This window comes from Anabrus simplex, chromosome 8 (assembly GCF_040414725.1).
Source record: "Anabrus simplex isolate iqAnaSimp1 chromosome 8, ASM4041472v1, whole genome shotgun sequence".
Classification (NCBI taxonomy): Eukaryota; Metazoa; Arthropoda; class Insecta; order Orthoptera; family Tettigoniidae; genus Anabrus; species Anabrus simplex.
The window spans coordinates 80,695,299-80,839,477 of NC_090272.1; positions in this window are offsets into that span (position 1 = coordinate 80,695,299).

Genomic DNA, 144,179 nt, shown 5'->3' on the forward strand with positions numbered 1-144,179 from the left:
ATAATAATGAGAATATTTAATAATAATAATACTAATAGTAATAATAATAATAATAATAATATTGATGTGAATGAATTATATCTGTGGCCGCACCAAGTTATTTATCGAAATACTACCTATCATCAGTTAAAACAATCATAATAGATATTTCTAAGATATTAAAATAAACAAAATGTTGATATTAATTAATTAATAAAATTATTTTGATATCACTTAATTACATTGGGAACTATTTTAAAGACTTCGGAAATATTTCCATCATACATCCCAATGCGTATATAAATTTTGGAAAAACAACCTGAAATGTAATACAATAATAATAGTAATACTAATAATAATAATAATAATAATAATAATAATAATAATAATAATAATAATAAATGAAATAATGCGGCGATTTCGCGTAAAATCAAATCCAGAAACATCAGTAATAACCTCTCAAATATGTAAAATAAGTCTACAAATAAACAGACAAGAAGTTACCATAATAAAATAATTAAAAAATAATTAATTAATTTTATTAATTAATTGCAATCAAATTTTTCAATTACCTAATCAAATACTTAACTGACTACTGGAAACCATTATTTGTGACTCAAATCTTCCAAGGTAGTGATATCAAATGAATTTACAGTGCATTGAGATGATAATAATAATATTTCAATACTAATAATAATAATAATAATTATAATAATTGTAATAATTAAAATAATAATAATAATAATAATAATATCACTCAATGAATACTTTTCTCAATATTGTATGTCATTAATAAATCCTTAGGAATTCAATATTTGTCTACCCAAAAGCCGATATTGTTGATAATTAAATCGTGGATAAAATTTGGATTAAAATATAAAATGTTAATATTTAATGAATTAATAAACCCACAGTCCACTGACACAAGCGATTAACATTATATTCATGAGGACTCCCTAATAGCCTGTGAATTGCATTGATAAATGTTAAATAAAAAGATCCAATAATAATAATAATAATAATATAAATAATAATAATAATATTCTAACCTGACCTGTAAGTACGGTACCACTGATCCACCATCCTGATAAACCATAACACGTTTGTGTCGGTTACCTTAGAACATTCATTTACCTTAATCAACACCATTGGAATATAATCTTTCTTAACAGTACTTATTGAGTTTTCGTTCATCTATAAAACCGCATTTGCTAGGATAAATCATAATTTTATGAAATACCTGACTCACTGTGTAAAGGCTGAACCATAAATTTCTCATGGCAAATTTACCGATGTTAATACTAATAATAACATTTCTCTGAACAAACTATTACTGACTTCCCGGGTAGATTTTATAATTTCAAATACCCTCCTTCCGGGTGCAATAAACAACAAATTTTAATCTGAGAATTCAGTAACCTTTAACTTACATAATGGACCTTAGTTGTTGCCGTATACGAATCTAAAGCTTTGCTTTCATATACATATATGCGAGTGACCCTTACCTAAATACCGTAAATTATATCTGGAGACGATAACTCTCCTACTTAGAATAAAACATACAATAACTTCTTCTAACATGTACACCAAGCGAGATGACACAGCCAAAAATCCTAACCTAGTGCCTAAATTTCCACTAATATATACTGTACATAGATGAACCCTGTCATATGCTCATACCACAGCATTGGGTTGTTTCAGTGTCCCAATACATTATAATTCACTGAAACCTAACCATGACCCAGTGCAAATGTTACTGTGGTTCCCTCACAATAATATACACGGATAATGTACAGACAATACAAGAATGTACCTAACAAAATGGCAAAATAGAGGCAAAAAAAGAGAAATATATTTAATCATAATAATAATAATAATAATAATAATCTGTTGAAACCAACAAAAATAGTTCCCATTGGCAAGCATTCATACCAGCTCAGTTGGATGACCCATGTTACCAACCTAACATTAGAATGTCACTCAAATGCATATTATAACCTTTTTCTGACATAAACGATATTGTGTCACGGCTAAACCATTTTTTTTACATATCATTTGGTCCTTCATATCGTACCCCATCTTTGACTGGCCTATTTTTTTTTCTTTATACATTTTACGACGTCATTATCATTTTTATTCTGCATAATTTTATCCCAACTCAGCTATCATGCTGAATACCTACATTTCCAGTCACATATGAGAATATATTCATCATACTCATTGTTCTACATGCATTTCCAGGTCAATACCATCACGTATTACCATAAACTCTTAACTACGGACTTTCAAATACCTCCAACCAATTTACCATCACTCAATATCGTTATATTGTTCGAGACCACTTTACTTCACCTGAGCAAAAAAGAAACTATTTACTTAGTACTGTTCATCCAACTGACTAACCATGTTACTTGCCATAACAACAAAATATGTGGATGTATCACTGTTACTGTCGCCCAATCAGCATTCTCGACAGTAACTGTTGAATATATGTATTATCGTTACGGGACTTCTTGCGTCAAGCAAATGAAATTTTTGCCTAAACGAACATACTGACAATGCTACTAATAATAATAATAATAACAGTGCAGATATATGCAGACTACTCATTATAATTGCCTCAAAATATACTTGTTCAATATTGACAGATCAAATTAGTACACACACGACTAATAATAATAATAATAATATTTACGCTACTCATAGACAGAGTTATCCTAATTTTCTGGCTGTGTACCCGGGTTTTATAGTTATACACCGTCACTCGTATATCTATTTACATTAAAATACCATTATTAAAGGAAAGCTTTAGATTCTAAGTAAACATGAGGTTATGTACTCACATCGACGGCATTTCGGGATCACCCAGGACTTGAGGCAGCCATGTTGTCTTACAGATTCATGACAAACATGTTAATATCATTGGTCATTCTTGATGTATCCGACATTGGCTTATACTACTTTCCACTCTTGTTAACACTTTACACACGTTTATTTTCTGCTCATACTTGTTAAACACAACAACTTATTTCAACACTTGACATTATGCACAAACATATATATATAACACACACAGTACTCGGATATCCTGTAACCTAGGCCTTTATTCATGTGCTATGCTCTAGCACACAGCTGTTTCGAATGTAGCGAAGTCTTTGGTGGGCTCAGTAGCTCTCCTTTGTGTACACCAACTGCTGGAGAAAGCGTCTACCCCCCGCTCGACCTAAATATTTCGTAGAAAGTAAAAGTATTTTCTCCGCTCAACGTTTCAAACACCACTAACAACTCAGCTGTAGCAGGCAATGTTTCCACTCTTACGGCCTACCAATGCCTATTGAACTGTCTGCTTTGCTCTGCGGGCTACATATTGAAAATACGTCACATAAGATGCAACTCTGCATAATTCACAGTTTCATTTCTTTACCCTGCGTAGATTTTGACACTTGTACAATTTGTTAATCTGTTCCTCCCCTCACTTATGGGGTTTCGAAAACTTTACCACCTACACTTCTGTTTATAACATTCTTTTCTGCCTCCCAAGTACTAATAAATATATATAATGCAACACAATCGTACTTGAGTGCGGAGCAAATTTAAGACACGTCTGACCGCCACTAGACTCTTACTGCTGACTCTCTCGTGAGAAGCCACTGCTCGGGGATGTTGGCGCACTAAATCGGCGTAGGAACACTAATTCTTGCCACTAAAAATCCCAATTCAAGGAGTGCTGGGTAGCTCCAAAACAAAGTTACTAAAAACATGAAATGCCTTGTACACACAGATTGCATAAATTCATGTTACTGCCATGATGCACCGTGACTCTTAAATTGTTCGTAATTTCTTTTACAATACAGTAGGCGTTAGTTGGACTATATCTTCTGCCGCGCTGGTGAGCCACTCTCCACGCTGGCAAGGGGTTCCCACTGTTGTTGATATCAAACACCTGGGTACACAATACTCTAATCCATTTGCCACAAACCAGTAAGTTAGTCCAGAATTATTACAATAATTACTGACATCTCCTCTTGATATAATCTTCCTTAAATACTGACAGGGATTAATTACAAGCCACATATCATTTGGTCGCGCTAATTTTGAAATTATTTAAATGCAGCAATCTGATTGGAGCGCATACTCCGATGTTCATCTATATGGACGAGTTCATTCCAGAATAAGGGGATTCGGGTATCTAGAACCATGATTCTCCATCTCAGTAACTCCTGCCAGTACTTTTCCACTCTAAGTACGCAGTTTCGAAATATGACGTAATAACAGGTGTTCCAATAATTTATTTTTAGCAGAGAAAGAAGCGTGGGTTCCTATCAAGGCTTCATTCTCACGAGCTAGCTACCAGAAATTTCCAATGCTGTCCCATGTTTTAACCCGCCGGATTATTACTGTTAATTATTAAATACAATTATTAAAATTTAGCCAATCAGACTCAGCTGATGGGTGCAGTACTTCTCAGGTTCGTCAGCAGTACACTGTCCTGCTCTGCGACCAACTGCGTCTCAGTGTGCGCCCGCCTAAATGATTGTCAAGAATTTCAAAATGATCCATGTGTGTCTGAAAGAATTCGAAACTCAGTGCGGCGACTAGTACAGGTCTGCATTCGGATACAAGGACGACACTTAAAAAAAACTTCCTTTAACCACGAGTAAGTTCATTGTACAGTAATTGTAACGTGTAACATACTAAGTAAGACGGTATTCTTGTTCATTAAAAACAACTGCACTTCTACCAAAGTATCTAATAACTATTCTTAATATTGTATTGGTATGTTTTCATAACTATAATAACGTTTAAACACAGTCAAGTCAGTGGTGGCTGGTAACCAAAAATTCTAAATTATCTCGCAAGCGGCTCGTTTGCGGACCTATGTTTACTAAGATTTTTTTCTTCTAGTATTGTGTACTTGCTGCTGTTTCAATTTTCTGTATTAATTATGATACACCTTGTAGACTTGTGGTGTGGCTGGTTAACTCTAAAATGTGAGACTATACTCATCCACTCCATTGCTTACCTACGAATTTTCTCTTCTCTGGCTCATCGTTAGCATTTTTCACGAACACCACATTTCAAAGCTTATAGTGTCCGGCACTTCTTATACAACCTGAAAATAAATTCTCTGAACTCAGTTTTGGTTCAGAATTCACACATATTTAAAAGGGGCGATCAAATGTTTCCATTCGATGGCCCTCCAGTCCTGGATCGGGATCGGCAAAATTGCTATAAACAGTGAGGCACTCTTCCCACTGACGCACCAGGTTCAAGACCCTGTCTGGTAAAACACCGCATCCTGCTGCACATCCTCGTCCGACAGGAAGTGGATCACACTTTCAAGGCCTTTTTTGAGCGCAAGAATGGTTATGCGCCGGTCCGCCCTAATCGCCTCATCCACAGCCCGCTTCTTGTTGTCCGTAATGGATAAGGCTGACCTTCTCGATCGACCGGCGTCTTGTGTCAAAACGTGGCCCGCACGGAACTTGGTGCACCATTCCACAACGGGGGTTTTCACAGACATGCTGCCCCATACGCAGTCTTCATTCTCCGATGGTTTTCCGCCGGTGTCAGGCAGCCAAGAACAGAATGACAGAGCATTGGTCCTGTTTGGACGCATTTGGTAAAAATGTCACCCTAGTCCATGACGCCGCATTTAACACAAGCACCTCGGCACGACACGACTGCGACACTACTTAATTAGTATACCCGCATCAGAGTCGCGCTACGTTGCATGTCCGCTGCAGCAATGCCCTCAAACGGAAACTTTTTGATCACGCCTTATACTTTGTCAATTGCCCTCGTAAACTGTTTGAATTTCATTTCGTTTTAAGTATAGCCTAGTAAAATCGTGTCCTCGTCCCGAGGTGGCGGAGCTCTCTTCAGGCACACCCCTAGTGAGTTGCATGCACCGTTTTGACCACATACCAACCCTCCTGCCGTTCTTGAATGTATAGATGTACCGGGAATCAAACCCGCACCTGCGGGATAGCATCTTCTAATGTTAAACGTTACGCTACGGAGCCGGATTTAATTTTAAGTGATGGACATGTAGGACTTCGAATCTCATCTAAATCGTGCTCTTATCCTTGTATCAATATATTATTTTTATTCATAGATTCATAGCACCGACCAGTTCGTAGCTTGCCAAGTCTGTCGCTTGGTAGTGATGCATGTTCAGCGGCGTATGATGTGGCGTGTGGTTAGAGAACCAAACTCGTTCCGCCAAACCAAATGGGCGTAAACCTCGCCCTCAATGCAACAGGCAGCTTTAGCATGTTTCATTGGCTTGCCACATGCCCCATTTACCTGTACACGATGCAGATTCTGCCGAAACAGGCGGGACTCGTAGCCGAGTGATTAGCATCACAAGCCAATTACAGAGTAGTATCGATGGCTCCGCTGACTACGGCATCAAATCTAAAATTGACATTTCTTAGCGCCCCTAGAAACATACCTGTATATGTCGAAAAAACCTGCCAATCTTCAGCCGGTAAATGAGGATTTCCGGGAAGATAGCTCGTTAACAAACTGAGAAATAAATGCCTTTTGTACAACAGCCATACCCTAGAATTAATCTTCTTCTTTTTCTTCTTCCAACAGCTGTGGGGGCGCGGTTGCGTACTGTGTCGCATATGTGGATCCCCCTTGTTTTACGTACGGATGCCCTTTCTGATGCCAAACCTTGGTTAGGGGGAGGTAATTACTATAGCGTGTTCCTTTGGTGTTTGGTAGTGCCGAGTGTGTCCGAATATGAAGAGGAAAGTGTTGGGACGATTACAAACACCCTGTCCCCGAGCCATGAGAATTAATCAGACACCGAGTGAGTTGCCCGTGCGGTAAGGATTGCACAGCTGTGAGGTAGCATTCGGGAGATAGTGGGTTCGAACCCTACTGTCGGCAGCCATGAAGATGTTTTTCCGTGGTTTTCCATTTTCTGGACTTTTTACTTAATTAAGGCGACGGCCGCTTCCTTCCAACCCCTAACTCTCATAACACCTATCCGTATCGGTGCGACATAAAGCGATTTGCAAAGAAAGAAAAGTGATTCAAAACCCCAACCCGGCCGAAAATAGTAACCGGGACGACTCTGAGTCGAAGGCCTCAACGCTGACCCTTCAGCTAAGGAGACGGGCACAACAGAATTAATCAATACATACCGGTACGGAAAAAGCCAAGCCCTATATCATTTTACATATAGGATGAGCCTGAAAAATAATTTTCAAATAAATATTTATTTTAATTATAACTGATGAAAAGCCCATCTGTGCTGTAGTGGTTTTTGTGATTAATTGCCAACCCCGGAATCCCGGCTTCGATTCCCGGCTGTGCCACGGGAGGAGAGCTGGGTAGAGGGGGGTTCAATTACCATTTCAGCCATCCTCGAAGTGGTTTTCCGTGGTTTCCCACATCTCCTCCAGGTAAATGCCAGCATAGCAGGTGAGACCACATGGGCGAGGCATTGTTCCTCCTCCACAGTTGTATCCCCAACTACATGCCTCCCGCCCGAGGACACTGCCGTTGAGGTGGTAAAGGTGGGGTCCCTCGCTGAGTGCGAGGGAAAAGCCAACCCGATGGTAAATGGACTACGAACGACAGAAAAAAGGAATTGATGAAATCTTAAAACCATTGTACACTCCTTTTGAGTTATAGTGTTATTGAACTGATTCTTCTATATACAGGGTCTCTCATATAAAGCCATACCAAACGGACGGTGTTTGTACTCTTAGCTACGGCAGCTGCAGTATCGGAGAAACGCACGTAGTTCTTGGACCTTGCAAGCAGACTGCACGTGTTCGACCTGGTAAGGATCAGTCGCCAGTCTGAATCTCAGATGTTAACATGATGAGGCAATTATCACTGCAACACCGTATTTTCGTATGTAAAAGTTCTGCTTTCATCCAATGGTCGTGTGAACAGTCATAACTAGAGCCCGGAATTGTATGCAATAATAGGTTAGAATGCAAACTTACTGAAGCGAGAAGCAAGTATAGTCTACCTTCACAACGATTATGCTATGCGGTTTGCATAAACATTAGGGGTACGGCCCATCAGAACCCCTATAATTTATGTTACTCTTTCTACACTGTGGAACAGTGGGTGGCCGGCATTTCCTACTAACCAAATTAGTTTGCAATCTAACCTATTATCGCATGAAAATCCGGGCTTTAGTCATAACTCTCGCTATTGCTGTGCAGAAAATCCTAATATGAAGATTGGTGTTTGGTGTGCTGTTAGTGCAAGACGAATAATTGGGCCTATTTTTAGAGACGACTGTAAATGCAGAGTGGTATTAAGATGACATCTTGACGCCGTACGTCCATCAGTTAACGGAAGAAGAAAACTCGCACGGGTGGTTTCAATAAGATTCAGCCCCTGCTCATATAGCAGAAGATTCCCTTCTTACAATCTCAAAAGTGTTTGTAGACAGAATGATCAGTGCCGGTCGATTTCCACCTCGTTCTCCAACTCTAAGAGTGTGTAATTTTTACTTTAGGGGTAAACTGAAAGAAAAAGAGTATGGAGAAAATCCTCGCACATTGGAGGAACTAAAAGAAAAAATTGCGAATGAAATCAGAAACATTACAGTGGGAGAACTCACTCACGTCAAACATAATGTGGTTACCAGATACAACGCATGTATAACTCAGTAAGGACGACACATCCGACATCTTTTAGATTTCATATAAGATTCTATACACGCTAAAGGCAGGCGGCGGCGCGCGACGCAAGTTTGACTGAGGCGGCTACCGTAGCGCAGTGTAGCTCAGTTTATATGAGAGACTCATTATACTTCCTGCTCAAAGTACCGCGTGATTATGGAAATATGGACACTGAGAAGAAAATTGTACGAATAATTATTTATTCCACTAATGGAGCTCGCAAATGCGTTTTCATTTATGAAGCTGACTTGTGAAATTATCCGTTATTCGTACGGGAGCTTTACCTTGTAACAACATAGATAAAGCGACGGCATGTTATACGAAAGCTACCAAGTGGTATAAATGTTGACTGTTACAGCCTACCAGTCGAGACCTATTAACGCTAGTAAGTGGCATAGAGCTCAATTGCCATAAGAGTCGTCGAACTACTACACCGAAACGGTGCTAATTTTTCGTGTTTTAGTTCCATTAAATGTTTCTTAGATGTTTCTCAGGAGTTTGACCTTAAAATAATCATTCAGATAAGAAAAATCGTAGTAATCAGAAAACAGAAAATCTCCAACCCTGCTATCATACTGAAAGGAAGGGATATAGAAAGGGCATTAGGTTTCTGCTAACTTGGATGCTGAATAGAACAAGAATGAGACCCTAACGTAGAAATTAAAACTAGATCCCAATGTTCTTCGTCACTTCTTCCTCACGATCATTCAACCTCTCAAACTACTGCTCTCCGATTTTGACAACAGCCTCCTCCTCCAATATCAACCAGTTAGAAAAAGCAGTGTCCTTCTTTGCTCCAATTGTTAGGAACAGAAACCCCAAGCTCAGAAATCAGTCTACGCAGCAGGTTTTAAGGGCATTAATTGTGTCACTGCTGTACACCAGGCGACAGGCAGCTGATCTGAGCTTCCTCCACGGGATCTTAAATGGGCATTACCGCCCGGAACATCTTGTCTCACTCTTCTCTCTCCGTTTTCCTTCCCGCTCCACCAGAACCAAAGACCTTATCTACATTCCCCACACTCAGCACTCGATTCTTCAACGACCTTTCCTAATCCGCCCCCCAACTCTATTTAACAGTATAAATAGGAGACAAGAGCTTGATATAGCATCAATTAAAAGTATATTCGAGAGGGGTGTAAATAGTCTCTTAAGTATAAGTTGATTGTGAAGTTGTTATATCGCCATTTAGACCCACGACGACTTGGCTATGAACACGGACATTGTCATGGTTTTCGATTTGGACAGTTGTTATTAGTAGGCTGTGTACCTAATCTTGTTATGTTTTGTTATGTTTGTTATATTTTATCATGAAAGTTTCCACTTGTTAATTAGTCTGTGACAGTACAAGTGGAATTTGCTCATTGGAGCTGTATCTTGTGCTTCCTGAATAAATAAAAAATAAATTAATTAATTAATAGAATTGGCAATACAAGAAGTGTGTTTCATGCGTGCAGCTGTGACCTCAGAATCAAAATTATTTTGTGTGTCATGTGTTACCAGTGCTGCTGTATGGTGTCGAAGGCTGGACAATAATGATCGCACGTCACCAGTTCGCGGGTACTTCATCATTCCGGGGAGTCATGTGAAGCCGTAAACCTCGAGAAGCGTAAAAAAGCAGCTCATTTTGGTTACACCTTCCTCAATGACAAATAGCGCTTGATATGGCTTATTATAGAAGGCAAAATTGTAGGAAAACATGGACGTTGAGAAGGAAAATTGTCCTGGATGAGGAACCTCCGAAAGTGAACTTCAATCTCCTTCACAGTTCTCAAAAACAAATCTGTATGTAAGATCTAAACCACCGTAAGTCACATTTTATGCAAATTAGAGCCATATAAACGTAAGTCCACTATCATTTTAGTTTTAGTTTTATGGCAATAATTAACAATTTTAAATGTTCATCATTGTTCTTGATATATTTAGTGTCACTTTGATCATTGAACAAATTCACTATAGTCCGTTTTGGTTGAAAGCGTCCTGCGCGAGAAATGGTTGCGCATGCAGTGGTGGGAGCTATCGTCCCCCCACTCCTACAGCAGGTCCAGTCGCCAGGCTAGCTTTGAAGTGAAAACGTCTCTCAAGAGGCGCGTGTTGTTACGTGCGGGCTAAGTTGAAATTACTGAAGTGACGAGCATGGCTTCTAGGCCCTCTTCTAAATCTGGGAGACCACTGCGAGGCTAGGCACGTGAAAGTGTTTATACCATGAGTGAACATATGAAACATATCATCCAGATCTCAATCACACTGAGTCGGTTTGGGGAGATATCAAAGGAGAGGTCCGTGATAAGAATATATCTCACCGGGCGAGTTGGCCGTGCGCGTAGAGGCGCGTGGCTGTGGGCTTGCATCCGGGAGATAGTAGGTTCGAATCCTACTATCGGCAGCCCTGAAGATGGTTTTCCGTGGTTTCCCATTTTCACACCAGGCAAATGCTGGGGCTGTACCTTAATTAAGGCCACGGCCGCTTCCTTCCAACTCCTAGGCCTTTCCTATCCCATCGTCGCCATAAGACCTATCTGTGTCGGTGCGACGTAAAGCCCCTAGCAAAAAAAAGAATATATCTCAATTAATAGTAATACAGCATAATTAGTTTTTTAGCATAAAATGTGTGCCATAGTATCTCTAATGCCTTCACTGTTCATAAATGAGGCGCTCCTATTCCCAATATAAATAAAAATGCTTATTCTGTACGAAATATTTCTCTGTCTTATAGATCACTCGTGACTTGACAGCAGACACACTCGACCAAAAGGAAGCTCTTTGCGGATATTGCTTGTACCGAGCTCGATAGCTGCAGTCGCTTAAGTGCGGCCAGTATCCAGTAATCGGGAGATCGTGGGTTCGAGCCCCACTGTCGGCAGCCCTGAAGATGGTTTTCCGTGGTATCCCATTTTCACACCAGGCAAATGCCGGGGCTGTACCTTAATTAAGGCCACGGCCGCTTCCTTCCAATTCCTAGCCCTTCCCTGTCCCATCGTCGCCGTAAGACATATCTGTGTCGGTGCGACGTAAAGCAAATAGCAAAAAAAATATATACAGTATATATATTGCTTGCACAGTATTCGCAAGACAAACGGAAAAAAATGTTGCGACCACGTAAAAGACACTGAGCAGGAATACTGGGAGCGTGACAACACCATGCATAAGGAATTAGAATTAGACCAGTCCGACATCAAGCTCGGTGAAGCTTCAGATGACACTGATTCAGACGAGAGTGAAGATTATTCTGAATAATTTGTAAATAAGATCCCTGAACTCCGAATATTAAACAAACGTGATCATAGAACACGTAAGAAGTCCGATAATATTTTTGCTCTGTTTTTTTGAGACAGATTTATATTGTCTATTGTTCCAGAGCATTTCGTTGTTGTTTTTGTTGCTGCTGTTGCTGTAGGAGACCTGTTCTCTCAGTCATAACAATAGCAGGTTATTCAAGAGTATTATATATTATTATATTTCTTCTGATGGACAAGAAAAGTAGACATTGTTAATGTTATTATGAAAGTAGCTGAAGTATTTTTACTAATGCTTCTTTTCTGCATTTTCCCGACAAATTTGCATTAATTAATCTCTTTTATACGTATTTCACTAGAAATCACGTTAAGTAGATTATATCTCCAGGCTGTCAGTGGAAACAACTTCCTCCTATTCGTTAGGCGATTGATGAACTGATAGCGCGTACCGATGCGCCTTTCCTTGGTATACAGCACAGTACGGTTTCAAACAAACTTCCTTTATTCGCAGTATTACCAGTTGCAAGTTACTGTCTTATGTTCAATTGATTTTCTACCATATGGTTCAAACCTTTCAATTTTATATAACAGATTTCATATTCGTAAGAATGTATAATAAGAATGTATAAGAATAAATTAAAGGCTACAGAGTGCCAAAATATTGACCTCCACTTTTACTATACACTGAGATTTATTTCACGTTGTGTCGAAAGCATCATCCGATATGAATTCTTTTAGGCATGACCCTCTGATTTCTTGACGTCATCAACATTTACGACGAAAGTTACGAAGTATTTCCGTACTGGAATAGAACTGAAATTTTAGAATGTTATGCTCAAAGGCCTGTGTAGTTAATGGACAAGGTTTTAAGGCAGACAATCGAAATATAAGACTCGATTTGTACAATGTACGGTACTATTTTATTTTCACTAGTTTATCATATTAAGTAATTCCTACACTTTTGAGTTAGTGTGATGTATGTACACCGATGAGCCATTGCATAATGACCACCCCGACACGGGAACGTATCGCGCCTAAGCTTTCCACACTATTTCAGTCAGTTCCCAGGGCTACGTCCGCTGCCTGAACTCGACTGTGTCAGCTGGAGGAAAGGTTCAAGTTCTTCCCCCACCACCAGCGCGAACGCTCCCATAGTTCCTCGCACACGAGGCCAGGCCACACCTCCGGTCGTCCAGAAAGACGCTTTCTACGAAGATGGACTATAATATCATTTACAATTTTTGAAAATCCACAGCCTGTTTCCAGTCATTTGACCGGGTCAGGAATGGAATGAATGAAGCCCATCTAGCGGCGAGGATAGGAATTTTTACGGTTGGCGAAGCCTGTCGCACTACTCAAGCGAAACGGCTAATGAATGACAGACGAAATGATATTGAAGAGTGTTACGGGGATGAAATATGACAGGGAAACCCGGAGTATCCGGAGAAAGAACTGTCCCGCCTCCGCTTTTTTCAGCACAAATCTCACATGGAGTGACCGGGATTTGAGCCCCGGAACCCAGCGATGAGAGGCCGGCGCGCTGCCGCCTGAGCCACGGAGGCTGGCACAATTTACACTTAAAATAGTTAACTACTATTTTATTGCCATAAGAATAAAATTATAGTGGACTTACATTAAATGTGACTTCATAAAATGTGACACACTAGTACAAAAATATCTTTTTTTTTTTTTTTTTTTTTTTTTGCGAGTTGCTTTACGTCGCACCGACACAGATAGGTCTTATGGCGACGATGGGGCAGGAAAGCGCTAGGAGTGGGAAGGAAGCGGTCGTGGCCTTAATTAAGGTACAACCCCAGCATTCGCTTGGTGTGAAAATGGGAAACCATGGAAAACCATCTTCAGGGCTGCCGATAGTGGGGTTCGAACCTACTATCTCCCGAATACTGGATACTGGCCGCACTTAAGCGGCTGCAGCTATCGAGCTCGGTATATATCAATGCTTCCCTTCTACTTACTCCTCAGGAGTCGTTTACAGTTAGTTCAAGAAAGCAGTTTCAGGAAGCGTTTGCTAGACATTACACGTGTTGTCTTTGTCGTGGGGAGGCTATAGCATCCTTTACGAAAAAACAGTTCAAAAGTGTCCTCTTGTTGCAAAATAAGCTCCGTAACGACGTATCATTGTCCGTCGTGCACGTTCAAAGGCTGCCGGCAGGTGTTGTACAGAGCAAGCCGCTGCAAGTTATCGAGCATGGAGCACATCTTTCGATTCAACTGAGGTCTTTTTAGGTAACCGACACACACAAAACAGTGAGCACAGGTCAAGAGAATGAGGTCATTAAGTGTAAGGTAAGGTAAGGGTTATTCTGCCCGAAGGCAGGTCCGAACCTCCGCAGTGATGTCCCTGAGCCGTAGTTTACGTGCGGTAGGGTGGCCAGTTCCTTTCCGCTCCTCCATTCCCTTACCCTTCCCCCCCAACAGCGCGTGGCAACCCCTCCAACTCCTGACCACGCCCAATGTTGCTTAACTTCGAAGATCTGACGGGATCCGGTGTTTCAACACGGCTAGGGCCGTTCATTAAGTGTGAAAGGTTACAATAAAATAGAAATGTAATTGTTTATTCTCAATCACGTCGAAAAGTACTTCACACATCAACTTCCAACCTGCGCTGGCTTCATAAAATGTATTTGATTTGGCCGCTTTTATCGTCCGTGGAAGTTCATGTATTAGATTGTTATACACGGCAATTATCATTATCACCATCTTCTTCTTTTTCTTCTTCTTCCGCTTCCGCCGAGCCTTGGTAGCGTTACGGCTACAAACTCTGTCGTATATGTGAATTTGGTTCTCTTTTTTTGGCTGGATATTGTTCCTGACACAAACTCTTCATAGATAAACGTATAGTCACTCAAAAAATGTTCCTCGAATTTAATACAGCATTTTATCAGATAATTTTAATTGTTATTATTCTATTATTTATTTAAACCGCTTACCCTCCAGGGTTGGTTTTTCCCCTGGACTCAGTGAGGGATCCACTTGTACCGCCTGAAGGGTAGTGTCCTGCAGCGTGAGACTTTGGTCTGGGATACAACTGGGGGAGGTTCAGTACGACGTCCAAGTGGCCTCACCAGCTACGCTGAACAGCGGGCTTGTGGGGGGGCGGGGGGGGATGGAAGGGAAAGACAATGAAGAGAGAAAGAAGTGGTCATGGCATTTGCCTGGAGGAGAAGTGGGAAACCACTTCGAGGTTGTCCGAAGTGTTAATAAACCCTCCCCCTCCCCCTTCTACTCAGTTGGCTCCCGAGGCTGAGTGGACCCCGTTCCAGTCCTCGTAACACGTTTAAAATTTCGTTGCAGAGCTGGAAATTGAACTTGGGCCTCCGGGGTGTGGCACCTAATCACACTAACCACTACACCACAGTGACGGATAATTTTAATTACTATCAAAATATAACTCACTTCCCATTTAGATACAAGCCTTGTGGATACTTTCAGGACAAATTCCTCAGAGGTATAAGAAGAAAGTATGTCGTAGAGACATGGGTCTGGAAATGTTTGATTTCAATGTTAGAAACCATATTCTACAACGGTGCATAGATCTTTAATCAAGGGAAGAACACGGGAACAGAACATACCAGTATACCACATAAATCTCTTTCTTAAATTTAATGTTCAAAATGCCCTCCGTTAGCATCGATGCCTACATCCACTCCCCGTGGCATTGGATTTCGGATGCGCTCATACAATGGGCGATCAACAAGCTTCCGTTCGACGGCCGTACAGTCATGAATCAAGAATCAATCAACAAAAATCACCGTCAGCAGTGAGGCACTCATCCCACCGACGCACCAGGTTGAAGATCCCCGTATGGTAAAACACCGTGTCCTGCTGCGTGAAGAAGTCCGTAACCACCTGCTGCACATCATCGTTCGAAAGGAAGCATCGAACCGTTCAAGGCCTTTGTAAGTGGACCGAAGGCGTGATAATCGCATGGGGAGAGATCAGGACTACAGGGCGGGTGCTCGAGTGTCTCCCACTTAGATGAGGCTGGCCTCCCAGATCAACCGGTTAACCACTCTACCCGACCAAATGCCCAGGTTACGGATAGTGGAAGCCTTTACCTTACACCCCTCCAAGGGCCTTCATGGCCTGTACGGAGATGACTTTGCTTTGCTTTGTGTGGAACTTAAACAACACTATGCGCTCTTTCTTTCTTTCTTTCTTTCTTTCTTTCTTTCTTTCTTTGAGCGACGGTACCTACACGCTATAGCATGTCTCTGTGGTAATAATTGTACCGGGTGGTACACCTCCACGCCGCTAATTCAAACGTTGCGCCAGTTGAAACTCCTCTACTGGAGGAAGCCTGAACTTTATCTACAGTGTTAATTTTCAAGTTTCTCAGAAGATGTCCCTACTTGTAAATTTTGAAGTTTCTGAACTGGGTCGTTTTCGATGTATTTTTGTTTTGCCTGTAGTAAGAAGTGTGAACATTCTCTTCTAGAGGACACTACTGAAGAACTACAATTGTGCGCCCTAGTGCGAAGTGAAAGAACTATGTTTTTGGAGAAATTTTGTGTTCATAAGTTTGTTCTTTGTTAAATTTCTTTCAGTCATTGTTTAAGTTGGCAATATTAACCCTTTCTTTCTGCCAGTTTTGAATTTGACCAATAAGGAATTTCTGTAATTAATTTTCCACCAATAATGTCTTTCTTCTTCATCTAGTATAGGGGTTTTCGTTGTTAGCCAATAAAATGGTAGGGGACGGGTGTTCTCATTCCTGAAACGCCTCGAACTTTCCCCGAGGGTATATAAACTGCTGATTTTCGGGTCTCCGGGCCACTTCAGTAACATCTATCTTTGTGTAAAGTACGTAGTAGGGGGCGGGAAGCGCCTCTTTCTTCGGGCAGCAGTTCAACCAACAGGTAATAGCCTTTTAATAACTTCTTTTCTTGCTAGCTCAGCAGTTTAACTCTCGGGGCAGGTCCGAAGCCTTTTACCATGTAACTTTCCCCTAGAATGTAAAGACACTTGGTATCAATTCTATCTTTTTAAACTACATATTGGGATAGAGAGTGCTTAACCCTCTCGAGCTCCCACTCATATTGCATTGAGGTGAACTTATTTTCTCAACCGTTTCTTCCTTAACGTAATGTAAATTGTCTCCTTCTATAAGTCACCTCTTTAGTATGGGATTAGCCCTAGCATTAGAGGCCTAGTGCCAAGTAGGTTTTAATAAGGCGTATTTGGAGTGCAGTTTCGCCTCCTCTCAAGTTGGTATTGTGGAGGCCATGTAATATTTCCGTTTCTTCACTGAATAGGCCTCAGTAGGTTGGGTATTTTTACCCCTGTGTATATGTCCTTGGAGGACAGCTTGAAAGTAGAATTTGGTGTGGCCTTTGATAGGCTTGAACTTAAGAGCGGGTCGCTCTTTCTTAAAATTTGTTTCTGTATGCCTCGAGGAGGCTTTACTGTGTAATTGGGAGCAAGAGCTCCTGGGCATGATTGGGGTCTTCTGTCCCTTTGTTGAATCTTGTATAGCGTAAGGTTGGGCTTATAGCTCAAGAATTATGTGTCCGGCTCTCGGAGCCCAAATCCTGTAACTCTGTAATTGTAAATTCTCGATTGGTTGCTTCGCTACTCTGTACCTGCCATTCTTGTTATTTCTTGATTTTGAAAAGAAAATATAACATTGTTAAATTTTATCTTAACTTTAATTTCGTATTTTTGGAGACCTGTTCACCCCAGCACCATCTTTCACCTCTTCACATCCACAAAACTCGGTAACAATAATAATAATCGTATGGCCTCAGCTACCGTGTGCAGACATTTCAATTTGACGCCATCTGGCTGTCTGCTCGTCAATTTCGACGTTCCGTTTTACTCTAGGCCCCCACTAGATGGCAGACCGAGTAAACCGAAACTCTCTTGGGCGTCTGTGGCTGAGATTTAAAGAATTTTGTCGGGTAAACACCAAATGTGTCACCAGAGATCTTTTACATGCCGACATCGTACGACATGGAGTGTCGAATGGACTTTTTCCGCCCTTCAAAAATCCGACTACCTCTGCCGGGTTTGAACCCGCTATCTTGAGATCCGGAGGCCGACACTCTACCGCTTATCCACAGAGGCAGCCGTCTCTGTGATGGTCCGTTTTGATTAGTTCTAGTTAAAAATAGGATTTAATCCACATTGTTCAATACACAATTTAAAATTAATATATAATTATCTAAAATGTAGACATGTTTCGACCACTTGGGCCATCATCAGTACATTCCTTATTATTTTGAATATTAAAATATTTAAATATAGACTTGTGTGAGTATGTCTTTTTATATATTTTTTCAAAAGACATCAGTTCAAAAACCGTGCATGACCACAAGGATTCTGAATTTTTACAATGTAAGTGATGATAACCAAAAATATGAAAATTATTGTACAGAAAGAAAACACCAAATGATTTATCATTCAGGAGAAGTGTAAGTTATGATTTTGAAATTGCCACCGAATCTTTTAAAGTGTCTAATTATTTTCCAAAGTCATGTGCTGGATTCCAAGGTTTTTTATGATTCCCCACATATGTTTAGGTAGACACACTGCCTCTGCTTCCAAATAGCAGACCCATCACACAGCAGTTTTCTGTGCGAATGTTAAGTCTCTCACTCACATATGGAATGCATGGTGCATAAATTCTCTTCTTTTCGTAGTCAACTTCCTTGGCCTGGGATAAGTTTCTTTCGAACCGGATGGCTGGATCAGGAATAACAGCTGTTCAAGTCTGCTGGTGGATGGCAACCATATCTGCTCTTGTGTTGGACTCCGTAGAAGAGATACAGTGTACTTCTTCTTAAACTCTCCACTTCAAATCTGTCAGTTGAGAGGCTAAATTTCCTCTCACTCTATGCAGACGGGTGTTCCTGAGCAATTCTCCTTTGCGGCAGTGTTCTAACACATAGCCAAGAGTTTCATTCTCCCCACAGTCTGGATGATGGCAGCGTATTGTGCCAGGACATCTACCAGGAACTGCTCTAACAGCCGAGATGTTGGACGACATTTTGAGAGCATTTGCCCATTCAGAATTTGGCAGTCCTTCCCTGTTATTTATCCGTAGAGGCATGATTTTTTTCGCAATAATTTACGTTCGATTTCGCGAAAAGGAGAAACATTTTCGCATTATTTCGCGAAACAGGGCTGATCCTATCGCTTTAATTTCGTTGTAATCCTTCCCTAAAGTTATTCGTAAAACGTTTAATGCGCGAGATTTGTGAATTATTTGTATGAAATATAGATAAAGAGAAGCACTATTGATAATCATTATTCCTTATGCAATCTTTATTAGAACTATAATATGGCCCTAATCAAGATTACATAAAAAAGTACCCTTTCACCGTACATGACCATAGCTTTCACCCTATTTATGGCAATACTATTAAGGCATTTTTTAGAAAATACCAAGAGATACTTCTGTCGAAATGAGAAACTTTATTCTGCCCTTTGTTTTCCTTCACACACGTAATATCGGAATACAGTTTCAACGTTATTTTCCGTGAATTTCGCTGCATTTTTGCACTTATCGCAAAATAAGTAAATTTCGCTTTAAATAGGCCTTCTCGCTTTAATTCGCTGTAATTCGCGATAGCAATATCACTAATTCCTTAACCAGAATCATATGATTCGTTAAGATATCTCAAATTCGCTTCGAAATATTTTTTCGGTATTATCGATAGTGCGAAAAAATCATGCCTCTACTTATCCAGAAGTTTGCTGATGATGTCCCATGGGGTTGAAATATGTCTACATTTAGATGATTATGTATTAACTTTTAAAGTTTGTTAACATTGTGTATTGAACAATGTGGATTAAATCATATTTTTAACTAAGTTTATAGTGTGGTGTGTTGTAAGTGTATGATGGGATTTGTGCTAAGGCGAACACAGACATTCAGTCTCGAGCCAATGACCTAGATGTTAATCCACTTTAAACAACAAGCAACAAACGCAGTCCCCGAGTGAGAGTAATTAAGCAAATGCGTAAAAAAATCCCTGATACGGCGGGGAATAAAAGCCAGTATCCTCTTTGCCATCCAGCCAAGGGCACATCATTGTACTTATAACATTGATTACATAAGTTCCCAACTAGATACTGGTTTACCACTAACTGTAAGCCGATATTTATATTATTATATTTTACAGTATATATATATATATATTTTTTTTTTTTTTTGCTAGTGGCTTTACGTCGCACCGACACAGATAGGTCTTACGGCGACGATGGGATAGGCCTAGGAGTTGGAAGGAAGCGGCCGTGGCCTTAATTAAGGTACAGCCCTAGCATTTGCCTGGTGTGAAAATGGGAAACCACGGAAAACCATCTTCAGGCCTGCCGACAGTGGGATTCGAACCTACTATCTCCCGGATGCAAGCTCACAGCCGAGCGCCTCTACGCGCACGGCCAACTCGCCCGGTTTACAGTATATTATCAGATCGCACAAATATCACTCCATGTTCGTGATTTTGTATTCCCCAAGCTTATTAAAATTATAGGTCAGGTCTGAAACCCGAACAACATTTTGTTCCTCTCTGATTGATTACATTTTTAATAGGATATGTTTGAAACATGCTGAGTCGTTCGCTATTTATAATTTATACCATTAAAAATGGAATAAAACCCAATAGTAGTAGTGCTTTCCTGGGACTGTAAGATGCTTACGATAAGCCCTTTTCATGTGGTTGTATAAAACCAATATAATTGATTACCTTCAACTGAATAATTATATTTCCAATTTGTCATTAATGAAAAGTTAGTATGCAAAGTATTAGTCGCATCCTTTCATGCAGTACAAATACATGGTTCTATTAAATCCATTCAGACACAACATTCGCTGTAATGTGCACAGTAGTTTTACATTCATTTCCCAATACTTCACATTAATTTGCAACATTGAAAGTGGCACGTTCGTATTCATGAGTTCTCAATATTTGCTTCTGCTAAAATAGAGGCCAGAACTTGAATGAAATAGAAGAACAAGCTCACAACCATCGCTGATAGGTGATAACGCACCACGTTATGTTATCCCTCTCCCTGTATATTCTTGGAGTAAATACAGAAGAATTCCATTTATTCAGATATCCAATTACAAGGACCCATTATGTATATCAGTGCTTCTACAATGTTAAAATGATGCTAAGAAGGATTCTGTTTAAAAGGAACAATTGGTACAAATTCTTCACAAGTCTGCAACCTATTGGCAGGTAAGCAAATTTTGAATTTTATGTTACACTCCCTGTGTGGCTCTCTTTCATATATCCTCATTCTGATTTTTGGACTCCAGCGTAATATGACTACCCCGAGCTCACCCAGAGGTCAATCAGGTTCCTGGTGCCCTTTTTCGAAGATATATTTATATCAGTAAGGATTTTTAAGACTTGTGTTCATCGGAGACAAATTCTCTAACAGACTGGTGTGTGTGTGTGTGTGGGGGGGGGGGGTGTGGGTGTGGGTGGTGGCCGAGCAAAATTCTGCCTGATATAAATAAACCTGTTTCAGTCATACAACCTCAAGTATTTTGTAGTATTATTCCTTGTTATATATCTATTCTATTGTTTTTAATTACAACGTACCTGCCCAGGACGTATGTTCAATAATATATGGGATAGTAGTACTGGCTATTGTAATTAAAAGAGTTAGTGTGAACATGCCGTCTATATTGAACGGTTGTCGATATTGTTATGTTTGAATATAAAAGTTTAAAAGTTCTCAAAAAGTCCACCGTCAGCCACAGTGAATTTTTCAACTCGTCATAACAAATTGCTCATCGACGATTATCGTGACATTTCTTTACGCTGAATAAAACATCCACTAAATAAACAAGTAGTTTATCACGTTTATTAGTTTTCCTTCTGCAAATCTAAATCTTCACCCAACCCGTCAAAACTTCTAGGGGTTGAGGTCTGGAGATCAGGGTGGCCACGACCTATCCACCGAGTAGTGAGGAGTGGATCCTTCACGATCAAAATACATAAAGAAGTCATTTAGCCAAAAGAATGTCCTCGAGTAGTTCTGGCGATGTACAAAATGAATAAAAAGAAGAGATTATCTTATTGAAATATTGTAATCTCGTCACTTAACCAAGCACGCGAATTAAATAGGCTTTTAAACGTTTACATTCAAATAGGCCTATTTCGATAACAAAAAGTTTGAAAAGGAATGGCGGTACTTCAAACAAAGAGACTGGGAATCACTGATATCGATAATATTTCTGCATTAAACTCACCCGTACAATTAAACGATATAAATCCTTGAGTGATGCTTAAAATTCCAGAGGATTCCATTTGAAAAAAATGGAAATGCTTTGTCTATAAAGGATTATTCTGAATAGCTCTCAAATATTCTGAAATTATAGTTAAAATGAATCAATATTTATGATAAATTATTTTTGTTTTGTTGACATTTTAAGAATGCTACATTGTTATGCTTGTGTGTGAATAACAGATGTGAGTACGTGAACCAGAATTTACTTTGAAATAAAATAATACTTCATTTTGGGAAAATCCCCTTTGGCTCATGTCAGTCCGGGTATTCCTCTCATGCAGCAAAGAGCTCCCCTTCTTCACTGCTTTATCAACTGAAATGATGCACAGTACCGTACTCTAACTGTAGTCGAATTTATACTGTATGTATTGAGTAGTGTACCCAATAAGAACTTGAGATAAGCCAATGACACCGTTTTCATTGCCAGTAGGTTAGAATAACTACGACTGATCATCAGCAGAATTATGGTACTATGTCCGGCTCCATGGCTAAATGGTTAGAGTGCTGGCCTTTGGTCACAGGGGTCCCGGGTTCGATTGCATCCCGTATCTTCAATGTCTTAAATCTTCACCGTTTTGCAAATGACAGGAACTGTACCCAGTTAAAGCAGTCCTTAACATCTATCATCCTGGAGGAGTATGCAAGAGGCTAAGATCAGGCATTCTTGTGTCTCACAATCAGAAATATGTATATTTCTAAGAAAATTGTTTCGGTTTTTTATATTGTTTAGATTCTTGTAGTATAAAATATTAAATAAGTTGGATGATACACTGTATTACTTCTTATATAATTTGTGTTTTTATTTTATTGGTATTGGTATCTGTATTTTAATTTTTAAGTTTAATGTTGTAACGTCGTGCGTCAATTCGAACGTTATCATTCTTTACCCGATACCTCCATTTCTAACTCGTAGTTGGGCTGCCTAATCAGATGAAATGGGGTCGCTCAGCGGATACCTCAGGGTTTTCAAATGCCAAGTAAGACATGTAATCTTACTTCAAGGTACGCTTAACGTGAGTACGAAGAGATTAATAACTCACGGGTGACGCCTATAGAAACTCATGACATATAGTAATAATCGTCAACAATTTTTTTTTATCAGAGTATTTAACTACGTGAGAACTGGTCATGACTAAATGGAGTACTTAATTAATCAATAATTCTCTTAGCTAAGCAACTAACTTACCAACTAGGCTATAATGAAAGAATTCATGACACATAAAATTGTAGTAAATAAGCAAGATATTTATTGATTAAATATTGGACTATTAAATTGGAATTTTATGCAAGGCATTACTTAGCATTGCGTATTAACAAGTGTGGATTGTGAGTCAGCGCTGGCTCGTAGAAAGAGAAATAATATGTAGTCTTAAACTATCTAGATCAGTTCCTTCGTGAAATAAAATTTGCGTATGTACATATTTACAATCGATCACTGGACATCTAAGGTCCATACTGCAGTTAAGTCATAGATACAATACCAACACAATCAAGTTGTTATGAGAGCTCATTTGCTTTAAGATTAATTAAACAAGTCTGAATTAAACACACGGTTGAGCTGAACTGTCTATGAAGTCCACTAATAAGCTCAAACTTGAAATTGAACCAAATTATAACTTTAAATTGCAGGACTAAACTGTATATCACAGATATATTTAATCGCCAATCATATCAGAATTGAGCGTTGTGAATATTAAATAGTAAATCGTTGCTGATAAGTAAACTCGAATAAGTAAATCTAGATGCGTAAATTTAATTGCATAAATCCATATGAATAATCCCTATTTATAAATCTGAACTCATGCTTTATTGCTACGTTCTCGTTGTGCATGGATAACTACTTACGAACTAAGGCATTTGTTCCTAGTGCCTGTTAAATTCGGCTCCTACTCTAACATTTCCCTAGCTGTAGTTCGTTTAGAAAATACAAGTTCAAACAGAGAATATGTTAATCTATTCAGCTATCTAACTAACTTCAACATAATCTTTGGCTGTCATACACATGTCTTTTAGGCTCAATGTCCCTTTCCTTCGTTATATTCCATAACATTCTACTTCAATGCAAGCTATTTTATTAATACGCTGTTACAATGCAAGCGCTATGTCGCTGTATTCAGAAACATTATATCATATTTATCGGTATCGTGAATGCATTTGGTCAAAATACAGCTATAAAACGTATCGTTGTATTGCGATATTCATTACAGCACATCTAAAGTTGACATACGATCTCGTCACAAGCATAATTCTACAATAGTAAATTCTGTTCATACCTTGGCTTAGGTCACTCCAGCGGTGTGGGCTATCTCACATATACGAATCTAAAGAATGTAGTGTGGCATATCTTAAACTGCAGGCACTCAATGGCCCCTACGTAGTGCGTATAAAACTTCTCATATCACTATATAACTCATACTTTTCCTCAAGTTAGCACAATTGCAACCTTACTTCAACATCCATATAATATCTTAACATCGTAGCCTCAGTATTAACTCGTCGCGTTCCCAAATACATGACCATGTCAAACTACCACACTATGTTTCTTAAAACAACATTTTAAAGTTGCTATATCTCATAACCTATGATTGAGTTCAATGCCCTTATTGCGAATCAAAAATAATGCGTGATTCCATATGTTTATTTTACACCGCGCGCAACCAATCGTGACGTCGACTTGTAGCATTACCAATACGAAATCTCTGTAATCTGCCAGTATGTCATTACTATCAGCTGTTTCCAAAATTATTTTCAAACCTCACGCTACATACGTGTATTTTGACCGATATACGATGACGTATATATCCAACACATTAGAATCTTATGCTATATTGCTAGATCACGTAACTACGGACTTAAATATCTCACACTTCATTGGTAACATTCACTTGCATTTCTTATATATCGGTTTATATTTGGCCCATCGGCACATGCCTAAGGCACATGTGTAGGCAAACCAAAAATTATGCGATTAAATATTGTAAATGACTTAGCTCGCTCATGGTTGGTCCTGGTCCAGCTGTTCTGCTCCCAAATGGATGTAGTTGGGTCTGTGGTCAGGTCATGGGTTGGACATCAGGTACATTATCTGCTTCCTCATCACGGAATTGCTGTCTGGTTTCTCATTCCCTTCCTCATCATGGGTTGGTGGAATGATTTCCCGTCGCCTTCCTCTCCTTGGCTCGGTCGTATGGCAAGATGTACTGGTCCCCAGCTTGGTCCATCATGTATATTTAGCACATCATCTTCATGGTATTCTGGTCAGCAACTAAAGTATGGATTACAGTGCAGAGAACAGCCATTGTATAATTTTTTCTGAAGTCTGTAATCCTTAAATGTATTATTTCCTTTGTGGCTCTCCGACGTATATCTTCGACCTCGTTGGTGTAGATTTCAGTGAATCTATCTCTGTCGGCCGCTTCTTGTAGATCTTGGGAAACTTTTTTTATTCTGATTGAATAAATCTAGATGTATCTCTTCTTGTATGAGATCGTTCTCTTTTTTATGCTGGCTTGGTCTCCCTTTGCAGAGTATAGATCAACTGCGCTCAGCATCCACCCACGCGTATCTCGTGGTACTTAGCTGATTCCTTTTTTTTATATATCTCTAGTTAACCCTGCTTATTTCTCGATGAATTGACTTGTTTTCTTCTTGTTTCGACGTTTTTTTTCTTTAGTACAGCTTGTGATCCTTTCTTCTTCCTTAAAATTATACCGCGGTCGGTAGTTCCGTCTTCACTTTCCGTTGAGAAAAATTAAGATGGAGTTTTCTTAACAATCAAGTTTTCTACTTTTTTTCGTAAAACAATACAGTAGACAGTCCACTGTCCGTTTCACCCTCAATACTCGACCGTTCCATGACGTGTATGGCCTTCTATGTCACCGCAACTGGTGTCTATTCTTTGCTTCCTATAGATTAAATGGGCCATACCTTCTCTCGGCGCCATTTTCAAAGCTGTCGCGGAGGTGTGAACGGGCACAATGTTTAATTTAATATTTTAATATTATAAAATGTAGTTAGTATATTCATAAACCTGTATTGTATTTTAAGGAGACGCTACATAAAGGGGCTTTTCAGCCTCAGTGGCATGTAAATCATCATTATCAATAAATTCAATTCATTATCAATTCAATATTCACACGCACTACGTTCACCTGGCTGCAACAGACTATAATCTGTTTCAGCTCAGTGTGTTCCGCGCTACGTGGCGCTTCTCGAGATATCTCTCTATTCACACGCATTACGTTCACCTGGCTGCAACAGACTATACCCTGTTTCAGCTCAGTGTGTTCAACGCTACGTGCCGCTTATCGAGATGTCTCTCTTTCACACGCACTACGTTCACCTGGCTGCAACAGACTATAACCTTTTTCAGCTCAGCGTGTTCAACGCTACGTGGCGCTTCTCGAGATGTCTCTCTATTCACACGCACTACGTTCACCTGTCTGCAACAGACTATAACCTGTTTCAGCACAGTGCGTTCAACGCTACGTGGCGTTTCTCGAGATGTCTCTCTATTCACACGCAGTACGTTCACCTGGCTGCAACAGACTATAACATGTTTCAGCTCAGTGTGTTCAACGCTACGTGACGCTTCTCGAGATGTCTCTCTATTCACACGCACTACGTTCATCTGGCTGCAACAGACTATAACATGTTTCAGCTCAGTGTGTTCAACGCTACGTGCCGCTTATCGAGATGTCTCTCTTTCACACGCACTACGTTCACCTGGCTGCAACAGACTATAACCTTTTTCAGCTCAGCGTGTTCAACGCTACGTGGCGCTTCTCGAGATGTCTCTCTATTCACACGCACTACGTTCACCTGTCTGCAACAGACTATAACCTGTTTCAGCACAGTGCGTTCAACGCTACGTGGCGTTTCTCGAGATGTCTCTCTATTCACACGCAGTACGTTCACCTGGCTGCAACAGACTATAACATGTTTCAGCTCAGTGTGTTCAACGCTACGTGACGCTTCTCGAGATGTCTCTCTATTCACACGCACTACGTTCATCTGGCTGCAACAGACTATAACATGTTTCAGCTCAGTCTGTTCAACGCTACGTGGCGCTTCTCGAGATGTCTCTCTATTCACACGCGCATGCACACAGTGTTACCTCACATTGACATTGCAGTATCGGCTCATTCACCATACTTTTTATACACACACACACACAGTGTACATACATACATACATAGACACATGCATACTTCTTCATTATAGACTGTTATGCCTTTCAGTGTTCAGTCTGCAAGCCTCTGTGAATTTACTAAACGCCCCCACAATCCTCTATTTATAACTAGCTCTGGCGTCTCGTTTAGTTTCATACCTCATATATTTAAGAGGGGACCAACACCTTTGAGCAACCAAAAATGCAATTTTTCAAATTTAATTTTCCATTTAAAATTGAACTTTTCCTTCATAACAGAGCATTTTTGTTAATATCTTCAATAATTCCACAGTTACGACCAAAACGTGAAGCCCTGTCACCCTTTATCAGTAAGTTTATTGTTCGTTTCCCGTAAATGTTGTTTTCTGAGAACCGTTTCCTTGACAACACAGCAAGTCTTTAAGCTATTAAGATGAAATTTTGCATACATGCGTGAACCATGGGCAACGGCTGAGTGGCCTAGTAAGTGGTCGTGAGAGTCGGGATACCAGTTGCTATGGAATGGGAGTGGGCATCTCGGACATATTCTGAGTCGTGGCCCTCCTTGTGCTCAGGCGGCCAGGACTACACAATTCACCGGTGGTCCATAACCCGTTAGAGGAGAGATCCTCACTTGGACTATGTGCAAGTAGGGCAGCATCCTGCTTCATGAATTTACCGAGCTCAGAACACTTTAAGCAAGCCTCGGACCTATGGGAGTAATGGAGTCCCACTCCCATTTGACAGACGAGGGACTCCTTGGAAACAACTTGGCGAACGAAATGGAATTCGATGGGGAGCTATCAATATTAATGGGGCTTATGGAAGAAAGAAGGTAGAACTTGCTGAGTCAGCAAAGAGGATGCATCTGGATGTGCTAGGAGTAAGTGATATTCGGGTAAGGGGAGATAAGGAGGAAGAGATAGGAGATTATAAAGTGTACTTGACGGGTGTTAGAAAGGGAAGGGCAGAGTCTGGGGTAGGGCTCTTTATCAGGAATACCATTGCACGCAACATAGTTTCTGTTAGGCACGTAAGTGAGCGAATGATGTGGGTAGATTTGTCATTGGGAGGAATTAGGACAAGAATTGTGTCCGTGTATTCACCATGTGAGGGTGCAGATGAGGATGAAGTTGACAAGTTTTATGAAGCATTGAGTGACATCGTGGTCAGGGTCAACAGCAAGGATAGAATAGTCCTAATGGGCGATTTCAATGCGAGAGTTGGGAATAGAACTGAAGGATACGAAAGGGTGATTGGTAAATGTGGGGAAGATATGGAAGCTAATGGGAATGGGAAGTGTTTGCTGGACTTCTGTGCTAGTATGGGTTTAGCTGTTATGAATACATTCTTCAAGCATAAGGCTATTCACCGCTACACATGGGAGGCTAGGGGTACCAGATCCATAATAGACTATATCTTAACAGACTTTGAATTCAGGAAATCTTTTAGGAATGTACGAGTTTTTCGGGGATTTTTTGATGATACAGACCATTATCTGATCTGTAGTGAACTAAGTATCTCTAGGCCTAGGGTAGAGAAAGTGAAATCTGTCTGCAAACGAATAAGGGTAGAAAATCTCCAGGATGAGGAAATTAGACAGAAGTACATGGATATGATTAGTGAGAAGTTTCGAACAGTAGACGGTAAGCAGGTTCAGGATATAGAAAGTGAATGGGTGGCATACAGGGATGCTGTAGTAGAAACAGCAAGGGAATGCCTAGGAACAACTGTGTGTAAAGATGGGAAAAGGCGAACATCTTGGTGGAATGATGAAGTGAGAGCAGCCTGTAAACGTAAAAAGAAGGCTTATCAGAAATGGCTCCAAACAAGGGCCGAGGCAGACAGGGATGTATACGTAGATGAAAGAAACAGAGCGAAACAAATAGTTGTTGAATCCAAAAAGAAGTCATGGGAAGATTTTGGTAATAACCTGGAAAGGCTAGGTCAAGCAGCAGGGAAACCTTTCTGGACAGTAATAAAGAATCTTAGGAAGGGAGGGAAAAAGGAAATGAACAGTGTTTTGAGTAATTCAGGTGAACTCATAACAGATCCCAGGGAATCACTGGAGAGGCGGAGGGAATATTTTGAACATCTTCTCAATGTAAAAGGAAATCATCATGGTGGTGTTGCAAACAGTCAAGCTCATGGGGAGGAGGAAAATGATGTTGGTGAAATTATGCTTGAGGAAGTGGAAAGGATAGTAAATAAACTCCATTGTCATAAGGCAGCAGGAATAGATGAAATTAGACCTGAAATGGTGAAGTATAGTGGGAAGGCAGGGATGAAATGGCTTCATAGAGTAGTCAAATTAGCGTGGAGTGTTGGTAAGGTACCTTCAGATTGGACAAAAGCAGTAATTGCACCTATCTATAAGCAAGGGAACAGGAAGGATTGCAACAACTATCGAGGTATCTCATTGATTAGTATACCAGGCAAAGTATTCACAGGCATCTTGGAAGGGAGGGTGCGATCAGTCGTTGAGAGGAAGTTGGATGAAAACCAGTGTGGTTTCAGACCACATAGAGGCTGTCAGGATCAGATTTTCAGTATGCGCCAGGTAACTGAAAAATGCTACGAGAGGAATAGGCAGTTGTGTTTATGTTTCGTAGATCTAGAGAAAGCATATGACAGGGTACCGAGGGAAAAGATGTTCGCTATACTGGGGGACTATGGAATTAAAGGTAGATTATTAAAATCAATCAAAGGCATTTATGTTGACAATTGGGCTTCAGTGAGAATTGATGGTAGAATGAGTTCTTGGTTCAGGGTACTTACAGGAGTTAGACAAGGCTGTAATCTTTCACCTTTGCTGTTTGTAGTTTACATGGATCATATGCTGAAAGGTATAAAATGGCAGGGAGGGATTCAGTTAGGTGGAAATGTAGTAAGCAGCCTGGCCTATGCTGACGACTTGGTCTTAATGGCAGACTGTGCCGAAAGTCTGCAGTCTAATATTTTGGAACTTGAAAATAGGTGCAATGAGTATGGTATGAAAATTAGCCTCTCGAAGACTAAATTGATGTCAGTAGGTAAGAAATCCAACAGAATTGAATGTCAGATTGGTGATACAAAGCTAGAACAGGTCGATAATTTCAAGTATTTAGGTTGTGTGTTTTCCCAGGATGGTAATATAGTAAATGAGATTGAATCAAGGTGTAGTAAAGCTAATGCAGTGAGCTCGCAGTTGCGATCAGCAGTATTCTGTAAGAAGGAAGTCAGCTCCCAGACGAAACTATCTTTACATCGGTCTGTTTTCAGACCAACTTTGCTTTATGGGAGCGAAAGCTGGGTGGACTCAGGATATCTTATTCATAAGTTAGAAGTAACAGACATGAAAGTAGCAAGAATGATTGCTGGTACGAACAGGTGGGAACAATGGCAGAAGGGTAGTCGGAATGAGGAGATAAAGGCTAATTTAGGAATGAACTCGATGGATGAAGCTGTACGCATAAACCGGCTTCGGTGGTGGGGTCATGTGAGGCGAATGGAGGAGGATAGGTTACCTAGGAGAATAATGGACTTTGCTATGGAGGGTAAGAGAAGTAGAGGGAGACCAAGACGACGATGGTTAGACTCTGTTTCTAACGATTTAAAGATAAGAGGTATAGAACTAAATGAGGCCACAATACTAGTTGCAAATCGAGGATTGTGGCGACGTTTAGTAACTTCTCAGAGGCTTGCAGACTGAACGCTGAAAGGCATAACAGTCTATAATGATAATGTATGTATGTATGTATGTATGCGTACTTCATAGAAAAGAAGAAGAAGAAAAAGATATACTAGAATTATTGAGCTGGATTCATTGGTTAAGTTTTAAAGATATTTTCAAAGGTAAATATATTTCAGAGGGATTATTGGAATGATAGTCTGAAAGAACATCGAACAAAATTTTGTCTGACAACGTGAGAGAAAAATGCATATCGTATCACTGCCCTTTAAATCCGGCATTTCGGGCTTTAAAATGACAGTAGGTCAAACGTGATAATGGGATTTGGAAGAGGAAACAATTGGGGGATTTTTAAGGTTGAATTTGGAAATTCTATTTTCTTCTCGAAATTTGCAACCCCTTAAGGAGCCAACATTCCGAACGACAGTTCACTGCTAGTGTAACAGCTTTCTTGTAAACTATAAACACATAATTACATAATATCGAACATTTTGAATGTTACTGTAATTACGGCCCGCTAATTACTTTTACGCTTTTGGCAACAACAAGATGCAGGACATTTTGTTCTTTCCACGACTGACTCTTTGGGTTCAGAAAAGTCAGTTCTCTATCATTCGAGCTACTTCGTAGGTCTAATGTAATATCAGTATTAATAATTAGTATTGCAATGTTACCGGTTGTACGTCACAATAACTACTTTTATGGTTTTAGGGGAAGACGATGCCTTTGCTGACAGGACCTAGTGTTTACAGTGCACTATGTCTTCTGGTATGGGCTAGAGAAATTTTGTTATTTTCATTGATCTGTCTCTGTCTTATCCTTGGCTTTGACAATATGAACGTGACCGAGGTATGAGCGATGCTAGTAATGCCATTCCTAGTGGAGCCAGTCCCTGTTATGAATGGTGTGAAAATGTTGCTCATAGAGTCGGTCGGGGCATGCATTTCAGTGGGCTTGGCAGACTGATATGTAATAGCAACCTCTGGCTCGGTGAGGAAAGTAACGGGAACCTACCTCACTCCTAATTTCTCTAGTAAGCCTCTTCGGTGATACTTAGGCCATCTATGACAGCTGATGGCAAAGCTGTTGAGAATCCAACCAGCCTTAGGGCTGAAGACTGAACATACATACAGGGGAAGACGAGGTGCTGGAAGTTTGGACTGCAGGGGTTCCCCTACGAACAAGTAAATCCACGGACACGTGATTGGCTAATTTGAACAACTTCAAATACCACTGAACTGAGCCGGAATCGAACTCGCTAATTTAGGCTCCCAAGGTCAGCACTTCTACCGCCTGAGCTTATTATTATTATTATTATTATTATTATTATTATTATTATTATTATTATTATTACATTGGTGTCACAAGCGTTCGATGATATGAAGAAATACATTATTTCGTGCGGAATTGGGGAAGATGATACATATGAGGAGGATGACCAGTACCCCGCTCAGGCTGCCTCACCTGCTATCCAGAACAGAGGCCTTCTGGGAAATGAGAACATTGCGTCGGATACGCAAGGAAGAGGGAAGGAAGTGGTCGTGGACTTACGTTAGAATGGCTCAGGAAAATTAGGCTACAATTTACTTTCTCAAATATCTTCAAACTTACTGAAGTCCTTCCACAAAGTGTTGGCGTCAGGGAAAGGCATCCTGTCTTAAAACAGAGCCCAGTCCACATATGTGACACAGTTCGCACCTCAGACCCACCCGGAATGAGAGAAAATGAGGCAGAAGCAGAAGAAGTAGCGTTTTCCTTTATATTAAATTAGTTTTTATAGTTTGTTTCTTGTGGCTTTACTTCGCACAGATATGTCTCACGGCGACGATGGGATAGGAAAGGCCTAGGAGTTGGAAGGAAGCGGCCGTGGCCTTAATTAAGGTGCAGCCTGGTTTGAAAATTGGAAACTACGAAAAACCATCTTCAGGGCTGCCGACAGTGGGATTCGAACCCAATATCTCCCGCATGCAAGCTCACAGCCACGCGCCTCTAACCGCACGGCCAACTCGCCCAGTGCTTTATATATAAGTAAAATGCTACAAAACTTGAGTCATAATTATCAAGTTCATAAGCTGCATATCCTAATAAAACCAGTAAAATTTGAAAACTTCAAGTAGTAGGTAAAATAAAGTTTCCATTCGAGGTACTTATTTATTTATTTATTTATTTATTTATTTATTTATTTATTTATTTATTTATTTATTTATTTATTTTTATTTATTTATTTATTTATTTATTTATTTATTTATTTATTTATTTATTTATTTATTTATTTATCAGTGGCGGGATTGTCCGAGGACATATTCAGCTCGTCTGTTTCAGATCTTTCTTTTTGACGCCAATGGGTATCTTGCACATCTGGATGTGGGATGATGATAATGAGGCAGATAAAGTGTGAAACCCCTATGTCGGCACGTAGCTTGCTGCCGTTGAATAACACAGGGGCTGTTCAAAGTTTAACGTGTCCATCCTACGGACAAACGACCATCAGCGGCATTATACGCCGTGGCTATAATTTGGAGAAGTTTGAAATTAAATCCAGACTTTCGGCATGCAGTCTGATGGTTATATTGTATATACAAACACTTTCCCTGCCCTCCCAGCCAACATTCCGGTGGTGAAAATAATTTTCCATCAACGGGACTCGAACCGGCTAACAAATTGACGCCTTATTGATTACAGTCACCAGACGGGCTGCATTCAAGGTGACTGACAATAATTGATTCCATATTCGTCTCGGAGCAGAGTCCAGGAGTGACAGAGAAGGAGGATGTTAGTTCAGAAAGTAACCACTGAGCAAATGTAGATGGCAGACCAATAGACATATCTACCTGTTACTTTCAGAAAACGCCACTCAGATAGCAGGCCGGTTGACTTTCGCGTTTCCGACCATTCAGCGTCTCTCAAGGTTATACTGTTGATATCCCATAGATGTTAATGAAAATTACCGCAAATGAGTTAAATATTTTCTGATATAATTTAATGTGCCAAAAGAGATCAGAAGTTATTATTATTATTATTATTATTATTATTATTATTGCTGCTGCGGAAGTGAATTTGGCGCTGTTTTACGGCCCTTCCTGACGCCAACCATTTCGTGTTTCTGTGGTGGTTGTCTGAATTTGAAGGGGAGATTTGTTGGGACAAAACACAAATACCCAGTCCCCAAGCCAGAAGAATTAATCAAGCGAGATTAAATCCCCGACCCGGAACAAAGCACCTTTTTAGTTTTTCCTCGTTTCCAGTCCCACTTCTCTTCCCAAAAGTGTGTTTTCGAAAAAAATAAAAAAATAAACAATAATCATTTTCGATTCCGAAATGGTTGAGACTTCTCTTTTCACTCTCTACCACCGGTATGTATCGTGGTTTGGCAAATTGTTCTCGGCAGCATCCTTCATTCCCGTTATGTTCTTCCAAGGACTGTTTTCTTGCTATTGCTACTACTTCTCTTATATTTACACCCAGATCCTCTAAGCTATTACGTACCTCCCTGTGCTACACTTATCAATTTTTCTTGCTGGGTCAGTATATTTTGAGCCGACCCCGTGGTGTAGAGGTAGCATGCCTGCCTCTTACCCTGAGGACCCGGGTTCAATTCCCGGCCAGGACAGCGATTTTTACCTAGACCTGAGGGCAGGTTCAAGGTCCACTCAGCCTACATTATTAGAATTGAGGAGCTATCTGACGGTGAGATAGCGGCCTCGGTCTATAAAGCCAAGAATAACGGCCGAGAGGATTCGTCGTGGCGACCACACGACACCTCGTAATCTCCAGGCCTTCGGGTTGAGCAGCGGTTGCTTGGTAGGTCAAGGGCTGTAATGTCATGGGGTTTGGTTTGGTTTTTGGTTTGGGTCAGTATATTTTGAGTCATCACCCAGGGTTCACCTTCACGATGTGTCTACAGAAATTTAGTCACACTTTCTTCAAAATTTTGGTATTTTATCGACCTTCGTACCGAAAATAATTTCAGTGTGATGATGATGATGATGATGATTTTTTTACAAGTTGCTTTACAATGCACCGACACAGAAAGGTGTTATGGAAACGATGGGATAGGAAAGGGTTAGGAGTGGCGAAAAAGCGACCGTGGTGTGTAAATTGAAAAACGTAGACAACCATCTTCAGTGCTGCCGACATTGGGGTTCGAACCCACTGTCTCTCAAATTCAAATTCACAGCTGCGCGACCGTAACCACACGGCCAACTCGCTCGGTGTTATTATCATCATCGCCATAATAATTTCCTCACGGTTTCTATACGTGAACTATATAAATCTTCGCCCTGTGGGTGGGGGCGGTAGAATAACACCCGCGGTATCCCCTGGCTGTCGTAAGAGGCGACTAAAAGGGGCCCCAAGGGCTCTGAACTTTGGAGCGTGCGTTGGCTACCGCGGGGCACTTAGCTGAGTACTGGCATTACTTCCACTTACTTGTGCCAGGCTCCTCACTTTCATCTATCCTATCCAACCTTCCTTGGTCAATTCTAGTTCTACCGAGCTCGATAGCTGCAGTCGCTTAAGTGCGATCAGTATCCAGTATTCGGGAGATAGTGGGTTCGAGCCCCACTGTCGGCAGCCCTGAAGATGGTTTTCCGTGGTTGTCCATTTTCACACCAGGCAAATGCTGGGGCTGTACCTTAATTAAGGCCACGGCCGCTTCCTTCCTACTCCTAGTCCTTTCCTATCCCATCGTCGCCGTAAGAACTATCTGTGTCGGTGCGACGTAAAGCAAATTGTAAAATAAAATAAAAAATCAAGTCTTTCCCGACCCTGACGCTATTAGGTTGCGAGGGCTAGGGAGTCCTCCATTTTCTCACCCTTTGTGGTCGTTGTCTTTCTTTGGTCGATACCTTCATTTTTCAAAGTGTCGGATCCATTCCATATTTTCCTCTTTGATTAGTATCCTCCTAGAGCAATAATCACCATCACCACCACCACCACCACCGCTTATAAATCTTCCCAACATATTTTCTAAGTTTTCATAAATTTATTTTTGTGCGCAGTTGGTCCCTTATTCTTTCCTTGCGACAGAAGCTTAAAGAGATATTGCATTGTTCCTTTATTGTGGACTTTATTTTACGAGTTCTGTACATTTTGAGGCTTATAGGACAATGATATAAGGTCTAGTGTGAGCAACTCTTTGTTCAGGAGCATTGCGTGGTCTCAAAGGACTCTCTTTCGTCATTTCCCAAGGCAGTATACAGTACTGTATGTGTAAGGCGGGTCGTGAATAAATACGCAGCACTAGCTTCTGTGTGATAATATCGTCGACTCTACGACTATTCAGTCAAGGGATGTAAAGTAATGATACCAATTTAGCAAAATAATAATAATCACAGGAGGAATATGGCCTAGGATCTGGACGAAGTAGGTGTAAAAGAACAAAAATAAGCTGAATTTTCAAAATAAATTTCAGTAATTTGTTTCATTAAATAGTTCAGATTGCGTGCCAAAAGCCTGGATTAAATGCCAGACCTCTCCACAGGGCTCATTTGGAGTGAGAGCATATAACGCTGTTGATGGTGATTCGTCGGTCGAATGGGGACGTAAAGCCTGGAGCAGACTCCTTGGTGCTTCGCGGATTGAGTAGGCTATGTGTCGACACTGGGTGTCACCCTCTCCCTTCCTACTATCATGTATCATGTCATATATTTCATTTCATTAAATCCTGATGAAGGTGACGTCAGTAAGGGCATCCGGTCGTAAAAACTCGCTACGAGAAATCTTTTCTCTCCATATCCGACCCCGTATAGAAACGGGACAAAGGCTCAGCAGACATGTTTGATTAAGTGGTCCAAATAACTTGGTCAATAGAGAAGTAGAGTGAGTTCACAGGGTCTAATTAAAGGTAATAGATATTAATAATAAAAGACGTAATAATAATAATAATAATAATAATAATAATAATAATAATAATGATAACTTCTAATATTATAATAATAAAAGTAATATTATAATAATAAAACTATTATTATTATTATTATTATTATTATTATTATTATTATTATTATTATTATTATTATTATTATTATTATTATTATTATTATTCGCTTCTGTGATGTAGAGGTTAGAGTGACTAGCTGCCATCCCCGGGTTCGATTCCCGGCTCTGCCAAGAAATTTGAAAAGTGGTACGAGACCTGGAGCCGGGTCTACGTTTAGGGTCGGGAGGTCAAGTAAGTATGCACGTCATGACAAGTTGGAGAGGAAAATTGCAGGCCCATGTAAGCGTGTGTTGGACGCACTCTAGAACCTACTAGAAAGGAAACTTTCCTATTTTGTGTTTCCTGTATCACAGTTGTCATATCATGAATGTCGAACAACTGCTGGAGATTCCACACATCCATGTCTGGAAAGACTTGGGAGTAAGGAGACGAGATGTGCGACTATACTATGCTATGCTATGCTATGCTATGCTATGTTCGAGCTATCAATGGAGGGATGGCGTGAAATGACTTATTTATTGCTATTGGTAACACGTCTCACTAACACATCACAAGTTTTCGGTGACGGAAGGATGCGAAGGTAGCGGCCGTAGCCTTAATTAAGTTATAGCCCCAGCAATGACATTGTTTAACAAATACGCTTTAAAAGAGACTTGGAAAGTAGAGTAGTGCCTAAACACATCTTCTGGAGGACTTAAATCAATTCAAAGGATGAGTGTCAAAATAGCCAGGATGCGTATTCATTTTATAAACATTTATCTCATGTATTAAATAGATCAAACTATCCTTGTCCATATATAAAAGTCTTACATCAGCAAAATTGAGTTTAGCACACTCGTAGTGAAATTGGTACATAACTACTTTTGAAAAATCAAGTATTACATATCAGATGTAAGGCTTTTCAGGCGTTTGCTCTATTAACCAGCGTTTCGTCTTAGGTCTGACACTAGACTCGTCAGAGTGGGATGTGTCAGACCCTACCCACTGACGCTGCATAAGCTAACCTGCATACACCCAGCGTCAGTGGGTAGGGTCTGACACATCCCACTCTGACGAGTCTAGTGTCAGACCTAAGACGAAACGCTGGTTAATAGAGCAAACGCCTGAAAAGCCTTACATCTGATATGTTTTTGACATGCTCTATTGATGAAAAATATCTAATTTCCTCCATGGGAATTTAGAATTTTCCAAATCAAGTATTACCATTCCTAGGTAGATAGGCTTGTTACAGAGAATCTCCGTCTTACTTAACTCTAGAGTCAGTATATCCCCATTAATAACCCTTGCAGAATGAAAATAGGGCATTGCAATGTTTTTCCGAGCACCATAGTGCCCTTCCCAGCTGTTGACTTGCTGAATGCGACGGTGTTTCCGAATATTCTCCAGGGATTTACCATAACAACAATTGTTCATCGACTTGAAGAATTTTACCTCAAAAATCAGTTGTGGCACGCTGAAGTTGTTGTATATTCAATTGCATGTATGGTTGTAGCCATGGTTTTTGGTCAAACGAAATAGCGCGATGGATGTATTGGAGCTGCAAACCATGCCGTAAACATTGCACTAATTTTTCAATGTGCAACACATAAGCGTTTTTTGTTCAGGCCTAATGTCGCCATTCAATTTTTAATCCGTGACTGTGAATGTGGAGGCGTCAGTTGTTCTATACAAAATGGAAGGTCTGAAAGGTAATCGTGAATCTCGTGAAAATAAATCAAACCAAACTCCAACACGTAAACACGATCAACTTCAGCTGCAGCGTGTACCAAATTAAAATTTAAAATTTCATATTCCGCCAACCAGCGAAAGAAGGCAGAAGCGTTCGTCCCCTTCCTGACTTCCACCTTCTAAGTAATCATATAAGAAAAGATGAGTTAAACAATCGATAGAGTTTCTTCCACATGTGCGACAGCCCAAAATGCAGGGAGGATATAAAGAGAAATATAGTAATATATGGACTGGAAGATTCGAATCAAAGGGGAGGTAGGACAGGTTTTCTCCGGGTACTCCGGTTTTCCCTGTCATTTTTCATTCCAGAAAATCTCTCCATTAACATTTCATTTGTCAGTCATTTATCATTGCCCCGTAGGAGTGCGACAGGCTTCGGCAGCCGGCACATTTCCTATCCTCGCCACTAGACGGCGGCTTCATTCATTTCATTCCTGACCCGGTCAATGACTGGGAACAGGCTGTGGATTTTCAAGATTTCCATACGGAAAATTTTAATGAGATGATAAAAAAGTGACATTGTTGATTAGGTAAAAAATAAAAGTGGACTGTAGTGAGAGCGATATTGACAAAGCTTCTAGAACAGGGAAAATAGGGAAGGAGACCTGTAAAAGTATGTATCGTATCAAGTCTAAAGGCGTACAGAGTTTTGAAAAATGCGAAGAGCCTCAAGTGGACTAAAGTATGGATCAGAAAAGAACTCGGTTCGGAAGAGATGGAAGACATGAGACGCTTCGCTTTCACTTACACATTATTATTATTATTATTATTATTATTATTATTATTATTATTATTATTATTATTATTATTATTATTATTATTATTATTATTATTATTATTATTATTACCGTGGTTTGGTGGATTAGCAGAGGTGAAAGAAGGTGCGGGGGTGAACAGGTCTCAAAATACGGAATTAAAGTTAAGATAAAATTTAACAAGGTTATATTTTCTTTTCAAGATTAAGAAATAACAAATAGAACAGGTACTCAGTAGCCGAAACATACTTCGAAAATGTACAATTACAGTGATTACAGGATTTGGGCTCCGAGAGCCAGACACACAATTCTTGTGCTATAAGCCCAACCTTACGATATACAGAATTCAAAAAAGGGGCAGAAGACCCCAATCATGCCTAGGAGCACTTGCTCCTCTTTACACGGTAAAGCCTCCTCGAGGCATACAACAACTCAATTTTCAAGAAAGAGCAACTCGCCCTCAAAATTTAAGCCTATCAAAGGCCACACCAAACTCCACATTCAAGTTGTCCTCCAAGGACATGAAAACAGGGGTAAAAATACCCAACCTACTGAGGCCTATCAAGTAAAGAAACAGGTAAATTACATGGCCTCTAAAATACCAACTTGAGAGGAGGCGTTCTTGCACTCCTAATACACTTTATATAAAACCTACTTGGCACTAGGTCGTTACTGCAAGGGCTAATCCCATACTAAAGAGGTGACTTTTAGAAGGAAACAATTTACATTACGTTAAGGAAGAAACGGTTGTGAAAATCAGTTCACCTCAATGCAATATGAGTGGGAGCTCGAGAGGGTTAAGCACTCTCTATCCCAATATGTAGTTTAAAAGATAGAATAGATACAAGTGTCTTTACATTTTAAAGGAAAGTTACATGGAAAAGGCTTCGGACCTGCCCCGAGAGTTAAACTGCTGAGCTAGCAAGAAAATAAGTTATTAAAAGGCCATTACCTTGTGGTTGAACTGCTGCCCGAAGAAAGAGGCGCTTCCCGCCCCCTGCTACGTACTTTACACACTGAAAGATGTTACTGAAGTGGCGCGGAGACCCGAAAATCAGCAGTTTATATACTCTCGCGGAAAGTTCGAGGCGTTTCAAGAATGAGAACACCCTCCCACAAGAATTTTATTGGCTAACCAAGAAAACCCCTACACAAGATGAAGAAGAAACACATTATTGGTGGAAAATTAATTCGAAAAATTCGGGATTGGTAAATTCAAAACAAGGGGAAAGAAAGGGTTAATATTGCCAACTTAAACAATGACTGAAAGAAATTTAACAAAGAACAAACTTATGAACACCAAATTTCTTCAAAAACATAGTTCTTTCACTTCGCACTAGGGTGCATAATTGTATTTCTTCAGTAGTGCCATCTGGAAGAGAATGTCCACACTTCTTACTACAGGCAAAACAAAAATACATCGAAAACGACCCAGTTCAGAAACTTCAAAATTTCCAAGTAGTGACATCTTCTGAGAAACTTGAAAATTAACACAGTAGATAAAGTTCAGACTTCCTCCAGTAGAGGAGTTTCAACTGGCGCAAAGTTTGAATTAGCGGCGTGGGGGTGTACCACCCGGTACAATTATTATTATTATTATTATTATTATTATTATTATTATTATTATTATTATTATTATTATTATTATTATTATTATTATTATTATTATTATTATATCTGGCTCCACGGCTAAATGGTTAGCGTGCTGGCGTTTGGTCACAGGGGTCCCGGGTTGGATTCCTGGCAGGGTCGGGAATTTTAATCATAATAGGTTAATGTCACTGGCACTGGGGCTGGGTGTACATGTACATGTCGCCTTCATCATCATTTTATTCTCATTACAACGCGCAGGTCACCTACGGTGGTCAGTTTAAAAGACCTGCCCCTGGCGAGCCGAACTTGTCCTCGGACACTCCCGGCACGTAAAAAGCCATACGCCATTTCATTATTATTATTATTATTATTATTATTATTATTATTATTATTATTATTATTATTATTATTATTATTATTATTATTCCCTTCATTGTTAGTGGCGAATTTATGACTCACGTTCCTCTCTTACAATTAATCACACTTCTTTAACAGTGCGCATGTGTGAAAAATATTAACTCTTACTATTATCTGATTGATTGATTGATTGATTGATTGATTGATTGATTGATTGATTGATTGATTGATTGATTGATTGATTGATTGATTGATTGATTGATTGATTGATTGATTGATTGATTGATTGATTGATTGATTGATTGATTGATTGATTGATTGATTGATTGATTGATTGATTGATTGATTGATTGATTGATTGATTGATTGATTGATTGATTGATTGATTGATTGATTGATTGATTGATTGATTGATTGATTGATTGATTGATTGATTGATTGATTGATTGATTGATTGATTGATTTTCTGCACCCACGCACACTCCAATTAACTGAATGCTTCAAGGGTGTCCATATTCAATTCTCTGTGATTCTATAAACCCTTTGAGTGAAGTTCCCTCAAGCGCATTATCCTTCTTCCAGAAATCAATTTTGCACTTCCCCTATCACATTGGATCAGTTTTGTACAGTTGTGACCCAATATATTACGCTTGGAAACCTCAGCCATTGTGTTAGGTTTGACAATGGAAGTTTACAATGTCAAACAGGGAATGGCCACTACACAGACGAGTGTTGATTTACCTTGTCCGGGGCTGCAGAATGAGTTTAGCAGGATGTGACACAAACCACGTATCCCGCACTCGCCTGTGATGTGGTGAACCGGCAGATGACACACACCAGCCACTCAATATAAACTAGCGAAATTAGTTCCGCACGCTATCTACTTCCCAGGAGAGAGAACTGGTTTGCTATGATGCTGACCGGATATGAAGCTCGGAAAAAACGAAGGAAATCATGAAACAAACACAAAACTATGTATGTCAATTGGCATCTCTCCACAATACACCCACATTTCAGTGCGACATCAAGAGAAAGCGATGGTGTCTATCACTTTCTACCAAGAAAAGCAAGAAATTGTTTTTCAGTAAAAAAAAAAAGACAGGAAAGAGGGATTAAAATTGGGGTGGGGGAGGGTGTGTTGTTGAAGTTGATAGTTGTAAGTATTTACGTGTTACTACTATAAAATACTTAAACTGGTCAGAGCAAGTGGAAAATGTAGTTAAAAAATCCTGGATTCGTTAGATTTTATTATGCAGAATCTCAAGAAAGCTAATTCTGGTCCCAAAAGTAAAGCTTATAAATGTTTAGTAAGACCGATTCTCGAATATGGATTTGCGTGCTGGGATCCGTACAGGGTAGGTTTAATAAATTTCCTAGAAAAAATTCAAAGAAGAGCGGTGCGTTTTGTAAACGGGATTAGGAGGAATAGATTAACTGGGAACGCCTTGAATCTAGAAAAATCAGAGCTCGCCTGTGTGGTCTTTATAAGACCTACACGGGAAGGGGTGCCTGGAATAGTATTAGGAATAGGTTGGTACCCCCCTCGTACTTAGAGAGAAATTGTCAAAAGCATAAAATTAGAGCCAGAAACCAGCATGCGGATGTGGGCAAGTTTTCCTTGGAATAAATTGCATGTAGCAGTCTTTGATAGATTCCATTCCGGTATTATTAGTGCTAGTGAAAAGTAGAATTTGATAAATGATGGACAGTACATATTCTTTTATTCTCCGGCTGGTTTTCGCCTGTTCTTGTTATACAAAGGCGGTGACATAAAATTATACTATATAACATTAATTGTGTAACCATGGAGTTGCATGCCTTGATATTCCAGCCAGACCACTGACATACATACAGTACTCGATCGAATGCATACAGTGTTATCTCAATTTAATTATCAGTAGTACAGTTATTTTAATGATATCAAACTTGTTTTATTATTAAAGCTTTTGTTGTCATTACCACTGTACTATAGTTTTCTTCTTCTCATTCTGTTTACCGTCCTGGGTTGGTTTCTCCCTCGGACTCAGTGAAGGATCGCACCTCTACCGCCTCAAGTGTAGTGTCCTGGAGCATGAGACTTTGGGTCGGGAGAAAACAATCGTGCAGGAGGCCTCGCATGCTGTGCTGAACAGGGGCCTTTTGGGGGGCTGGAAAGATTGGAAGGGACAGGCAAGGAGGAGGGAAGGAAGTAGCCATGGCAGTAAGTTAGGTAACATCCCGGCATTTGCCTGGAGGAGTAGTAGAAAACCACAGAAAACCACTTCGAGGATGACTAAGGTGGAAATCGACCACCCCTCTACTCAGTTGACTTCCCGAGGCTGAGTGGACCCCATTCCAGTCCTCGTATCACTTTTCAAATTTCTTGGCAGAGCCGGGAATCGAATCCGGGCCTCCTGGGGTAGCAGCTAATCAAACTAACCTCTTCACCACAAAGGCGGACTACCAATGCTCTACTGGACTAAAATCGTTGATGTGAATAATAACTGGTAACAACTAAGAATTTCTGAAATGGAAGAATTCATCCGAAACATGTACATAGACAGTGACAAAGAATAAATAAAAGAACAGAGGAAACTATACGCTCATTGTTTTTACGTCGTACCGACACAGATAGATCTTATGGCGACGGTGGGATAGGAAAAAGCCTGGGATTGGGAATTAACCGATCATGGCCTTAATTAAAGTACTGTCCCAAAGTTTGCCTGGTGTGAAAATGGGAAACCACGGGGAGACCATCCTCACGGCTGCCGACAGTGTGGTTATATCCCACTATCTCCCGAATGCATGTTAACAGCTACATGACCCAAACCGCGAGGCCATGTTGTTCAGGACAGGTGAAACATCTGTCCCACGTGAATAAGAGTGCTTCTTGAGATTTGTAATTGTCACTAGGTTTGTAATGTAAGGGGTGAACATTCAAACTACCGAAGGGACTTTCTGCAGGCCCCGCGGTGTAGGGGTATCGTGCCTTCCTCTTACCCGGGGTTCCCGGGTTCGATTCCCGGCCAGGTCAGGTATTTTTACTTGCATCTGAGGACTGGTTCGAGGTCCACTCGGCCTACGTGATTGCAATTGAGGAGCTATCTGACAGTGAGATAGCGCCCCCGATCTAAAAAGCCAGGAATAATGGTCGAGAGGGTCCGTCGTGCTGACCACACGACACCTCGTAACCATTTTCAGCGCTGCCGACAGTGGGGTTCGAACCCACTATCTCCTGATTACTGTATACTGGCCGCACTTAAGTGACTGCAGCTATAAAGCTCGGTCACTAAGAAGACCATCAAACATATTTATCACCGAGTGTCCAAAAAGATATCAGTGATTTTGCTTGTGCATTTCCAGAGACAATTAGCTGCATAAACAACCTGGACATAAAGACACAGTTTGCTTTCCAAATTCATGTATGTATTGTACCTGTAAAGGCGTACGCTAAAAAAATAAGTGTTCTCTACTGTACACAGAAAATCACTAAAATATGTATCTGTTATTACACTGCAAACAAAAAGCCTGTAGTACACAATCAAATTTATGTCAAGTTCAAGACTTCACACGAATTTTCAGTATTTCACAACTTTACTTGTCAAAACACTTGCAATCCTTGGAAGGTCATGAGAAGTCTTCAAAAGTCTCGAAAGTGAATTACAACAGGTTCTAATCGATCAATGAATTGACAAGTCTTTGACAGAACTGACTAACGGTATTCGAGTATTTACGGTGCGCGCTTGACCGCTAGGCATGCTGGGACTGTCGAGCATCAACACAATAAAAATGGCTTCGTCTTCTTTATCGAGGGATGTTGTGTGTGTATTATCCGCGGAAATTTTGGTGATACTTCGACTCCCTAGTGCTGAAAAGGTAGACCTCGGTTATCTTCGAAATTCGTATTGGCAACCTTCGACACAAAAACTATGAATAGATTATGCATCGCCGTGAGACATCTGGCGGTATAATTGCAACAATTTAAGTGCCGTTGTTTACACAGTAAAGTTAAAATATAGGTTAGGATTGAACATGAGTGAGGAAAATATTACGGGAGACATGTCGGCAGCTAACTTACGACGACTGACCATCGAGGCATTCCATTCAGCCGATTGGGAGGGGTATTGCAGAAAGGTGAAAGAACTGGAAGAGGAATACTGTAGGCACGGCGGTGTCATGGAAATAGTCGTGTAATTACTAGTACTTCAGATAGAAGTGACGATTGTGAAAGTGACATTTCTGAGAATTCATGCTAGGAACAATATTCACATCGAGAAATGTTATATAATGTGTGTGTGACACAGTTGTTGGCTTAAGATAATAAACGTTTAGAAAATTCACATTGATTGATCATACTACCGATTCAATTCAGATTTCATTTCCATTCAGTTGGCAGTATTACCTGAACTGGGGTAGCTCCCTTCTTACTCCTCACCCCTGTAAAACGAAGTATCACTAAAAGTTTCGCAGATAGTATTTAAGTATGAGGCATATCCCTGCCTATATTCAGTGGACTACAAAGAGTACCTCAATAAATGGAATAAAACGACAGCGTACGAAAAGATACAATAGAAATATCTCAGGAAAGTGGACAGCTTTTACATTTATTAATGTAATTTCGCACAATGTGCATATGTATAGGGCATAATCTTAGGCACTTTCACAGAATTTTGTCAGAGATATTTCCCTGCGCTCACATGGCATTACGTGGTAGCTGTTACATTGGTTACCACGAAGTTTGCATACGCATATTTCGTCCGGTTGTTGGTGTCTTTCTTGCAGATACGGTGATGAAAACCATGAACCACTAAACGTGTCATGATGTGCCTCAATGCATAATTGGATTTTATCCATTCTCTATTGATCATTGCATCTGTAGCCTAAAATTCAGAAAATATTTCCTCTCCTTGCATTTCTCGGAGTAGATTCTGGTATGCTTCTGTTAATGGTAGGAAAATATCATATCTGAAATCATCAATGAAGAAGGATTATCTGGCGAGTACATATGCCAGGCGTGAGGTTGTATACTTGATTGGTAGATGCAGAGTGGGTCTCGGCCCCGGCTGCTCCGTGGTCCAACAGCTCTGCGCTCTGCCCGACAACCGAGCAGAGGAAGGTTGGCCATGGCTCTAATGTGGCTCTACACCTCTGCATTCGGGAGACGGGACAGGGCTGCACCTCACGGCTGGGCCAACCGTCGGCTGTCCTCAGAATGATTTTCCGTGGTTTTCCATTCTCCTGCACTAGGGCGAATGCCGGGACAGCTCCTAGTTTAGGCCACGACCACCAACAACCTCACCTTCTCCGAGCATATCGTTCACCGTAACAAATATTCCGGCCTGAGAGACGGAGTCACCGTCTGAGAGGCCCGCCTCCTCCTTCAGGGGAGGAATGAAAACATTTTAGTAGTATATACATTGAAATACATAATAGTCCGACTCGTTGGCTGAACGGTTAGCGTACTGGCCTTCGGTTCAGAGGGTCCCGGGTTCGATTCCCGGCCGGGTCGGGGATTTTAATCGTCTCTGATTAATTCTTCTAGCCCGGGGACTGGGTGTTTGTGTTTGTCCCAACACTTTCCTCTTCATATTCACACAACACACTACACTACCAACCACCACAGAAACACGCAATAGTGATTACATCCCTTCATATAGGGTTGGCGTCAGGAAGGGCATCCGGCCGTAAAACAGGGCCAAATCCACATGTGCGACACAGTTCGCACCCGCGACCCCACAGGTGTGGGATAAGCGGTAGAAAAAGAAGAAGAAGAAGAAGAATACATTGAAATACATAATGTCTTTTTCTGTAATCTTGCTTTTAATTCTTCTATTTCTTTGAGGTTCTTCTTTTTTGAGCTGGTCTCAGATTAATGTCATACCTATAAGTAAACACTACCAGTATTGCTCGATTTAAGACCATCAGTTCCTAAGAATATTTTCATTTAATAATATATACATTTCCGTTGCCTCTCTATTATGTACATACAGTTCATGGCATTAAACGCAATATAACGTAACCTCTGCAAATGATACTGTGGCTGTAAATACATTTTAAAAATTAAAATTGAGATAATTACATTAAAATTTCCCTCATGTAAATTATGCTTTATTGCACGTTTCTCTTCTTTTCAAGAACATATCCCACAGCCAGTCCAAAAACCACAACCTCCGCTTGCCTTTCCTCCATGTCAAAACAACATGCTACCAAACCTTGCCAAAGCTTTCCAAATCTTGTAACAACTTCAGCAGTGTTGAACAATCTTTTGACAAGATTTGGCAGTTTTCCTTGTGAAGTATTGCATTGAAAGAAAAATTTGGTGGTGTAAAATATGCATGAAATTGTGCTTAAATATTTTGAATATTTAACTAATTTTGAAATTTTTTCTTCTCATTTTTCAGGTGAAGAAGCTTGTCAAGTAATCTGCTAAGATCTTCTTGAGGTCAAGGTAAGTGAAGTTTCGTTTACAAAATATATTAATCTAAACTTAGTCGATTATACGCCATTTCAAACGCAAGAATTATTGCTTCCCAAGCGGGAGGTATTTCCTCAGTATTAATGACACAATTTCAGTACAGCTTCATTTAAGAAAATCTGTTAATCACTTTTATATTAGCCTTAAAAACGCTGAAATCATTTCAATTATCGATTCGAAATTATGTCATTTTGTGTAATTTTTCGGTGAGAATGTGTATTATATTAAAGGGGATGATGTGAGAAATGAGTTCGAGAACATTGAGCGGTGTTGCTTATACTGTGCCTGATCGTGAAAGCAAAGCAATATCCATATACATATATCAAATAACATTTCCTGACTGACTGATTCATCATCGCCGATCCAAAACTACTGGACATTAAGATATAAAATTTTGGGGATATATTTATATTACACTGTAGGTGCTCACTAAGGAAGGACTTTTGGAAATTCCGTCGCTAAGAGGGTGAATTTTTAAAATGAGTACACCTATATCTCAAAAATTGACGAGTTTGAAGACATGAAAATTGGTATGTGGAATCTCCTTTAAAAGTAAATAAACACGCATATTTTGTCTTCGGAAAATTCACTTAAGAGGAGTAAAAATAAGTGAAAACGGGGTTGAATCCTTTTTATAAGGATGCTTATGTTTCAAAACTGAAGATGTTACAGACGTGGAAATTGGTACATGGAATCCTGTTTAAAACTAAGGAAACGCTTATATCTTTGTTTTCGGAAAATCCACTTAAGGGGTTAAATTAAGTGTAAAATTGGGTGGATTTTTAAAATTAGTATATCTCATAACATTAACATGTTACAGGCGTAAAAATTGGTATTTGAAATCTCCTTTAAAAATAAAGAAACACATACTTTTTGTTTTCGGAAAATTCACATAATGGGGGAGGATGAAAAGTGCTGAAAATGGGGTTCAATCCTTTCATTGGGATACTTATATCTCAAAACCAGAATATGTTCCATACGCGAATACTTGTACTTAGAATCTCCTTTAAAAACACATAACCACATGTCTCTTTTTCGTTCTCGGAAAATCGACTGAAGATGGTAAGTGAAAATAAGTCAAGAAGGAGTTGAATTCTATTTATGAGGATACTTATATCTGAAAATTAAGATGTTACAGATGTGAAAATTGGCATGTGAAATATCCTTTAAAAATAAAGAAACACGTACTTTTTGTTTTCGGAAAGTCCACTTAAGGGTGGGGGGGGGGTGGGGATGGAAAGTAGCTAAGAAGGAGTGGATTTCTTTTTATGAGGATACTTAGATCTCAAAAACTGTAGATGTTACATACTGTACCAGTAAAAGATAGCCCGACCTAACTGGTGATTTAAAAGAGCAGGGATGAAAAGTTCTCAGGGCGATTCCTAGATAAAAATAGCTAGGGCTTGGTACAGGAGGATAGGTTCTATCTGCAACGAGTGAAGATTTCTTTCAAAAGTTAATTTATTCAAACTTATTGGCGAGTTGATATTTATATCACCTTGGTGCAGTGAATCGCCGTCTCCCGAATCACATTCCTGAATGGTTCTCCAGGCAAACCTGTACTTCCGGGTCCTCTGGTCACCATGAATTTGAACTCGTACTCAAGGATCCCTTCGCCACCATGGAATTGAACTTGTACACCCAAGTCCGTTCACCAGCATGGATTCGAACCCGTACCTCGAACCTGAAGGTCTCGAAGTTCTTGAAGTTCTGCAGCGATCTTGATGCGGGGTAACACCTCGTGATTTAATTTTATACGAGTGTCCACAGTCGTACAGTCCCCCGACACATTCAGAATTACTTGACGCCAGAGACTGACTGTAATATTGAAGTAGGCGCACAACATGAAGTTTGAAGTATGCCAAAACTTCATTCGACACTTGCAGATAGAAAATGTTTAATGTCACTCTAAAAGTTGAAATGCGGATAGCATTGATTTAAGGAGTAAAGAATAGAACACAGTTCATGGTTATTTACCACTGAAAATGATGAAACTAAATATCGTTTAACTGTAGTGCACTGTCCGTGGTTACTTTCTATAATGGATAATATTGACACAAAAGGGCTATTTAAGAGTTTATCCGAAGGTAACTGCTAATAGCGAAGAAATAAATAATAATTTGTTAGTAATTCTTAGCACAGTGAGTTTCGTGAAATAATAAAGTCACTGAAGAATGGTTGGAAATAATTATGTTCAAGTATGAATTCGAATCCAGTTACGAATATAATGGATTATCGCTCACTTTAACAGTGCGGTTGGCACAGTTTATCGCGCACAAAATTAATCACTTGTTCACGAGCACGTAAGTATTGAATGGGCCAACACTTGTATTATTACGGTGAAATATTTTAAACACTTTTAAAGATCAGATTTGCATAGGAATGAAATAAATTAGACACTTCACTGGGTCTCTAATCGAAGAAATGCTAAGTTAAATATCACAGTTACCGAAATAATTTTCCAGTGTTTCACTTGGAAATAATTAACACCTTTACGACACTTGATGGTGTAGAGTCCAAGTTCCACCATCTAATATTTCAAAGATTCGACAATTTTCTATGTCCTCGTTTACACACGAGATTCTAAGTTCAGTTTATTCACAGAATTCTGAGTTCACTCGAACAGTATTTCTAAATATTTCCAACAGCACTTCGTTCAGACGAACAATATCAAGGCGTTATGTGGCCAGGCTGACAAGTCAGAACACCCAACGATGAATGCATGTCCACTGACGAGTGGCCTCGCCTTTTATATACTCGAGGTCTTTAGGTCATCAGATGACGTGATTATTAAAAAGTGAAATTTCTCGAAAATCCCTCGGTGGATTTTCTTGAAATCTGATAGTGGAGACGTTCGTGTAATTAACCACAGAATGGCGTATCTCTCAAGAAGACACGACAATTATTAAAGAAGTTTTCAAAATCTCTGAATCGAAAGTTCGACAATGTGTGACGTTGTTCCAGAACCCTAGTCCTTGCCACGTGGCCAGTTGATGAGCTGGGGAGTTGTATACCTCGTTCCTGTATCTACGTCATTCACAGCTGCTTGCACACACTCTGGATCTTGTAGTTCTTAAGGCGCGTAACAATTAAATGACATTGCCCTTAAAAAATACTTCATGACCGTGCGTTTCCGGTACAATACTTTAAATCTGGTATTTGAAATCTCATATATAAAGGAACATGTACTTTTTTATTTCGGAAAAGCCACTTAACGGGGTTGAAAATAAGTGAAGAAGGAGTTGAAACCTTTTTATAAATATACTTATATATGCACCCTCACACACCCGCAGCACACACACTCACTCACCCATGCCTTACACACACTCTGCTACCATAGACACGCACACGCACATACGCACACACATACATACGCACACACGCACGCATACACACACCAACAGGTCCGTGAATACTTACCAACTTACCTCATGCGACGAGGCCGTGGACGGGCTGGAACAGACTAAAACAGTCTGGAGCTGGACTCGAACCAAATTAAACTAAAGGGAGGAACGGGAGACGGAAAGAACCCAGAACCCTTCCCGATAAATGAAAGAACGGGGTCAAAATACATGGAGGTTTATTAATGAAAATAAAGCAAGATAAGGCAATAAAAAATCAAGTTAGAAACATTACTCACGGAGATATGCGTAGAAACTTATCGTATAGGTTATTCATCCAATCATATCAAGAGGCAGATTGAAAAGATATCAAACATGGCCACACAAGCTTCTTACAATCACAAACTTGTAGCGTACGATTTACTCTCACCGCATAATTTCACATACGCGACGTATGACACATTCGTCCTTGCAATAAACTAATATCAGCGGACATACATCGAAAGAACTTACACGCACATCAAATAAAAACATACACGTTACATCTCACACATCTCCATGTATATGGACCAGCATCCCAGAGAAGAGATCCATCACGCAACAATCCCCCATTTGAAAAAAAAGCATCCCAGCAAGGAAGAAAAAATCAAAGAATAAACATGACTGCCATAGTTACGAGGCGAGTAAACAAAGCTAACAATGAAAGAAGACTCATTCAAATGAAAGCAACAAACGTAAATATATAATTAGGCCAGCAAATAGCCCGAGGAATGAAAATAAGAAAATGTAAATAAAACTTTAAAAAAATAACACTGTAAGAAAAGGAGAATGCTGTTAATCAGGCAAGCATACAGCACAACCACACGTACACACTCACCATAGAGACCCAAAAGAAATGTATACAGGTAGAATAATCAGTTTTGTCCAGACACATAACGAACACAGGGAGATCCTCATAGCAAGACAAGTGCATTCATGGACTCATGAGCTCAATACAAGACGCGTAAAATAACAAAGGATTGCCGCATCAAGGCAAGGCATATCCCCACATAATTCACAGTAGCTTCATCGTAACCATCACGCTTGCAACGTATTCATATCGCCTCACCACGGACGAACATGAATACCAGTCATAGCGTCAAACACAACATCACGCATCAAGAGCTCGGCCATGAGAAAAATCGACGAAAAAAAGAAAAAATGGCAATAGGTCTCGAACTTCAGATCACATACACGCCAAACAAACACACTACTGACTAAAACCATCCTCCATCCTTACGGGTTTAAGTCACACAAAAAACAGAACACACAAGATCAGAGAAAACAAGCAATAAGGCAAAATGCAGCATTAACGGATAAATGTACATAACTAATACGCCCACGCAACCATAGCAAGCCAAAAAAAAGGTTACCTTAATAGTCAGGCGTTGCTCAGAGCATTAGGTAGTCACAAAATAGCGACAGAGATAAAGAGTCGGGCATTCAAGTAGGTAAATCCACTGCATGAAAAGTAAACGGCACAGGTCAAAGATCTCGTATCTCAAAATGTACATTATTACATTGGCCGCCATGATGGCTACAACCGTCATGCGAACTTGTTTCAAAGAAGGCGGACACAAGACTGACTAAGAGGGCACTTCGGCTGATGGCCGGAAGCGCACTCTGTCAAGGAGAAAACGAGTCATACGTCACGTCCAGAGATAAATCGACCGAAACGTCGATTGCAGTCAAAGAATGTATTACATACAGAGGAGTGCGCCACCAAGGGAAACTTGGTGCGGCACATATATCAACAACTGAAGATGTTAAAGACGTGGAAATAGGTATCTAGAATCTACACGTATTTACTGCACCCTGGTGGGGGTTTTGAGCGGGTACATTACTTGTTGTCGATTTGAGAGGGGACTGTTTCTCACATACATATTTCAATGTCGCATGTTCCAGAGTTAGCTCTGCCAGTAGCCTGGTCATATTAGAGGTTCTGGGGTAAATGAAACGCAATCTTTCGGTGAGTTTTTATACTTTAGGGATTATCAGATAAATTCTTAGAGTAGTACCGACGAACGATTACTTTTATCAAATTACGAAATCCTCTCGAATGAAGCCGCGGTTAACAGCTAGTTGCTAAATATATCAAAACGATGACAACGCAAGACTCCAATAACCAAAGGTCACCTAGCTAGGTAGCAGTCGTCTTAATTAGCACGAAAAAATAAATATATATTTGGGCACAGTTATAATTTTCTAATTATCTGATAGTATAAGTTCGTACGGTGTTCTTTTGGGTTGGCAACAATGCAGCGTGAAGAGATTGTTTATCGTTATTCCATTGTTTAACTGAGCTTGCAGTTTATGTGTTGTGAAACACAGGTTTCCTTGATTGTGAACGTATTATTTGTGTATATTTCAGACAAACGGTTATGGAATGTCAAGTTGAGAAACGTGAGCATTTCCGACACATTTTACTCTTTGAGTTTAACCGAGGATCCAGTACAGCAGGAGCTGCGACATTTGTGAAGTGTACGGGAATGAAGCAATTGCTGAAAGAACAGCACAAAAATGGTTTTCCCGCCTTCGAGCAGGACGGTTTGACTTGTCTGATGATTCACGTTCTGGGAGACCTTCATAATTTGACGAAAAAAGTTTGAATGAGTTGCGTCATGTGAATTCTCGTCAAACAAGGTGGGAAATGGCGCAAGTTTTTGAATGTGATCAGTCAACTATTGTACGCCATTTGCATTAGATGGGTAAGGTACAGAAATTAGGTATATGGGTACCACATGTGCGAAGTGACAGTAACAAAAATCAACGAGTATACATATGTTCGTCACTGCTTGCCCGGCACCAGTTGGCTTGTGATAGGCACGAAGCATTCCTTTGGAACATTGGCACCGGTGACGGGAAATTATGCCTGTATGTCAAAATGAAGAAGAGGAAAGAGTGGCTCAGCCCATCAAAAAACCAACTCCCCGTCCCAAGGATAGTGCCCATCCACAGAAAATCATGTTGTGTGTTTGGTGGAACAAACATGGCATTCTTCACCATGACCTTCTTTCGAAAAACGTAGCGATTACCTCTGCTGTGTATAGTGACCAGCTAAGATGGCTTGCCGTTGCTATTGACAACAAAAGACAAAGACAACAACCAGTCTTATTGCTCCCTGATAATGCTCGTCCGCACACAGCGCAATTGGCCGAAGGTGTGATTCTGATCCTCATTCTCCGCATTACCCTGACTTTGCCCAGCTCTCTTTCTAACCACATTCAGGGGCAAGTGTTTCCTGACGAAGCTTCTCCTGACCAATGGCTAACAGATTTCTTCCAGTCAAAACCAAAACAATTCTACTAGCGAGGCATTCAACTGTTACCTGAACGTTGGCAGAAGGTCATTGAGAGTGGAGGTGAATACATCACTGGGTGATTGTGATTGTAAGTTACAGTGCGTGACAGTGACAGTAAAATAAAATAAAATAAAAGATATAAGAACCACATGGTCTTACGCATCGACCCAATACAAGTGGAATGATACTCTAACCTTCTTTTTGTGTTGAAGAAAGTAATCTTTTACGGATGGCAGAATGGTGTCCAAAAGCTACCAACAACTGGATAATTAATGATAATGGTACTTATACAGGTATGTTATCATTGAAACGTATTCTTGGCTTCGCTGAAGACTATAGACGTATTATAATCAACGCAAAACAAGAGCTAATTCTGCTCCGTGATCGTAGTGATTACAATGCTGTTAAAGCAGCAGCGGTACGTGTAGACTCAAAAATTACCTGTCAACGTATCCTTTGGAAGATTCCGCATGCAACATTATCTGATCGAGAAAAGCTCCGATTGCTCGAGATTGTAGAAAATGATACACCACTACCAATACGGTTTCGAAGTTGGGAGGTGCATAAGTATCCTGTGTTACCACCTACAAACAAGCATAGCTGGGCAGTAAAAACATCACGTTTCACTAAAAAACGTCTGTACATTATTTATGGATTTCAAACGGATCGTAAATTCAACCACGAAAAGTATAGCTCTGAGTTCGATCACTGCAAATTAAGAATATACCTCAAAGGAGTTACTTACCCCTACGAAAACATGATTATTAATTTCAAGAAAAATAAATTTTTTTGCTCTATGACATGTTTTGTAAATTTTAATCATCATAATACCAGAAAAAGGATCGGCCGCTATTTTCTCGTGAAGAATTTAAGAATAAAGCACCGACTTTTGTTATGGACTGCTCTTATCATAATGAGTCTCTAAAAGATTCTCCTGTCGATATTCGTCTAGAATTTAGGACATATGAAAATATTCCTGCTAACACTACAGCCTATTGCCTTATTATTCACATGACTGATGTTACTTACCATCCATTATCGAATATCGTCACAAGACTATAAAAAGAATATTTTAACATCATTATTATTAGTGTGTGTGTGCTTCTACATCGAGAATCATGGATAAGAAAGAAAAAGTATAGACGATGAAGTAAGAAAAACTTGTTTGTGCAAATCGTGCATTGAACCTAATGATACACTAGCAAGTAAGGCTATTACAGATTTCTATAAACATAAACGCTTACGCTGTATGCCGCAGCATTTGATCATGTATTTACCTTCTGGTTCTCTATCAACATACGCTGCTCACGATATACATTCCGCTTGGGGAATGCAACCTGTTCATTGTAAGTTGTCATTAGAAGTAGCCGCATGCAGACGTTGCCAACTACACTACAATACCGATTGGGATTAATTCTATCCAATGATAAAGGACTGTAGACTGTGTATGCTTGAATTAAGCAATATATTTTAAAGCTATATACTTTTAAAGTTGAATCTCAGATGTGTTAATATATATGTGATAAACTAAACAATATTTATTTATTTATTTATTTATTTATTTATTTATTTATTTATTTATTTATTTATTTATTTATTTATTTATTTATTTATTTATTTATTTATTTCAATAAGCCTTTTCCTTTATTCACCACTCCTAATATCGCAATCTACTGTCATCACTGAACATATGCACAGCTATCCAGTATATCATTTTTGCAACATGCTACGGGTAAGTGTTATTTATACTTAAGCCGTCAATATATCAATACCTCTCTTGTTAGGTACCCAGTAAGTAGCGCAAAACACTTTTCGGTTCTAAAGAGAAGGTTTTAGTCTCCGGGTAATATCAAACATGCTGTAGGCTACTGTAAGTCTCTAGAGTTGAAATCTATAAGCTCTAAAGTTCAAATCGAGTGTTCTAGACACTAAGAAACGAACAGCGCGTTACGCATCAACACAGGCGCCATCTTGTTCCAAGTTCAGCTCCAAGCTCGCTTAAGTCGCTTTCGAACGTTACGTCTCCTATGAATAAAGCACACGTATTGAGCCTGAGCCCTATAGCCACCATCTTGTTCCAAGTTCAGCTCCAAGCTACATTAAGTCGCATTCCAATGTTACGCCCCTATGAATAAAGCATACTATTAAGCCTTATAACCGCCATCTTGTTCCAAGTTCAGCTCCATGTCCTGGAAGGTTAAGTTAGGTTAACGCCTGGTTAGCGTGATCTTAAGCCTGCACAATTAGCTAGGGTGTAATGTTATTTCGGAGCTGGTGTAAGGAAGGGCAACCGGTTAGGTTAACGCCTATTCAGCGTGAGCTTAAGTCTATACTTTTATGTTGTTAGCCTCGGCATCGAACTTAGGTCAGTAAGGTTAACGCCCTTAGGTCTACGGTCGAACCCGGGATCTGTGAGGTTAAGCTTGGACACGTGCTTCGAACTAGGGTCTCTACGGTTAACCCCCTGTAACATCATATAAGGTTAAGCCTACACAGTTATGCGGTTAGCCTCGGCATCGAACGTAGGTCTGTAAGATTAACGTCCTTAGGCCTGGGGTCAAATTCGGGTAGTACGAGGTTAAGTCTAGACACGTCAGGCCTGTTAGGTTAAGCTTAAACGCTTAGCCATAGTCACGTTGGTTGTTAGGGTAGCTTGCACTTTTGGCAACGAACTTGTGTCTGTAAAGTTTAGGCCCTTAAGCCTAGGGTCGAACCCGAGGTCTGAGATAATTAAGCCTAGACATGTAGACTGGGTAAGGTCATGTAACGTTACGAGCGCATTAGCCAACTGTTATAGGGAGGTCATGTGAAGTTAAGAATGTACTCTTAGTCAGCACAGTCAATGCGGTAGAGTCCTCGTCCAGGGGCTGGAGGTTGAGGTGACGGCAGAACCCCTGACTTTAGACTACTGTTGGTTGACCTTTCCGAGAAATGTTTACAGCCTCTTGGGGGCTATGTGGAAAAGTGAACTTACATTTTATGTTGTTATAGCCGTGTTGCCTATATATGGATGGTTTCATAAATGGCCAGAACTTGGAAGTGTAACTTAATTTTTGATTCGCCCTCGTATTTTATAATTCGTATAGCGTCATTTACCCCAAATGAAAGTGATCATACAGTAGTGAAATATCCCTGGATTATGTCTTAAAATTCATACAGGAAACGTGAGGAGGAAGGGGGTGGTGACAGTTGTTCAAGGTAATGTCAAATACTAGCTTTGAATGTGGTTATCGCTTCAATAAGTCCGATATGCACAGCAATTAGTGCGCCTCCATTAATGAAGCCCTTTGAGCAGGCAGGTTCGCATTGAATGGAGAGCACCCGACAGGAGAAGGCTTCCTGCTCAGTGCATTGTACAACGGCACAGCAGTGTGATGGAAAAGAAAACCGCTTTCTTGTCAGCAACCGGGGAATGAATTTAATGGTGTCGACCTGAATTAGTTATCTTTCCATATTCTTCTTTTTCTTATTCTTTCCGATGAGGCCTGCTAAGGACCACATGCCATTTTAATTCAATTCTTCTTACTTTGTTATTTCTCTTCCGTTCCTTCCGATATTCTTTCATCCTTTCACCATGCTGTTTCTTTGTGTCCTCGGACGACTTCACCAGGTTTCTTGTTCAATCTTCGTTGTAATACTTCCATACTTAGTACTCTCTTTCTAAAAATGTCTCTGTCAAGAGTTTCTTCTTCTATTGTATTATTTCTTTCTAAATCTTGCTTTACTTCTTGAATCCAGCTATGAGTAGTTGTTGCTTTTTTGTCCCAAAGGTATTTAAAAATCCTTTTTGTTAATCTGGAATCATCCATTCTGTAAATATGTCCAAAAAATTGCAATCTCCTTTTTCTTATGGTTTCTGTTATGTTTATCTTTCCATATTATTATTATTATTATTATTATTATTATTATTATTATTATTATTATTACATCACTTTAAGAAGGCTGGGCTTCTGCCGGTAACATAATGAGACGACTCGTCCTAAGTAAGGAGTCATCCTCTTGATTATGAAACTATGCAGATATCTGCAAATATTTACAACATACTGTATATATAGTCGAAACCGGTTATAACGTTTCCGAAGGACTGTCAATTAAGGGACGTTATAAGTGATAGTCGCACAATCCCGTATTTTCTTTTTCTTCTAAAAATATCATATCTGTAAGTTTTAGGCCGCAAGCTTACATGGTTAATTAACAGAATGAAATTAAAACAGAAAACATAAGTGAAGTAATTATAAGCTATAGATTTCATTTCATTTGTGTTCCATATTGAAACGCAATTATAAGAAAATATAAGATTATAAGAATTATTATAAGAAAAAATTGACCTTTTCAATACAATATATCAAGTAAATGATATTTCACCAGTCTTGGGACTAGTTTCAGCCACTTAGAGGCCATCCTCAGGCAAATAAAAATAAAACAGATTATGTGATAACTAAAACATATATATACTAGTCTTAACTTAAAGACACGAAGATCATAACCATAACTTTTGTCATTATATGCATTTTAATATTATAATTTTTCTTGCAACATTGCCTTTGTCTGGTATACATACGTTTTAGTTATCCCATAATCTGTTTAATTTTTATTTGGCTTAATATAGCCACTATGTGTCTGAAACTAGTCCCAAGATTGGTGAAATATCATTTACTTGATATATTATATTGAAAAGCTCAATGCATTTCTTCTAAGTGAAGTAAGTACTGTATTTGCAATTTGTGCAGCGCGACTGAGAGGCTATTTGAGTGCAGTAAGTACAGCCATAATATTCCAACAATATATAAAATAGTAAGTAGCAATGATATAAATTGATCAATAATGCCGCACACGGTCTTGGATAATAGATTAGATGCTCTCTCTCTCTCCTTTCAAGTTGTAGAAATCATTTAGTGTGATACGTCCAATTCCTTCCGGATGTTGACGTTTGTTTCCCCATTTTATCATCGTCATACTATTTTTGACATTTCTCCAATATTAAACACTTTTCCATTCTTTTCGACATCATCACAGCGATGTCTGCCATCACTATTTAACTGATAGACTGGTTTTAAATATACTGAAAACGAGAGTTTGAGAATCAGCGCTACATTGTTGTCAGCAATCCCTAAACGCGTAACAAACAAAAATCAAAATTGGACGTTATAGTCGATATATTTCTCCGAGAATGTGATAAACAATTACGCCGTTTTATACGATATGTCGTATGAGGGTTATTCACCTCAGATGTTACGCGGAAATAACTTCTAAACCATTAAAGATATTGGAATTCTGTTTTCATATTCGTAAATGTTACCCAAGTTCTTTTAATATAACGTACTACTTATTCTCATGGAGTGATTAATAACCGAGTTATTGACACTAATTCCATATTCCTAAATGAAATGACAGGAATTCATACAGCTTGGCTAAAAGTTCAACTGCGTACAAGTTCGAATATCTAAGTATTTTCAAAATCGGACAGTTACTTTTTGAGATATCAATATGAACGCATTTGGGCTTTTGCGTGCCGCATCAGACAGCGTACGGTTGGCCAAGGACGAATTGGCATGCAAGCTATTTCCTGGCAATGATTCCAGCCACAGAACAGATACCAGGCATGCACTGTAAACTATCGTACTCATAATGTGATGTACTGTAACATTCCCTGGGTGTGTAACGTTATTGTATGACTGGCGAACACTCAACGGGGAAGGAAGTTTATTCTGATATTATTAATTTTCTTTTCTAGAAGGAGCTCTTCCGGTGTCCTGTATTATGTTTATTTCTCAATTCATACAGTAGTATGTACTGTACACCCAAACCAGTAACAATTATAGCTTTCGTTATATTCCTTTGAAGTCAGAATAATTATTTTATGCCTTTTAAAAAGATCACGCCTCCCTGTCCTGTCATGAGTTCATCTGTCGTACACACTTTGCAAACCCATCGCATGTATACGATATGCTTACATTCCTGGTATCCATTCTGTGGCTGGAATCACACCCAAGAACCTGCTTGCGCGTCAATATGTCCTTGCCTGACTTCACGTTGGCTGAAGCGGCGTGCAAAACAGCGCATTCTGTTCTTATTGATATCTCATAACTAATTGTCCGATTTTGAAAATACTTACATATTTGAACTTATAACAGTTGAACTGCTAGACCGGCCGTTGTGCATTTCTATTTAAAAATATGGAGTTATTATCAATATATCGGTTATTAATCACTTCATGAGAATACGTGGCACATTATTTTATAAACCATTGGGTACCATTTACGGATATGAAAACAGAATGCCCATCTCTTTAATGGTTTAGAATTTATTTCCGTGTAACATTTTAGGAAAATAAACCTGTATTCAATAAATATGCACAAACGATGTCCTTAAACACTTTTTCATCTACCCTATGACTCGTTGGCTGACTGGTCAGCGTACTGGCCTTCGGTTCAGAATGCCCCCCGGGTTCGATTCCCGGCCGGGTGGGAGATTTTAACCTTCATTGGTTAATTCCAATGGCCCGGGAGCTAGGTGTTTGTGCTGTCCCCAACATCCCTGCAACTCACACACCACACATAACACTATCCTCCTCCACAATAACACGCTGTTACATACACATGGCAGATGCGCCCACCCTCATCGGAGGGACTGCCTTACAAGAGCGGCACTTGGCTAGATGTAGCCACACGAAATTATTATTATTATTATTATTATTATTATTATTATTATTATTATTATTATTATTATTATTATTATTATTATTATTATTATTATTATACCAGGGGTATACTCTCCCGGCTAAATAAACTGCGCACCTCATCTATGGGGCATCTATGACAGTGACCAAGAACTTTTAAGACTTTCTAAAACTTTTTCTCCGATTGGTAGATGACTCTGCAATCCATTTTCTAGCGATATCTAGTGGGCTAAACACAAATTCATTTCTGAAGATATTCAATTTGTTCTAGTTGGTAAATCTATTTTCTGGTTGTTGTTTTTATTTGATGTGCCGCAATTGTCAACTCTTCACCTGGTTGCTCTAATGCAATCTACTTATCACATGCCTGTAACTAAGTTCTCTGGCCAATCTAACCCGGGGAAATGTATGCAAATTAAACCTATCAGTGTTCTGGATTTTAATTTAATGTGGAACATTCCCCTAGGGAGCTATTTAAGGAGAGTACTTTAGGACCGTCTTGTCTGATATGCTCCTGTAATTTTTAATTTCGTGTGGCTATTTCTAGCCGAGTGCAGCCCTTGTAAGGCAGATCCTCCGATGAGGGTGGGCGGCAATCTGCCAGGTGTAGGTAACTGCATGTTATTGTGGTGGATTTGCTCCGGTTATTGACAGTGCGTCTTGACGGAGATTAGAAACGGAAAGAGGCAGGGCGAGGCCGGATTGAAGAAGATCCAGCGCTAAAAGGTAATGGTAGAATTTACCTGAACATATGATTGTGCAGGCGTGTATTTCGAATGGAAGATTTCAGCAGTTTCCTTAATATCTAATATGTAATATTTTCTTTTTGGACGAAAATGTAGGTCCTGCTGCGCAGTCTTCGAACTCCATTTATATTCCCTACTGGGAAAATATTTAATGTGAGGGAATACGAGTGGTGACCCTCGTAACTCTCCCCTTCTACTATTGAGCTGGGTGACTAAAATCTTTTAAGTATATGTAAACTTTGTAAATCTACAATTTACATATACAGAAACATTTATCTCCAGGCAGAATAAGTCTTATCTTATCTTATTGCCGTTCCATTTCTCTCGTAAATACGTTCATTCTCCGAGGTGACGTGCCTCTTTTTTTTAGGTTAAAGAAGGATGGTAATCGTGTCATATTTCCTCTCAAAACTATAGTTTTATGTTTTTATTTCAAAACTGAGAATTCCGTTAGTAGCAAATTTAGAGCCATGGTATGGACAATAATTTCATAAGAGAGGTGTAATGGCAATAAATACCACTTCTCGCAGTATAACTAGTTTTCCTCCTTAATTACCTCAGTGAATGTAACTGCTATTTTTACTCGATGGGCTTCTACGAAATACTGTGAAATTATACATCTCTGAAATGATTTTTGGTAACGCGAATAACTTTTCTTTCACGTTAATAATCACTTGTCTAAGAACTTCTCACGTTTGGAACCATGACTTCTGATGAAATCACGCACATTTTTTTCCCCCATGTTTCAAGATTAGTCCATTCCCTATTTGTAGCAGACATTGTCGTACAGGGCAATGGAACGATGCGTTCGGAAATGGTACCGTTTCCTGCACAGTGCAGAACGACGCTGATGTATCCCCCCGCTGTAGCTGTTAGCTTACATTCGGGAGAGGGTGGGTTCGAGCCCACTGTCAGCAGCACGGAACATGCTTTTCCGTAGTTTCCCATGTTCACACCAGGAAGTAGGAAGTGCAAGTATGATTTAGAGCTATTGTTATATGGTGTAGATAGGCTAGATAATATTAATCATTAAAATTAACATTTATAATCTGATATAATATTACTCCATTAATTTAGGTAGTTCCTAGAGACTGTTAATTTTACTTTTCCAAGTTATGTGACTATGTACTACATGCTGTGGTTAAATGTAAGAGTGGGCCGTGAGCCCTAACTTCGCCACATACAAAGGCATAAAATAAAAATAAATAAAAAGTTGAGGGTGTGCTCTAATTAAAGTCACAGCTGCTTTATTCCCCGTCCGATGTCTTTCCTATCCCATCGTCACCGACACCTCCATCTCTTATGGCGATAAAGAACATTATTCGGGGGTCAGATTTATTTATTTAATTTATTTATTTATTTATTTATTTATTTATTTATTTATTTATTTATTTATTTATTTATTTATTTATTTATTTATTTATTTATTTATTTATTTATTTATTTATTTATTGTTTGAGTTACAAGAGGATGACTTTTATTTTCGTATATCTCCTTAAAACAATAATAACCACCGCTACCTCTAAGCTTCAACTAGTTTGATCAACTTCCCTGTTTAGACGCAGTGATATTTTGTATAACTATGCTTATACAATTTTGTAGAAGCGTGGCTATGATGCTCGTCTTATATTGTCCAATCACTGTTCATAATTCATCAATAAGCAGAGTAATAGTTATTATTGTTCGGGAACAAATCAGGTTCTAGAGTGTAAAGGGAATTGGTTGCTTTAATAGCGGGACTAATCCATTAGGACCTTTGTCCATCCCTCCACAAGGGAACTAGTCTGTATCATCGCTTGGTCAATAGCAATCAGCTAAGCGAGCTGGCATTCACCTTTACAGTAATATACTCCCAGAAATAAACCGAGGCCTTCACTTTTGTCTGTATAATGATATAATTCCGTATACGAGGACTGGAGTTTGGTATAACGCAGTGCCAAATATTTAAATTAATCTTATTTTGGTCATCTGTGGAACTATTCAATGTCAAAAGAATCGATATTGCGATAATGAAAAGTCCGTCATTGTCGAACATTAAGCCTCATTCACGCAAGTTACACACACTTCCTAGGGCTTGAACATACCGTAATTTTATTTTAAAATTTGGCCAATTATAGATCGCTTAGAACCTAAGACTATGGTACAGTATTATTATTTTCCTTTTCTTCCCAGAACTTCTTCATACGTCGGCTGATCGCCTGCCTCTCTTCCTCGATAACACTCTCCGAGGTTGACGTCGAATTTAAAAAAGCGAAAAATCTGCAGAAGTGATCTCTCGCCGGAAGTCCACCCGATTATTTATTACGTCATCTGCAATCTTCAGTGTCTGTAGTTCCCATCCCATCTCTGCCAGTCAATCGGCGATGTGTTTTAATTTGGAGATTTAAAAAATTTATTTCTAGTTAGCCCGTGATTGTTCATTCTGTGAAGGTAACTATAAAACTGCAGTCTTCCTCTTTTAATTGTATCGGTAATTATCTATCCATTGCAGTAGAGATCTTCATTTATTCTTTTCATTCAAATACCTTTATTATATTGGGGTCCCAAAGTTTTCCTAAGTTTTTCCTGTTCCTCTTATTCACCCCTTTTGGTTCAACGTTAAACATTCTGATTCATATAATAGCTCTGGTTTAATTCTATATTATTATTATTATTATTATTATTATTATTATTATTATTATTATTATTATTATTATTATTATTACGGAGTTTCCGTGGCCCATAGAGGAATAAGAAGCGCATGGGTTGAATGGCTGGACAAGGATTATTATTACTATTATTATTATTATTATTATTATTATTATTATTATTATTATTATTATTATTATTATTTACTAGCGAATGTACCCGTGCTTCGCTACGGTATTCTACATTGTATTCGAATATCGAAGTAAATAGTGTACATGCAGTAAATAAGATTGTTTTTAAATTGCTTGTCTCTTAGCGTTATCCGAGAAAGAGCATGGGGAGGTCCCCGTACGTTGTTTCCAATGTAAAGTGTTTGTTACGGATTTGTAATATAACGGCAGGCTCACTTGCCTACTGCCATTCACAATCGAGTTGGGAAGTTTACATTATAATTGCAGGCCCCATTGCCTACTACGCGGACAGAATCGATTTGGGGAGTTTTCGTTAAAATGGCAGCCCCCCTTTCCTACTTCCAGACAGATTACAGTTGAGGAGTTTCTATTATAATGGCAGGCAATTACCCTATTATCACTCGAAATTGAGTTGTGCAGTTATCATTATAATGCCAGGCCCATTTTCCTACTGCTAGCCAGCTTACTGCCAGTCACACCAAGTTGGTGAGTTTCCATCAAAATAGCAGGCCACTATGCCTAATGCCAGTCACATTTTAGATGAGGACATTTCTTTATAATGGCGGGCACCCTTGCCTACTGCCAAACACAATCGGGTAGGGGAGTTTTAAACAAAACTGCATGCTCACTTGCCTTCTGCAAGTCAAATAAAGAAGGGAACTATTCATTACAATTGCAGGCCTTCCTTACTAATGACAGTTACACAGGAGTTGGAGAAGGAACCCTTTCCTACTGCCAGTCAAAGTCGGTGTGGGGAGTACTGATTATAATAGCAGACCCACCCTTTCTCGATCGCTAAAAATCGACATCAGTGAATATATATAGATCGACATACGAAAGTATATGCGTGTTTACAATATTGAAGACCTTCATTTACAGATTAACTGCTACTAAACGTACGTCATATCGACAAAGGATTATACCATAAGACACGCCGGATTTAGTGGCCTAAATGGCTGGTCCTATGATATGTCATCTATTCTTGGGTCAGATTGAGTTAGAAACGTGGAGCAGGTTTTGTATGATTATCTCACATTACATTACTTTTCGGATAATTATCTGACAGCTACATACATAGCATTTGGCTCACATATGGCTACTAGGTGTGCCAAATTTCGTGAAGAGTTTGATGATTCTGTATTTCATATAAGTAATTGAAAGCATGAATTATGCATGTGAAAATTCCAAATTGACTTTACGTCGATTAATAGAGAAAAATCAAACGTTAAAGGGATACAGATACGGCAAACAGTCATAAGACCAAGGTTGTAGATCATTCCAAATTGAACGGAGATTGTGCAATCCGTTATCTGATAGGAATTTCCGAAGGTCTGCACCATCATTAAAATTGCCTGCATATTTCGATATTCTTCGGGGATAAAAAGTGAAAAATTTAATGATCTAGGATGTTTTCCGTTCGTTACAGGCTAAAACGTATAATTTTGTTAAATTTCAATTATCTTCTTTTTCTTCTGGCAGATTATGCCGCAATCTGGATTTTGGGCGAGGCGGGTAAAAATTAGGACTTTCAGGAAACTAAACTAAAAATTATGGAGATGGTCATTATTACCCCTTAAACGGAAATCTGTACGAAAATTTCGCCAGAAATAATCAGTGTAGAGGCACACAGTCGTTACGATTTGATTTATATAGATAAGGAATCTGCTCCATGTAAAACACCTTTTGGGCTATGTCCGCTGGACTTAACCTGCAAAAGTGACCATTCATGATATCTCCCTTATTAATCCTCCTGACGAAAAAATGCACATGAAAAAAAAAAGGTTTAGAGGTGGAATTCCATCACGTTTGGTCGATTTCCAGTCAGGCTGGTCTTGTTCTGTATATATTGTGGAAGAGTAAAATCTCCATTTCGGTTCCCTATAAACCGCCAGTCCATTCCGGAACATGAAATGTTATTTACGTTTAAAACCTACCTTTGGACAGGTGGATGCTAAATATAAATTTTGGTTCGAATGTCTTCAGTAATTTTCAAGTTGTAAGGAATACGCTTTACACGCACCCGCTCGTGAGTTAAGTCCGATGGGACTTGTACAGAAAAACGGTCCGTTAATGATATCTCCCTTATTAATCCTCGTATCGAAATGATGCACATGAGAAAAAAAGGTTTAGAAATTAATTTTATACCAAGGTAGGTAGATTTCCATTAAGTTTGGTTGTGTATATTTTGTGGAAGTGCAAAATCACTGTTTCCGTTTGGTATAAACCCCCAGTCAGTTCAGGGATTTAGAAACAATATTTGCCCTAAAACCTATCAAGGACAGGTGTATTCTAAATATGGGTCTTGGTGGAAATACATCCAGTAGTTTGTAGCACTCGCGTACTTAGGGCGTAATTACGGAAGAAAATAATACAGTTAAGAAAGTTGCAAGTAATAGAAAATGGATTATAACTGAGGACAGCCGGATAACGACAAATATGTAAATGCCAAGTGAATGTACTGGAAAATCAAATGCCCCTCAATAAATTATGCTAGTGTGGGTAATGGATATAATAAAGCGGTAACAGAGGAGAAATTTAGACCCAGTGATTCTTAGGTAAACAAATAATAAGAAGATGACTAATGGTGTTATTACTTAATCTATTGGAGGGCGGTTATAACATACAACGATATTCCGCCAATATCCCGCAGATAGGCCGATTGACGCCTCTCTTGCCTTCTACCCAAGGAACAACCACGAATTTAAAAGCATGATGAGGAAAATGGCAATACGTTACTTCCCTGCTGGCATGCAGTCAGAGACGTTGCCACGGTAACCTGTAGGTTCGTTGTCGGTCTGTCGGTCACTCAATGCAGAGCATGATACCAGCGGAAAATTGTAAATTTCTCCGTCATGTGAAGAGTAAGGTAAATTATGAACATAACGAAAGTTGTTTATATTGAAGAGACGTTTCACGTATGGTAAACTAAGTTTACAGAAAATCAATAGTATAAGAGAAAATGGAGGAAAACCATTCTGGTTTTCCTATAAACCCCCCGTCTATGCAAAGATTATAAAATTATATGCATATCGAAACCTTTCCTGGGATGAGTATGCTCTAAATATGAAGTTTGGTTGAGATCTACCCAGCCGTTTCGACGTGATGGTGGAAAAACCATTCTGGTTTTCCTATAAACACCCCGTGTATGCAAAGATTTTAAAATGATATGCATATCGAAACCTTCCCCGGGATGAGTATACTCTAAATATGAAGTTTGGTTGAGATCTATCCAGCCGTTTCGACGTGATGGTGGAACAGACAAACAGACAAGCAGACAGACAGACAAACAGACAAACAAACAAACAAACAAACAGACACGAAACGTAAAAACCACCGATTTGGTCTTGAGTTGACCTAAAACGGATAAATATCTGAAAAATTGGCAAAACAAAAGAAATTACAGACAGCGGACCCCCTACCATTTTATTTATATAGATGTCGCACTGGCACAGGTAGGTGACGATGGGATAGAAAAGGCCTAGGAGTTGAAAGGAAGCATTTGCCTGATGTGAAAATGGGAAACCACGGAAAACCATCTTCAGGGCTGCCGACAGTGTGATTCGAACCCACTATCTCACGGATGCAAGCTCACAGCCGCGTGCCCCTGACCACTCGGCCAATTCGCCCGGTGACAAGGAATTAATTAGAGCAGAATTTAACATAACAAGTTTGGAAATTTTATTTTATTTCCTTTTCTAAAATAGGGAGATAGAAAACCTGAATGAATAGCAAACAATATTAATGAGCTCGTCAGTTCTAACAATATCGGGGACTTAGAAGTTCAAACATCAGGTACAAAACTTGCGATAATTGCAAGATAGGTAATTTTACATATAGAAGAGCATATTTTTTCCGGAAAGGTACAATATTTTACAAAAGCAAGTCTTGCTCTTACCAGTTACCTTACACAGCAGTCTGAGCCACAAAATACCCAGGTCTAACCTCGCAGAGGCACTCAGTTTCATTAAATGCACTGCAAGTACACTAGGCCACCCATCGGGTGACCCCACTTCAAAGTGTTCATCAATTGCTCTACAATAACTTTAAGCACTGTCCCAAAGGGAACTAAAACCTAGAAACAGTTACAGAATAAACAGAGGCATAAATGCCCATACTACATGGCCTTAATAGTAAAAAGGAAAGGTTTGCACATAATCGGCCATGAACAAAAGGCAAGGAGGCGAAACACGTGCACTCCCTCTAGGTGGACTTATGGCCTAATGATACAGGGGCTAATCCTATACTACAAGGTGTGACTAAAGGAGAAACATTTAACACCGATATGATATTTACAAAATTTTGAGACTGAAAACTTTAGTCACCCAGTGCAAGATTGAATGGGAGACAGCAGAGGGTCATCAATCTTGTTCACTTACATTACATATTTGCCAGCAGGGAATAGAAACAGAGTCCTCAGACTATTCTGATAATCCTACATGAAAACAACCAGTTTACGAAATTACATAAAAAGAAAAATGGCTGAAGCATTTGTCTCAAATTATCCGCAGGCGCTATCACATGTCTAAGTAAATTCTGCCATTACCTTGTGTCGCAGGATCTTCCTCAAGCAGGCCTCACCTCTGCCCCTGGGCTCTCGTAAAGTCGCACTCCCAAACACTGGAACAATTCAGACAAGACGGCCCTAAATTGCCCTGCTTTTATAGTTCCATAAGGGGAAGCTTCCAGAACACTTAGCTGATAGGCTGGATTCCTGTACACGCCCCCTGTTTTGATAGGCCAGAGAACCTATTTACAAGCCTCCGATAGGTAGATTACAATCGAGGAGGAATCAGCATAAGTGTTGACAACTTCCGTACATTAAAAATAATCCTCAGAAAAAAAGGTTTATCAATAACATAAACGAAATTTCCTAAGCTCTAAGTTAGTTTTTTGTCCATGAGAGTGCTCTAATAAATCGATGGTAGAGCCATCTAACAGTAGAAGATGACATTTCTTTGGAGTTTACAAGTTCATGTCCGCTGGCATAGATGGCCTTAGAAAAGGCGCGCAGTTTAAATAGCCGGGGAAAGTCTACCCCTGGTACAATTATTATTATTATTATTATTATTATTATTATTATTATTATTATTATTATTATTATTATTATTATTATTATTATTATTATTATTATTATTATTATTATTATACCGGGCGGTACACCTCCACGCCGCTAATTTAAAAGTTGCGCCTGTTGAAACTCCTCTGCTGGAGGAAGTCTGAACTTTATTGACGCTATTAATTCTCTACTTTCTCAGAAGATGTCACCACGTGGAAAATTTTGAGTTTTTGAACTGTGTCATTTTTGATGTGTTTTTGTTTCGCTTGAAGTAAGAAGTGTGAACTTTCTCTTCTAGAGGACACTACTGAAGAACTACAATAGTGCACCCTAGTGCGAAGAAAAATAACTGTTCTTTGGAGAAAATTTTATTTCAAAAGTTTGTTCTTTGTTAAATTTCTTTCTGTTATTGTTTAAGTTGGCTGTATACCCCTCTCTTTCCCCTTGTTTTGCATTTAACCAATCCCGAATTTCTGTTATTAATTTCTGACCAATCATAGGTATCTTCCCCCGACTTGAATATGTTGCTGTATCCTACCCAATAAAAAGTTTGTGGGAGGGTGTTTTCATTCCCCTAACACCTAGAACCTTCCGCGAGAGGATATAAACTGCTGATTTTAGGGTCTCCGGGCCACTTCTGTTCCATCTTTCAGTGTGTAAAGTACATAGCAGGGGGCGGGAAGCGCCTCTTTCTTCTCCAGCTGTTCAACACCAGGTAATGGCCTCTTAATAACTTCTTTTCTTGCTAGGTCGGCAGTTTAACTCTCGGGGCGGGTTCTAAGCGTTCCACCATGTAACCTTTTCCTAAATGTAACTACTCTTTTCATATATTCTCTTTTAAAGCTACATACTGGGATAGAGAGTGCTAACCCTCTCGAGCTCCCACTCATATTGTTTTGAGGTGAACTTATTTTTCTCAACCTATTCTTCGTTAACGTAAAACAAATTGTTCTCTTCTTAAGTCACCTCTTTAGTATGGGATTAGCCCTTGTATTAACGGCCTAGTGCCAAGTAGGTCTTAATCAAAGTGTATTAGGAGTGCAAGTTCGCCTCCTCTCAAATTGTTACCTTAGAGGTCATTAAATTAACCTTCTTTTCATTTAATAGACCTCAGTAGATTGGGTATTTTACCCCTGTGTTTATGTCCGTTGAGGACAACTTGAAGGTGGAGTTTGGTGTGGCCTGGGAGAGGCTTAAATTTGAGGGCGAGTGGCTCTTTGAAAAATTGAGTGTTGTACGCCTCGTGGAGGCTTTTCAGTGTAATGTGGAGCAAGGGCTCCTGGGCATAAATGGGGTTTTCTGCCCCTCTGTTGAAACTTGTGTTTGGGGTAAAATTGGGCTGATTGCCCAAGCATTGTGTTTTCAGGGCTCGAAGCCCTAAATCCTGTAAATATTGTAACTACCCTTTGACTTGCTACCTTGTACCTGCCATGCTTGTTATTTCTTTGTTTTTGAAAAGAAAATATAACCTGGTTAAATTTTAAATTAATTTTACTTTCGTAGTTTGAGACCCTTTCACACCCGCAAATTCTTTCACGCATAACTACCACAAAAACACGGTAACAATTATTATTATTATTATTATTAGTATTATTATTATGTACGTATGGACCCAATGGATCACGCAAAGCTCTAACGATTCTGTTTTCTGAGTTCCCAAACAGCTCTCATCCTTTCTCCGTGGATCCTTTTTCGTTCTTCTGTCCACTTTGCTCCAGTCTTCTTTTTCACTTCGTTCTCTGGTTGCACTTCCCATCCATTAATATGTTTCCTATAGAGGTTTCTGTCCGCGGTGTCATTTGAGTTCACCCGGGCTGTTTTCTGATCCTTTTTCACTTCCAGTACCCATGGAATTTTTTTAGATGTTCTATGTAGTTGAGAATCGTGTGTGTCAGTCTACTTGCCGGCAGTCTGCGGACGTGCCCATAAATTTTCAGACGTCTTTTGCGGATGTCTGCTGCAATGTTGGAAAGCTTTTCTGTCACTTTGCGTGACCTCAGTCTATATCCATCTTCTGTTTTTCGGGGGCCGAGAATTTTCCTCAGGATTTTTCTTTCTTATTTTATAATGTATTCTATGTCACCTTTCCCATTTAGTGTAAGGATCTCGCTGGCATATAATACTTCGGGCTTGATTACTGTATTATAGTGTCTGATCTTTGCATGGCGGGACACGCACTTTTTATTGTATATGTTGTGAACTCTACCGTAGGCTTTCCGAAACTTTTGTAGGCGGATTTTCTGCGCAGCCTTCTCTCCTCCCGTTGGTTCAAGTATTTCTTCCAAGGTCCTCACTTGCATCTATCCGATGTCGGACTCGTTGACTGAATGGTCAGCGTACTGGCCTTTGGTTCAGAGGGTCCCGGGTTCGATTCCCGGACGGGTGTGGGATTTTAACATTCATTGTTTAATTCCAATGGCTCGGGGGCTGGGGGTTTTTGCTGTCCCCAACATCCCTGCAACTCACACACCACATACAACACTATCCTCCACCACAATAACACGCAGTTACCTACACATAGCAGATGCCGCCCACCCTCATCGGAGGGTCTGCCTTACAAGGGCTGCACAGGCTAGAAATAGCCACACGAAATCATTATCTATCCGGTCAAACCTCCCTTGGTCAATCCTTGTACTTTTCCGACCCCGACGCTACTAGATTCCAAGGTCTAGGGAGCCTTTCATTTTGACGCCCTTCATGGCTCTTGCCTTTCTTTGGCCGATACCTGCATATTTCGAAGTGTCGGATACCTTCCATTTTTTCTCTCTGATTAGTGTTATATAGGGGATGTTTGCCCAGTTGTACTTCCTCTTAAAACAATAATCACCATCACGACCACCACCTCACACTGATGGCATGAAACACTATAAACTCCAGGTTGATCTTTCAAATTGTACATCAACTGCCTCATTTTTTCTATATATTTTTTACATTTTGGAGGGTGGAATCGGGTGGTAATATTCCTTCTCTTCAGTATGCGAGCAATGCTGTTCGAGATGTCTTTTACATGCGGGATTGAGCAGAGTGGCTTCGAATCTATAACTGAATTCGGGAGGTGGCTTGCTAGTCCCATCGTCGGCTGTCCTAAGAATGTTTTCCATTGTTTTTTCCATTATCCTCCCTGAGGGAAATGCCGGGAGAGTTCCTTTCATAGGCCATGGCCACCCCACGCCCTCCACCTCAAACTGCTCCGCACCTAAAATCACCGCAACACATCTCCTAGTCTGAGAGAGGGCGTCACCCTCTAGGAGGCCCGCTGCACCCCATCAGGGAACGGATTGAAAGATTTTTTATTTTTATTTATTTATTATCGTCTTGTTTTCTATGGCATGGCTCAGGCTATAGAGCCTGCTATTATGCCCAACCACAATACACTATTTAATTTGTTTTAAATTCTGCGACATTTTAAAATTGTGTAACTTATAGACTAAATGGTAAAGCTTATCGTCTAGTTCCTACGGTTAATATTTACATGATGAAAGAAACTTATCTTAGATATGTACTATATATTATGTTCTTATATGTAGGTAATGTTTGGAACAACTTCTTTTGAACAGCTGAGTAGTAGTACATTCGATAATACCGTAAAATGTTTCGAAATGTCTGGACATTTTAACGTAAAGAATGTTGAATTCTACCGCAAATGGAAAGGGGAAGAAATAATGAATCAAAATTAATCTAACAAGCTAAAAATATCCCCCTCAGAGTACAAGTGAGTCTTCTTACCAGGTAAGAAAACAGACGTGGTCAAGCGCCGCAACCAAGCAGCCAACTGACTATTTTTAAATTCTTACTGTGTCTACAACGACACAGAAAATATCAGATAAATTCTTGAAGAATCGCAACATGACCCTGACACACCAAAAAGAAAAAGGGAAACCTATGCGTCTCAACCTCTGGATCGATGTTTTTTCTATCTATACAAATACATGAATAAGTAAATATCCCACCTTCGATGAAATAATTCTTACCTGACTCCATCAGAATGTAATATTTTCAACCCCACTCGTACCTCAGCTGCTTTCATACCATACTTGAGACTGAGCCTTCAGAGGATTTTACAGACACAGAGATAGATACAAAAACACTGCATCCATCAACAAATAGCAAGAGTTGAAAACGTGCATTAAAACTAAGCTCGGATTTCTACGACATGTCATATTTTTTTCCTGGTATTTCTCGCTTTTATAAACACAATAACATGTTTTTATTTGTCATATATATTCATATTTTGCTGTATTGTATAACTAAGTCATATTTGAGCACAAAAGATGTAAAATATTATTTTGTTTGGACGTAGACAGATCACATGGAATGCAGACACCAAGGAGAGAAAGGCATGGAAGTGAAACATGGAACCATCAAACTAACTGAAAAGCTGAAATATCTGGGGGAATGGAAACAACCAATTGGGAAAGAGGCAAATAAGGCAAGACTTAGAAAACTGGAACTGACCTAAAGAATAACTCTGAAATGGAACCTTACAAGGCTAAAATCTAGACACTACAGCACAGTAGCAGGTCTGTGTGGCACGGAGTGCCTAACACTGAATAAGAAAGGGGAACCGCAGAAAATAGAAAGAAAAGGGAAAATCTTAGCAAAAAATCTAGGACCACCGAGAGATTCTGATGGGATATGAATGAAAAGAAACGATGAGGAGATTTACAGACACACTGAAAATATCACTGTATCAATGAGTAAACGAAATCTGAAATTCTATGGACATCTGTTAAGAACGGCCGAGAATCGACTGACGAAGAAGATCCTTAAGTACATCTTAGAATTGAAGACTACAACGAAGTGGGTGGAAGTGGTCAAGAGGGATGCTGAATAAATTTCACTTACAGTGCACGTGATCAACAATGGAAAGAAGTTCAGAAGTCGAATTGACAACATCAAGACATTCGAAGAGAAACCACCAAACTGTAGGCCCGAACTGATCATATCCGAAGATCATATGTGAAAGAACGAAGTGGTTCTGGAAAGAAGAATAAGACGAAGAAGAGATTGGCCAGATCACCCTAGGATCTCTGCAGTGCATAATTGGCCAAAGTTGGATTTTAAAAATTAGCTTTCCCAGTCTAAAAGGTCAAGAATAACTGCCGAGAGGATTCGTTACGTTGACCACGCGTTACTTCGTAATCTGCAGGCCTTCAGGCCAAGACCCAACAGGGCTCTAGATCCATGGAGTTTATATTTCTTTTTACAACAGTTTTATCGTTCTTCAAGTAATATTCACACGTTTTATGCCGATGATGTCAAGTGATTTTGTTTGTGTTTATTTAATTGGAATTGTGTTTCATTAAAAATATTTTGTGAGAAAATGAAGTTTGAAAGAGTTTTACGAGCTGTAAGTTGCCAAAATAGAAAGGAAAAATGTATGTTAGGAATGTGACCCGTTTGCTGCTGGTCTTCTAAGCAAATTACCGGGCGAGCTGTCCGTGCGGTTAGGTGCGCGCAGCTGTGAGCTAGCATCCGGGAGATAGTGGGTTCGAATCCCGGTGTCGGCAACCTTGAAAATGGTTTTCAGTGGTTTCCCAATTTCAAACCAGGAAAATGCTGGGGCTGTACCTTAATTAAGGTCACGGCAGTTTCTTTCCCTCTCCTAGGCCTTTCCTATCCTATCGTCGCCATAAGACCTATCTGTGTCAGTACCACGTAAAGCACATAAAGGAAAGATTCAAACCAAATTTTCTACATTATTTAATTTCTTTCGTATCATATTTCCAAGCTTGTATGACATACTTAGGTAATTTGTAGACTTGAATAGAATGGAATACTGCCATCACTTACTTCTGGATCACCCGAAATTGAGGAGAACATTTATTATAAGTAAAACCGTTTATTGATACATGTGTGATTCTCTTTATTATAGTTAATTTATATATTATTACACTAAACGTTAAAAATTACGCCTGGTAACAATTTACATCCAACCTTTAAGTTGTCGTTCTATAACGCATTTATTTATTTATTTATTTATTTATTTATTTATTTATTTATTTATTTATTTATTTATTTATTTATTTATTTATTTATTTATGTCATTGAAATTAAGAATGTCATATAGTCTAACACATACGTTGAACTGTGCTAACGTTTTTTTTTTTTTTTAGTCTCTTCTGATACGTATGACTTTCACTGTACCAAATAGATTTTCTGTCCTACCCAATGCGATCTATTCTTTGTTTTATAATTTTATAATTCTATAACATTATTTATCACTTCTTTTTGTTTTGAAACCGCTAACCAGATATTTGTTCCTGTGTGAGTCTGTTTCCCTACATACTCTCAACACATGTGCATCTTCCATTATTTCTCCACAAGAAAAACAAACAATTCTCTTCATTTTACCCTTAGACCCCTATTCTTATATCCACCACACCATACTTCTTACTTCTCTATTCATAATTCTGTCCATATTAACAACTTCTTGCTAATTTCTAAGAATGTATCTTGGTCCTGCATTCAAATATTTTTCACTCTGATAGTTTATTTCCTATTCAATTCATTTTCTTCGTTCTGAATCACTTAATCCCAGTAGTTACATATTCGTATTCTATCTAGCATCCTTTTCGCCTTGGTTAGCTAATAATGATAGTATAAATATTGGTACTTCATAGGGAACAAAGGCTGCTTATTTCCAGATTTCTGAGATTAAAGAAATACTAGCTCTAATTTTAGACACAAAATAAAACGTATTTAAAAGTTGGTATTTACAACGTTATGCATCTTCACTCCTCGTTTGGGTTAAAATAAACTATTAAATTAACTGAAATGCTGAAATTTAAATTCCGGAGAAAAAAGAGATCGTTTTCATTCAGTCATAAAATTATTTTGTTGGTCTTTATCGTTATGCTAGTCAGTGTCACTGCGGCCATCATTCCCAGCTGCACTGATTGCCCTAAATCTACCCATGATCTACTAACTCTAGTGACAAGGAACTAATCGCTAAATGATGTGGAATTAATTTCATCAGCACAATTGCAGACCGCTGTAATTACAACAGTGCCCAGGGCTCCGGTTTAGCACGACTGACAGATCATTCCAAACGGTCAGAGTTTACTCTGAAGGAGAGGAACGGCAATAAATGTTCGTGTATTAAGTTCTTCTCAATTTTGTCTGCATTTATGGTGATATGCATGATTTTGTTCGAAAAAACGTCAGCGTAAAATTTCGAATAGTAACACGATGTCAAATTTCAGGTGGTATAATTTTTGGAAGAATATGAAGTTCAACTTCCTGGAGTAACTATGGACATTCTGCGTTCTGATCTCCTCCAGTCTTTTCTTTACATTTATGGCAACACAACAGCGCTAGTTTGGTCTCCTTTGAGGGCGCATTCCACAACCAGCTTTGTATCTGGTGGGGACATAAGTCTGTTCGCATTGTAATCGATAGAGCGGTAATATCCCGCCTGGGGAGGTCACAACCCGCTCTAGAACAGCGATAATACAGGTGCCCTTGCTCTGGAAAGGCTAGGAGTTAAGCCGGCAACCTGTCCGTCCACGCCATTAAGTGGCTATGCATACCTTCCAGGCGTTCTAAATGGTGATACGAGCGGACTTCTACCCCCACCAGATATAGTGTGAAGCTGAGATGCAAAGAGCCTGGGCTGAGAACCGTTTTCGGATTGACTCGCCAAGTCTTGCGTATCAGCTTGCGAATGGTGTTCCTGCGGGAGCTGACTTTCCTTCTGGCGTTGTTGCAATTTTATTGTTATTATTATCATCATTATTATCATCATTGTCATCCAGCTCCTTGGCTAAATAATCAGCGTCACGGCCTTTGGTTCAGAGTGTACCGTGTTCCATTACCGGCCTGGTTGGAGATTTTAGCCACATCTGGTTAGTTCCTCTTAATGCTTGTGTTTATTTCAACGCACAGATCATCGTATATACAGAACACACCACGTTACCAAACACCACATACATACGCAATAGTGAATACGTACGTCCTCAGCCAGACTGATTAGCTCAGGCCTTCTGAGCCAAACATAGCGTCTTGGATCGCAGTTCAGTTAATTGGCATTTGATGGTGCTCAAATAGATCAGCCTCGTGCGAGTATAAATGAATTACTGCGAGGTACAATAATTTCGTGTGGCTATTTCTAGCTGAGTGCAGCCCTTGTAAGGCAGACCCTCCGATGCAGGTGGGCGGCATCTGTCACGAGTAGGTAACTGCGTGTTATTGTGGTGGAGGATAGTGTTATGTGTGGTGTGTGAGTTGCAGGGATGTTGCGGACAGCACAAACACCCAGCCCCCGGGCCACTGGAATTATCCAATGAAGGTTAAAATCCCCGACCCGGCCGGGAATCGAACCCGGGACCCTCTGAATCGGATGCCAGTGCGCTGACCGTTCAGCCAACGAGTTGGACATTGCGAGGTAAAATTCCGGCATCACGGCGTCTCCGAAAAGAATAAAAGTAGTTAACGGGAGGAACATCCAGCCTTAAAACAGGGACAAATGCCATACTTGGCACAGATTTCGTTCCCACTAGGTTGCGTGAAAAACATCAGAAGATTATTATTACTACTGTTATTAGGAAAAAAGCCCATTAGGACTACGCAAAGTACCTAAAGCCGTGCCTTTTCCGACTTTTGTGCCCATATTTCTTTTCCTTTTACCATGGGCTTCCTTTCTTTCTTCAGTCAAGTTTGTTCGAGTCTTTTTATTTGTTCCTTCCTTTTGCTCAACTTGCCATTTGCGTATTTTGGATCTGAAGATTAACCGCATGTGGACATCTGCTGGAATACATTCTGCCTGTTTCAGATTATTTTTGATTTCGCTAATCCATTTCATTGTGTCTGTTTCACCTCTACTCCTGTTTTCATAAAATTCGACTATTTGTTTTGTAAGTCTGTCTGCGTCCATTCTTTTAATACGTCCATAAAAACTTAACCTGCGTTTTCTGATGCCATTGTGAAGATTTATGTATTGTTTGATTCCCTGTTTGTTTCTGAGTCGATATTTTCCGTATGTGAGTTTTGTGCCTAGAATTTTTCGCATGATTTTGCATTCCGTTTTTGCAATGTTTGCAATGTCTGCTTTCCTGTTCAAAATTAATGTTTCTTATCCATAAAGCCATTCATGTTTAATGACAGTATTGCAATGTCTTAGTTTGATTATTATTATTATTGTTATTATTATTATTATTATTATTATTATTATTATTATTCCAAATGCCATCATATTCTCTGGAACTTATAATTATAACAACAATTTGAGCATCGTCAAAGAACTAACGATTTATAACTTCCCTCAACTTCTACGACACTGTATATCAAGGACATGAACTTCTTGCACTTTCTAGTCGACAGACCTCGATTATTTACTTCATTCCTTCCGAGATTTAAACGGATTCGCTAAGGTAGTGTTATTGGAATTTATGGCGCAATCTCAAGTTATGTAGCCTCACGGAGAGAAAGTTTTGAAGCATTATTGAAGTAGAATGGAATCTTGTGGAGATAAGTTACAGAAGGAGTAGGTAGGAGCACACATGTTCCTGCCAACTGAGGCAAAAGGAAAGAAACGCGCCACGGCAAGGATATTGAACGAGATCTCAGATTACTGGAAGGCGCCGTTTAGAGAAGTTTAGTACGATTTTTGTGTGTTATATTATTTTATCTCATGAGTTACTCTTTGGTTGTTACCCGGTAAGACAATAGGAAGCTCTCAGAGGATATCCGATGTCAGTTTTCTAACAACTGTTTCACTGATTTCAAAATCAACGTAAATATTATACGCTAAAAAAAAAAGTAAACTCGTGTCCTCATCCTGAGGTGGCGCAGCTCTTTTCAGGCACACCCCCATTGGAGCTGAGCTGCATGTGCCATTTCAACCACATACCAGCCCTCCTGCCATTCTTAAATTTCTGGCAGTACCGGGAATCGAACCCAGGCCCCCGAGGACGGCAGCTATTAACACTAACCGTTACGCTACGGAGGCGGACAATATTATACGCTGAAGAGAACCAAATGGCCTTAATTAACTTACAGTCAGATATGAGAATGGGAAACCATGGAAAACCCTCTTCAGGGCTGCCGACAGCGGTGTTTAAGCCCCACTATCTCACGAATGTAAGCTCACAGGTACGTGACCGAAACCTCACAGTAAACTCGCTCGGTATGTAGCCTATATTTTGGGTCAGCTGGTGGTTATCTACTTGTACCTCGCCTGAACAGAATAACGTAGAACGCACTGTACCCCGAATGTCACCCAGGAATATAACTATAGTAAATTTAGCTTCATAAATTTGCAGCTATAAATGAAGTGGTTAATATACGATTAAACAAATGAAGGATGATGATTTATATATATATATATGTATATATACAGGGTGGTCGTAAACAATGTGAAGCGTGTATATGAGTGTTAGAGCGTTGGTCATACTAATAAGTGATTTGAAAAATTACATCGATATCTCGCGTCGATGTCATTTAATCAGCTGTTGAATTAAACCAATCAGATCGCTTCGCGGGTGAATTGAAATGGACTTTAAGCGGTGGTGTTGCTGAATTTCCACGTGGCTTGGTCGGGCTCGAGAGTCATGCTGAAAAATAAGTACCAAAGTGTAACACACAGTGGGTTCCAGCCTATGCCACCGTAGCGTGCTTGCTATGGGCCGAACCTATCAGCAGGTAGATCCTTGTTCAAGTTCCTCCCCTGGAGAAGTTCATTTATTTTATTGGCGCTCTCAAGCCGGTCATAAGCCACGTGCAGATTTAGCAACACCGCCTCACAAAGCCCATCTGAATTCTCCCGCGAAGAGATCTGATTGGCTAACCTCAGATTCTGATGAAACGTCAACGGCGCGACTTATCTAATTATTTTCTTACCAATTATTTATCACTACGACCAGCCCTCTAAAGCTCATATACCCGGTTCACGTTATTTTCGACCAACCTGAATATACACCAGGTGGCCCGCCAACCCCGTTATAAGTATCCCGCATGCACTAATGATGAATGAGAAGTCTAACTACTGATTTACACAATGGTTACTGCCTGCAAGCAGGTAACGAAGAGATAATAACCAAACAGCCACTCGCTGCGTGTTACACAGTGCTAGCCGTCAAATGCTCCCCCATGCCTCGTCTCCTGACACTCAGCAGTAGGTTGGTATATCATACAGCAGCACTACAGTTGCTGTCAACGTATCGAGAATGGCTGGTCTGTTCAGCAACGATAAATACACAGACATCATTTTAATATATGGAGAATCTGGTCGAAAATCAGGCGAAGATCGCAGACGGTACGCGCGGGAGCTTCCAAATAGTCCCATGCCATCTACACACGTATTTCGCCAACCAGATTTGCAGAAATCTGTGTAGTAAATTGACTGCTATTTGTTTCACATCCGAAATACTGCACGTTGTAGAGCTGCTTTGTAAACCAGCGACTAGGCATCCCGTTCAACAATAGTGCATGCGGAACACTTGTAAGTAGAACGTATGGGGCTGGAGAGCCAACTGGAATAAAGTAAGTATAGCTCCCGACTCCGCGATACTAGAGTTTTGCAAATGGTATCGTTACATTTGTCTCGTAGAATTCCATCACATTACCTACTATTGATTACCGTAACTTTTTGCGGAAGTGAGTTAAATGTTGATAATTGAGCTAAATTTGAAAAATATCTACCCAGGTACACAATCACATTCGGGCCGGACTAAGTAATTCAGAACGCTGACCTTCTGATTCCAAGTTGTCAGGTTCGAAAGTGAAAGGTTGAACATGTCAAATATGATAGCCTCGTGTTGGTATATTCATCGGCACCTAAAAGGGCATAAGTGAGATAAAACCTGGCACCTGGAAGTCTCATAAATCTACAAAAATGGTTAGTAGAATTTGAAACAAATATTAACCACTAATAACATCACTATTATTATCCTACGATATATATAAGGATCTATGAGATCTAAAGACTTATCTTTCTTCTGTAGTTTTACATTCATAGCAACAGGAGCTCCACTTTCACATGAATCCGAACTCCAGTGAAGTGACTATTTCCACTTTCTTTTTCAAAAAAGCGTCAAATCGAATTTTCGCCGGAGACCCTCCAGCCAATTCGAAAGTATTTTCATGTAAAAACAACAAATTCTCTAGAGTTATTTTCGTGAAGCAGCTATCATAACTATATTGTAATTAGAAATAATAATCACATTTAAATTTTCACTTAATTTTATTTATTCATTAACAAAACGTTTAGCAGTTTTTCTCTTGTCTTTTGTTTTGCAAGATGCCAGCACTTCAGGCTAAATTTTGTGACGCTTCTGTAGCTGTCTGATTCATTCTGCAGATGTAGTTTGGATCTTATTTGATCCCTTGTTGAATCTAATTATTCACGCATACAATTTATGTAGGATATTCAGTTACAAAATCTTCAATATTTCTTTTTTATATAAAGTCACATTTTAATTTTTCTAATATCTCCTGTTATATCTCGTCGAGACAAACCAAACGACGCCTCACTCGCCTCTATGCATCTTCTACATGTCAAGCTACACAGCATGGAAACTCACATTCGACCGCCAAAAGCACACCCTAAATTGACGGCCATATTATGATGACGTCATGCTCATGACATCAGTTACCGCCATCACGTCTTCTGAAATCATCCTTCTATTAAATTATGAAGGCTTTCACGGCCGGTGTCAATATAATAAAAATCTTCCGAGCTATTATGCCATGGTCCACTCGTCTCACTTCGTCCAGACGTTTCGACTACCGCAGCTCTAACCACCTTTTGAGTTACATGAAAAGTGTCACATCGATTGTACGCTGACCCCAATCTGCAGGATGCTTTCACACCAAGATCCTTCACGTATTGGCTGGGATTTGAAATAAAATTGCCTTACTTATCACGTTCTTCTTCTTCTTTTTCTTGATGTCAGTAACCTTTGTAAAAAAACTACACTTATAAGTATACCTCGGATTTTTAGGTGGTAATAGGTTAGAATGCAAAGTAATTTGGTTTGTAGGAAGTGTGATGCAACCCGCTGTACCACAATGTAGGAAGAGTAGCAGAAATTCAAGGAGTTTTATAGGCTGTACCCCTAATATCTATGCAAATCTCATAGCATAACCGTTGTACAGTGTAGGGTATACTTGTTACTGGCTTAAGTAAGTTTGCATTCTAACCTATCAGCACCTAATAATCCGGACTCTACTTATAAGAGATGTGTTGGTCTATCTTTCAAACTAATTTACATCCACTAAATTTAAATGGAATTCACAATACTATTAATCTAATACAGAATATAGGTACAACAGTATGTAGGTGATATCCTAATTGTTCTTAAATACACTCTTGCACCAGTCATTAATTGCATGTTAAAATGAAATGTACTGGGTGAAATGTTTCTCCGTAGGAAAACAGATATTGTTGTTTGAGTCATCAGTCCATAGACTGGTTTGATGCAGCTTTCCATGCCACCCTATCCTGTGTTAACCTTTTCATTTCTACGTAACTGCTGCATCCTACATCTGCTCTAATCTGCTTGTCATATTCATACCTTGGTCTACCCCTACCGTTCTTACCGCCTACACTTCCCCGAAAAACCACCTTCACAAGTCCTGCGTGTCTTAAGATGTGTCCTATCATTCTATCTCTTCTTCTGGTCAAATTTAGCCAAATAGGTTATGTCCCACCAATTCGATTCAGTATCTCTTCACTCATGATTCGATCTGTCCATCTCACCTTCAGCATTCATCTGTCACACCACATCTCAAAAGCTTCTATTCTCTTTCTTTCTTATCGTCCATGGTTCACTTCCATACAGTGCCACACTCCAGACGAAAGTCTTCAAAAACATTTTTCTAATTCACATGTCAATTTTCGAAGTGAGCAAATTTCTTTTCTTTAGAAACGCCTTCTTTGCTTGTGCTAGTCTGCATTTTATGTCCTCCTTACTTCTGCCATCGTTACTTATTTTACTACTCAAGTAACAATATTCACCTACTTCCTGTAAGACTTCATTTCCTAAACAGTTATCAACAGTGATTTACGGTTTAACTACAATTTCTGGTCTGGATACATTTACACTTCTACAGATATACTTTTCTGAGGTATTTCCATCGTCTTCTCTTTATACATTTTCTCTTCAAGTTGTGTTCCCCGTTCCATCATTTCTGTTCAAATGTACCATATTTGCTACTAATAGCAAAGCAGGACTGACAGTTATCATTTGAATGTTGACATCTGTCCTACGGAGAAACATTCAGAAGGCGTCGCATGCTACATTTCATGTCTATAATAATAATGTTATTTGCTTTACGTCCCACTAACTACTTTTAGGGTTTACGGAGACGCCGAGGTGCCGGAATTTTGTCCAGTAGTATTTCTATTTCGTGTCAGTAAATCTACCGACACGAGGCTGGCGTATTTGAGCACCTTCAAATACCACCTGACTGAGCCAGGATCGAACCTGCCAAGTTGGGGTCAGAAGGCCAGCGCCTCAAACGTCTGAGCCACTCACCCCGACGCATTTTATTTTTAACGTGCAATTAGTGATTGCTGAAAGAACAGTAACCATAGCACCTTTACACTATTTTATTTTACTCTTTTTCTGAAGAATAGCTAGTGTCAATACATAGAAAATCATCGACAGTTGTTTTCCTCCGTTGTTAAATTTGATGTTTTGGCATTATTTTAATCTCCATATGTATACCTTTGCTGAATTGGATTTTTAACTATGAAATGCTGTCAGTTATAGCTGAGGATGCCCCGAAAGAGGACGAATGTACACTATACAAGGTATTAAGATTATGAATTCTATTTAAATTTAGTGGATATCTCTTAAAAGTGTAGTCTCAAGTCATATGTCAGTACGGATCTAATTATAAGGTTTATTACCTTAATAATAACATTCCAATTACGCAGGAGTCAAATTGTAAACCATTTAAGCTGCTTCTTTATTCAGAGTATTTATAGAACAGTATAGATCGACTTAAGGTTCTGATTCACTGGCAATTCAACACTCATCTCCAGCTATTTTGTGCACGTTTGTAAGCAGAATCCTCTCGAAGAAAGTTATTCCATCACGGTCCACTGGTTACCAAAGGAAGTTCCGTTCCTCTTGCATATATTACAGAAACGTTCCAACCAAGTGGAACATCAATAATCGCATTCACTGGGATTGAAGTAACGCTGAAGACTCTACAGATAGTTCACCACATCTGACATTTTGGAATACATCTCTCTACATTTATTATTCGCATCTATTCGATTGAACACTGAAAACACCTGATATTGCATATTTATCATTAACACGTATCAAATGTGTACAACAATATGTACTTGTACAATAAGAAATCGCTTTCCACCTAAGCCAGACTCCATCACTACCACACTGTTGTTCACGCAGAAGCACTCTACGTAATTGAAACATCATTCTTAACCATCAACATCAAGAACATAGAGCAAATAGAACTGTGGATACTCAGGAAGATATGGACCCAGGATTCAAGACGGTATCTGGATCCGTAAAATTTCAGAAGAAATGTATTCTATGACTGAGCGATTCTCCTCAGTTGCACGGAAGAGGCGTATGAAATCTTACGGACACACAGCACGAATGGACGACTCTAGACTGACCAAAAGGACCTAGGAAAGGTTTTCATTTCCCTCCCCAAAGGGGAGGGGCGGGCCAACTCGGAGGTAACGCTTTCTTTTTTGGCCAGGAGACTAAATGAATCTTTTTCATCATTAACGGAACCCGACAAACTAATTTACGCTGGTTGGTAGATACACAAAAACGACTTTGCAGAAATTAACTAGCAACTACACGAACCACATTCATACAGAAAATCAATTCACATAACTTCGCATCCAAGAATACAATAGCCAGAAACTTGAAACTAAAAAATGCTTGGACACAAAGAAAAAGACAAGCCCATAGTGAAAGGGTGAGGAAGTTTTGGGAAGATAAGAAGAACAAGAAGTCCAGTGCTAAATAATCGTTGTACAAGCTCCTTAGAGGGCAAAACGTATTATGTGTATATTAGGCTTGTAGACAGCGATCGTTAGTAGCGTTCGGTTTTCTGAGACATTACATATATTTATCCTCGTATCTTTTTTCAAACTTAAATTAAACATGATGACAAGATTTCTATTGGTCATCTGCTGTCATGTCATCAACCGACAGGCTAGGCTAGTTGAATCCTCAAATAACACCATCAGATGTTACTCGGTTGCAGAGAAACCGCTAAATCCAATTGCAGTGCCGAAATGAGGTGTACTAGGCAAGATGAGGAGTGAGGTAGTTTGCCATTGTTTTCCTCGTTGGGCCAGAAGATGCTATTGCAGCACGACTCGCCCTATGAGCAACATCTTTCATAACAACACTACAGATCATTGCATATTAAGAAAACAGTCTTGCTCTTACGGCAACAAGTGTGCCATATCGAACAGCTCTGCTCAACAACACCACGGGGAAACGCCTGCACATAATAAACCTCAGTATTGGAGTTCAAAACAGATTGGTAGAAAATAGACAACAGATATCTTTTCTAGCCTCAGGAAACTATAAACTAACGGTACAAAGTCAATGCGCTAGTGTAGAAGTGGCAAAGTTGTGGCAAAAATAAAATGCGCTTAAGAAACGAAAGCTAAAGAAGAAAACCAAACACAGATAGAAGTCACAATGAATTTCTGTATCATTACAAGTCATGTCATGATGTATGGCTGCACACCACAGCATCAAAGTCTTCAGTAAAAACTGCTGTACATTACAAGAATATTGTAGGGGGAAAAACACACACACAATTAAACAGATGACTTCTCTACAACAGTGACAAGCTGCCGGCGATCACAGCGTAACGGATAACGCGTTACATGTGCCAGAGCAACTCAGAAGGAAAATGAAGGAAGGCAGCAAAGCGATGGCTGTTTCCGCCATTGTGTTTCTTCCCTCAAAATGTATTTATGAAACACAGAATATTAAGTTGTTATTTTAATAACTCACGGGAAAAAACATGATTCACCCTTTTTCTTCCTTTTATGCTAGAATATTATATTATATTATATTATATTATATTATATTATATTATATTATATTATATTATATTATATTATATTATATTATATTATATTATATTATATTATATTATATTATATTATATTATATTATATTATATTATATTATATTATATTATATTATATTATATTATATTATATTATATTAAAAATTCCTTTGTCACGAAGAAGTCCGGCCACGCGGTGTAGGGGGCAACGCATCCGCCTGTCACCCGGCGACTCAGGGTTCGATTCCCGGCCGGGTCAGGGGTGTTTAATTCTAAATTATTAATATCGCTGGCCTGGGGACGTTCCTTTCCTCACATTCAACACTCTACACTTCCGCAATTCCAATTGCACGCAGGTTCATATCATATAGTGCAAGTAGGGGCAAAAGACCTTTATAGGTCGACGCCCCGAACAAATAGCACTTATCATTAAAAAAATAGTCACGAAGAAACATGATTCACCCTTTTTCTTCCTTTTATGACAAAATATAAATTAAATGATGATATTCCTTTGTTACGAAGAATTATGGATGTCTAGGAGGGGGTGTGTTCACTCCTCGTAAGTGCATAAGAGCAATACTGTTTTTTTAACATGGAATGATCTAAAGTCGTACTCCGAATGTCATTTCTCAACGCCACCCATACCCCAGCAGCTCTTCCATATTGTCACAGCCTTCATTGACTTCGGTGGAACTTACATGTTGCTCTGGTCTGTGTCATGAGGTAAGCGTTATTCTGCCCGAAGGCAGGTCCGAACCTCCGGAGAGGTGTTCCTGAGCCGGAGTTTACGTGCGGTAGGGTGGCCAGTTCCTTTCCACTCCTCCATTCCCTTACCCCCCACCAACAGCGCGTGGTAACCCATCCAACTCCTGACCAGGCCCAATGTTGCTTAACCCTCAACTGGTATCATCTACGTTTGTAACGTAACTGGTATCATACGTCTGTCAGACTCCAGATATTTACTTTTAAATTAAACAATTTGTTCTTAATCTTTTGTTATTTATTCAACTTAATTCCTTTAAATATATGTTTGCAAACATGTCAGTGCAAAAAGTAGAAGAAAAAAATTACAAACCCAGAAAAAAATAATAAAATATTAGAATGATGCTCCAAAAATGTGGACGCTTCTGCTTTTTCTTAAAAATCTAGAAAATATAATTATTACCATTATTTCGCTGATATATCAGTATTATACAAAGACCATACAAACGAATAAAACATAAAATTACTGGAAAACTCAAAACATAAATTTAAATTTTAAGGTTCAAAGTCACTGTTTGTTAGAAAGCACAATTTTCCTTATCACAGGATATGTTACTTTATTATTTATTTTTTTATTTTTTATTTTTATTTTTATTTTTATTTTTTTATTTTTTGCGCACTCCAAGCAGATCGGTTTTCCGCACTTCTGGCACCGGTACTTCGTTCTTCTTTTCAGTTGAGGATCGCAAAAGTAGCACGTTTTACGAACCTCGAAGAATTCAGGTTCCCCTTGTTCGTCATCAATCTGATGAATCCTCCTCATCCAGAATGTCAGTTCACGTGGAATTTTCTTCACCTCAGTAAGCTTCCGATGCATTTGAGGATATACCAGTGACTTGGCAAGTGACTTCATAAAATCAAGCCTAGCCATTATCTCAATAAAAACTCAATACTGAATAACGTCATTCGCGAACAATAGTCACGGAACTGGTATCATACGTCTGTCAGACGGCGCGATAAGTTTAATACGCACTTTTTCAAGGTGAAACAAAGCGAGCGGTACATCACCTTCCCTGCAGGGAAACAACATTCCAACTGAGAGGTACACAAGGAAAGAAAGCAGTAGGCTGAGGATAGGAGAGGGGATGGCCTTGGGAAAATTTTCGGCCGTCTCACAGACGTATGATACCAGTTGAGGGTTAACTTCGAGATCTCACGGCCGTTTGTGTCATGAGGTAAATGCAAAAGTACTGCATCTATCAAGAAATTGCAGTAGGTCATATAAATACATATTCTACGTATTTTATCATTGCATATTTGATCAAAAATGGCGCAAAAGCATGTTTTAGTCTTATTGTAATGGTTTTCGTCATTTTTCAAGTACTTATATTCACTTGGGCTCCGAAGGCTTGGGAGTAAGGAGACGAGATGCTCGACTATGTGGTATGTTTCGAGCTGTCAGTGGAGAGATGGCGTGGAATGACATTAGTAGACGAAACAGATTGAGTGATGTTTTTAAAAGTAGGAAAGTATCAAGATAAAGTTGGAATTCAAGAGGAAAAACTGGGAGAAATATTAATTTATTGGAATAATTTATCAAGAGAAATGTTCGATAAATTTCCAAGTGCCGGGCTGAGTGACTCAGACGGTTAAGGCGCTGGCCTTCTAACCCCAACTTGGCAGGTTCGATCCTGGCTCAGTCCGGTGGTATTTGAAGGTGCTCAAATACGACAGTAGATTTACTGACACATAAAAGAACTCCTGCGGGACTAAATTCCGGCACCTTGGCGTCTCCGAAGACCTTAAAAATTTAGTTAGTGGGACATAAAGCAAATAACATTATTATTATTAAATTTCGAAGTTCTTTGAAAACGTTTAAGAAAAGTACAGGTAAACACTTGATGGGGCTACAGCCCTAGATTATATCATTGATGACTGATTAAACATGTTTTGACCTCATAATTGCAAGTGATGTTGTTTATTTTGTTTTTTTTAATTCCCTTTCCTTTGAAAGAACTTGTGATTTCATTTTTGAAGGTAACGGGCTATTCGACAAGTGTGTTCTCAAAATTGAGGGAAGAAACAATGTTAGGAACTTTCAGTTTGCTCCTAGCATTCCAAGTAAATTTAAGACGGTATTTAATTTATTCGTCCGCCTCTGTGGTGTAGTGGTTAGCGTGATTAGCTGCCACCCCCGGAGGCCCGGGTTCGATTCCCGGCTCTGCCACGAAATTTGAAAAGTGGTACGAGGGCTGGAACGGGGTCCACTCAGCCTCGGGAAGTCAACTGAGTAGAGGTGGGTTCGATTCCCACCTCAGCCATCCTGGAAGTGGTTTTCCGTGGTTTCCCACTTCTCCTCCAGGCGAATGCCGGGATGGTACCTAACATAAGGCCACGGCCGCCTCCTTCCCTCTTCCTTGCCTATCCCTTCCAATCTTCCCATCCCTCCATAAGGCCCCTGTTCATCATAGCATGTGAGGCCGCCTGGGCGAGGTACTGGTCATTCTCCCCAGTTGTATCCCAACCAAGAGTCTGAAGCTTCAGGACACTGCCCTTGAGGCGGTAGAGGTGGGATCCCTCGCTGAGTCCGATGGAAAAACCGAACCTAGAGGGTAAACAGATGATGATGATGATGATGATTTAATTTATTGTGCATTATATTTCCAAGCGATATTCTACCTCGATAAGGCAGTGTGCCAGGAGACATGGCTTTGTTAACATCGGGAGTTGTTTTAGTGAGTATGTGTAAGGAAAAGCAGCGTCCTTATCCAACAGAGAAATCACCTAGAAAAATCACCCCCAAGCTATGCAAAAACCCAAATCAAAACACATCTAATAAGACGGCGGAACAACCTCTGGACATCAAGTACAAAAGGGATAATCTTTTTTTTTTTTTTTGCTAGGGGCTTTACGTCGCACCGACACAGATAGGTCTTATGGCGACGATGGGATAGGAAAGGCCTACGAGTTGGAAGGAAGCGGCCGTGGCCTTTATTAAGGTACAGCCCCAGCATTCGCCTGGTGTGAAAATGGGAAACCACGGAAAACCATTTTCAGGGCTGCCGATAGTGAGATTCGAACCTACTATCTCCCGGATGCAAGCTCACAGGGATAATCTTTTCAAGACATATATAGCCGACTAGTGAAAAACATTAGTGCCCGAATTCATTCTCACTCAGTTTCTCTCCGGCCATGGAAATTAAAAATTAACATTGCAGGTGATTACTTGTACTTTTGCGGATCTTCACAAACGGTGGACCATTTAATTTTCGACTGTGCCATATTTGGAAGGACAAGATTCGAACTTGAGTGTCACCTAAACAATTATAATGTTGAACTTCTAAAGCCATTATACCATCTGTTTAAGAAATCCTGCTGCTACAAACAGTTCCTTAAGTTCATTCACCAAATCTTCAATAATTTAGTTCCCTAATTTTGTGTCAAGGACCAATAATTTAAAAAGAAATGATCAAAACTATAACCCTAATATACTCATGTACAATAGGGTTCACACTGTTAGGATATTTAATAAATAAATAAATAAATAAATAAATAAATAAATAAATAAATAAATAGTGAACGTGTGTAAGTAGTAGTCATGGACATAAAGGTGGAAGAACGAGGGAATGTGAACCATTGTGTTAAACTGGAGTAGAGTTCTGTAACTTAAAGTATTTCTCCTCTTTTCAGCTTCAACCTCTTCTGCTAGTGAATGTTCTCCTTCAGATATTACACTTTAAACTTCTCGTAATCTGTGTTAAAGGGTACGAGTTTACCCATTTTTAAGTTGTACGCGTTCAATAATTGCGTGTGTTCAACGTATCATCCTTCACCTTAAAGACAACGAGATCGTCTAGTTGACGAAGAACGACAATTAAGCTGTGGATCAACCTGCTGTTCTATTGGAACTTCATACATCATCTCCAAGAACTCCAAAGGAGTTTTTCTTTTAGTGCGAGTATAATGAGGCCATATTAATGTAACGTATTTCATTCACTCTAAATATTTTGTAAATCACCCTAACAAACCGCAAGAACCTTAGGGCGATATTAGTTAATTTAATCCAGTGAGTAATGTATGTCCGCCTCAGTGGTGTAGTGGTTAGCATGATTAGCTGCCACTCCCGGAGGTCCGGGTTCGATTCCCGGCTCTGCCACGAAATTTGAAAAGTGGTACGAAGGCTGGAACGGGGTCCACTCAGCCTCGTGAGGTCAACTGAGTAGAGGTGGGTTCGATTCCAGTCTCAGCCATCCTCGAAGTGGTTTTCCGTGGTTTCCCACTTCTCCTCCAGGCAAATGCCGCGATGGTACCTAACTTAAGGCCACGGCCGCTTCCTTCCCTCATCCTTGCCTATCCCATCCAATCTTCCCATCCCCCCACAAGGCCCCTGTTCAGCATAGCAGGTGAGGCCGCCTGGGCGAGGTACTGGTCATTCTCCCCAGTTGTATCCCCCCGACTCAAGGTCAGAAACTCCAGGACACTGCCCTTGAGGCGGTAGAGGTGGGATCCCTCGCTGAGTCCGAGGGAAAAACCGACCCTGGAGGGTAAACAGATTAAGAAGAAGAAGAAGAAGAAGAAGAAGAGTAATGTATTTCAATTCAGGTACTTGTATAAACAGTAGATAGATATTTCCTTTATATTACCTTGATCAGTAACCAGTTTGCGTATCCTCAAAAGCACATTTGCAGCTGTGGGTGAGTTAAGAACTGTATTCGGAACTGTATTCCCGAACCATGAGACACAATCTCAGATCTATTAACATCAATCGATACATTGATATTTGATTAGTGTCAGGTAGATATCCTCTTTATTGGTGGCAAGTAGTAATATTTATTTATTTATTTATTTATTTATTTATTTATTTATTTATTTATTTATTTATTTATTTATTTATTTAATCGAATAGCACTTTTCCAGAGCACGTTAAGTCAATACCTCAAATCTTGCTATGTTTCTTCATCCTCTCCACCCGCATGTGTTCGATGTTATATGCCTGCTTTCGTTTTCTTTCGTATTCACCCCTGGTGACCAATTTTTGAATTTTGTCCCCAAATAACTCCCCATTATATGTATCCTTAATATCAATGTTTGCTCATTCAAGATCATTTAATATCTGTGGGATCCATGCTGGTTGTAATTTAAGCTTCAAAATGTTATTAAAAATTTGTTTTGTCAGTCTATCATTATTCGTCGTCGTCGTAATCTGTTTACCCTCCATGGTCGGTTTTTCCCTCGGACTCAGCGAGGGATCCCACCTCTACCACCTCAAGGGCAGTGTCCTGGAGCCTGTCATTATTCATTCCGTTAAAATGGCCAAAAAACTACAATCGTTTTTGAGCATTGTGTGTACTATATTCTCCAAATACAGGTGAAGCGAAATTCGCGCACGCGGGCGTCGCAGCGCGACTCCTCACATGCCAGCAATAAAAAAAATGTCTCTCATATAAGATCGTCCTGCGAGTATATCCGGCAGAAAAAGTGGCAATCTGGCAACACTGTAACCACATGTAGGGTAACTACATCTGTCAGCACGTATTAGCCGTGCTGTACAGTTGGTGCAGTGGATAGAGTTTTGGGTTAGCATGTAGGAGGTCGAGGGTTTGATCCTGGGTTGAGGGGCTATGTTTTATTTGCTAATTTCCATTGAACATAACATACTGTAATACAGTAAAACACCGTTTCTTAGGTCACATGTATCCTACATTTACAAAATTTAGTAACGCTGAACACGTTGTAACGTATCTAGTAGATGAAGTGGTGCGAATAAATTCACGCCCACGACGTGGAAAGGGCGTCTTTCAAAACTGACCAATGAAAATAAATGTTCCTCCATTCTTAGGATCGTAGTATGTAAGTGCACATGGTTTCTAGAGTACCCGCTGCAATCGTTGTTGACGATTAAGATGCCAGATACCATACCACCTGGACTACATTTACGAAATAAATAAAAACATACGCCTCAACCCAGGATCGACCCCACTACCTCCTGCATGCTAACCACAACCCTACCCACTGCTCCAACTGTACAGCACGGCTAATATGTTCTGACAGAGGTAGTTACTCTACATGTGGTTACAGTGTTGCCAGATTGCCAGTCTTCAACGACCTTTTTCTCCCGGATATACTCGCGGGACTAACTTCTGTGAGAGACAATTTTTTTTTTTTTTTTTTTTTTTTTGCTGGCATGTGAGGAGTCGCGCTGCGACGCCCGAGTGCACGAATTTCACTTCAGCCTGTATACATAGATTTGTATGTTAGATCGTGTCCTGTTGTATTCTACTTCCGTTGTCCTTGGGCCAAGTAGGCTTCTAACCTGTCTTCTTTCTATATTCGTGATTTTGTTTATCTCATCTTCCGCTTTAGTTTTAGTGTTTCGGCTCCATACAGAACATTAGGTCTCACCACAGTACTGTAATGTTAAATTTTGGTGTCTAGTGATCTGTTTTTTCATTCTTGTTCATATTTATCCATTCACCTAAATATTTAAAGGGGTAGACTTCTTTGATTTTGTTTTGATTTATGATTATTACATCAGGACAACGTTTATTATTAATTCCTTCTTTGGGAAGGAGATTTGTACACATATTTTTCTTGCTTGATCTACTAAGATTTCGATTTCTATTTTAACGTTCTCCCGTGTGTCCGTAATCAAGGCAATGTCATCCGCAATCTATATAGATGCTATCATTTTGGTTCCCCAATTCATTGCCTTTGGTGTCTTACATTCTCCACTCTGTATCACCTTCTCCACAGCACAGTTAAAAACCCATGTCCCTGCCTGACTCCTGCTTTTATCGCAAAATGTTTAGAGAATTCTCCACAGAATTCAACTTTAGATTAAATGATTAAACGGCCCACATTTGCACATTGAGAAATCCATGGCATAATCTTATACTCGTGTTATTTTCTCGATGAGTTTCCTCGGTAGAGGACACATTGTTTCCTTCCATTGAGATGGGAGTTAAATAAACGGAATAATAAATGAATGAATCTCAGTGTACTCAATTTCTTAAGATGGGTATCTTGTTACTTCCTATTTTCCTGCCATTTTCCCAATTTATTATGGTAGTCACTTGATATGAATTTGGCTAAGTTTTACGGTATGCCCTTTCCAACTCCAACCCTGTATGGAGAGATATATTCAATATTGCGATTCTCTGGTTGGTGGTGTGGTTTGTTTTGTGTAACTGAAAATATGGCCGCCTCTGTGGTGTAGTGGTTAGCGTGATTAGCTGCCACCCCCGGAGGTCCGGGTTCGATTCCCGGCTCTGCCACGAAATTTGAAAAGTGGTACGAGGGCTGGAACGGGGTCCACTCAGCCTCGGGAGGTCAACTGAGTAGAGGTGGGTTCGATTCCCACCTCAGCCATCCTCGAAGTGGTTTTCCGTGGTTTCCCACTTCTCCTCCAGGCGAATGCCGGGATGGTACCCAACTTAAGGCCACGGCCGCTTCCTTCCCTCTTCCTTGCCTATCCCTTCCAATCTTCCCATCCCTCCACAAGGCCCCTGTTCAGCATAGCAGGTGAGGCCGCCTGGACGAGCTACTGGTCATACTCCCCAGTTGTATCCCCCGACCAAGAGTCTGAAGCTCCAGGACACTGCCCTTGAGGCGGTAGAGGTGGGATCCCTCGCTAAGTCCGAGGGAAAAACCGAACCTGGAGGGTAAACAGATGATGATGATGATGAACTGAAAATATGACATTGTGTACTGAGAAGAAAATTAGCACTTGGACTCTCAGTAGGAAGAATTAACCGTGCACAGTTCGCCTGGGCAGGAATCGAACCCAATATCCTCCAAAGCAAAGGACAGTACGCCGACCACTCAGCCAAAGAACCAGACGAAGAATAACTACGTGATTATTCTCATTAAAAGCTTTTCCGAAGTGATATATATAACATTAGCAGATAGCTGCCAAATTTAGTTCTTTTGACATCAGTTGTGTGAAATTCACTAGGATAATAATAGTTACCTGACCGGCTCTTTGGCCGAATGGTCAGCCTAGTGGTTTTCGGTTCAGAGCTCCCGTCCATCAGTTCCGAGGAGGGTCCGGGACCTCAGCAACGTTTGGTTATATTCTGCAGTTCACACGCTAGGTGTTTGTTATTATTTGAATACGGATCTGCATTTACCTGCAATACATAGTACTAAAATTACCACAGAAACATGAAATAGTGAATAGATTCTTCAATTTAGGATTGCGTCAGGAAGGGCATCCGGCCGTAAAACTCGGCCCGAGTTAATTGGAATGAAGGCTAGGATAAAAAAGGTGACAGCAGATATGCCTGTTAAGTTAGTGGAAGCAACAATTTCTCCGACCGGTGTTAATAATAATGATAATAATAATAATAATAATAATAATAATAATAATAATAATAATAATAATATATGTTCAGTATTTAGCCCGAAGGCTGGTTTGATCCTCCACACCTCCGCCGACAGCTGTCATAGAGAGCCTAGGCGTTACTGAAGAGGCTTACTAGGGAAATGACGAATGAGGTAGTTTCCCGTTGCTTTCCTCGACGAGCCAGAAGTTGCTATTACATTCAGCCTGTCAAGCCCACTGGAATTCATGCACCTACCGACCCTATCAGCGATATTTTTACACTATTCATAACAGGGACTGGCTGCATAAGGAATGGTATTACTAGCATCGCTTATACCTCGGTCACTTTCATATTGTCAAAGCCCATTCTAGCCCATACCAGAAGACATAGAGCAGTGTAAAGACTAGGTCTCACCAGCAACAGATAATAATAATAATAATAATAATAATAATAATAATAATAATAATAATAATAATAATAATAATAATAATAATAATAATAATAATAATAATGCTCTTTGATTAACATCCCGCTCACTACTTTTATGGTTTTTGCAAATACCGGAATTTAGTCCCGCAGGTGTTCTTTTAAGTGCCAGGAAATCTACCGACACTGCGCTGATGTATTTGAGCAGCTTCAAATACCACCTCACTGAGGCAGGATCGAACCTGCTAATTTGGGATCAGAAGGCCAGCCATTCAGGCCGGCCTAAGATACAGTAGATCGTAGGGAATGAAACCTCTAAATTCTATCTTTTGGCACTCTGCAACGTTTTTTTTTTTTTCTGCTAGTTGCTTTACGTCGCACCGACACAGATAGGTCTTATGGCGACGATGGGGCAGGAGAGGGCTAGGAGGGGGAAGGAAGCGTCCGTGGCCTTAATTAAGGTACAGCCCCAGCATTTGCCTGGTGTGAAAATGGGAAACCACGGAAAACCATCTTCAGGGCTGCCGACAGTGTGGTTCGAACCCACTATCTCCCGAATACTGAATACTGGCCGCACTTAAGCGACTGGAGCTATCGAGCTCGGTGCAACGTAAATTGAGACGTCTACGATCACTAATCAAAGGTAAGGTAAGGTGTATTCTGCCCGAAGGCAGGTCCGAACCTCCGCAGATGCGTGCCTGATCTGGAGTTTACGTAGTATCTTTCCGCTCCTCTCTTCCCTCCCCCCCCCCCCCCAGCGCGTGACCACGCCCAATGTTGCTTAACTTCTCAGATCTCACGGGATCCGGTGTTTGAACACGGCTACGGCCGTTGGCACTTATCAAAAACAGTGCATTTTATTATTTAAATTAAACTTTGTGGTGACACACACTTTTAGCTAAATCTGATGCTCTCATATGAAAAGACTGCAGCAGAAATAAATTTTGAAGCTATTGCGCGCACTGTGAATAGCTGGCTCTAGTTCATGTGCGGACATTACAGAATGAGAGGGAGAAGGACGGATAGTAATCAATATCCTCCGTCAATATGCGATATTATTAACAAAATGATATCAGATCCTTTCATCTGCTGCCGCGAGTGGATCATAATTCATAGAAAGTCATTATGTCAATGGTTTCTGTTACAAGATCCAATGGAAATGTGTTATTTGAGGTGTAATAATGTATCATCAAATCCATGTACTGGTATTAAATATTCTGTTCGAAATACTGACAGTCCAGAGCTGCCTCGAATTAATAGCTTGAACATGAGTGAGACAAGAAGTGAAGGGTCGACAAGCATATTCCGCCTTCTAAACTTAATGGTTTTATTGTAGTTTCAATTTAATTTCGGTATCGTTAAATTAGTGGGGTTTTAAGCCTGTTCCTTTTTAGTTATAACTGTTCTATTATTTATATTGTGTTTAAAAAAATACAATTTCATCATTGCCGCCCCTTCGTCTAGGGGTAGCGACCTAGCCTTTTACACGGAGACTCCGAGTTGGATTCGCGGCCAGGGCAGGTATGTTTACTTAGAACCGAGGTATTGTTCAATGTCCACTCCGGCTACGTGTGAAGCTATCTGATGGTGAGATGGCGGTCCCGATCTGGAAAGCCAAGAATGTTGTTTTTTTTTTTGCTAGTTGCTTTACGTCACACCGACACAGATAGGTCTTATGGCGACGATGGGATAGGAAAGGCCTAGGAGTTGGAAGGAAGCGGCCGTGGCCTTAATTAGGATACAGCCCCAGCATTTGCCTGGTGTGAAAATGGGAAACCACGGACAACCATCTTCAGGGCTGCCGACAGTAGGATTCGAACCTACTATCTCCCGAATACTGGATACTGGCCGCACTTAAGCGACTGCAGCTATCGAGCTTGGTGGAAAACCAAGAATAACGACCGATTCGTCACGCTACGGTTTCTATGAATAACTGTGTGTGTATTTATATATGTAATCTATTTACCCTCCAGGGCTGGTTTTTCTCGCGGACTCAGCGAGGGATCCCATCTCTACCGCCTCATCGGTAGTGTTTTGGAGCGTGAGACATTTGGTCGGGGATACACCTGGCGAGGAGGACCAGTACCTCACCCAGGTGGCCTCACCTGCTTTCCAAAATAAAATTTATTGTTCACTTTCTTTCTTAATCCGTTTACCCTCCAGGGTTCGTTTTTCACGCAGGCTCAGCGAGGGATCCCACCTCTACCACCTCAAGTACAGTGTCCTGCAGCGTGAGATTTTTGGGCCGGGGATACTACTGTGGAGGAGGACAAGTACCTCGTCCAGGTGACCTCACCTACTATGCTGAACAGGCTTCATGTGTGGGGGGGTGGGGTTGGGGATGATCGGAGTGAATAGACAAGGAAGATGGAAGGAAGCGGCTGCGCCATCGCGACAATTGCCTGAAGGAAAAGTGGGAACTACAAAAAACCACTTCGTGGATGCCTGAGGTAAGGATCGAAGCCCTTTCTACTCAGTTGACATCTCGAGGTTGAGTGTGCCCCTGTTCCAGCCCTCGTGGCAGAGCCGGGAATCGAATCTGGCACCACTTGGACGGAATGCCAGCACGCCAACCATTTGGCCATAGAGCTGGGATGTTAATTCCCTCACTGAGCCGAAATGTGCTGTCACACATCAGGTTGTCAAGCCCACCAAAACACATGCACCATCTGACAGTATGAGTGACATTTTCACAACATCCATCGTGGGAACTGGCTGAAAAAGGAATTGCATCATCAACATTGCTGATATCTCAGTCACTTTCATATCCTTAAAGCTAAGAATACGACAGACAAAAATACCTTCAGGCAAGTAATGCAATATTGAAAACATCCTAGGGATACGAGCTAGAATTTTAAGTAAATGAAATATAATAAAGTATTAGAATATATTCGTAATGTTTTTCCTAAAAATTACAATGCTTTTCATCATCGCTACCCGGTCGATTAGACTTGCAGTTTTCCTTTTTCTACCACTAAGAGCGCCAATGTGAGTCAATGCAGAGTTTCACATAAGCCCTTATAACTACTTTTTGCTAGGGGCTTTACGTCGCACCGACACAGATAGGTCTTATGGCGACGATGGGATAGGAAAGGCCTAGGAGTTGGAAGGAAGCGGCCGTGGCCTTAATTAAGGTACAGCCCCAGCATTTGCCTGGTGTGAAAATGGGAAACCACGGAAAACCATCTTCAGGGCTGCCGATAGTGGGATTCGAACCTACTATCTCCCGGATGCAAGCTCACAGCCGCGCGCCTCTACGCGCACGGCCAACTCGCCCGGTCCTTATAACTACATTCGGTACTGATATTTTAAAAAAACTCTAAAAAAATAGCGTGAGGGTATTGAACCAAGGAAAACATTACAGAGGGAATTATGTAAATAACTTAATTTGGCTAGGATTTGAATGAAAAAGAAACGGAGTAAAGAAAGGCTGTTTTCCCGGAGCTGCATTCAGGTCGGAAGTGATTTCCGAAGTTTGTATTTTTAGTTGGATAGAATTGCCCAAGGCTCACAATTTGAAACCTTTCCAGGCCCTTTAGACCTTCAAATTTCGGAAAAATTGAGGAAATTGCTTAATTTTACGTTTTTCGTAGTATGGGGACACGTACTTAGCTAAGAAATGTTTTCACCGTTAAAAACTAGACATGAATGACATCATTAAAAATTGTGCCAGAGTGTATTCTTCTTGCTCACAGCACTTCACTAATATCTCATCGCCGTTCTGTATTACGACGTTTCATTTCCAGTCTCTCTGCCTCCATGCCCAAAATGGTTATCGTGCTGGCCTTTGGCCACAGTGATCCCGGGTTCGATTCCTGGCAGGGTCGGGGATTTTAACCATCATTCGTTCTTTCGCTGGCACGGGGGCTGGGGGTATGTGTCGTCTTCATCATCATTGCATTCCCATCACGACGCGCAGGTCGCCTACGGGTGTCAAATCTAAAGACCTGCACCTGGCGAGCCGAACTTGTCCTCGGACACTCCAGGCACTACCATTTCCATTTCATTTCCAGCCAAGAAGAGTTCGTTCTCCTGGAGAAACCCAGGAAGATAAGATTTATGAAAAACTGATTCATCTCGATGCATCTGGCTTCTGATAAGTTAGCATTTGTATGTTACTATGCAAGGGGAAATGCTACACTGGATTTCATCAGCAACTACTACAGACAAATCTTCAAAGACAATGTATTCAGCTACCCATGTTATTATGCACCACACCTTTGACAAAGGCATTACAGAGCTCGTACTCTACAGAGAATTGCTCTAGGGCCTCGAACTCTCATCGTAATATGAAACGGATTAGTCTGCTGGAGCAGATATTTTACAGTATATAGGTTATAATTCCATTTAGAGGTATCACTGACCCTTGGAAAATCACGGAAGTGGAATATTTAATTGTCCAGAATTTATGGGCATTAAGCATCAAAAATTAGTTAGATGTTATTAGTTATGAATGAGTAGAGAGTCGTCAGGTTTGATGGCCGATCGTTACATCAACAGCATTCACAATTTAATAATAATAATAATAATAATAATAATAGTGTTATTTGCTTTACGTCCCACTAACTACTTTTATGGTTGTCGGAGACACCGAGGTGCCGGAATTTAGTCCCGTAGGAGTTCTTTTACGTGCCAGTAAATCTCCCGACACGAGGCTGTCGTATAGGAGCACCTTCAAATACCATCGGACTGAGCCAGGATCGAACCTGCAAAGTTGCGGTCAGAAGGCCAGTGCGTTAACCGTCTGAGCCATTCAGATCGTCATTCAGAATTGAACTAAACGTTTTGTGTAGTGGTATATCACCGTTCAGCCCGAAGACGGGTTGAATCCCCAGCAGATTCACTATCAGCCGCCATAGATACATTTTTAATTTTCTTAATATTTTGCAATTTGCTTTACGTCGCACAGGAACAGATAGATCTTATGGCGACGATGGGATAGGAAAGGGCTAGACGTAGGAAGGAAGCGACCATGGCCTTAATTAAGATGCAGCCTCCGGTATTAAAATTGGGAAATCATGAAAAATCAATTTCAGGGCTGCCGACAGTGGATTTCGAACCCACTATCTCACGAATATAAGCTGACAGCTACGTAACTGAAACCGCGTCTAGGTGTCATTGAAGATGTTTCCTAGGGAAAGGTGACATGAGGTATGATAGTTTCCCTTTGATTTCCTCACCGACCCAACTTCGGTCGAGCCTCTTTAAATACGAGGGCAAACAAATGGAAACCTTGAAAGTGTAACAAAATTTTGAAATACCACGCCGCGTTTCTGTCCGTTGACGGTATTGTTACAAAGACGTCAATGTACATGGTACACGATGCAGAGCCGTTCAGACAAGAGAAAATCGTAAAAAATATCACTGTAACAATGGCTGCCCTTTTTTGAACACGTACAAAAGAAGAACAACGGTCTGTTTATCTGTATTTGGTCTGTGGAGATGTGAAACTTGTTGAAATTTATGGACGTATAATGATTCAGTATGCTAATGCATGTTTGTTACAGTTGGAATACGACAAAACTCGGCACCATACCGCCAATGCAATTGGTGTGACTATTCATGTCCGCCATGTTTACCCGATCTCGCCCCTAGTAATATGCACCTGTCTGGGCTTCTCAAGGGGACAGTGAGAGGAAAGACGCATGAAGATGAACAAATCTGCCTTTGGGGAAATAAAATTATCATAAATATGTCTTTAAATAAATCAATCAAAGTGATAGCGATTAATTTATTTGCATCTAACGAATCGTTTTTAGGGACATCTGTAAGGGATTTGGAGTTGACAGGCATCGAAATATAGAAATTGACTCGGGGCCTATGAAACTACTACGAATGAAATAATCCATGGTTTCCTATTTCCACGCCAGTCAAATGCTGGGGCTTAATTAAGACCACGGTCACTTCCTTTCCGCACCTAGCCCTTTCATATCAAATCGTCGTGGGAGCAAGAGGAAGATTGGTTTTGCGTATTTGAGAAAATCAGCACCAAACAGGGAAAACGAAGGGCCATGCGCTGGAAATTGATTTTAAAAAACTTGAACTGACCAATGTGGTAGCAGTGATTATTATTGTAAGGCGAAGTACAATGGAGAGCAACCATCCTCTTGTAAGACTAACCAGATGAAAACTGGAGGAGGTCCTACCCTGCTACGAATGGAGGTGGTAGTGATTATTGTTTTAATAGGAAGCACAACTGGGCAATCATCGTCTATACTACGGATGTCTGTATCGGCAAAAGATAAGGAGGGGCCATAGAAGGTGTGAAAATGAAAGGCTCCGTAGGCCTCGGTGTCGGAAGAGAACAAGCGTTGATTGATGGATGTCAGATAAGAAAGGTTAAAATGAGAAGCTTGGCACAAGTAAGTAGAAGCAATTGAATCAATACCAGACTCAGCTAGGGGCTCTGTCGGCACCAACTCATGCTCCCAAGTTGTGAGCACCTGGGACCCTTCTTATTCGTCTCTTTCATCTGGCATATGACTCACCTATAGCGATATAGAATTAGAATAAAAATATGAAGTCTGACATTAGCAAACGGAAACTAATCTGGACACTTTTAGGTCACCTTCCATTACCGTGAATTTGTGAATATCAGAGAGTTCTCCCTTAAAGATTCGAAGACCGGGCGAGCTGGCCGTACGGCTAGGGGCGCGCAGCTGTGAGCTCGCATTCGAGAGATAGTGGGTTCGAATCCCACTGTCGACAGCCCTGAAGATGGCTTCCCGTTTCCCATTTTCACACCATGCGAATGCTGGGGCTGTACCTTAGTTAGGGCTACGGCTGATTCCTTCCCTTTCTAGGCCTTTCCTGCCCCATCGTCGCCTTAAGACTTATCTGTGTCGGTGCGACGTAAAGCAAATAAGCAAATAGCAAAAAAAAAAAAGCATGAAAATGAACCGCACAAGAACGGTACAACCTGTGTCTCTTTCTTTCTTTCTTTCCTTCTTTCTCTCTTTCTTTCTTTCTTGATCCGTTTACCGTCCAGGGTTGGCTTTTTCCTCGGACACAGCGAGGGATCCCACCTCTATCGCCTCAAGGGTGGTGTCCTGGAACATGAGACGTTTGATCGGGGACAAAACTGAGAAGGACGAACAGTACCTCGCACAGGTGGCCACACCTGCTCTTTTGAACAGGGATCTTGTGAGGTGGGAAGATTCGAAGGGATAGAGCAGGAAGAGAGAAGGAAGCGGCCGGGGCCTTAAGTTAGGTACCATCCCGGCAATGGCCTGGAGGGGATGTGGTAAACCACGAAAAACCACTTCGAGGCTGGATGAGGTGGGAATCAAACCCCGCTCTACTCAGTTGACCTCCCGAGGATGGGTGGACCTCTTTCCAACCCCCGTACAACTTTTTTTTCAAATTTTCGTGGCAGAGCTGGGAATCGAACACGGGTCTCCGGGGATGACATCTAATCACAAAAACCACTACACCACAGAATCTGGTATAATCATTCACTTATCAAAAAATAGGCCGATGAACTCTGACCCCGTCGTCTCAGTTATTTTGAGTTGTATCCCTCAAAATGACATTTGCGCATGATTTTACCAGACGTAAAAACATGACCCCGAATAGTCAGTTCATTATCTACATATTGCATTCCTTGATACACCAGAGTTTATTGACTTGATGAGCGAAATCTGGAGAGTAGAGCCGAGACACTTTGCTATGTTCTAAGTACTCAGAGCAGCAGCTCTGCCACAGACACTTGCAAGACAAAGCGAATGTTAATTAAAAATGAGACGAGACTGCTGTTCGTTAATTAAGCAAGATGATATGAAATGTTCTCATTAACAACAGTACGATTTGAAGAGTGTCTAAAAGTCATTACGAAACCACTGACTTCTCTGGGAAGGAAGCATGCAGGAGCTCAGGGTCACACAACTTTGAACCTAGTTTGTTCACAAGAAGCTAAAACTGTTTCATAATTAGAATTGTGAGGTGATTCATGCTCCATCAAACTTGGCAGTAGGCTCTACTTCCTGTGGGTGGGAGACACAGTCGAAGAATACACCCACGGTATCCCCTGCCTGTCGTAAGAGTCGAGGGAAGGGTGCCCCGGGGGCTCTCAACTTGGGAGCGTGGCTTGGTGACCACGAGGCTTTTAGCTGAGTCCTGGAATTGCTACCACCTACTTGTGACAGGCTCCTAACTTTCACCTATCCTATCCGACCTCCCTTGGTCAACTCTTGTTCTTTTCCGACCCCGACGGTATTAGAGCATTCAAAGTAAAGGGAGTCTTTCATTTTCACGCCTTCTTGTCTTTCTTTGTCCGGTACTTCATTTTTCTAAGTATCGGATCCCTTAATTACCCTCTATGAGTGGGGGTGCAAATGAAGAATACACCCAAGGTATCCCCTGCCTGTCTCAAGAGGCGAATAAAAAGGGGCAACCAAGGGATGATACTTTTGGAACCATGAGACAATATGTGATTAGTAGCATTATGCGATGAACACAATGGGTGGACTTTACTTCGATTAGTACTACTACATGTGCCTGATTGTGCTCCCTCTTAGAGCAATAATCACTACTAGTACCTGAGTAACACTGTACCGCTACTGCCTCCATCTGGGTTTGTGATTAGTATGATCGGGGGAGGTATACTATTTTTTTTTTTTTTTTGCTATTTGTTTTATGTCGCACCGACACAGTTAAATCTTACGTCGACGATAGGATATGAAAGGCCTAGGAAGTGGAAGGAAGCGGCCGTGGTCTTAATTAAGGTACAGCCCCGACATTTGCCTGGTGTGAAAATGGGAAACCACGGAAAACCATCTTCAGGACTGCCGACAGTGGGGCTCGAACCCACTATCTCCCGATTACTGGATACTGGCCGCACTTAAGCGACTGCAGCTATCGAGCTCGGTGTATATATACTATTATTATTATTGTAATTGTTATATTTATTTATTTATTTATTTATTTATTTATTTATTTATTTATTTATTTATTTATTTATTTATTTATTTATTTATTTATTTATTTATTTATTTATTTATTTATTTTCCTTAAATTTTACGTGTACAATTTAGGGGTGGTAGATGGAGAAAGGGCAAGTCCCACATTTACAGAAATGCCTCCATCCCCACATGTATGTGTAAAAAACTCTACTGAATATTTACTTATATGCAGATAATTTTAAATTCACATATTTACACTACAGACACTATACTCTTAGAATAATGATTAAGGCAACTTAGGGAGATCCCGACATGAGGGAGAACTCGACACTTTTAAGCTTAGCGCTTCTGGTAACCACAGTAATGCACAGGTCAAAATTGCAACTACATTGACTGGAACCGTATGGTTTTGTGTTCATGGTCATCCTGTTAGCTGAAGATTATCACTATAAATACAAGGCATATGAACAATTGAAGGTGAGTAAGTAAGTGATATATGATTTAAAAGTAACTTGCTATAATATGATGAGCAGGTTGTGTAACGAAATAGGTAGATATGCGATACTTTTAGGATAATGTTTTAGATTAGGCGCACTAAGCAAGTTTCGGAGAAGCGGTCATGCCATTTCCAAATCGCCAAACCTTCAGCTTGGTAAATGTTGCGACCTCTTGCCTGCCAATGAAACTCGGGGAGATCCAGACACGACAAGCTGGGATACAGTTTTTGAGGACATGATTTAATGGTGCGCTAATACTACAGTTTAGTAGGAGTAATAAATGATGACAATGTAGTGTATTAGGATATGTATAATATTTTTGTAATGCGATACTTTTATATTAATGTTTGTATTGTTAAGTTAAACTCAAATTACGAAGGTTGGAGACTGATGATAGAGTACAAGTTCCGCATTAATGTTTTTGCATCCAAATGGTTATAGGTGGAGGATGCCACGGAAATATGTGTGGTCTGCTTGGACGATGGAATACAGAAGATATGGTTGCTGCTGTTAAGGACGTGAAAGAAAACAGAACTACTTTAGCAACAGCTGCGAAGTATTTCAGTATTCCAAGGAAAACACTCAGATCCAGAATACTATCTGGTATATCTACCAACAGAAAACTGGAAAAAGGAGCAACAATTGACAAAGCTATAGAGGACCAGTTAGTCAACCATCTTTTTCATCTCGATTCTTTTTTTTTTTTTTTGCTAGGGGCTTTACGTCGCACCGACACAGATAGGTCTTATGGCGACGATGGGATGGGAAAGGCCTAGGAGTTGGAAGGAAGCGGCCGTGGCCTTAATTAAGGTACAGCCCCAGCATTTGCCTGGTGTGAAAATGGGAAACCACGGAAAACCATCTTCAGGGCTGCCGATAGTGGGATACGAACCTACTATCTCCCGGATGCAAGCTCACAGCCGCGCGCCTCTACGCGCACGGCCAACTCGCCCGGTCATCTCGATTCTAAAGGGTTTGGGCGAACAGTGACCGACTTACGAGAACTGACTTTTAGGTTCACTCAGAGGAATGGTGTTAAGAAGCATATTTAAAAAACAAAAAGCAATGGTTGGATCTGACGGGGTTTTTCAAGAGCCTGGTAATATTTTCAATGTCAATGAAACTGGTGTTCAGCTCATATTTAAGGAAGGGAAGATTATCAGTGAAAAAGGAAAGAAATACGTGTTTCATGGCACCACGGCAGAAAAGGGATCTACGGTAACAGTAATGGTGTGGTAATGCTATTGGATATGCTATCCCACCCTTTGTTATAATGAAAGGGGTAAGGCAAAGATACACTCAAAAGGAATGCCCAGTAGATCAGTTGTTAAAATGTCCGAATCTGTGTACATGGCCACTGAGGTATTTTCATCATTGCTTGACCACCTAAACCGTTACAAACCTCGGGGCAGGATTCGGTTCATAATCGACGGACACTCAACGAACTGCAAAGATCCGGATGTGCTTGATAAAGCATCGGCTTTATGAATAGAGATGTGTTGCTTCCCCCACCCGCAACGGTGACTTCACAGGATTATCGGGAAAATTTAAAGTATAGGAAACGCGAAAATGTAAAGAATCCTTCAAATCGAAGGACAACAACGAGAACTCGGCGTGCGCAGCGGGGAAGCTAGTTTCTTAAGCAGTCTTCGTTGCTCTGAGAATTACTGCGCAGTATGTAACGACAACCGTAATGAGGCATGGGTCCAATGTAATGTAGAATGCAGGAAATAGTTCCACAAGATGTGTGTGGAAAATCGAAACGATGAGCCGTTTATATGTACCCACTGTGTACCATAGTTGCGTAACTATTCGGAGGTCCTACCTAGTGCCAGGTTCTCCCTAAGTGTGGGAGAAGTGGACATTATTGCATCCTTTATTTATTTGATACTTTAACGTGTTATGAAATGTAATTTCTTTTTCATAAATAATAGAAAACATAAACTAACTGTGTACAAAATCACCTGGGAAATAATTGAAATATTTTACAAATAAAGCATGATCAAAATAACAGTTTTTTGCTTAGCGTGTCGAGATATCCCTAAATTACTATACCTTATTATCCATTCATGTATACTCTCACTCATATCCCTCACAACCACTTCCACACCCACACGCATACACATTCGCCCACATTCAACTGCACTTGCACCCATCTTTTTTTTTTAAATTTTAATTTATACAAGTTATATGCATTACAAATGGGTTTCTATTTACATATACCGATTCTTAACTGGGCGGAGGAAGTGGAGAAGAGGAAGCAGTTCTACCTCAGATGGTAGAAGATTCCAGATACGAGCAGACCTTGCGTAAAATCAATTTAAATATGAGGTTGTTCTGGCGAGGTGAGGGACAACAGTAACTCCTTGGACTCTCTCAACAGAGCAATAATTAAGCAGCAGGTGAAAAGGGGAGAGGTATGTGTTGTCTGTCAGGGATTTCTTAAGTGATATCTACGTCTATTTGTTTACATAACGAGTATACTGGTGGCAATGACCTGGCTGTTTTTAAAGGGGTGTGTTTGTTAATTAAATGTCGCTGGACACCCTCTAGTTTCCTCATGTTTTCCGTGTCGCTGGGTGCCAGTAAGGAAGACCGTATAGTAGTATGGGCCGTGCCAAGGAAATATAAGCCGTTCGAAGGGCTTTACTTCTTCCTCCCGAGAGACATCTACGGACGAAACCGAGCGCTGTGTATGCCTTACACCTCACTTCCTCCACATGACTATTCCATTTTAGATAGTCCGCAATGTGAATACCGATAATTGTAATGGAGTTAGAAGCCGGTGGTTGGATTCCACATAGAATAGGCTGGTTCTGGAGTAGCTGTCTAGTTCTTCTTAGTCATAAATTTACACTTCTTAATATTTATATACATTTTCTTTACCTCACACCAGCCCACCCTCGTCGGAGGATCTGCCTTACAAGGGCTGCACTCGGCTAGAAATAGCCACACGAAATTATAATTATTACCTCACACCACAGAGCTATACTATCCAGATCCAATTGGAATTGTACAATATCGTCATTGTGTTTCATGGCTCTGTAAATGATTGTATCATCGGCATACTGCTCCATGGTCGAACTTAGACAATCCGGTAAGTCCAGAGCATAAATCGTGTACAGGTGAGGCCCTGTCACACTGCCCTGAATTATTCCAGAAGTAATTGTGGTTTGATCTGACTTGGCTCCTCCGTACACAACATATTGCCTTCGGCCCACCAAAAATAACCTCAGCCATGCCAGCAGTTTACTCTAAATGCCGAAGTTGTCAGGTTTCAGCAGAAGTCTTTGATGTGACACCTGGTCAAAAACTTTGCTCCACTCCAGAGTCACACACTCTAAGTGTGTTAACAGTGTTGTGCAGGATTTTCCCGGAATGAAGCCGTGCTGGTTTGAGAAATACCATTATATGAAGAACAGCATGGGTCTGGGTTGCCTGTGGGTGGTACCATAATGTGTGATACACCGTGGGTCTACATTGCTGATGATTAGTACCACTATGCGAGCAACACCATGAGTACAGTGGCCTGTGATTTGTACCACTATATAAGAAACATTACGGATTTAGCTGGCGCCCATTATTTGTACCTCTATGTGAACACTATGGGTCTGCGTTGCTTACGAGTACTACCCTTATGTGAGGAACACCATGGGTCTGTGTTGCCTGAGAGTAGTGCCGTTATGTGCGACATACCCTAGGTCTACATTACCTGTGATTAGTACCACCATGCGAGGAACACCATGATTCTTCGTTACTTGCGATTAATACTACTATAGGAGAAACATCATGGTTCTGCTTTACCGTTGATTAGTACTATTATGAGGAGCCGGTGACTTTGATTTTGGACCCCTTTGGACAACGAGCAGCATCCCAGAAAATAAGGCGTTGTGAATCGGATCCACTGATTGTTTTAGATTCATGGTCATTTTATCATCATCATTCGTTTTACATTCTAGTCAGTTTCAATAGTTTCATTTCCTTGCACCTCTTGCCATTAGGAGCCGATGATCTAGCTTTAGTCCTCTTTAAACTACAAACATCATTATTATCAAACTTGACAGTGCAGCTGGTTAATCACTAACAGACTGTTCTCAAGATAGCGGATTCTCTACCGGTTAAGGTCAGTGTTTAATGGGACATCTCCGCTTCAGTGGCTTATGTCCACCTCTGTAGTGTAGTGATCAGTGCAATTAGCTGCCACTCCCGGTGGCACAGGTTCGATTCCCGGCTCTGCCACGAAATTTGAAAAGAGGTATGAAGACTGGAACGGGGTCCACTCAGCATCGGGAGGTCAACTAAGTAGAGGTGGGTTCGATTCCCACCTCAGCCATCCTGGAACTGGTTTTCTGTGGTATCCCACTTCTCCTCCAGGCAAATGCCGGGATGGTATCTAGCTTAAGGCCACGGCCGCTTCCTTCCCTCTTCCTTCTCTATCCCTTCCAATCTTCCCATCCTCCACCAAGGCCCCTGTTCAATATAGCAGGCGAGGCCGCCTGGGCAAAGTACTGGTCATCCTCCCCAGTTGTATCCCCCACCCAAATTCTGAAGCTCCGGGACACTGCCCTTGAGGCGGTAGAGGTGGGATCCCTCGCTGAGTCCGAGGGAAAAACCGAAACTGGAGGGTAAACAGATTAAGAAAGAAAGAAATAACTCCTATAGAATAAAACTCCAGCACCTCGGCGTTTACACATACCGTTAACAGTTATTTTGTCATCAGTCCCTATACTGGGTTGGTGCATTTTTCCAATCCATCCCACGTTACTTTCTCCCATCCCACTCTTTCCACTAATCTGCACACAAACCTTCCCACTACAGACCGCTTTGATTCAACCTCCAAGTCTCTCGTAGCGAACTAGAACAACTCTCCGTGCTCACCAAGGTCACCATGTCTGTCATCCCGCCAAGATTTTGGTTAACAACCACGTATATCACTCCCCGGCTTTATGAGGAGATAGTATGAACTTTACGATATTGCCCAGTTGGTTTGATGCAGTTCACCACATCGGGCCAATCTCTGCACCGTATGTAAAGGCGGGTACAGACATGTGCATCCAACTCTGTAACGTGTCGCGCACCAAGGTTACGCACGGCAGTTGAGAGGTAACGTTTTCCACCGCGTTCCGCCAGTTGCGCTAGTGCAGCTTTCAAACATGGAGATCGCTGCAACAGCCTATATTTATTTGCACTGTGCAAGCAAAACTAGACGGAAACAGAGGCGATGGAGGCAAACTCAGTTATATATGCAGAGAACTGCACATGGTGGTGCACATTTGCTAGCTGACATGAAGTTTCAGACAGTTAGTGGGCATCATAAAATTTTTACCGGAATGTCACCTACAGACTTTGAATACCTCATCAATTTGATAGGGCCTAAAGTCGCGAAGAAGATACCACATTCAGAGAGGCTATCTCGGTGCAAGAGAGATTGGCAGTGACAGTTCGATTTCTAACAAAGGCGTCATTTTCTTCCGGCATTGCTTAGCCGTTGCGTTCAGTTCCGTCAACAGCTCCTCCCAAGAACCATTCCTTAATTTGTTTTTGAAATGCCTGGGATGGCTAGCTAGACACATAATTTCCTACCTCTGTACATTTCAATAACATGCAGTGTATTCTGCTCAGTCCACTCCATGTTTACTGATCAAGCAGACAGAGACGAATGTGGGTTGCGCACCAAGGTTCTCTGTACGTCCAAGCTTGCTGTAATTTCCGCGCGCGCAGCTCTTTGATGTGACGCGGAAAAACCGATAAGCAGTAGAACGCAGCAAACCTCGTTCCGTATCGTTCATGTTGCGGGCTAAGATTACGCGACTAATTTACGCAGTACCGTCCAGAGAGGAACGCGACGTGGTTACGTTACGAGGTTCTGTTGCAATTCTGGACGCGCCTTAACTATCACTTTTAGGCCACATTCACACAGAAAATTAAACGTTAACATAGTTAACATAAAATTTAAATGCATACTATTATTAAGATGTAGGCACTCGGAATGACAACACAAACGGATGTACAGTAGAACTTCTATTATCCGAAACACTTTTAACCTAAATACCATTTAACCGAAAATACCGTAGAAGCACATGTTCAATTGAAATGAATTAGAGAAACATCGTTTGTTATGTTTTGATAAATGGGATAAGTAACAGAATGTATGGAATTTGACCTTGACTGCCTCGTTCCCTTCTCTATGGCCAACTCAGTTTGTTTAGCTCTCTTATTAGTTCCATTGTTTGCTATGTTACAGTGGCCACAGAAAGTATTCGTACACTTATGGAAAGTGATGGAACATCATTACGACTAACAAGCTGAAGTCAGATTTATAAACAGCATAATGAAATGCATCAGATATAAACGCTGAACATGCAGATCGTTTAAAATGTAACATGATCGGCACGATACTGTATACAAACTGCAGATCGTACCGCCTAGAAAGTATTCGTGCACTGCAGATGTGATTGTTTAAATCATTTGTCGCCGCAGGTTTAGGCCCATGTGCCTGCAGGAGGGCTTGTTATCTCCTCAGCCATCACTGTGCTGTCGTTGCCGCCAGGTTGTTTGGTATGGGGGCGAAAGACGACGGAACTATCATTGAGTCAAAGAGAGAATATATTGTTACTGTATAAACAAGGTAAAAGTTGTTTTTAAGTAGGAAAACAGCTCGCATTAGCTTTACTACGGTGAGTTCAATAGCTAATAAATACAAGCACAGCGGACAAAGAGAAAACAATCTGGTCCTCCAGAAAAGCTGGCAGTATGGGAGCGACGCATTATTGTGCGATCGGCATGAGAGGACCTGTTCCGAAGTGCTGCATCCATCGCTAGCGACCTCACTTCAAGGTCCAACAAAACGGTGAGTGTGCAAACTATAAGGAACGTATTTCACAGTGCGAACCTGCTTAGTGGTTGTCCACGAAGGAAGCCACTTATAAGTGAAATAAATCAGCAGAAGCTCCTACAGTTCGCGAAAGAGTATTGTGGAAAGACAATGGACTTTTGGAACACGATTATGTTTTCTGATCAAGCGAAGTTTATACAGTTTGTAACTGGTAGGAGCAAGAAGGTTTGGCGCAAGCCAAACATCGAACTTGCACCTCAATACGTAACCCCCGCGGTAAAACACGGAGGAGCTAATGTGATGGTTTGGGGCTACATGGCTGCGAATAGAGAGGGAAACCTGACATTTATTGATGGTATTATGGATGCCAGGAAGTACATGGATGTGTTGCATCATAATTTAAACAGTAGTACACACAAGCTTCATCTGGAAGAAGTCTTCCTCTTCCAATAGGAGAATGATACTAAGCACCGTGCAATGATGAGCCGTGAATGGTGGTTGTACAATGCCCGAAGAAGACTTCTCACTCCACCGCAGAGTCCAGACCTCACTCCCAGAGAGAACCTGTTGGATCATCTAGGCAAAGAAGTGCAAAAACGCCCTGCTACTAATAAAGAACATCTTAAAGAGATACTCTCAGATGCACGGTCCAACATATCTGAAGAGTACACCAAACATTTAGTTAACTCAATACCAAGACGTCTGGAACAGGTCATCAAAGCTAAAGGCATGCATACAAAGTATTAAGACTATGTTTGAACAAAGACTTCGGCAAGTGTTTGAATTATCTAGTAGTGTACGAATACTTTTTGTTGTATTAATAGACGGATTTAATTGTTTATTATGTTGAGTGATGTAAATCTGATAGCAAATGTAAAGCGAGGTGTCTTTTCTTTAAACATATGTCTCACTGGATGTGTTTATACTAGTTCATGGTGCTTAATACATGAGCTATACGTTAAAATGTTGGTGTACGAATACTTTCTGTGGCTACTGTATGTTATGACAAAGGAATGCGTTGACTCTGAATTTGACTGCCTCCTTCCCTTCTATATCGCCAACTCTGTTTGTTTTCGCTCTTTCATTAGGGCGCTAATAATTATCCGCCGTGCAGTGGTGGTTGTACCTTTTTTTTGTGTGTGTGTGACACGTTTATATCGTGCGTCATGTCAACGAAGCGAATACGGGTCGTGATCGATAGAAGACAATTTAGCAGCATTTGAAATAAATAACGATGGTGAGGTCTTGGCGTACTGTGGCAGCCGACTTTAGAGCTGGTGTTTCCACTGTTTCTGGTTGGGTCAAAATGAATCGTGCTTCAAAAATGCCTATCAAGAAAAGAATCAAAGTCTGTCAAAATGATAAAATAAATTAGGCTTTTCTATTAAAATGCTTTGTTAACATTTTATTAGAATTTTGCTCACTAACTTCCAATTAAAACACCAAAAACCATTTCGTAACCTCTAAATAAGACATTTTAATTATTATCCGAAATTCCACATAATCAGATACCATCTCCCCTCCCTTGTTCCAGTTAACAAACGTTCTACTGTACTAGCCAATAAGTAACGGTAACAAGAGGAGGGCTGTGCTCTATAGCTGGCAGCTGGTTCAGAAATGACTGCTTATGGCCAAATTGTGGAATAGGTTATGTATGGACACTGACACAAATAACTTACCTTCACAACTTAATTCACGAGAAATGGATGGTCTTACATCGACTTTCAACACTGCATCTTTGTATGATATGTTTATCTTCTCATACAAGCAGGAGTAACACTAGGGATAGTGACAAGGTGGAATCTCACTCACTAGCTTTACGAAAAAGAAACAAATATAGTCATTTGTGGTTAAAATTGATACGACATCGTCAAACAACCGAGAAAACTTCAGTAACAGATTCCCTCCGCAACAGTTCACATTCGAGTGACTGTCACACGCAGATCCGCTGTCTGCCGGTTCTAATCTGGCGAGAAAGTGTTGGTGCGCGTTTGCCCTTGCCTGCAGTGCCCGGGCCTGAAAGTTGAGTACGTGACAGGGCCTCCTTGTCACAGCAGTGTGATTCATATGCGGTTTTTAGATGTTTTACGTTATGAATTCGGTAGGCGCTTTTCTCAGGAGTCTGTTTTCTACGTTGTTGTTGTGAGTATTGAGATTCTATTATTTGGACTCGGAAAATGGCGATGAAATTGTATATATGTAATGTATTTGTTCATTTTTTTCCCTTTTGTCTCTTCTCGGTATGTGAATTTTGGATTTGTTTAATTTGTTTGATGTTAATATGATTTTAAAATTATTCAATCGTCATGGTAATTCTGGTGCATACTGTACCACACGCGCCACATCGGCGTGGGAGATTTCCGGTTTCGTAAAGTTGCATCAATTTCGTAATTTCTCGGGGATTCACAAATGTTCTTGGTCAGCGCTAATTTCTGTGCTCCAATTGGAAAAAATTAAAGTGAATGTGATTGGTAGGTGAAGGAAAAGATCGGACGCTCATTGGCCATTTGTGAGATTTCCTAATTTCCGGAGAGAAGCGTTGTCGCTAGAGCCTGGCTCTGGGAAGGCGTCTTTTCTGTTTGACCAGTGAAGGGAACGGTCGCCTCCTAAGGTCTGGGTCTTCTTGGCCCCGCCATCCGGTAAGCACTTTATTATTTTCCACTTTTCTGGTATTCAGTTTCAAATGTAGTGTTTCGTTTAATTTTCTTTGCCGGAGCGTACCCGTGTTTCCTTTAGCTACCGAATTTAATTAATATGACTTAGCCATTTCGGTAAGTCGCCTCATCTTTGCAAAGAGACAGTTCCCTTTTTGTTGTTCTGGTAAATTAAATTTTATACGCCGTTCGATGTAACCACTAAAAGTAAATTCTCCTCGGAACTGTCTCGTTCTTTCTGCTTCATCGTGGAGTATTCCCCTTTAGGCCCGGTACACTTTCTCAGAAGTGTTTTTGAGGGGGCTACCCACTGAAGGCGCTCTGCTCCACGATTATATTTTAAACGTTATTTCCTTACATGTACATCTTCACTTTAATGTAAATTTAACTTTCTCTTGCTTCTTTCAAACTGCTTTGGTTTTTAAAAGTATCGCCACTAACAGTGGAACATCATGTCCAGTGTTCCGGTGAAAATTTACATAACTTATATCTAAACCCATGGTATACTGTAATAACAGCTGTAATAATGTCGTCAAATTTTAATGGTGTATTTGTTATTGTTTTATATTTGAATTTGCATCGAAATTGTTAAGTAAAGTTTAGGATTACATTGACTTCGCTTCTTCAGTATTACCAATACCTTCCACTCCCTGGATATGGTTCCCAGCCGCTTCCCTGTTATCCTTTCGTAGCCGTCATGTTGGTTATCCTGTTCGTTTTAGTTTCTGTGGTTAAAGTGTTTATAATTTAATTTCGTACATGTTGATATGCCTCGTGTAGTGTACATATTTGGTAAATGCACAACGGTAGCAAATATTTTCTCTTTATTATTTCTGTAACTTGTAACCCCAAGGGGAGGTTACAGTTGTCATACGGTGATAAAATGAAAGTGAAACAGTTAGGTAGGTTCGTGCCAAAATTAAATATTATGTACGAAAATCAAAGTGCTAAAGTCGATAGATGACGAAAATTTAACTCTGAAGTGTACACACAAAAAATTGGTTATGCGGCTGTGACGAGAAAATTGCCTTTTTTTCTGATTTCTGTGTGTACTGTTCTGTACGGACTGTTCTGCTGTAACGTTAAGTATCCTACAAGACAAACAGAGGATCTGCCTCGTTAATTGATCACTGTTTTGTTAACCAACAGCACTTTAAATACAAACTACACAATACAACGTCAGCTATTAGCGATAATAATATGTTCGTTTTGAATATGTTTAGCTCTCGAAATAGTGTTACTCGATCCAATAATAATACCGTATTTACCCGAATAATACCCGCACATTAAAAAAAATGAGGCACGAAATTGGGATGCGTTTTTTTGCGTCAAAGTTGGCATTTCTTTTTTCAAAATAAGCCTACGGTAATAATAATAAAAATAATAATAATCTACTGGATTTCAATAACCTAATGATTTCTTTTCTCAGAAACACATTCTTCCGGAAGGCAGTATTGATAAGTGTTATGAGAAACTTCTAAATTGTAACAAAGAAGGAATATTCAATTGCACTAAACAGGTAAAGATTCGTTATAAATATGAAACAAGATATAAAAATCACCCTGGATTGATGAAAATGCAATTACTCTCATTCATAGAAGCGACATTTTACATTGTTATAAGAAGAAATACCCTATTAATTGGTATATGAATACAATAAGCTAAGAAATTGTATTACTACACAGAAACGGAAGTTGAAGGCAAAATGCTATCAAGATATGTTAGATTCCACAACAGGTAAACCGAAACTGTTCTGGAAAGAAGTTAACAAAATGTTAACATACTCAGGTACGGACGCCTCTCAAAAAATATCAGGAAATTTATGAATTAAATATTGAAGGAACACGGATTAAAGCTGATTGTATTCCTGATCCATTTTATAGATAACTTGTTAATGTAGATCAAAACTTGCTGCAATTAACAAAGAAAATTTGTCCAGAAACCTGTTACCCGTACGTAATTCTAGTGGAAATTTGATGTTCATAGACCCTGTAACTCCACATGAAGCATAAAAACATATTAATAGTTCAGAAATGAAAATAATCTAACAAAGGATGGTTTAACAAGCACATTTCTGAAGAAAACTAAACATGAACTGAGTCGTGCAATTGCAGATTTTATTAACTATTCATTTGAAAATGGATCAGTGCCTGAGAAATGTGAAGTTGCTAGAGTCATCCCAATCTTTAAAGGTGACTGCATCTGAGATCCATAGAATTACCGACCGATCTCAATATTTTACCTGTTCTTTCCAGAATATTGGAGAAATGTATGGCAGAGGGATTATGTACTTACTTAGAGAAAATAATATATAATATAAGCATCATTATAGTTTTCTGAATACATCCAAGACACTTTTTGCTGCCCTAGACAGTAATAAACTCTCTTCGGGACGTTTTATTGATTTTCAAAAAGCTTTTGATACAGTAGACCATTCAATCCTATTCAATAAACTTGGGTGTATCGGGATAAGAGGAATCATATTGAATTGGTTTAAAAGCTATCTGTATGAGTGCACCCAGTATTGTTCAGTAAGTGGAACTGAAAACAATAACCTACCAATCAGTTGTGGAGTGCCTCAAGGAAAAACTTTAGAACCTATCATTTTTATATACTGTATATCAATGATATAAAACACTTCTCTCTTCGCGGTACTGCATCATTGTATGCTGACGATATTAACAGTTTTTAATGTCAGCGATACTTTTGACCATTTAACCTTTGACATGAATGAAGACCTCAAACTCCTAAATAGCTGGTTGATATTAAATAAGTTATCAATAAACACCAAAAAGACGGGATTTATGATATTTCATAAACCTACAACGACCATGTCGATTTCTAACAGGTTCAAATTGGAAACATTCAGCAAGTAAACAAAGTAAATATTGACGGTAAATAATAAATTAAGCTGGAAATAGCATATTTCTGGTTTATCTGATACGACTACTCCAATTTTTGGTGTGTTCGGGTGACTCAAATGAGTCCTATCAGTTTATGGACAGAGATCCTTGTATTATTCTTTCATACATTCTTACATAACATATATGATTATCATTTGGGGTCACAGGTGTAAAGCAGATTTGAAACCACTGAAATGTTTACAGAATAGGGCCATTAGAAATTTGTTAGGAGCACCATATAGAACACCAACTAAAGTTATTTATGAGCAGGCTAGGATATCTTTGGAATTAGAGATTAATTTCAATATCGCTGTTTATATTTTCAAAAATGTTAACAATAAAACATACAACGAGCTTATCACACAATATATTTGAGATATACATCACAATGACACACGAAAAATCAGAAAACTTATACCTGTCAATCAGGTACAGTAACTTATAGAACAATAAATCTGAAGAAATGTGTGTTTAAAATACACAAAGAACTACCTCATGAAATAAAATATATTTCAATAATTAATCAATTTAAACTTAAGTTAAGGAAATTATTGTTTCAGATCTACCTGGTCTAAAAAATTATTTAAAACATACATCTGTAAATTGGAAAGTTAAAACATGTAAACATTGTTTTTGTTACTAGTTAGGCTGTAATTTAGTGTCTTTCAATTTTATTCTAGTTTTGTTTATATTATTATTATTTGCATTATTGTAGTAGTTTCAGTTTTAAATTTAATTGTAACTAACTGATATCACACATCTTGGGTATGTTCAAATTGTTACATTTTGAATATACTGTAGTGCATGTTTCCAATGTATACAGCCCCTTAAAGTGAGCTTTTAGCTACTCGTTCCAGAAAAAGTAGCCAAATTTGGGGCTATTTTTCTGATATAGGTGATAATAAGGCAAGGTGTTAATTAAGGATGGAGCACTTTCAATTTAAGTCATCATATCCGAACGGTCCATCCAGCTGTTTCATAATCTGCTCAACATTTGGCCCCTCTGCTCCCGGACTCTCTGGACAATTCAAATGTTTTACGGTGACTTCGGCATCTTCGGACCTTACAATCATCATCACTGCTACAACCGTAACATCAGTAATGGCTACGACGATGGCAACAGTAACGCGACATGTGACTTTCGGGAGCAATGCCCTTTCTGCGTATTTCCCCAAGCCCCTCTCTAACAGGAAAAGTCTGGAATTCTACGTTTTCGATTGAATCTAATAGTGAATGATATTATTATTTTAACTTTTCAGATTGTAGAGCGTGAGGACCTGCAGAGGTTTATTTCAAAATTAAATAGCAGTTACAAAATGCCGAGTCGCAAGACTCTGAATAACACGCTGCACCGCTCCCGCGTCCAGGTGGGGATACATTAGTTTCCTAACTAGCTCTGAAGTGTAAATGGTCTGGCCTCTGTAACAATTCGGGTTGTGAGTTCCGCTTGAGAAAGTGTGCCGACGGGTTAAAGTTCAAATCAACCTAGGGTGAAGGACGTCTCCTACACGCTATCAGTTGAATTTCTAAGTACCTTTGTGTTGCCGAAGTAATCGCAAATGAATATTGCCAATGTAGTACCATGCTTGGTTCTTACAAGTCGCTATCACATTCGCAAGTAGAATAAAAAGCTTAAAATATTCTTACATCTAGCTCTTATGCTAACTAGACATAGAAAAAATTGTTAATTTTTTTCATATTTATTAAATAATTACTCTGAATAATAAATGAATTAATTCGCTATGATCACATTGGGATGTTCCACACTGTCCTGTTGACATTATACAACCATATGTGTTCCTCCCCTCGTTATTGAAATGAAAGTAAAAAAAATATTCCTCTTAAGAACTTGCCGATAATGACAAAATTCTGGCCATGAATGTCCATATTAGTGCTTTGGCCTCGTTGGTAATTCAATTAATATCAAGTAAAATTAAAATAATTGGTTGAAATGAGTAGAAATGTTAATAAAGAAAAAATATAAATTCACTAGAGTTACAGGTATTAGATGCATCTAATCGATCATGAATAAAAGTAGAATTACATTTACTATCATACAGTGTCACATCATATCAGATTGAAAAACGCAAAGTTTGTTCAGATAAATATTTGATTAAGTTTTGGAATCTTTCTCTGTAGCTATAATGCTTCCTTAAAATAATTCGAAGTCCAATGCTTTAATTACAAGCTCAAATGTGACTAATAAAATGAACGTCACCTTGTCCTAAATTTAGTATCTGTGTCAGTATACACAGTGAAAATGTGGGAAACGATTTAACTCACTCAGAAAAACAACAGTTATTCAATAAGATTAAAAGGTGTTCTCATTATCAATTACAATTTCATTTTTACTTTGTCATTCTGATCTTCACGTTTCATCTTACTTGGTCTCAAAATAAGCAACGTTAAGTCCGCTGTATGTCGTAATGGTTTATATCATAACATTTGTATGGCTAATACGGTTAATATGAAAAATTAGCATCTCAGTATTAGGTTAAAGATTCAATTTAAGTGTGCTTCTGGCTGAATATTACGTTACCATATGTATTTCATCAAATTTTCAACAAATTTATCCATAGGCAGAAAAAATCTCTATGTTAGAAGACTCTACCCTCACTTAGAAACTCAAATATGAATGACTAATTCACCAGTGGTATACCAATTTGCTCTTATAAATTTGGCAATTAACTTATTATGTGCGAGAATTCTCTAATGTGGTTAAATATATTTCATTGAAGGCCTATTTATTAGCATAACTAGCTTCATGGCACTTTAGATGACCTTAAGTACTCCAAAACCAGGTTATACTGATGGCTTCGAGATCGTATCCTATGCTACTCTACATATCAATGGGATAAAACAATCATTTGAAAACGGTACGCTTCATATATACCGCATAATGCATATCCAACACATAATAACATCGCACAGAAGACTATTATGACCAATCTCTCAAATAAAATAATCATCATCATCATCATCATCTGCCTGCCATTACTACTATTCAACCATTAACCTTCAATATTTCGCGTAGCAACCGTATCAAAACTCATTAGGCACTCCATTTCCATAAATACATAACATATCTACCATAACCTTCTCATCTTTGCCGTCTTTCCTTCTGTCATAGTACTAAATCATAATATATCGCAATCCTAAGCTGTGCTATATCATATCTTGTCATATACATTCCCTACATACGATCTCTTTATCTGATATTATGAATAAAGCCATCACACATAATATAAACATTACCACTCGCACCTTACCACTTCACTGATAACAAAATAAACATGCTTATTGCCTTTTAAACACCGCATTGGATAATATTGCGAACGAGTTTCACTGGTGAGTTGCGCCTACATATGGAATTAACATTGATTACAGATGAATACCTGTATCCACATAACCATATTTCATTACGTTAACACGCACGCACACATTATCACAGCACAAAATATTAATATATATCCGAAGGTTAAAATACATTACGGTACTTACGTATATACGACTTAAAGAGAACTTAACTTGCTTATTTGGACTCTTCCTGTTGTTCTCCCTCGTCATCGGAACTAGTAGGCCTGGCTCCTCGGTTTTGTTTAGGTCAACGGGTCCATGTGTTCCTCTCTCAGCTGACTTTCATCCGTATTTGGTCGTCACAGCATAGCTCCGCCAAGCCTAAGTAGTCGTGCCTCTCAGCTGCTCACACCATCATGGTAACGTGTTGAACTCTCGGAAAAGAAAATTGCAATACAGGGTTTAGTGTCGTCATCTTATGGTTAGGGTTTTATCTCTATAATACTTGCAATATTAAAAATGATTCGGTTTGGAATAATCAGTTTTAGTATGGTTTGAAAACTGCTAACTGTTGACGATAATAAATTTGGTAATCGGGTAAATATGTTTTTCTGGTTCCCTTATCGAAGAACACGTAGTAACTAGTTGGTCAGTGCTTCTCAGAACAAGCAGTATCGTGCAAAATATCCGTCCACTGAGTCGAGTCGTGACGTAATTGCTATTACACTCTTCTGGTGTTTCCTTATTGCTTCAATTAGTAAAGCGACGTATATTACTTGGTATTTCGAACTCTATAGCCAACAAATATGTTGCTTTCGAAGTAAAAAGCTGCTTCTTTCTTCTCTTGCTCGTGCCAGTTAAGCTTAGTAATGTAGGTTGACGAAATTTTCTAATGGAGGTTCCTTTTTTTTTATTAATAATAGATTTGAATAATCTGCATTTGTCATTCTTTTCTTACCGCCTTCTAAACGTGGTTCTTTCGGTAATTGCCTGTTGACAAGATATATCATTTCGGTATATCGGCGTTATTCCTTTCTAGATCGACGTTTTACTAGCTTGAACTCCATTTTTGTTCCTATTTATGCAGATACAGAAAGTGAAATGTCACAACGCTATTTCCCCAGTTGTACACTATGACGAAAGAAAAAACTGTGCAGACGGCAAGTAGTGTTGCAGTCACCACGGACTGCTGGACGTCTTCCAACAACGAGAGTAACGTTTCAGTGAAGTGCCACTGTTTAGACACCAACCTCGCACTGAAATGTTCATTGCTGGAATGCAAAAAGTACGACCAGCAGCATACAGCAACCAACTTGGCTGATAATTTAAGACGAGTCTCTCAAGAGTGGGGGATTGAGAAGGAAATTATTGCAGTTGTCACCTAACTGGGAAAAATGTTCAAGAGATGTTGTTCTTAACTCATATTTGTAACGAAAATTTGTTAAGGAAATATCTCTCCAAACGGCCGGTAGCTATAATGCTTCCTTGACCCAGTGTAAATTAAAATTTAACATAACAATGTACGGTAACATATATATATATATATATATAGGACCCAAAACTACTCACTACTGAATTAATACAATTTATCCTACACCTAATTCCAGCACTAAAGCACTAAAACAATAAAATAACTTCCACATGCAAAGCAATAATTATCACTAACAAAAACTGTCGAAAATCACACACAGACATATAGAAAATAGACTGTCAATGAGTAGCTAGAACTGAAGCCCAAATCTTGCGGCCGTCGCCATCTTACGTCCCTACACTGTTTCGTGTAAAATCATAGCTGAAATGAGAATATTCGACGGGAAATCATGGAAAACGAATTGAAATTATATTAATACTAATTATTTAGTTCTATTGTGGCTTTTATCTTTGTGTTTGATACGACAATGTATATAAATGCTTTATTGACCGAAAATCTATGATGAACTCTGCTTCATCTCTCTTACAGAATGATTCAAAGGAATTCTCAAATTCACGTATAAGATTATATTAATAAGACGGTAAACATGTGTGTCCTTAGGGTTTATATCTAAAGCATGAGCCCGATCCAAAATCTCACCCTACAGAACACTGCCCTTGAGGCGGTAGAAGTGGGATCCCTCTCTAAGTCCGAGGGGAAAGCCAACCCTGGAGCGTAAATGGATTAAGAAGAAAAGAAAGAAAGAAAGAAAAGTGTGCATATTACGAAACCTAGCCACTCTCTCCAAGTAAAGAAGACTAAAGTTTTAAGTGATTTGATAAAATTCCACGTGCTCACTCATTTTTTGAGCAACTGTACATAAGACGAAGAAACTAAACATGAAAACCTTATTAGTGTTTTGTTGACTTGTAATTATCTTCCCATTCAGTAAGACAATCGTCAATAAAAGGAAATGTTTGTCTTCGTGGGTAAACTGGCTTGATTACCCAGACCGTTGCAATGATTCTTGGATTAGGTTGTTAGCAGCATACTCCTAAATATTTTCATTCCTCCCCTAAGGGCGGAGGCGGGCCCCTTAGACGGTGACGCCGTCTCTCAGGCCGGGATATTTCTCACGGTGAAGAAGATGCTCGGAGAAGGTGAAGGCGTTGGCGGCCGTGGCCTATACTAGGAAGTATCCCGGCATTCGCCGTAGTCTACGAGAATGGATAACCACGGAAAACTATTCTCAGGACAGCCGACGGTTGGGGCCAACCGTGAAGTCCAGTCCTCTCCCGTCTCCCGAATGAAGAGGCGTAGAGCCACGGTACATAAGTGGCCAACCCTCCTCTATTTGGTTGGCCGGTCAGAGTGCAGAGCTGTTGGACCACGGACCAGCCGTGGCCACTTGAGGGCCGAGACCCACTCTGCATCTACCGACTCGGTTGATAAAAACAAGTTTATATTATATTTGTTTGAAATTACCTATCAGCATGAAGGATATTTTTACTGCACTTCCACAGAATGAACAACCATCTAAGCTAATTTCATGAGCAATACCATTCCAAGTCATTATTCACCGTGGAACTAATGGGAACAGTTAACTTTTCTTATTGAAATAGAAAACAGTGGAAATTATACTGATGGTTAGATAATAACACTTCGTTCTCTATATTAGCTACATTGGCTGTATTAACAGCTGATCATACTGTACAAATTACAACAATAGACTTAACACGAGAAGCAAGTTACATACCACTTCTGTTGACATGAAAACCTTCCGTTATCATATGCCTCAATTACACTATCCCATTCATTCTAGAAACAATTTGTATTAGAAACTAGCCGTTGGACCTGTCGTTAATAGGGTAGTTTCTGTATAATTGTGACAGTAATGGACTCCAGTGGAGATAAGTTAAAACGAAAAACAGACATAATATTAATCTAATAATAATAATAATAATAATAATAATAATAATAATAATAATAATAATAATAATAATAATAATAATAATAATAATAATAATAATAATAATAATCGTACCGGGTGGTACACCTCCACGCCGCTTATTCAAACTTTGCGCCACTTGAAACTCCTCTACTGGAGGAAGCCTGAACGTTAACTACCATGTTAATTCTCAATTTTGAAGTGTTCTGAACTATGTCAATTTCGATTCATTGTTGTTTTCTCTGTAGCAAGAAGTGTGAACATTCTCTTCTAGAAGACACTACTTACGAACTACTATTGTGCACCCTAGTGCGAAGTGAGGGAACCTTTTTTTTTTTTTTTTTTTTTTTGAAGAAATTTAGTATTTATAAGTTTGTTCCTTGTTAAATTTCTTTCAGTCATTGTTTAGGTTGGCTGTATAACCCTTCTCTTTCCGCCAGTTTTGAATTCGACCAGTGAGTAATTTTTGTAATTAATTTTCCACCAATCCTGGTTTTCTTCTTCAGTCTTGACATGTAATCTTTTGGTCGTCTAATAAAATGCTTGTGGGCGGGTGTTATAATTCATGAAAGGTCTCGAACGTTCCGCGAGGGTATATAAACTGCTGATTTTCGGGTCTCTGCGCCACTTCAGTAACATCTATCATAGTGTAAATTATGTAGCCGGGGGCGGGAAGCGCCTCTTTCGTCGGGCAGCAGTTCTTCAATAAGGTAATGGCCTTTTAATAACTTCTTTTCTTGCTAGCTCAGCAGTTTAACTCTCGGGGCAGATTCGATACCTCTTACCATGTAACTTTCCTCTAAAATGTAAAAGACTCTTGGTATAAATTCTATCTCTTTAAACTACAAATTGGGATAGAGAGTGCCTAACCCTCTCGAGCTCCCTTTCATATTGTTTTTGAGGTGACTACGTTTTCTCAACCATTTTTCTTCGTTCCGTAATGTAATAAGTTTTCCTATCGTGTCACCTCCGTAGAATGGGATTAGCCCTTGCATAAGCGGCCTAGGGCCAAATTAGGTTGTAATAAAGTGTATTAGGAGTGCAAGTACGCCTCCTCTCAAATTGGTATTTTGCCATTGACCTGTTTCTTTACTTAATAGGCCTCAGTAGGTTGGGTATTTTTACCCCTGTGTTATTGTACTTGGAGGTCAGCTTGAATGTGGAGTTTGGTGTGGTCTTTGATGGGCTTGAACTTTGAGAGCGAGTTGCTCTTTCTTAAAATTTGGTTTCTGTGTGCCTCGAGGAGGCTTCACCGTGTAATGGGGAGCAAGTGCTCCTGGGCATGATTGGGGTTTTCTGCCCCTTTGTGGAATCTTGTATATAAGTAATGTTGGGCTAATTGCTCAAGAATTGTGTGTCTAGCTCTCGGAGCCCAAATCCTGTAACACTGTAATTGTACATTCTCGAATTGTTGCTAGGCTACTGAGTACCTGTTATATTTGTTATTTCTTGATCTTAAAAGGAAAATATAACCTTGTTAAATTTTAAATTAACTTTAATTTCGTAGATTGAGACCTATTCATCCCAGCACCTTCTTTCACCTCTAACTACCACGGATAACTCCGTAACAATAATAATAATAATAATAATAATAATGTCCGCCTCTGTGCTGTGGTGGTTGGTGTGATTAGCTGCCCCCCCCCCCGGAGCCCGGGTTCGATTCCCGACTCTACCAAGAAATTTGAAAAGTGGTACGAGGGGTGTAACGGGGTCCACTCAGCCTCGGGAAGTCAACTCAGTATAGGTAGGTTGGATTCCCATCTCAGCCATCCTCGAAGTGTTTTTCCGTGATTTACCGGTTATCCTCCAGGTAAATGTCGGGATGGTACCTGACTTAAGGCCACGGCCACTTCCTTCCCTCTTCCTTGCCTGTCCCTTCCAATCCTTCCATCCCCCCACAAGGCCCCTGTTCAGCATAGCAGGTGAGGCCGCCTGGGCGAGGTATTGGTCTTCCTCCCCAATTTTATCCCCAACCCAAAGTCTCACGCTCTAGGACACTGCCCTTGAGGTGTTAGAGGTGGGATCCCTCGCTGAATCCAAGGGAAAATCCGACCCTGGAGGGTAAACATATTAAGAAACAAAGGAAGAAATAATAATAATAATAATAATAATAATAATAATAATAATAATAATAATAATAATAATAATAATAATAATAATAATAATAAAAGCAAAGCAAGACAAAGTCATCTACGTGCAAGCCATAAAGGCTCTGAGAGCGGTGGAAGGACGGATAGTTGAAACCATAAATCCCACCCCTCCCACTACCTTCATGACCTGTGTGGAGATGACTTTGTATTTTTTGCTTATTTATTTATTTATTTACTAGCTGTAGTACCCGGCGTTGCCCGGATAGTTTTTGAATGTTTACATTTAATATTTGTATTACCAGTTAGTTGAGTGTGAAGTGAATGCTTATAGAATTCTTTTTGAGATGTTGATTTTACGACTTATCATGTAGTTTTATAGTTATTTAGATGTATCTGACTTCAAGTTTTAGATCATTTAATTATCGAGTAAACACTAATCTCGGTCATTTTATACTATTTACTTTTAAGCCCTTCTCAGCTCCTGCCTCGATGGAGGCTGAACGTGGACTTAAACGCTATCCACAGCTTCACAGTTCGTATCAGCGACACATAAACAATGGATTTCGACATTAATATTGGTTATTTTCCTTATTTTTGCACGTCAGCCCCTCTCATTCCCCAACACCAGCGGGGGCTAGGTGTATCTGACCTCCACAGTAATGTTTTCTATATAGTAAGTCATGTGTATACCAAGTTTGATTGAGAGATATGCTAGAACATACACACATACATCCTTAAAATCTGTCCCTTTGGACGTTTTCAATTTTTTGCCAGTTCTCATCCGCCTACCGAGTAGGACTGAGCTTTATCTTAAACGGCATCCAGAGTGTTACAGTTCATCTCAGCGACCCCGAAAACTATGGATTAGACACAAATTTCGGTCATTTTCGGTTAACATTGACATTTCACCCTTACTTTAGAGGCTAGGAGTCTCTTACCCCTAGGGTATATTTCTCCAGACAGTAGGTCCAGTATACACACATGCGTCCATTCTCTCGGTCATTTTCGAAATTTTGTTTTTCACTTTTTCTCACCGCTATGCGAAAGGAGGCAGAAATTTGACTTCTAAAAAAATTGGAGCGTTACTATTCATCCCAGCGATCCCGAAAAGAATGGATTCGACACTATTTTCGATTATTTCTACATCTCATCCCGTCGTAGGTGTGCTAGGGTCGTCATACCTCCACGCACTTTGTCTCCTGATAATAAGTCATAAGTGACCAAGTTTGTTTGAAATTGTTCCCGTAGTCCCGAAACGTATGGATTCAACACTAATATCGGTCATTTTCAGTCTCAATTACATTTCGTACCCTTATCTAAGGCTTCAAGGGGTGTCTTTCCCCCTTAGTATTTTTTTCAGGTAGTGGGTAATATTTGTATTTAGTTCTGCTGACAGTTATACTGGAACGTACAAAAAACATCCTTAATCTCGGTCATTTGGATATTTTCTGTTCTTGACTCCTTCTAACCGCCTGGCAATTGGGGATCAACTTGGACTTAAACGACAACCGGAGTGTCACTCCTCATTTAAGCGACACCTAAAACCATGGATGTGACATTATTTTCGATTATTTTATATCTAACTCCCTTCCTAACCACTCACCACAAAAGGGGCCTTAATTTGACTTTAAAAGTCCAGAGTGCCACTATTCACCTCAGCGACCCTAAAAACTGTGGATTCGACACTAATTACGATTATTTTTATATATCACTCCCCCTTGCCCCCCACCCTAAAGGGGGCTGAACTTGAAATTAAGAATTTCCCGGGATGTCACTGTTCATCTAAGCGACCCCGAAAAGTATGGATTCGACACTATTTTCGTTTATTTTTATATATGATCCCCCCTTGCCCCCCGCCCTTAATGGTTCCTGGGGTGCCTTATCCCCACGTGGTTTGTCTCCTGATACTAAAAATCCGGGGTGTCGCTATTCACTTTGGCGACCCCGAAAACTACGTATTCGACACAATTTTCGATTACATGTATATATCACTTCCCCCTCGCCCCCATGCCAAAGGGTCTGAACTTGACTTAAAAAAATTGGAGTGTCACTATTCATCTCAGCAACCCCAAAAAGTATGTATTCGACACTACTTTGATGATTTTCATATCTCAAGACCCCGTCCCCCACCCCTAATGGTTCCTGGGGTGTCTTATTCCCACGTGGTTTGTCTCTCGATATTAAAATTCCGGAGTGATACTATTCACCTCGGCGACCCCGAAAACTGTATATTTGACACTAAATACTATTATTTTTACATCTCACCCCCCTTGATCCCCGCCCCAAAGTTGGATGAATTTGGACTTTAAAAAATCCCGGGGTGTCACTATTCATCTAACCGACCCCAAAAGTATGCATTCGACACTACTTTCGATGATTTTTATATCTCACCCCTTGGCCCCCCGCTCCTATGGGTTCCTGGGGTGCCCTACCCCCACGTGGTTTGTCTCCTGATAGTAAAAATCCGGAGTGTCAGTATTCATCTCAGCGACCCCGAAGAGTACTCGACATTCTTTTCGAGTATTTTTATACATCACTCCCCCCTTGTCCCCCACCCTAAAGGGGGCTGAACTTGGAATTTAAAAATTCCCGGGATGTCACTATTCACCTAAGCGACCACGAAAAGTATGGACTCGACACTATTTTCGATTATGTGTATATATCACTCCCCCATCGCCCCACCCCAAAGGGGGCTGAACTTGGACTTTTAAAAAATTCGGAGTGTAAGTATTCATCTCAGCGACCCCGAAAAGTATGGATTCGACACTATTTTCTTTTATTTTTATATATGAACCCCTCGCCCCCCGCCCCTAAGGGTTCCTGGGGTGTCTTACCTCCACGTGGTTGGTATCCTGATACCAAAAATCCGGAGTGTCGCTATTCACTTTGGCGACCCCGAAAACTATGTATTTGACACTATTTTCGATTATTTGTATATATCACTCCCCCCTCGCCCTCACCCTAAAAGGGGGCTGAACTTGGACTTTTAAAAAAATCGGAGTGTCACTATTCATCTCAGCGATCCCGAAAAGTGTGGATTCGACACTATTTTCGTTTATTTTTAATTATGACCCCCTCGCCCCCCGCCCCTAAGGGTTCCTGGGGTGTCTTACCCCCACGTAGTTTGTCTCCTGATACTGAAAATCCGGATTGTCTCTATTCACTTTGGCGACTCCGAAAACTATGTATTCGACATTATTTTCGATTATTTGTACATATCACTCCCCCCCTCGCCCCAACCTCAAAGGACTTTAAAACTTGGACTTTAAAAAAATTGGAGTGTCACTATTCATCTCAGCGACCCCGAGAAGTATGGATTCGACACTATTTTCATTTATTTTTATATATGACCCCCCTCGCCCCCCGCCCCTAAGGGTTCCTGGGGTGTCTTACCCCCACGTGGTTTGTCTCCTGATACCAAAAATCCGGAGTGTCGCTATTCACTTCGGCGACCCCGAAAACTATGTATTCGACATTATTTTCGATTATTTATATATATCACTCCCCCCCTCGCCCACACCCCAAAGGGGCTGAACTTGGACTTTAAAAAAATTGGAGTGCCACTATTCATCTCAGCGACCCCGAAAAGTATGGATTCGACACTATTTTCATTTATTTTTATATATGACCCCCTCGCCCCCCGCCGCTAAGGGTTCCTGGGGTGTCTTACCCCCACGTGGTTTGTCTCCTGATACCAAAAATCCGGAGTGTCGCTATTCACTTTGGCGACCCCGAAAACTATGTATTTGGCACTATTTTCAATTATTTGTATATATCACTCCCCCCTCGCCCCCACCCCAAAGGGGGCTAAACTTGGACTTTTAAAAATATCGGAGTGTAAGTATTCATCTCAGCGACCCCGAAAAGTGTGGATTCGACACTATTTTCGTTTATTTTTATTTATGACCCCCCTCGCCCCCCGCCCCTAAGGTTTCCTGGCGTGTATTACCCCCACGTGGTTTGTCTCCTGATACTGAAAATCCGGAGTGTCGCTATTCACTTTGGCGACCCCGAAAACTATGTATACGACATTATTTTCTATTATTTGTATATATCACTCCCCATTCGCCCCCACCCCAAAGGGGGGCTGAACTTGGGCTTTAAAAAAATTGGAGTGTCACTATTCATCTCAGCGACCCCGAAAAGTATGGATTCGACACTATTTTCATTTATTTTTATATATGACCCCCTCGCCCCCCCCGCCCCCAGGGGTGTTTGGGATGTCTTACCCCCACGCGGTTTGTCTCCTGATACCAAGTCATAAGTGTATCAAATTTGGTTGAAATCGCTCCAATGGTTTGGGAGGAGATGTGGTACAAACCCACCCACCCACCCACCCACATATATACAATGACTTATATATATATAGATTTATTTATTTATTTATTTATTTATTTATTTATTTATTTATTTATTTATTTATTTATTAAGCTGGCCCCGCGGTGTAGGGAAACCGTGCCTGTCTCTTACCCGCATGTACCGGGTTCGATTCCCGGACGGGTCAGGGATTTTTACCTGGATCTGAGGGATGGTTTGAGGTACACTCAGCCTACGTGATTACAATTAAGCAGCCATCTGACAGTGAGATGGCGGCCCCAGTCTAGAAAGCCAAGAGCAACGGCCTAGAGGATTCGTCGTGCTGACCACACGGTACCTCGTAATCTGCAGGCCTCCGGACTGAGCATTGGTCACTTGGTAGGCCAAGGATCTTCGGCGGTGTTCCGCCATGGGTTTTTCTCTTTAATTTATTGGTCCGTTTACCATCCAGGTTTGGTTCTTCCTCGGACTTAGCGAGGGATCCCACTTCTACCGCCTCAAGGGCAGCGACCTGGAGTGTGAGACTTTGGGTCGGGGGGCTAGATCTGAGGAGGATGGCCAATACCTCGTCCAGGCGGCCTCACCTGCTACGCTGAGCCTTGTGGGGAAATGGGAAGATTGGAAGGGATACATAAGGAAGAAGGAAGGAAATGATCGTGGCCTTAAGTTAGCCACCGTCCCAGCTTTTACCTGGAGGAGAAATGGGAAACTACGGAAAACCTCTTCGAGGATGGCTGAGGTGGGAATCGAACCCACCTCTACTCACTTGACCTCCCGAAGCTGAGTGGACACCTATCCAGCCCTCGTACCATGTTTCAAATTTCGTGGCAGAGCCGGGAATCGAACCCGGGCTCCGGGGGTGTGGCAGCTAATCACACTAACCACGACATCACAGAGGCAGAGATTATCATTATTATTATTATTATCATTATTATTAATCTACAGGTCTGGTGACCTCGATGTTTGGTTCCTTAAATTAATGATGATGATGATGATGATTATACACACATATTGAGTTTTAAAGGAAACAAATAAATAAAGTTATAGTTCATGATATTAATTTGTTGATCATTAGGTATACAACCCACAGTTTTATGTGGAAAATAACCACGGAGATATCATATATTATATTCACAAATTCCATGTGCATTAGCTGGGAGGTAGTGACGATACCACTAATGGTACATGACAATCATGGCTCCTTAGAAGGTGTGACAGTCGGTATTTTCCTGCGCTTCGTCCGTGTACTGTAAGTGACTCGGTGCCTATCTTACGACTCTTAATATCGCAGACCACGCTTATGTGGCGCTCTGTCTACCATTGCTGAGAGCGCTGCGAAAAATCCTGCTCTGGTGAACACACCAGTACTCCGCAGTAATGGATGTCGGAAACTCCCAGCTGGACTGTTTCCACTCCACTCGTTATTGGATTGAGAAGTTGAACTTTGACAAAGATACAGCCACCGTGTGATTCAATTCAATCAGGATGGTTCTGGTGAGCCGCAATCTCCTTTACTGGCTCTAGTGCGTATTTTCAAAACAAACCTAATCTACTGCCTCCATGAAGACGAGCACTGGACAATGAATAAGCATTTATCACACAAACATAACTTGAGCTCGCATTTTCTTTCGTGACACACATTACCTTTCGCTTTTTTTTTCTATTTGCTTTACGTCGCACCGACACAGATACGCCTTATGGCGACGATGGAACAGGAAAGGTCTGGGAGTAGGAAGGAAGCGGCCGTGGCCTTAATTAAGGTACAGCCCCAGCATTTGCCTGGTGTGAAAATGGGATTCGATGGAAAACCATTTTCTGGGCTGCCGACAGTGGAGTTCGAACCTACTATCTCCCGAATACTGGATACTGGCCGCACTTAAGCGACTGCAGCTATCGAGCTCGGTCATTACCTTTTGCCCATCCATTATTATTTTTATTTTGCATTTAGTGACTTCACCGTCCAGGTTCGGTTTCTCCATTCCACCTCTACCACCTCAAGGGTAGTGTCCTGGTGCGTGAAATATTTAGTCGGGGTACAGTTGGGGCGGAGGACCAGTGCCTTGTCCAATCGGCCTCACCTGCTATGCTAAACGAGGGCCTTGCGTGGGTGGGAAGATTGGAAAGAATAGACAAGGAAGAGCGAAGGAAGCGGCCGTGGTCTTAAGTTAGGTACCATCCCGACATTTGCCTGGAGAAGAGTGGGATACCACGGAAAACTACTTCGAAGATGGCTGAGGTGGTAATAGAACCTCCCTCTACTCAGTTGACCTCCAGAGTTTGAGTGGACCCATTTCCATTCCTCGTACTACTTCTTCAAATTTCGTGGCAGAGCTGGGAATCGAACCCGCGCTTTCGGGAATGACATCTAATTACACTAAACACTACACTACAGAGGAGGACGTCTCCATTCTTATCAAAATATATGTTTATTGCGATTAAGAACACCTGTCTAACACCTTGGGTGAACGTTCAGCGTAGTGTCTTTCGGTTCATAGGACCCCGGGTTGGAACCTCACCCAGGGCAAAGATTTTAGCCATGATTCCTTGATTCCTTATACCTCTGGGGCTAGATATTTGCCATCGTCCTAATACTAATGAACAATACCAAGCTTTATGTCAAGAAGTGCAGATAAAGAAAAGTATTGCACCCGCCCCCTACTCTATGGGCTCCGGCGATAAATATACAGGGTCGCTAACGGGTTAAAAATCAAGTGGGCATCAAATATAAAAATAACTTAGCGGCATAAAGGGTAGAAAGAGACGGGTGTCATATCTTACTGGGCGATTAAATTCAACACTCAATGCAGACAAGTCTGAGTGACACCTATTCTACCACAAATTGTTTTCCCAATGGAATTACTTAACATGATATGATGCAAACTGTACAAGCATCAAAAGCCTAGGGTTCGGATCGAACCTTCACCTACCGAGCTCGATAGCTGCAGTCGCTTAAGTGCTGCCAGCATCCAGTAATCGGGAGATAGTGGGCTCGAGCCCCACTGTCGGCAGCCCTGAAGATGGTTTCCCATTTTCACACCAGGCAAATGCCGGGGCTGTACTTTAATTTTTTTTTTGCTAGGGGCTTTACGTCGCACCGACACAGATAGATCTTATGGCGACGATGGGATAGGAAAGGCCTAGGAGTTGGAAGGAAGCGGCCGTGGCCTTAATTAAGGGGCGGATCTTCCAGCCGCTCGTTAAATGAAGCACAAAAATCGTCCTTTTAAAAATACACATCACATTAAACCGCGACATATCGTCATTACCACGAGGTCATTCCTCATTCATATCTCAAATTATAAGCCTCTATATGTGCAATTACAATCTGACAATATCTCACACCGTGAGTCCTGACTTCGAGTCATCCTAACTTCGTAAACCGCATCTCCGCACAAAATCTCACTCACAGCTGATCCGATAGTAATCAAAGAAACACGTATGTCTGAACATCAAGACACCGGCTTCTAATATTAATATTTTAACTTATTATTATTATTATTATTATTATTATTATTATTATTATTATTATTATTATTATTATTATTATTATTATTATTATTATTATTATAGTACCGAGCGGTACACCCCTACGCCGCAATTTTAAATCTTGCGCCAATAAATCCTCCTCTACTGGAGAAAATCTGAACCTTAAAAACTGGACTAATGTATAAGTTTCTCAGAAGATGTCACTACAGTAAAATTTTGTGATTACCAAGTTGTCAATACTGTGTGGATTTCAACGTGTTTTGTCTTCTATTGATCAAGAAGTGTGGACTTTCTCTTATAGATGTCTCTACTAAAAGAACTATGATCATGCACCCTGGTGCAAAGTGAAGGAACTTTATTTGAAGAAATTTTGTATTCATAAGTTTTTCTCTTTACTAAATTTCTTTCTTTCATTTGTAGGTTGGCAGCATTAATCTTTTCTTTCCGCCGGTTTTGATTTTAACCAATCAAGAATTTCTGTAATTAATTTCCTACCAATCATGTGTTTCTTGTCCGATTTTGTGTGTAACTTTTGATGTTAGCCAATAAAAGACGGTGGGTGTGTCTTAATTATTCATGAAAGGTCTCGAAACTTCCCCGAGGGTTTAAAAACTGCTGATTTTCACGGCTCTTCGCCACTTCTTCTACATCTAGCTTTGTGTATGGACGTGTAGCAGGGGGCGGGTAGCGCCTTTTCCTTCGGGCAGCAGCTCTTCAACAAGGTAATGGCCGTTTAACATCTTTATTTCTTGCTAGCTCAGCAGTTTAACCCGCGGGGCAGGTCCGAAACCTTTAATATGTAACCTATCTCTTGAAACATGTAAATTTCCTTCAGTCTTTGTCAAACTTCATATATCCTTAACTGTAATTCGGGGATAGAGAGTGCTTTACCCTCTCGAGCTCCCCTTCATTGTGATTTGAGGTGACTACGTTTTCGTAACCGATTCTCTACTCTTCCTTTATGTGTTAAAATTTCTCTTATACGAGTCACCTCCCTAGTTTGGGAATAGCCCCTGTGTCATCGGCCTAGTGCCTCTTAGGTTTTAAAATGTGTATTTAGGAGTGCTAATTCACGCCTACATTCCTTTTGCATTTAGGGCTATTTAAATTGACATATTATTTTTCTATTAAGGCCCAGTAGGCTGGGTACAAGATACCCCTGTTTTCTTGTAAGTTGTGTCTTGAGGGCAATTTTTGGTCAAATCTGTTATGGCCTTCAGTAGGCTCAGAAAAATTGAGAGTGGGTCAGCTCTTTTTGAGGTGGTAAAGTGCCTCTAGGAGGTCTGATATGTTTTTGGAGCTAATGCTCCTTGTATAAAGGGGTTTTCTGCCCCTTGAACAAATGTGTGTCTTGGTAAAGTTGGGCTAGTAAGCTCAAGGATTGTGGAATTGGGGCTCGTAGCCCAGAACTTGTTAAAGACCCCGAAACTTGTACTTTCGTTTGTAAAATTATACCTTATACCTGATTATTGGATAGCTGTTGACTTGTTGTACTTGTTAAGTTTTCAAATTCTATGTAAAAATTGTTAAACCTTGCTATGTCCGAAAATGTAACCTATCTTTCGGCCTTGTAGTTAGCCCCATTCCAGCCCGCACCTTCTTTCACCTCTGCCTTCCACGGGTAACTCCGTAACAATTATTATTATTATTGATCCTTTGAAATGATTCTACTCTCTGTCTGGCGTGCTTACGCGATTTACATATCACACACGCATTAATCAAAACAACACACACGGTAATCGAAACAACACACGCGTGAATAAGACAACACACACGGTAACTAAAATAATCCACACGGTCATTAAAACAACACGGATAAAATGAAATAGTCCCTAGCTAAATATATCATTGGAGAGTGTTGGTTCGGTCCTCTGGGCGACTCTTGCAGTTGCATTTCTTTACTTACACAACTAATTCTACCATAATACCACTAAGCATGCCTACTAACTACACCGGCTAAATGCCAGCTTCTTCTACATTATCAGACCTAGAATCTGTCGAGCTACTCATCATATAGAACGATTGAAAAGGTGGATCCTTCCTTCTATTTAATATTGTAGATTAATGGAACGTAAAATTCTCTAAATAAAATGGAAAATAAAACAATATTTCCCACAAATAAATGTTACCATATTTACAATTAAAACCACTCAGACTTGTTATAAGAAAAGACTCAGTGCTCTGCTTAGGCACCTTTACGTTTAAATGACATTGAATCCCTGACATTTTATAGCTACAGTTTTACAAAAGAAATATTCCCGTACCCCCAAAGATATGCATAAAAGAATAGAGTTACTCAGCCTTATATCCCTTGATACACCTTCATCTCCACTGAGACGGTCATTGGTTCCACCTGGTGACTGCTGGATTTAATCCACATCGTCCTTGGTGAACGATGACTCTTCAGTTATCTAGGCTCAGAATATGCACAAGTTTAATCCACGATACGCACGTCACCTTCACCACGCACACCCCGACGCGATCTTTGATTAGCAAGTCCTGAATCAAAGTATATTGATACAAGGTATTACGATACGACCCGCACAAGAGTATCTACGACTCAACACTGAGTTACCCTGTATCTTACTGGAACAGTTCATTTATTGCTACGCGCCCCCGCAGCTACGTCGGGTAAGCGTTGGAGTTGTAATATTAATAATAATAAAAAGTTTACGAGTTACGCAATGTGTTCAAAACTCGACACGATTTGATCACTCACTATTAAAGTCGCGTGTGTTAACACAGCGCACAATTCACTTGAATTAAGCAGTTTTAGCGATTTTCAAACAACAGTTCACTAAACAAAGGGAAACTGGGAGCTCGCCTATCATAGGTCCACCCCTCGTGAGAAGAAAGATTCAAGTGTCTGGGGTGATGCTTCTACAGCCTTAAAACAACTAAGTGGCTACCCCCTCTCAAAACTCGCATAGCCTGTTATCGGCCTAACAGAGGATAAATAGTGCGATAATTAGGTGACCAATATCCTCTAATGTAAATGAGACATATCCGTACGAAATCCGATCGTGGGATCTCTAGTAATTAATAGTTATCTTTCCTCGATTTCTCCCCCTCCTCGAGTGAATCTCCTTGTCGATTAGATGTGAAGAGATAAGCTAGATGGCCTCCAGTACTTTTCCATGATTACGTAACCAACTATTCCTCCTTTTAGCAGTATATTATTACCAGAAAGGACACCACGTACTCTAAATAACTGCTCCAATTACGACCAGCTCTTCTGGATCAAAAGATAATACTCATAATGTTATTTGTTTTACGTCCCACTAACTACTCTTTTACGGTTTTCGGAGACGCCGAGGTGCCGGAATTTACTCCCGTAGGAGTTCTTTTACGTGCCAGTAAATCTACCGACATGAGGCTGACGTATTTGACCACATTCAAATACCACCGGACTGAGCCAGGATCGAACCTGCCAAGTTGGGGTCAGAAGGCCAGCGCCTTAACCGTCTGAGCCACTCAGCCCGGCCTGGAACAAGAGGCAATGCAGGAATATGAATTTCATTAATTCTTTGAGCGCAAATGATCAGGTTGGTCATGCTGTTTTAAAGATGTCTCCCATGTTTCGATTCGAAAAAGTTTACCTCCCCCACTCGGCTACAGGATGAGGTGGGGGTAACTTCTCCTAATATTCATCTCGGCGGTTCCCTGGCTCGGCCCCACTCGTAGCGTCACAAGCTTCAATCTTCCGCAAGCTTGCCACTAGACAAGGAAAAGCTTTCCCAACTAGATCGTAAATAAAGAAAGTTTTTGGAATAAAATTTACTGGATTGTTTTATCTCTTGCCAGGATATTAATAGTTATTTATTTTAAGCTTCTCTTTTCGAAATTTCATTACGTCTGTGACTTAGATGACTAATCCCGACCATAGGTCCTCGGTTCATTTCCCTGTTGGGTACAGTATGGATGGATTTTTAACAAACAGACGGCATGGTGACATCAGAATGGATGAATTCTGACTACGAACTTCAGCATGCCATGACGCGCTGCTTATTAAATATTCATAAAACCATAGAAAAAGCAGGCAAAACAATATCTGACCTATTTATAACGAATGCTGCGGAACAGTATGGGACCCCTAGTACGTAATTAATATCCCCGACCCACCGAGAAATCGAACCCGTGGCCCGCTGAACCAAAGGCCTCAACCATTCAGCCAAAGAGTGCGACAATACGTCCGTTACAACGTCGTCCTTTAGGTGGTCAACATTTCGAGAACTTGCTGCGCTGAATATGCAGGGTACCCTTCTTCCTACTTGCAGATCACTATGACGTAGTCTAGCCTGGCTACGTAACATCCGATAAAAACGGTCCTTTTCAGGACCAAATAAAAATTAATTAATTAATTAATTAATTGGAACAAGCAGGTATGTGACCCTATCACATCCACAATAAACGGCATAAAGCTAAAAATAATAATTCCACCCTGAAAATCAAACCTGTTTTCTAGTAGCGTGTTCCCCGAACAAAAGGGATGCGCGATATCCCATGGCATATGACTGGCAGGTACGGAATCTGCTGATAGTCCCAATTGACACTTCCTGTCAAAACGTAATACAGTTTTATTCGCAGATGTGGTAATTCTAAACATTCATTATACTTTAAGTCACTTAAATAATATTGGCATTAATGATTTTGTCCATATTCTCGAGCATGAACCCGAAATATATGATCACGTTTCATTTTTGTTACATTGGCTATGAATTATATACGAGGTTTTTGGGTTGCACACCTCAAAAAGAATAAGGGGTTGGCGTCCCACCTATTACAGAAGAAAAGTAATGGTCCATTAATACTGCCTTGTGGGCTCCCTTTCCGTCTCTAGCATTACAGGATCAGATGATGCTTCTCCTACTCTAACTCTCTGAGATTTGTTTTCTAGAAATTCAACCACCCATTCAATCATTCTTTTGTCTAGTCCAGTAGCCCTCATTTTTGTCAGTAGTCTACAATGATCTACCCTATCAAAAGCCTTGGACAGGTCAATAGCGATACAGTCCATTTGACTTAATCTAAAATATCTGCTATACCTTGCCAGAATCCGGAATAATCTTTCCTAAACACGAACTGCCCTCTCTCAAACTAGTGAATAAATTCGGAATACCGAGCTCGATAGCTGCAGTCGCCTAAGTGCGGCCAGTATCCAGTATTCGGGATATACTGGGTTCGAGCCCCACGGTCGGCAGCCCTGAGGATGGTTTTCCGTTGTTTCCAATTTCCACACCAGGCAAATGCTGGGGCTGTACGTTAATTAAGGGCACGGCTGCTTCCTTCCACGCCTAGCCCTTTCCTGTCCCATCGTCGCCATAAGACCTATTTGTGCGGTACGACGTAAAGGAATTTGTAAAAAAAATCGGAAACGTGTCTAATATAATCAGAAAGAATCCTTTCGCAGAGCTAACATGCAGCACATGTCAAGCTGACTGGCCTATAATTATCCGCTTTATGTGTGCCACCATTTCCTCTGCACACAGACGCTATTGCAACTCTCCATTCGTTTGGTATAGCTCCTTCTTGCAAACAGTAAACAAGTAAGTACTTCATTTACGCTATTATATCCCAACCCATTGCCTTTATTATATCCCAGAAATCTTGCCATGCCGGCTGCTTTTCTAGTTTTCAACTTTTGTATCTTTTCGTAAATAGCTATATTATTAGAGGTAGATTTCAATACTTAACTAGTATTAGTCAACTCCTCAACTTGGATATTACCGTGTCCCCCTATCAAAACATCTTTACATACAGCTGACTAAATACTTCTACGTTCTGTAAGTCCTCACATATACCCACCCTGCGTTCATTATTGATTCCTGGAATGCGTTCTGGAACCTGTTTCTGCTTTAAAGTAACTGTAAATACCCTTCAGTTTTTCGCTAATATTCATATGACTGCAAATTATGTCTGCCATCATGTTATTCTGAGCTGATTTCTTCGCTAAATTGAATTTTCTGGCAATTTCTTCAATCTCTCCTTATTTTCGCAAACATTCCTAAATGTACTCCTTTATTACCTGCACCTCGTTGTTAATCCCATTATTTAGCCTATCTGTTAGAGTACAGTGGTTCTTTACCATTCCTTACCACATTTGCGAGTATATACCTGTTTTCACACTCGTCAACAATTGCTTTAAACCCATCCCATGGACAGTTTACATTTTTATTTGCTATTTTCCTCCCTCGTTCCTGCCTTATCAAACACATGGTACTGCCTAATAGTTCTACTTCCACAAACTTTCGTTCTATCACTTTCATCTTTCACCATGGCAAAAATAACTTCGTTTATACCGTCTCTCACTTCAATTTCTCTATAGAGCTCAACTAGTTTTATCAGTACCACGTCTAGAATACTCTTCTCTATAGTTGATTCCATCAATTTCTTACTCAGCTGTCCTTCCCAGATTAACTTATTTACTTTCTCAGCTAACGTTTGGTACCCACTGCAATCGCGTTCCTTTTTGTATCATTTTGCACATAGCTGATTATTTCATCAAATATTTCTGCGTCATTATCACTCTTTCCAAAAATAGCAAGTTGCCTATTATCTTTAGAAATGAGCCTTACACCGAGAATTTCATATTTCTCAACTTTTCATTTCTTAAAAATTATTTTTTCACGACTAGGAATATTCTATTAATACTCCCGCTCATTTCAAATCTCTCCTATCTCTACAATAAACACTCCAGTTCAGTGAAAATATTTCCGCGTCCTTAATATCACTTCTTAGCATTGATCCAACTAATATTGTAATATCTAGTATATATGTGTTGAATTTCTGAATCAGAAATTGATTCATTTATGTCTTCCCTTACAATACTTCTAAATTGTAACACTAACTGCTTTATAGCATCCTGACACACACCCAGGCACACTATCTTCGCTCTCCGTAGTCCACCACTTCATTTCCCTAAATGTACTTCTCTATAACCCTTCTAAACGATACAAATTTATACATACCACTGTGGTTCAAGTGGAGGTCATCTGATCGCATATCCTTATCTCCTACCCAGCAGTTAGGATGTACGAATTTCACACCTAGTTTCATACATATCCATTCCACAATCTCGTTTAAATTCCTGATCACTCCCCTACTCGGTATCTCACGTATAACATTCTCTGATCCCTTAAACCTGTCTCGCGCTGGCATAATATGAACCCACACATCCCCAACTATGTTGGTAGCTATTCTTGCTTGTCTTTCGCTGTTGGTACCGACGTGAAAAATTAACATCTTCTCCGTACAAGACTCCTTCCCTACTACTTTCCTCAACATCTGCCTTTAATTATTTCCTGGATTACACTCTACACTGGTTCGCTTTCCTCCACAAACGTTCTCAACGTGCCTAATAGGGCATCCCCATGACCATAGCCTCATCTCTACCCAGCTCGTTAGATACCTTTCCGTCCTGGTCTCCCTTTATCTTCCCTGACGACTACTTCCGCTTCCCTTTGCTCCTCCCCGTGACCGTGTTCCTCTTCCCTCTTCCTATGACCAACTGTGCATTTCCCTTTCCTACTTTTCCCGTTCCTCACCTTTTCTCTACTCTTCCAACTGTAGTGACTGATATCGACTGTTCACCATCACAACAGCCACCATACAAGTATATCCGTTTCTCTTCTATATGTCAACAGATGGTGTGAGTCTTCAATTGCTACAGTGCTACGGATTATCTCCTCTTATCCTACGTCTACTGTAGATGAAGTAACTACCACGACTGCCGCAAAGAAATTTTCAGGACTGCTGCCAGTGACTTACTTATGGGGGACTACGTCGGAGTATCTAAGATCAGAGGATTAATTAAGAGGAGAAGTTAAATGAAGTAAAGGAGGTCTGAGTGATAATAGATACAGTCTGTGTATTTATTTAAACGTCGAAAATAACAGGCTTTTCGCCCAAATTACATTTTCCCAAAAATAATAAACTGAACAATTTAACCAGAATACACCACAATCACTGATGTCTGCCCTCCCTCACATGAGCGGATAACCAATCTCACGTGGCAGGCGCCACCCTTATATACCTGTTGAGTGACCCCTCACACGGGCGGAAAACCAGATCACATGCAAGCCTGCCCCTACAACTAACTTACATCTTACTTAATTTGTGACTCCTTACATGGTCGGAAAACCATTCCACATGATCCACCCCTGGTGAGAAAATGAGCCACCCTCCCAGGGATAACACTCCCGGCCCTTTCTCCTGAGGTCCAAAGGAAGACCCCACACATTCTATCAGCTGCCAAACGCTAATTTCTCACCATTCCATATTTCAGAAGGACACGTGTAAGCGGAAATCCTGCTCCCCATGTGCCTCCCTCCCTTTCTTCCATCTCGACATTTTCCCTGCTGCATTTGCTGACACTCTACCGCATTCATTTGGGACAGGCCCGTCCTATCCCGTCTTCCCTCGGTTATGCGCTACCTCCCTACCTCCCGTTCATCCCCCGCCTCTAACCCTCTCACTCTATCAGCTCATGTACTAAACGAAGTGTAGCCTTCCATCCCTCTCTTTCCTTACTGTCGACACATACCTTCTTACAATGCACTATATTACCAAATCTCAACTTGCTAGTGTATTATATTCATGACCACTCCTAAGACCGCACACCGTCTTTTATCTTTTACACAACCTTATACATCTATGTACTTCTTTCTTATAACTTTAATAGACTCTAAACTATAAGGAAAGTGCGAATCCAAACCAGAATGAGTGATTAACGAAACAAAAAGACTCGGGACCGTCAACTTGGTCCTTAATACAAACTAAATAGAAACTCCAGAATCACTGCAATCGGCGCTGTTGGCAAATGATAAAATTTGGTACGACACCTGTTAATTAGGTTACGTAACCAAATAGCTTAAAATAAGGGAATCTTGTCTTGCAAGCTAATGTCTGGTGTTGACTCACCTTTTCCCTGTAAGAATCAGCTGGTCTAGTATTACGATATGCCACTACCCGCTGGCTCTGACAAAAGATGACATTCTGCTGAGTGCGCTAACTTTCTTTCTGCTGAAACTAGACTGTCCTCATTATATACCATTTAAATTCCAGACCGTTACGTTATCAATACTTCCACCTAAGCAACATTCTGATCTCAGTTTCCTTTCACACAGTTTTCTCACGGGACTTAGGTATTTATTCAAATTGCCTTCAATGTTCCACACTTTAATTATCCATGCGATAACTTTTCGACTATCACTGTGTCTGAATATTGATGAATACAGTCTGTGCAGTGATTTAACGATAGGGAAAAGAGAAAAGAGGCCGAAGAGATTGTAATGATAGCTTCGCTTTGAGGCAAATGTCTAGACTAGTTCACTTAGAGAAGTTTTAAGATTAACAATGAAAGTTCATCCTACCTACTTCTACTAAAATGGAACCGGGCGAGCTGGCCCTGCGGTTAGGAGTACGCAGTTGTGAGCTTGCATCTGGGAGATAGTGGGTTCAAACCCCATTGTCGGCAGCCCTGAAGATGGTTTTCCGTGGTTTACCATTTTCACACCAGGCAAATGTTGGGGGGCTGTACCTTTATTATGGCAACGACCGCTTCCTCACCATTCCTAGACCTTTCCTATCCCATCGT